This window comes from Patagioenas fasciata (assembly GCF_037038585.1).
Source record: "Patagioenas fasciata isolate bPatFas1 chromosome 6 unlocalized genomic scaffold, bPatFas1.hap1 SUPER_6_unloc_3, whole genome shotgun sequence".
Classification (NCBI taxonomy): Eukaryota; Metazoa; Chordata; class Aves; order Columbiformes; family Columbidae; genus Patagioenas; species Patagioenas fasciata.
Window position 1 is genome coordinate 1532720 of NW_027288505.1, and position 144179 is coordinate 1676898.

The following is a 144179-nucleotide window of genomic DNA, read 5'->3' on the forward strand; positions in this document are numbered from 1 at the left end:
AAATCTAAACCTAAAATCTAAACCTAACCCCAAATCTAAACCTAAAATCTAAACCTAACCCCAAATCTAAACCTAACCCCAAATCTAAACCTAAAATCTAAACCTAACCCCAAATCTAAACCTAACCCCAAATCTAAACCTAAAATCTAAACCTAACCCCAAATCTAAACCTAAAATCTAAACCTAACCCCAAATCTAAACCTAAAATCTAAACCTAACCCCAAATCTAAACCTAACCCCAAATCTAAACCCCAAATCTAAACCTAACCCCAAATCTAAACCTAACCCCAAATCTAAACCTAAAATATAAACCTAAGCCCAAATCTAAACCTAAAATCTAAACCTAACCCCAAATCTAAACCTAAAATCTAAACCTAACGCCAAATCTAAACCTAACCCCAAATCTAAGCCTAACCCCAAATCTAAACCTAAAATCTAAACCTAACCCCAAATCTAAACCTAACCCCAAATCTAAACCTAAAATCTAAACCTAACCCCAAATCTAAACCTAAAATCTAAACCTAACCCCAAATCTAAACCTAACCCCAAATCTAAACCTAAAATCTAAACCTAACCCCAAATCTAAACCTAACCCCAAATCTAAACCTAAAATCTAAACCTAACCCCAAATCTAAACCTAAAATCTAAACCTAACCCCAAATCTAAACCTGAAATCTAAACCTAACCCCAAATCTAAACCTAAAATCTAAACCTAAACCCAAATCTAAACATAAAATCTAAACGTAACCCGAAATCGAAACCTAACCTTAAATATAAACCTAAAATCTAAACCTAACCCCAAATCTAAACCTAAAATCTAAACCTAACCCCAAATCTAAACCTAAAATCTAAACCTAACCCCAAATCTAAACCTAACCCCAAATCTAAACCTAAAATCTAAACCTAAACCCCAAATCTAAACCTAACCCCAAATCTAAACCTAACCCCAAATCTAAACCTAAAATCTAAACCTAACCCCAAATCTAAACCTAAAATCTAAACCTAACCCCAAATCTAAACCTAACCCCAAATCTAAACCTAAAATCTAAACCTAACCCCAAATCTAAACCTAAAATCTAAACCTAACCCCAAATCTAAACCTGAAATCTAAACCTAACCCCAAATCTAAACCTAAAATCTAAACCTAAACCCAAATCTAAACATAAAATCTAAACGTAACCCGAAATCGAAACCTAACCTTAAATATAAACCTAAAATCTAAACCTAACCCCAAATCTAAACCTAAAATCTAAACCTAACCCCAAATCTAAACCTAACCCCAAATCTAAACCTAAAATCTAAACCTAACCCCAAATCTAAACCTAACCCCAAATCTAAACCTAAAATCTAAACCTAACCCCAAATCTAAACCTAAAATCTAAACCTAACCCCAAATCTAAACCTAAAATCTAAACCTAACCCCAAATCTAAACCTAACCCCAAATCTAAACATAAAATCTAAACCTAACCCCAAATCTAAACCTAAAATCTAAACCTAAAATCTAAACCTAACCCCAAATCTAAACCTAAAATCTAAACCTAACCCCAAATCTAAACCTAAAATCTAAACCTAACCCCAAATCTAAACCTAAAATCTAAACCTAAACCCAAATCTAAACATAACCCCAAATCTAAACCTAAAATCTAAACCTAACCCCAAATCTAAACCTAAAATCTAAACCTAACCCCAAATCTAAACCTAACCCCAAATCTAAACCTAACCCCAAATCTAAACCTAAAATCTAAACCTAACCCCAAATCTAAACCTAAAATCTAAACCTAACCCCAAATCTAAATCTAAAATCTAAACCTAACCCCAAATCTAAACCTAAAATCTAAACCTAACCCCAAATCTAAACCTAACCCCAAATCTAAACCTAAAATCTAAACCTAACCCCAAATCTAAACCTAACCCCAAATCTAAACCTAAAATCTAAACCTAACCCCAAATCTAAACCTAAAATCTAAACCTAACCCCAAATCTAAACCTAACCCCAAATCTAAACCTAAAATCTAAACCTAACCCCAAATCTAAACCTAAAATCTAAACCTAACCCCAAATCTAAACCTAACCCCAAATCTAAACCTAAAATCTAAACCTAACCCCAAATCTAAGCCTAACCCCAAATCTAAACCTAAAATCTAAACCTAACCCCAAATCTAAACCTAAAATCTAAACCTAACCCCAAATCTAAACCTAAAATCTAAACCTAACCCCAAATCTAAACCTAAAATCTAAACCTAACCCCAAATCTAAACCTTACCCCAAATATAAACCTAAAATCTAAACCTAACCCCAAATCTAAACCTAAAATATAAACCTAAGCCCAAATCTAAACCTAAAATCTAAACCTAACCCCAAATCTAAACCTAACCCCAAATCTAAACCTAAAATCTAAACCTAACCCCAAATCTAAACCTAAAATCTAAACCTAACCCCAAATCTAAACCTAACCCCAAATCTAAACCTAAAATCTAAACCTAACCCCAAATCTAAACCTAACCCCAAATCTAAACCTAAAATCTAAACCTAACCCCAAATCTAAACCTAAAATCTAAACCTAACCCCAAATCTAAACCTAACCCCAAATCTAAACCTAAAATCTAAACCTAACCCCAAATCTAAACCTAACCCCAAATCTAAACCTAAAATCTAAACCTAACCCCAAATCTAAACCTAAAATCTAAACCTAACCCCAAATCTAAACCTAAAATCTAAACCTAACCCCAAATCTAAACCTAAAATCTAAACCTAACCCCAAATCTAAACCTAACCCCAAATCTAAACCCCAAATCTAAACCTAACCCCAAATCTAAACCTAACCCCAAATCTAAACCTAAAATATAAACCTAAGCCCAAATCTAAACCTAAAATCTAAACCTAACCCCAAATCTAAACCTAAAATCTAAACCTAACGCCAAATCTAAACCTAACCCCAAATCTAAGCCTAACCCCAAATCTAAACCTAAAATCTAAACCTAACCCCAAATCTAAACCTAACCCCAAATCTAAACCTAAAATCTAAACCTAACCCCAAATCTAAACCTAAAATCTAAACCTAACCCCAAATCTAAACCTAACCCCAAATCTAAACCTAAAATCTAAACCTAACCCCAAATCTAAACCTAACCCCAAATCTAAACCTAAAATCTAAACCTAACCCCAAATCTAAACCTAAAATCTAAACCTAACCCCAAATCTAAACCTGAAATCTAAACCTAACCCCAAATCTAAACCTAAAATCTAAACCTAAACCCAAATCTAAACATAAAATCTAAACGTAACCCGAAATCGAAACCTAACCTTAAATATAAACCTAAAATCTAAACCTAACCCCAAATCTAAACCTAAAATCTAAACCTAACCCCAAATCTAAACCTAAAATCTAAACCTAACCCCAAATCTAAACCTAACCCCAAATCTAAACCTAAAATCTAAACCTAAACCCCAAATCTAAACCTAACCCCAAATCTAAACCTAACCCCAAATCTAAACCTAAAATCTAAACCTAACCCCAAATCTAAACCTAAAATCTAAACCTAACCCCAAATCTAAACCTAAAATCTAAACCTAACCCCAAATCTAAACCTAACCCCAAATCTAAACCTAAAATCTAAACCTAACCCCAAATCTAAACCTAAAATCTAAACCTAACCCCAAATCTAAACCTGAAATCTAAACCTAACCCCAAATCTAAACCTAAAATCTAAACCTAAACCCAAATCTAAACATAAAATCTAAACGTAACCCGAAATCGAAACCTAACCTTAAATATAAACCTAAAATCTAAACCTAACCCCAAATCTAAACCTAAAATCTAAACCTAACCCCAAATCTAAACCTAACCCCAAATCTAAACCTAAAATCTAAACCTAACCCCAAATCTAAACCTAACCCCAAATCTAAACCTAAAATCTAAACCTAACCCCAAATCTAAACCTAAAATCTAAACCTAACCCCAAATCTAAACCTAAAATCTGAACCTAACCCCAAATCTAAACCTAAAATCTAAACCTAACCCCAAATCTAAACCTAACCCCAAATCTAAACCCCAAATCTAAACCTAACCCCAAATCTAAACCTAACCCCAAATCTAAACCTAAAATATAAACCTAAGCCCAAATCTAAACCTAAAATCTAAACCTAACCCCAAATCTAAACCTAACCCCAAATCTAAACCTAAAATCTAAACCTAACCCCAAATCTAAACCTAACCCCAAATCTAAACCTAAAATCTAAACCTAACCCCAAATCTAAACCTAAAATCTAAACCTAACCCCAAATCTAAACCTAACCCCAAATCTAAACCTAAAATCTAAACCTAACCCCAAATCTAAACCTAAAATCTAAACCTAACCCCAAATCTAAACCTAACCCCAAATCTAAACCTAAAATCTAAACCTAACCCCAAATCTAAGCCTAACCCCAAATCTATAACCTAAAATCTAAACCTAACCCCAAATCTAAACCTAAAATCTAAACCTAACCCCAAATCTAAACCTAAAATCTAAACCTAACCCCAAATCTAAACCTAACCCCAAATCTAAACCTAAAATCTAAACCTAACCCCAAATCTAAACCTTACCCCAAATATAAACCTAAAATCTAAACCTAACCCCAAATCTAAACCTAAAATATAAACCTAAGCCCAAATCTAAACCTAAAATCTAAACCTAACCCCAAATCTAAACCTAACCCCAAATCTAAACCCCAAATCTAAACCTAACCCCAAATCTAAACCTAAAATCTAAACCTAACCCCAAATCTAAACCTAACCCCAAATCTAAACCTAAAATCTAAACCTAACCCCAAATCTAAACCTAACCCCAAATCTAAACCTAAAATCTAAACCTAACCCCAAATCTAAACCTAAAATCTAAACCTAACCCCAAATCTAAACCTAACCCCAAATCTAAACCTAAAATCTAAACCTAACCCCAAATCTAAACCTAACCCCAAATCTAAACCTAAAATCTAAACCTAACCCCAAATCTAAACCTAAAATCTAAACCTAACCCCAAATCTAAACCTAAAATCTAAACCTAACCCCAAATCTAAACCTAAAATCTAAACCTAACCCCAAATCTAAACCTAACCCCAAATCTAAACCCCAAATCTAAACCTAACCCCAAATCTAAACCTAACCCCAAATCTAAACCTAAAATATAAACCTAAGCCCAAATCTAAACCTAAAATCTAAACCTAACCCCAAATCTAAACCTAAAATCTAAACCTAACGCCAAATCTAAACCTAACCCCAAATCTAAGCCTAACCCCAAATCTAAACCTAAAATCTAAACCTAACCCCAAATCTAAACCTAACCCCAAATCTAAACCTAAAATCTAAACCTAACCCCAAATCTAAACCTAAAATCTAAACCTAACCCCAAATCTAAACCTAACCCCAAATCTAAACCTAAAATCTAAACCTAACCCCAAATCTAAACTTAACCCCAAATCTAAACCTAAAATGTAAACCTAACCCCAAATCTAAACCTAAAATCTAAACCTAACCCCAAATCTAAACCTAAAATCTAAACCTAACCCCAAATCTAAACCTAAAATCTAAACCTAACCCCAAATCTAAACCTAACCCCAAATCTAAACCTAACCCCAAATCTAAACCTAAAATCTAAACCTAACCCCAAATCTAAATCTAAAATCTAAACCTAAAATCTAGACCTAAACCCAAATCTAAACCTAAAATCTAAACCTAACCCCAAATCTAAACCTAACCCCAAATCTAAACCTAAAATCTAAACCTAACCCCAAATCTAAACCTAAAATATAAATCTAACCCCAAATCTAAACCTAACCCCAAATCTAAACCTAAAATCTAAACCTAAACCCCAAATCTAAACCTAACCCCAAATCTAAACCTAACCCCAAATCTAAACCTAAAATCTAAACCTAACCCCAAATCTAAACCTAAAATCTAAACCTAACCCCAAATCTAAACCTAACCCCAAATCTAAACCTAAAATCTAAACCTAACCCCAAATCTAAACCTAAAATCTAAACCTAACCCCAAATCTAAACCTGAAATCTAAACCTAACCCCAAATCTAAACCTAAAATCTAAACCTAAACCCAAATCTAAACATAAAATCTAAACGTAACCCGAAATCGAAACCTAACCTTAAATATAAACCTAAAATCTAAACCTAACCCCAAATCTAAACCTAAAATCTAAACCTAACCCCAAATCTAAACCTAACCCCAAATCTAAACCTAAAATCTAAACCTAACCCCAAATCTAAACCTAACCCCAAATCTAAACCTAAAATCTAAACCTAACCCCAAATCTAAACCTAAAATCTAAACCTAACCCCAAATCTAAACCTAACCCCAAATCTAAACCTAAAATCTAAACCTAACCCCAAATCTAAACCTAACCCCAAATCTAAACCTAACCCCAAATCTAAACCTAAAATCTAAACCTAACCCCAAATCTAAACCTAAAATCTAAACCTAACCCCAAATCTAAACCTAAAATCTAAACCTAACCCCAAATCTAAACCTAAAATCTAAACCTAACCCCAAATCTAAACCTAACCCCAAATCTAAACCTAAAATCTAAACCTAACCCCAAATCTAAACCTAAAATCTAAACCTAACCCCAAATCTAAACCTGAAATCTAAACCTAACCCCAAATCTAAACCTAAAATCTAAACCTAAACCCAAATCTAAACATAAAATCTAAACGTAACCCGAAATCGAAACCTAACCTTAAATATAAACCTAAAATCTAAACCTAACCCCAAATCTAAACCTAAAATCTAAACCTAACCCCAAATCTAAACCTAAAATCTAAACCTAACCCCAAATCTAAACCTAACCCCAAATCTAAACCTAAAATCTAAACCTAACCCCAAATCCAAACCTAAAATCTAAACCTAACCCCAAATCTAAACCTAACCCCAAATCTAAACCTAAAATCTAAACCTAACCCCAAATCTAAACCTAAAATCTAAACCTAACCCCAAATCTAAACCTAAAATCTAAACCTAACCCCAAATCTAAACCTAAAATCTAAACCTAACCCCAAATCTAAACCTAACCCCAAATCTAAACCCCAAATCTAAACCTAACCCCAAATCTAAACCTAACCCCAAATCTAAACCTAAAATATAAACCTAAGCCCAAATCTAAACCTAAAATCTAAACCTAACCCCAAATCTAAACCTAAAATTTAAACCTAACGCCAAATCTAAACCTAACCCCAAATCTAAGCCTAACCCCAAATCTAAACCTAAAATCTAAACCTAACCCCAAATCTAAACCTAACCCCAAATCTAAACCTAAAATCTAAACCTAACCCCAAATCTAAACCTAAAATCTAAACCTAACCCCAAATCTAAACCTAAAATCTAAACCTAACCCCAAATCTAAACCTAACCCCAAATCTAAACCTAACCCCAAATCTAAACCTAAAATCTAAACCTAACCCCAAATCTAAACCTAAAATCTAAACCTAACCCCAAATCTAAACCTGAAATCTAAACCTAACCCCAAATCTAAACCTAAAATCTAAACCTAAACCCAAATCTAAACATAAAATCTAAACGTAACCCGAAATCGAAACCTAACCTTAAATATAAACCTAAAATCTAAACCTAACCCCAAATCTAAACCTAAAATCTAAACCTAACCCCAAATCTAAACCTAAAATCTAAACCTAACCCCAAATCTAAACCTAACCCCAAATCTAAACCTAAAATCTAAACCTAAACCCCAAATCTAAACCTAACCCCAAATCTAAACCTAACCCCAAATCTAAACCTAAAATCTAAACCTAACCCCAAATCTAAACCTAAAATCTAAACCTAACCCCAAATCTAAACCTAAAATCTAAACCTAACCCCAAATCTAAACCTAACCCCAAATCTAAACCTAAAATATAAACCTAACCCCAAATCTAAACCTAAAATCTAAACCTAACCCCAAATCTAAACCTGAAATCTAAACCTAACCCCAAATCTAAACCTAAAATCTAAACCTAAACCCAAATCTAAACATAAAATCTAAACGTAACCCGAAATCGAAACCTAACCTTAAATATAAACCTAAAATCTAAACCTAACCCCAAATCTAAACCTAAAATCTAAACCTAACCCCAAATCTAAACCTAACCCCAAATCTAAACCTAAAATCTAAACCTAACCCCAAATCTAAACCTAACCCCAAATCTAAACCTAAAATCTAAACCTAACCCCAAATCTAAACCTAAAATCTAAACCTAACCCCAAATCTAAACCTAAAATCTAAACCTAACCCCAAATCTAAACCTAAAATCTAAACCTAACCCCAAATCTAAACCTAACCCCAAATCTAAACCCCAAATCTAAACCTAACCCCAAATCTAAACCTAACCCCAAATCTAAACCTAAAATATAAACCTAAGCCCAAATCTAAACCTAAAATCTAAACCTAACCCCAAATCTAAACCTAACCCCAAATCTAAACCTAAAATCTAAACCTAACCCCAAATCTAAACCTAACCCCAAATCTAAACCTAAAATCTAAACCTAACCCCAAATCTAAACCTAAAATCTAAACCTAACCCCAAATCTAAACCTAAAATCTAAACCTAACCCCAAATCTAAACCTAAAATCTAAACCTAACCCCAAATCTAAACCTAACCCCAAATCTAAACCTAAAATCTAAACCTAACCCCAAATCTAAGCCTAACCCCAAATCTAAACCTAAAATCTAAACCTAACCCCAAATCTAAACCTAAAATCTAAACCTAACCCCAAATCTAAACCTAAAATCTAAACCTAACCCCAAATCTAAACCTAACCCCAAATCTAAACCTAAAATCTAAACCTAACCCCAAATCTAAACCTTACCCCAAATATAAACCTAAAATCTAAACCTAACCCCAAATCTAAACCTAAAATCTAAACCTAACCCCAAATCTAAACCTAACCCCAAATCTAAACCTAAAATCTAAACCTAACCCCAAATCTAAACCTAAAATCTAAACCTAACCCCAAATCTAAACCTAACCCCAAATCTAAACCTAAAATCTAAACCTAACCCCAAATCTAAACCTAACCCCAAATCTAAACCCCAAATCTAAACCTAACCCCAAATCTAAACCTAACCCCAAATCTAAACCTAAAATATAAACCTAAGCCCAAATCTAAACCTAAAATCTAAACCTAACCCCAAATCTAAACCTAAAATCTAAACCTAACGCCAAATCTAAACCTAACCCCAAATCTAAGCCTAACCCCAAATCTAAACCTAAAATCTAAACCTAACCCCAAATCTAAACCTAACCCCAAATCTAAACCTAAAATCTAAACCTAACCCCAAATCTAAACCTAAAATCTAAACCTAACCCCAAATCTAAACCTAACCCCAAATCTAAACCTAAAATCTAAACCTAACCCCAAATCTAAACTTAACCCCAAATCTAAACCTAAAATGTAAACCTAACCCCAAATCTAAACCTAAAATCTAAACCTAACCCCAAATCTAAACCTAAAATCTAAACCTAACCCCAAATCTAAACCTAAAATCTAAACCTAACCCCAAATCTAAACCTAACCCCAAATCTAAACCTAACCCCAAATCTAAACCTAAAATCTAAACCTAACCCCAAATCTAAATCTAAAATCTAAACCTAAAATCTAGACCTAAACCCAAATCTAAACCTAAAATCTAAACCTAACCCCAAATCTAAACCTAACCCCAAATCTAAACCTAAAATCTAAACCTAACCCCAAATCTAAACCTAAAATCTAAACCTAACCCCAAATCTAAACCTAACCCCAAATCTAAACCTAAAATCTAAACCTAAACCCCAAATCTAAACCTAACCCCAAATCTAAACCTAACCCCAAATCTAAACCTAAAATCTAAACCTAACCCCAAATCTAAACCTAAAATCTAAACCTAACCCCAAATCTAAACCTAACCCCAAATCTAAACCTAAAATCTAAACCTAACCCCAAATCTAAACCTAAAATCTAAACCTAACCCCAAATCTAAACCTGAAATCTAAACCTAACCCCAAATCTAAACCTAAAATCTAAACCTAAACCCAAATCTAAACATAAAATCTAAACGTAACCCGAAATCGAAACCTAACCTTAAATATAAACCTAAAATCTAAACCTAACCCCAAATCTAAACCTAAAATCTAAACCTAACCCCAAATCTAAACCTAACCCCAAATCTAAACCTAAAATCTAAACCTAACCCCAAATCTAAACCTAACCCCAAATCTAAACCTAAAATCTAAACCTAACCCCAAATCTAAACCTAAAATCTAAACCTAACCCCAAATCTAAACCTAAAATCTAAACCTAACCCCAAATCTAAACCTAAAATCTAAACCTAACCCCAAATCTAAACCTAACCCCAAATCTAAACCCCAAATCTAAACCTAACCCCAAATCTAAACCTAACCCCAAATCTAAACCTAAAATATAAACCTAAGCCCAAATCTAAACCTAAAATCTAAACCTAACCCCAAATCTAAACCTAAAATCTAAACCTAACGCCAAATCTAAACCTAACCCCAAATCTAAGCCTAACCCCAAATCTAAACCTAAAATCTAAACCTAACCCCAAATCTAAACCTAACCCCAAATCTAAACCTAAAATCTAAACCTAACCCCAAATCTAAACCTAAAATCTAAACCTAACCCCAAATCTAAACCTAACCCCAAATCTAAACCTAAAATCTAAACCTAACCCCAAATCTAAACTTAACCCCAAATCTAAACCTAAAATGTAAACCTAACCCCAAATCTAAACCTAAAATCTAAACCTAACCCCAAATCTAAACCTAACCCCAAATCTAAACCTAAAATCTAAACCTAACCCCAAATCTAAACCTAAAATCTAAACCTAACCCCAAATCTAAACCTAACCCCAAATCTAAACCTAACCCCAAATCTAAACCTAAAATCTAAACCTAACCCCAAATCTAAATCTAAAATCTAAACCTAAAATCTAGACCTAAACCCAAATCTAAACCTAAAATCTAAACCTAACCCCAAATCTAAACCTAACCCCAAATCTAAACCTAAAATCTAAACCTAACCCCAAATCTAAACCTAAAATCTAAACCTAACCCCAAATCTAAACCTAACCCCAAATCTAAACCTAAAATCTAAACCTAACCCCAAATCTAAACCTAACCCCAAATCTAAACCTAACCCCAAATCTAAACCTAAAATCTAAACCTAACCCCAAATCTAAACCTAAAATCTAAACCTAACCCCAAATCTAAACCTAAAATCTAAACCTAACCCCAAATCTAAACCTAAAATCTAAACCTAACCCCAAATCTAAACCTAACCCCAAATCTAAACCTAAAATCTAAACCTAACCCCAAATCTAAACCTAAAATCTAAACCTAACCCCAAATCTAAACCTGAAATCTAAACCTAACCCCAAATCTAAACCTAAAATCTAAACCTAAACCCAAATCTAAACATAAAATCTAAACGTAACCCGAAATCGAAACCTAACCTTAAATATAAACCTAAAATCTAAACCTAACCCCAAATCTAAACCTAAAATCTAAACCTAACCCCAAATCTAAACCTAAAATCTAAACCTAACCCCAAATCTAAACCTAACCCCAAATCTAAACCTAAAATCTAAACCTAACCCCAAATCTAAACCTAAAATCTAAACCTAACCCCAAATCTAAACCTAACCCCAAATCTAAACCTAAAATCTAAACCTAACCCCAAATCTAAACCTAAAATCTAAACCTAACCCCAAATCTAAACCTAAAATCTAAACCTAACCCCAAATCTAAACCTAACCCCAAATCTAAACCTAAAATCTAAACCTAACCCCAAATCTAAACCTAACCCCAAATCTAAACCTAAAATCTAAACCTAACCCCAAATCTAAACCTGAAATCTAAACCTAACCCCAAATCTAAACCTAAAATCTAAACCTAACCCCAAATCTAAACCTAAAATCTAAACCTAACCCCAAATCTAAACCTAACCTTAAATCTAAACCTAAAATCTAAACCTAACCCCAAATCTAAATCTAAAATCTAAACCTAAAATCTAAACCTAACCCCAAATCTAAACCTAAAATCTAAACCTAACCCCAAATCTAAACCTAACCCCAAATCTAAACCTAAAATCTAAACCTAACCCCAAATCTAAACCTAACCCCAAATCTAAACCTAAAATCTAAACCTAACCCCAAATCTAAACCTAAAATCTAAACCTAACCCCAAATCTAAACCTAACCCCAAATCTAAACCTAAAATCTAAACCTAACCCCAAATCTAAACCTAAAATCTAAACCTAACCCCAAATCGAAACCTAACCTTAAATCTAAACCTAAAATCTAAACCTAACCCCAAATCTAAACCTAAAATCTAAACCTAACCCCAAATCTAAACCTAAAATCTAAACCTAACCCCAAATCTAAACCTAACACCAAATCTAAACCTAAAATGTAAACCTAACCCCAAATCTAAACCTAAAATCTAAACCTAACCCCAAATCTAAACCTAACCCCAAATCTAAACCTAAAATCTAAACCTAACCCCAAATCTAAACCTAACCCCAAATCTAAACCTAAAATCTAAACCTAACCCCAAATCTAAACCTAAAATCTAAACCTAACCCCAAATCTAAACCTAAAATCTAAACCTAACCCCAAATCTAAACCTAAAATCTAAACCTAACCCCAAATCTAAACCTAACCCCAAATCTAAACCTAAAATCTAAACCTAACCCCAAATCTAAACCTAACCCCAAATCTAAACCTAACCCCAAATCTAAACCTAAAATCTAAACCTAACCCCAAATCTAAACCTAAAATCTAAACCTAACCCCAAATCTAAACCTAAAATCTAAACCTAACCCCAAATCTAAACCTAAAATCTAAACCTAACCCCAAATCTAAACCTAACCCCAAATCTAAACCTAAAATCTAAACCTAACCCCAAATCTAAACCTAAAATCTAAACCTAACCCCAAATCTAAACCTGAAATCTAAACCTAACCCCAAATCTAAACCTAAAATCTAAACCTAAACCCAAATCTAAACATAAAATCTAAACGTAACCCGAAATCGAAACCTAACCTTAAATATAAACCTAAAATCTAAACCTAACCCCAAATCTAAACCTAAAATCTAAACCTAACCCCAAATCTAAACCTAAAATCTAAACCTAACCCCAAATCTAAACCTAACCCCAAATCTAAACCTAAAATCTAAACCTAACCCCAAATCTAAACCTAAAATCTAAACCTAACCCCAAATCTAAACCTAACCCCAAATCTAAACCTAAAATCTAAACCTAACCCCAAATCTAAACCTAAAATCTAAACCTAACCCCAAATCTAAACCTAAAATCTAAACCTAACCCCAAATCTAAACCTAACCCCAAATCTAAACCTAAAATCTAAACCTAACCCCAAATCTAAACCTAACCCCAAATCTAAACCTAAAATCTAAACCTAACCCCAAATCTAAACCTGAAATCTAAACCTAACCCCAAATCTAAACCTAAAATCTAAACCTAACCCCAAATCTAAACCTAAAATCTAAACCTAACCCCAAATCTAAACCTAACCTTAAATCTAAACCTAAAATCTAAACCTAACCCCAAATCTAAATCTAAAATCTAAACCTAAAATCTAAACCTAACCCCAAATCTAAACCTAAAATCTAAACCTAACCCCAAATCTAAACCTAACCCCAAATCTAAACCTAAAATCTAAACCTAACCCCAAATCTAAACCTAACCCCAAATCTAAACCTAAAATCTAAACCTAACCCCAAATCTAAACCTAAAATCTAAACCTAACCCCAAATCTAAACCTAACCCCAAATCTAAACCTAAAATCTAAACCTAACCCCAAATCTAAACCTAAAATCTAAACCTAACCCCAAATCGAAACCTAACCTTAAATCTAAACCTAAAATCTAAACCTAACCCCAAATCTAAACCTAAAATCTAAACCTAACCCCAAATCTAAACCTAACACCAAATCTAAACCTAAAATGTAAACCTAACCCCAAATCTAAACCTAAAATCTAAACCTAACCCCAAATCTAAACCTAACCCCAAATCTAAACCTAAAATCTAAACCTAACCCCAAATCTAAACCTAACCCCAAATCTAAACCTAAAATCTAAACCTAACCCCAAATCTAAACCTAAAATCTAAACCTAACCCCAAATCTAAACCTAAAATCTAAACCTAACCCCAAATCTAAACCTAACCCCAAATCTAAACCTAAAATCTAAACCTAACCCCAAATCTAAACCTTACCCCAAATATAAACCTAAAATCTAAACCTAACCCCAAATCTAAACCTAAAATCTAAACCTAACCCCAAATCTAAACCTAAAATCTAAACCTAACCCCAAATCTAAACCTAACCCCAAATCTAAACCTAAAATCTAAACCTAACCCCAAATCTAAACCTAAAATCTAAACCTAACCCCAAATCTAAACCTAACCCCAAATCTAAACCTAAAATCTAAACCTAACCCCAAATGTAAACCTTACCCCAAATATAAACCTAAAATCTATACCTAACCCCAAATCTAAACCTAAAATCTAAACCTAACCCCAAATCTAAACCTAAAATCTAAACCTAAAATCTAAACCTAACCCCAAATCTAAACCTAAAATCTAAACCTAAACCCAAATCTAAACCTAAAATCTAAACCTAACCCCAAATCTAAACCTAAAATCTAAACCTAAACCCAAATCTAAACATAACCCCAAATCTAAACCTAAAATCTAAACCTAACCCCAAATCTAAACCTAAAATCTAAACCTAACCCCAAATCTAAACCTAACCCCAAATCTAAACCTAACCCCAAATCTAAACCTAACCCCAAATCTAAACCTAAAATCTAAACCTAACCCCAAATCTAAACCTAAAATCTAAACCTAACCCCAAATCTAAACCTAAAATCTAAACCTAACCCCAAATCTAAACCTAAAATCTAAACCTAACCCCAAATCTAAACCTAAAATCTAAACTTAAACCCAAATCTAAACCTAAAATCTAAACCTAACCCCAAATCTAAACCTAACCCCAAATCTAAACTTAAACCCAAATCTAAACCTAAAATCTAAACCTAACCCCAAATCTAAACCTGAAATCTAAACCTAACCCCAAATCTAAACCTAAAATCTAAACCTAACCCCAAATCTAAACCTAACCCCAAATCTAAACCTAAAATCTAAACCTAACCCCAAATCTAAGCCTAACCCCAAATCTAAACCTAAAATCTAAACCTAACCCCAAATCTAAACCTAAAATCTAAACCTAACCCCAAATCTAAACCTAACCCCAAATCTAAACCTAAAATCTAAACCTAACCCCAAATCTAAACCTTACCCCAAATATAAACCTAAAATCTAAACCTAACCCCAAATCTAAACCTAAAATATAAACCTAAGCCCAAATCTAAACCTAAAATCTAAACCTAACCCCAAATCTAAACCTAACCCCAAATCTAAACCTAAAATCTAAACCTAACCCCAAATCTAAACCTAAAATCTAAACCTAACCCCAAATCTAAACCTAACCCCAAATCTAAACCTAAAATCTAAACCTAACCCCAAATCTAAACCTAACCCCAAATCTAAACCTAAAATCTAAACCTAACCCCAAATCTAAACCTAAAATCTAAACCTAACCCCAAATCTAAACCTAAAATCTAAACCTAACCCCAAATCTAAACCTAAAATCTAAACCTAACCCCAAATCTAAACCTAACCCCAAATCTAAACCCCAAATCTAAACCTAACCCCAAATCTAAACCTAACCCCAAATCTAAACCTAAAATATAAACCTAAGCCCAAATCTAAACCTAAAATCTAAACCTAACCCCAAATCTAAACCTAAAATCTAAACCTAACGCCAAATCTAAACCTAACCCCAAATCTAAACCTAAAATCTAAACCTAACCCCAAATCTAAACCTAAAATCTAAACCTAACCCCAAATCTAAACCTAACCCCAAATCTAAACCTAAAATCTAAACCTAACCCCAAATCTAAACCTAAAATCTAAACCTAACCCCAAATCTAAACCTAACCCCAAATCTAAACCTAAAATCTAAACCTAACCCCAAATCTAAACCTAACCCCAAATCTAAACCTAACCCCAAATCTAAACCTAAAATCTAAACCTAACCCCAAATCTAAACCTAAAATCTAAACCTAACCCCAAATCTAAACCTAAAATCTAACCTAACCCCAAATCTAAACCTAACCCCAAATCTAAACCTAAAATCTAAACCTAACCCCAAATCTAAACCTAACCCCAAATCTAAACCTAAAATCTAAACCTAACCCCAAATCTAAACCTAAAATCTAAACCTAACCCCAAATCTAAACCTAAAATCTAAACCTAACCCCAAATCTAAACCTAAAATCTAAACCTAACCCCAAATCTAAACCTAACCCCAAATCTAAACCCCAAATCTAAACCTAACCCCAAATCTAAACCTAAAATATAAACCTAAGCCCAAATCTAAACCTAAAATCTAAACCTAACCCCAAATCTAAACCTAAAATCTAAACCTAACGCCAAATCTAAACCTAACCCCAAATCTAAACCTAAAATCTAAACCTAACCCCAAATCTAAACCTAAAATCTAAACCTAACCCCAAATCTAAACCTAACCCCAAATCTAAACCTAAAATCTAAACCTAACCCCAAATCTAAACCTAAAATCTAAACCTAACCCCAAATCTAAACCTAACCCCAAATCTAAACCTAAAATCTAAACCTAACCCCAAATCTAAACCTAACCCCAAATCTAAACCTAACCCCAAATCTAAACCTAAAATCTAAACCTAACCCCAAATCTAAACCTAAAATCTAAACCTAACCCCAAATCTAAACCTAAAATCTAACCTAACCCCAAATCTAAACCTAACCCCAAATCTAAACCTAAAATCTAAACCTAACTCCAAATCTAAACCTAAAATCTAAACCTAACCCCAAATCTAAACCTAAAATCTAAACCTAACCCCAAATCTAAACCTAAAATCTAAACCTAACCACAAATCTAAACCTAAAATCTAAACCTAACCCCAAATCTAAACCTAAAATCTAAACCTAACCCCAAATGTAAACTTAACCCCAAATCTAAACTGAAAATCTAAACCTAACCCCAAATCTAAACCTAAAATCTAAACCTAACCCCAAATCTAAACCTAAAATCTAAACCTAAAATCTAAACCTAACCCCAAATCTAAACCTAAAATCTAAACCTAACCCCAAATCTAAACCTAACCCCAAATCTAAACCTAAAATCTAAACCTAACCCCAAATCTAAACCTAACCCCAAATCTAAACCTAAAATCTAAACCTAACCCCAAATCTAAACCTAACCCCAAATCTAAACCTAAAATCTAAACCTAACCCCAAATCTAAACCTAACCCCAAATCTAAACCTAAAATGTAAACCTAACCCCAAATCTAAACCTAAAATCTAAACCTAACCCCAAATCTAAACCTAACCCCAAATCTAAACCTAAAATCTAAACCTAACCCCAAATCTAAACCTAAAATCTAAACCTAACCCCAAATCTAAACCTAAAATCTAAACCTAACCCCAAATCTAAACCTAACCCCAAATCTAAACCTAACCCCAAATCTAAACCTAAAATCTAAACCTAACCCCAAATCTAAACCTTACCCCAAATCTAAACCTAAAATCTAAACCTAACCCCAAATCTAAACCTGAAATCTAAACCTAACCCCAAATCTAAACCTAAAATCTAAACCTAACCCCAAATCTAAACCTAAAATCTAAACCTAACCACAAATCTAAACCTAAAATCTAAACCTAACCCCAAATCTAAACCTAAAATCTAAACCTAACCCCAAATCTAAACCTAACCCCAAATCTAAACCTAAAATCTAAACCTAACCCCAAATCTAAACCTAAAATCTAAACCTAACCCCAAATCTAAACCTAACCCCAAATCTAAACCCCAAATCTAAACCTAACCCCAAATCTAAACCTAACCCCAAATCTAAACCTAAAATATAAACCTAAGCCCAAATCTAAACCTAAAATCTAAACCTAACCCCAAATCTAAACCTAAAATCTAAACCTAACGCCAAATCTAAACCTAACCCCAAATCTAAACCTAAAATCTAAACCTAACCCCAAATCTAAACCTAAAATCTAAACCTAACCCCAAATCTAAACCTAACCCCAAATCTAAACCTAAAATCTAAACCTAACCCCAAATCTAAACCTAAAATCTAAACCTAACCCCAAATCTAAACCTAACCCCAAATCTAAACCTAAAATCTAAACCTAACCCCAAATCTAAACCTAACCCCAAATCTAAACCTAACCCCAAATCTAAACCTAAAATCTAAACCTAACCCCAAATCTAAACCTAAAATCTAAACCTAACCCCAAATCTAAACCTAAAATCTAACCTAACCCCAAATCTAAACCTAACCCCAAATCTAAACCTAAAATCTAAACCTAACCCCAAATCTAAACCTAAAATCTAAACCTAACCCCAAATCTAAACCTAAAATCTAAACCTAACCCCAAATCTAAACCTAAAATCTAAACCTAACCCCAAATCTAAACCTAACCCCAAATCTAAACCTAAAATCTAAACCTAACCCCAAATCTAAACCTAACCCCAAATCTAAACCTAAAATCTAAACCTAACCCCAAATCTAAACCTAAAATCTAAACCTAACCCCAAATCTAAACCTAACCCCATATCTAAACCTAAAATCTAAACCTAACCCCAAATCTAAACCTAAAATCTAAACCTAACCCCAAATCTAAACCTAACCCCAAATCTAAACCTAAAATCTAAACCTAACCCCAAATCTAAGCCTAACCCCAAATCTAAACCTAAAATCTAAACCTAACCCCAAATCTAAACCTAAAATCTAAACCTAACCCCAAATCTAAACCTAACCCCAAATCTAAACCTAAAATCTAAACCTAACCCCAAATCTAAACCTTACCCCAAATATAAACCTAAAATCTAAACCTAACCCCAAATCTAAACCTAAAATATAAACCTAACCCCAAATCTAAACCTAAAATCTAAACCTAACCCCAAATCTAAACCTAACCCCAAATCTAAACCTAAAATCTAAACCTAACCCCAAATCTAAACCTAACCCCAAATCTAAACCTAAAATCTAAACCTAACCCCAAATCTAAACCTAACCCCAAATCTAAACCTAAAATCTAAACCTAACCCCAAATCTAAACCTAAAATCTAAACCTAACCCCAAATCTAAACCTAACCCCAAATCTAAACCTAAAATCTAAACCTAACCCCAAATCTAAACCTAACCCCAAATCTAAACCTAACCCCAAATCTAAACCTAAAATCTAAACCTAACCCCAAATCTAAACCTAAAATCTAAACCTAACCCCAAATCTAAACCTAAAATCTAAACCTAACCCCAAATCTAAGCCTAACCCCAAATCTAAACCTAAAATCTAAACCTAACCCCAAATCTAAACCTAAAATCTAAACCTAACCCCAAATCTAAACCTAACCCCAAATCTAAACCTAAAATCTAAACCTAACCCCAAATCTAAACCTTACCCCAAATATAAACCTAAAATCTATACCTAACCCCAAATCTAAACCTAAAATCTAAACCTAACCCCAAATCTAAACCTAAAATCTAAACCTAAAATCTAAACCTAACCCCAAATCTAAACCTAAAATCTAAACCTAAACCCAAATCTAAACCTAAAATCTAAACCTAACCCCAAATCTAAACCTAAAATCTAAACCTAAACCCAAATCTAAACATAACCCCAAATCTAAACCTAAAATCTAAACCTAACCCCAAATCTAAACCTAAAATCTAAACCTAACCCCAAATCTAAACCTAACCCCAAATCTAAACCTAACCCCAAATCTAAACCTAACCCCAAATCTAAACCTAAAATCTAAACCTAACCCCAAATCTAAACCTAAAATCTAAACCTAACCCCAAATCTAAACCTAAAATCTAAACCTAACCCCAAATCTAAACCTAAAATCTAAACCTAACCCCAAATCTAAACCTAACCCCAAATCTAAACCTAAAATCTAAACCTAACCCCAAATCTAAACCTAACCCCAAATCTAAACCTAAAATCTAAACCTAACCCCAAATCTAAACCTAAAATCTAAACCTAACCCCAAATCTAAACCTAACCCCAAATCTAAACCTAAAATCTAAACCTAACCCCAAATCTAAACCTAAAATCTAAACCTAACCCCAAATCTAAACCTAACCCCAAATCTAAACCTAAAATCTAAACCTAACCCCAAATCTAAGCCTAACCCCAAATCTAAACCTAAAATCTAAACCTAACCCCAAATCTAAACCTAAAATCTAAACCTAACCCCAAATCTAAACCTAACCCCAAATCTAAACCTAAAATCTAAACCTAACCCCAAATCTAAACCTTACCCCAAATATAAACCTAAAATCTAAACCTAACCCCAAATCTAAACCTAAAATATAAACCTAAGCCCAAATCTAAACCTAAAATCTAAACCTAACCCCAAATCTAAACCTAACCCCAAATCTAAACCTAAAATCTAAACCTAACCCCAAATCTAAACCTAAAATCTAAACCTAACCCCAAATCTAAACCTAACCCCAAATCTAAACCTAAAATCTAAACCTTACCCCAAATCTAAACCTAACCCCAAATCTAAACCTAAAATCTAAACCTAACCCCAAATCTAAACCTAAAATCTAAACCTAACCCCAAATCTAAACCTAACCCCAAATCTAAACCTAAAATCTAAACCTAACCCCAAATCTAAACCTAACCCCAAATCTAAACCTAAAATCTAAACCTAACCCCAAATCTAAACCTAAAATCTAAACCTAACCCCAAATCTAAACCTAAAATCTAAACCTAACCCCAAATCTAAACCTAAAATCTAAACCTAACCCCAAATCTAAACCTAACCCCAAATCTAAACCCCAAATCTAAACCTAACCCCAAATCTAAACCTAACCCCAAATCTAAACCTAAAATATAAACCTAAGCCCAAATCTAAACCTAAAATCTAAACCTAACCCCAAATCTAAACCTAAAATCTAAACCTAACGCCAAATCTAAACCTAACCCCAAATCTAAACCTAAAATCTAAACCTAACCCCAAATCTAAACCTAAAATCTAAACCTAACCCCAAATCTAAACCTAACCCCAAATCTAAACCTAAAATCTAAACCTAACCCCAAATCTAAACCTAAAATCTAAACCTAACCCCAAATCTAAACCTAACCCCAAATCTAAACCTAAAATCTAAACCTAACCCCAAATCTAAACCTAACCCCAAATCTAAACCTAACCCCAAATCTAAACCTAAAATCTAAACCTAACCCCAAATCTAAACCTAAAATCTAAACCTAACCCCAAATCTAAACCTAAAATCTAACCTAACCCCAAATCTAAACCTAACCCCAAATCTAAACCTAAAATCTAAACCTAACCCCAAATCTAAACCTAACCCCAAATCTAAACCTAAAATCTAAACCTAACCCCAAATCTAAACCTAAAATCTAAACCTAACCCCAAATCTAAACCTAAAATCTAAACCTAACCCCAAATCTAAACCTAAAATCTAAACCTAACCCCAAATCTAAACCTAACCCCAAATCTAAACCCCAAATCTAAACCTAACCCCAAATCTAAACCTAACCCCAAATCTAAACCTAAAATATAAACCTAAGCCCAAATCTAAACCTAAAATCTAAACCTAACCCCAAATCTAAACCTAAAATCTAAACCTAACGCCAAATCTAAACCTAACCCCAAATCTAAACCTAAAATCTAAACCTAACCCCAAATCTAAACCTAAAATCTAAACCTAACCCCAAATCTAAACCTAACCCCAAATCTAAACCTAAAATCTAAACCTAACCCCAAATCTAAACCTAAAATCTAAACCTAACCCCAAATCTAAACCTAACCCCAAATCTAAACCTAAAATCTAAACCTAACCCCAAATCTAAACCTAACCCCAAATCTAAACCTAACCCCAAATCTAAACCTAAAATCTAAACCTAACCCCAAATCTAAACCTAAAATCTAAACCTAACCCCAAATCTAAACCTAAAATCTAACCTAACCCCAAATCTAAACCTAACCCCAAATCTAAACCTAAAATCTAAACCTAACTCCAAATCTAAACCTAAAATCTAAACCTAACCCCAAATCTAAACCTAAAATCTAAACCTAACCCCAAATCTAAACCTAAAATCTAAACCTAACCACAAATCTAAACCTAAAATCTAAACCTAACCCCAAATCTAAACCTAAAATCTAAACCTAACCCCAAATGTAAACTTAACCCCAAATCTAAACTGAAAATCTAAACCTAACCCCAAATCTAAACCTAAAATCTAAACCTAACCCCAAATCTAAACCTAAAATCTAAACCTAAAATCTAAACCTAACCCCAAATCTAAACCTAAAATCTAAACCTAACCCCAAATCTAAACCTAACCCCAAATCTAAACCTAACCCCAAATCTAAACCTAAAATCTAAACCTAACCCCAAATCTAAACCTTACCCCAAATCTAAACCTAAAATCTAAACCTAACCCCAAATCTAAACCTGAAATCTAAACCTAACCCCAAATCTAAACCTAAAATCTAAACCTAACCCCAAATCTAAACCTAAAATCTAAACCTAACCACAAATCTAAACCTAAAATCTAAACCTAACCCCAAATCTAAACCTAAAATCTAAACCTAACCCCAAATCTAAACCTAACCCCAAATCTAAACCTAAAATCTAAACCTAACCCCAAATCTAAACCTAACCCCAAATCTAAACCTAAAATCTAAACCTAACCCCAAATCTAAACCTAAAATCTAAACCTAACCCCAAATCTAAACCTAAAATCTAAACCTAACCCCAAATCTAAACCTAAAATCTAAACCTAACCCCAAATCTAAACCTAACCCCAAATCTAAACCCCAAATCTAAACCTAACCCCAAATCTAAACCTAACCCCAAATCTAAACCTAAAATATAAACCTAAGCCCAAATCTAAACCTAAAATCTAAACCTAACCCCAAATCTAAACCTAAAATCTAAACCTAACGCCAAATCTAAACCTAACCCCAAATCTAAACCTAAAATCTAAACCTAACCCCAAATCTAAACCTAAAATCTAAACCTAACCCCAAATCTAAACCTAACCCCAAATCTAAACCTAAAATCTAAACCTAACCCCAAATCTAAACCTAAAATCTAAACCTAACCCCAAATCTAAACCTAACCCCAAATCTAAACCTAAAATCTAAACCTAACCCCAAATCTAAACCTAACCCCAAATCTAAACCTAACCCCAAATCTAAACCTAAAATCTAAACCTAACCCCAAATCTAAACCTAAAATCTAAACCTAACCCCAAATCTAAACCTAAAATCTAACCTAACCCCAAATCTAAACCTAACCCCAAATCTAAACCTAAAATCTAAACCTAACCCCAAATCTAAACCTAAAATCTAAACCTAACCCCAAATCTAAACCTAAAATCTAAACCTAACCCCAAATCTAAACCTAAAATCTAAACCTAACCCCAAATCTAAACCTAACCCCAAATCTAAACCTAAAATCTAAACCTAACCCCAAATCTAAACCTAAAATCTAAACCTAACCCCAAATCTAAACCTAACCCCAAATCTAAACCTAAAATCTAAACCTAACCCCAAATCTAAACCTAAAATCTAAACCTAACCCCAAATCTAAACCTAACCCCAAATCTAAACCTAAAATCTAAACCTAACCCCAAATCTAAGCCTAACCCCAAATCTAAACCTAAAATCTAAACCTAACCCCAAATCTAAACCTAAAATCTAAACCTAACCCCAAATCTAAACCTAACCCCAAATCTAAACCTAAAATCTAAACCTAACCCCAAATCTAAACCTTACCCCAAATATAAACCTAAAATCTAAACCTAACCCCAAATCTAAACCTAAAATATAAACCTAAGCCCAAATCTAAACCTAAAATCTAAACCTAACCCCAAATCTAAACCTAACCCCAAATCTAAACCTAAAATCTAAACCTAACCCCAAATCTAAACCTAACCCCAAATCTAAACCTAAAATCTAAACCTAACCCCAAATCTAAACCTAACCCCAAATCTAAACCTAAAATCTAAACCTAACCCCAAATCTAAACCTAAAATCTAAACCTAACCCCAAATCTAAACCTAACCCCAAATCTAAACCTAAAATCTAAACCTAACCCCAAATCTAAACCTAACCCCAAATCTAAACCTAACCCCAAATCTAAACCTAAAATCTAAACCTAACCCCAAATCTAAACCTAAAATCTAAACCTAACCCCAAATCTAAACCTAAAATCTAACCTAACCCCAAATCTAAACCTAACCCCAAATCTAAACCTAAAATCTAAACCTAACCCCAAATCTAAACCTAAAATCTAAACCTAACCCCAAATCTAAACCTAAAATCTAAACCTAACCCCAAATCTAAACCTAAAATCTAAACCTAACCCCAAATCTAAACCTAACCCCAAATCTAAACCTAAAATCTAAACCTAACCCCAAATCTAAACCTAACCCCAAATCTAAACCTAAAATCTAAACCTAACCCCAAATCTAAACCTAAAATCTAAACCTAACCCCAAATCTAAACCTAACCCCAAATCTAAACCTAAAATCTAAACCTAACCCCAAATCTAAACCTAAAATCTAAACCTAACCCCAAATCTAAACCTAACCCCAAATCTAAACCTAAAATCTAAACCTAACCCCAAATCTAAGCCTAACCCCAAATCTAAACCTAAAATCTAAACCTAACCCCAAATCTAAACCTAAAATCTAAACCTAACCCCAAATCTAAACCTAACCCCAAATCTAAACCTAAAATCTAAACCTAACCCCAAATCTAAACCTTACCCCAAATATAAACCTAAAATCTAAACCTAACCCCAAATCTAAACCTAAAATATAAACCTAAGCCCAAATCTAAACCTAAAATCTAAACCTAACCCCAAATCTAAACCTAACCCCAAATCTAAACCTAAAATCTAAACCTAACCCCAAATCTAAACCTAACCCCAAATCTAAACCTAAAATCTAAACCTAACCCCAAATCTAAACCTAACCCCAAATCTAAACCTAAAATCTAAACCTAACCCCAAATCTAAACCTAAAATCTAAACCTAACCCCAAATCTAAACCTAACCCCAAATCTAAACCTAAAATCTAAACCTAACCCCAAATCTAAACCTAACCCCAAATCTAAACCTAACCCCAAATCTAAACCTAAAATCTAAACCTAACCCCAAATCTAAACCTAAAATCTAAACCTAACCCCAAATCTAAACCTAAAATCTAACCTAACCCCAAATCTAAACCTAACCCCAAATCTAAACCTAAAATCTAAACCTAACTCCAAATCTAAACCTAAAATCTAAACCTAACCCCAAATCTAAACCTAAAATCTAAACCTAACCCCAAATCTAAACCTAAAATCTAAACCTAACCACAAATCTAAACCTAAAATCTAAACCTAACCCCAAATCTAAACCTAAAATCTAAACCTAACCCCAAATCTAAACTTAACCCCAAATCTAAACTGAAAATCTAAACCTAACCCCAAATCTAAACCTAAAATCTAAACCTAACCCCAAATCTAAACCTAAAATCTAAACCTAAAATCTAAACCTAACCCCAAATCTAAACCTAAAATCTAAACCTAACCCCAAATCTAAACCTAACCCCAAATCTAAACCTAAAATCTAAACCTAACCCCAAATCTAAACCTAACCCCAAATCTAAACCTAAAATCTAAACCTAACCCCAAATCTAAACCTAACCCCAAATCTAAACCTAAAATCTAAACCTAACCCCAAATCTAAACCTAACCCCAAATCTAAACCTAAAATGTAAACCTAACCCCAAATCTAAACCTAAAATCTAAACCTAACCCCAAATCTAAACCTAACCCCAAATCTAAACCTAAAATCTAAACCTAACCCCAAATCTAAACCTAAAATCTAAACCTAACCCCAAATCTAAACCTAAAATCTAAACCTAACCCCAAATCTAAACCTAACCCCAAATCTAAACCTAACCCCAAATCTAAACCTAAAATCTAAACCTAACCCCAAATCTAAACCTTACCCCAAATCTAAACCTAAAATCTAAACCTAACCCCAAATCTAAACCTGAAATCTAAACCTAACCCCAAATCTAAACCTAAAATCTAAACCTAACCCCAAATCTAAACCTAAAATCTAAACCTAACCACAAATCTAAACCTAAAATCTAAACCTAACCCCAAATCTAAACCTAAAATCTAAACCTAACCCCAAATCTAAACCTAACCCCAAATCTAAACCTAAAATCTAAACCTAACCCCAAATCTAAACCTAACCCCAAATCTAAACCTAAAATCTAAACCTAACCCCAAATCTAAACCTAAAATCTAAACCTAACCCCAAATCTAAACCTAAAATCTAAACCTAAAATCTAAACCTAACCCCAAATCTAAACCCCAAATCTAAACCTAACCCCAAATCTAAACCTAACCCCAAATCTAAACCTAAAATATAAACCTAAGCCCAAATCTAAACCTAAAATCTAAACCTAACCCCAAATCTAAACCTAAAATCTAAACCTAACGCCAAATCTAAACCTAACCCCAAATCTAAACCTAAAATCTAAACCTAACCCCAAATCTAAACCTAAAATCTAAACCTAACCCCAAATCTAAACCTAACCCCAAATCTAAACCTAAAATCTAAACCTAACCCCAAATCTAAACCTAAAATCTAAACCTAACCCCAAATCTAAACCTAACCCCAAATCTAAACCTAAAATCTAAACCTAACCCCAAATCTAAACCTAACCCCAAATCTAAACCTAACCCCAAATCTAAACCTAAAATCTAAACCTAACCCCAAATCTAAACCTAAAATCTAAACCTAACCCCAAATCTAAACCTAAAATCTAACCTAACCCCAAATCTAAACCTAACCCCAAATCTAAACCTAAAATCTAAACCTAACCCCAAATCTAAACCTAAAATCTAAACCTAACCCCAAATCTAAACCTAAAATCTAAACCTAACCCCAAATCTAAACCTAAAATCTAAACCTAACCCCAAATCTAAACCTAACCCCAAATCTAAACCTAAAATCTAAACCTAACCCCAAATCTAAACCTAACCCCAAATCTAAACCTAAAATCTAAACCTAACCCCAAATCTAAACCTAAAATCTAAACCTAACCCCAAATCTAAACCTAACCCCAAATCTAAACCTAAAATCTAAACCTAACCCCAAATCTAAACCTAAAATCTAAACCTAACCCCAAATCTAAACCTAACCCCAAATCTAAACCTAAAATCTAAACCTAACCCCAAATCTAAACCTAAAATCTAAACCTAACCCCAAATCTAAACCTAACCCCAAATCTAAACCTAAAATCTAAACCTAACCCCAAATCTAAACCTAACCCCAAATCTAAACCTAAAATCTAAACCTAACCCCAAATCTAAACCTAAAATCTAAACCTAACCCCAAATCTAAACCTAAAATCTAAACCTAACCCCAAATCTAAACCTAAAATCTAAACCTAACCCCAAATCTAAACCTAACCCCAAATCTAAACCCCAAATCTAAACCTAACCCCAAATCTAAACCTAACCCCAAATCTAAACCTAAAATATAAACCTAAGCCCAAATCTAAACCTAAAATCTAAACCTAACCCCAAATCTAAACCTAAAATCTAAACCTAACGCCAAATCTAAACCTAACCCCAAATCTAAACCTAAAATCTAAACCTAACCCCAAATCTAAACCTAAAATCTAAACCTAACCCCAAATCTAAACCTAACCCCAAATCTAAACCTAAAATCTAAACCTAACCCCAAATCTAAACCTAAAATCTAAACCTAACCCCAAATCTAAACCTAACCCCAAATCTAAACCTAAAATCTAAACCTAACCCCAAATCTAAACCTAACCCCAAATCTAAACCTAACCCCAAATCTAAACCTAAAATCTAAACCTAACCCCAAATCTAAACCTAAAATCTAAACCTAACCCCAAATCTAAACCTAAAATCTAACCTAACCCCAAATCTAAACCTAACCCCAAATCTAAACCTAAAATCTAAACCTAACTCCAAATCTAAACCTAAAATCTAAACCTAACCCCAAATCTAAACCTAAAATCTAAACCTAACCCCAAATCTAAACCTAAAATCTAAACCTAACCACAAATCTAAACCTAAAATCTAAACCTAACCCCAAATCTAAACCTAAAATCTAAACCTAACCCCAAATCTAAACTTAACCCCAAATCTAAACTGAAAATCTAAACCTAACCCCAAATCTAAACCTAAAATCTAAACCTAACCCCAAATCTAAACCTAAAATCTAAACCTAAAATCTAAACCTAACCCCAAATCTAAACCTAAAATCTAAACCTAACCCCAAATCTAAACCTAACCCCAAATCTAAACCTAAAATCTAAACCTAACCCCAAATCTAAACCTAACCCCAAATCTAAACCTAAAATCTAAACCTAACCCCAAATCTAAACCTAACCCCAAATCTAAACCTAAAATGTAAACCTAACCCCAAATCTAAACCTAAAATCTAAACCTAACCCCAAATCTAAACCTAACCCCAAATCTAAACCTAACCCCAAATCTAAACCTAAAATCTAAACCTAACCCCAAATCTAAACCTTACCCCAAATCTAAACCTAAAATCTAAACCTAACCCCAAATCTAAACCTGAAATCTAAACCTAACCCCAAATCTAAACCTAAAATCTAAACCTAACCCCAAATCTAAACCTAAAATCTAAACCTAACCACAAATCTAAACCTAAAATCTAAACCTAAAATCTAAACCTAACCCCAAATCTAAACCTAAAATCTAAACCTAACCCCAAATCTAAACCTAACCCCAAATCTAAACCTAAAATCTAAACCTAACCCCAAATCTAAACCTAAAATCTAAACCTAACCCCAAATCTAAACCTAAAATCTAAACCTAACCCCAAATCTAAACCTAAAATCTAAACCTAACCCCAAATCTAAACCTAACCCCAAATCTAAACCCCAAATCTAAACCTAACCCCAAATCTAAACCTAACCCCAAATCTAAACCTAAAATATAAACCTAAGCCCAAATCTAAACCTAAAATCTAAACCTAACCCCAAATCTAAACCTAAAATCTAAACCTAACGCCAAATCTAAACCTAACCCCAAATCTAAACCTAAAATCTAAACCTAACCCCAAATCTAAACCTAAAATCTAAACCTAACCCCAAATCTAAACCTAACCCCAAATCTAAACCTAAAATCTAAACCTAACCCCAAATCTAAACCTAAAATCTAAACCTAACCCCAAATCTAAACCTAACCCCAAATCTAAACCTAAAATCTAAACCTAACCCCAAATCTAAACCTAACCCAAAATCTAAACCTAACCCCAAATCTAAACCTAAAATCTAAACCTAACCCCAAATCTAAACCTAAAATCTAAACCTAACCCCAAATCTAAACCTAAAATCTAACCTAACCCCAAATCTAAACCTAACCCCAAATCTAAACCTAAAATCTAAACCTAACTCCAAATCTAAACCTAAAATCTAAACCTAACCCCAAATCTAAACCTAAAATCTAAACCTAACCCCAAATCTAAACCTAAAATCTAAACCTAACCACAAATCTAAACCTAAAATCTAAACCTAACACCAAATCTAAACCTAAAATCTAAACCTAACCCCAAATCTAAACTTAACCCCAAATCTAAACTGAAAATCTAAACCTAACCCCAAATCTAAACCTAAAATCTAAACCTAACCCCAAATCTAAACCTAAAATCTAAACCTAAAATCTAAACCTAACCCCAAATCTAAACCTAACCCCAAATCTAAACCTAACCCCAAATCTAAACCTAAAATCTAAACCTAACCCCAAATCTAAACCTAAAATCTAAACCTAACCCCAAATCTAAACCTAAAATCTAACCTAACCCCAAATCTAAACCTAAAATCTAAACCTAACTCCAAATCTAAACCTAAAATCTAAACCTAACCCCAAATCTAAACCTAAAATCTAAACCTAACCCCAAATCTAAACCTAAAATCTAAACCTAACCACAAATCTAAACCTAAAATCTAAACCTAACCCCAAATCTAAACCTAAAATCTAAACCTAACCCCAAATCTAAACTTAACCCCAAATCTAAACTGAAAATCTAAACCTAACCCCAAATCTAAACCTAAAATCTAAACCTAACCCCAAATCTAAACCTAAAATCTAAACCTAAAATCTAAACCTAACCCCAAATCTAAACCTAAAATCTAAACCTAACCCCAAATCTAAACCTAACCCCAAATCTAAACCTAAAATCTAAACCTAACCCCAAATCTAAACCTAACCCCAAATCTAAACCTAAAATCTAAACCTAACCCCAAATCTAAACCTAACCCCAAATCTAAACCTAAAATCTAAACCTAACCCCAAATCTAAACCTAAAATGTAAACCTAACCCCAAATCTAAACCTAAAATCTAAACCTAACCCCAAATCTAAACCTAACCCCAAATCTAAACCTAAAATCTAAACCTAACCCCAAATCTAAACCTAAAATCTAAACCTAACCCCAAATCTAAACCTAAAATCTAAACCTAACCCCAAATCTAAACCTAACCCCAAATCTAAACCTAACCCCAAATCTAAACCTAAAATCTAAACCTAACCCCAAATCTAAACCTTACCCCAAATCTAAACCTAAAATCTAAACCTAACCCCAAATCTAAACCTGAAATCTAAACCTAACCCCAAATCTAAACCTAAAATCTAAACCTAACCCCAAATCTAAACCTAAAATCTAAACCTAACCACAAATCTAAACCTAAAATCTAAACCTAACCCCAAATCTAAACCTAAAATCTAAACCTAACCCCAAATCTAAACCTAACCCCAAATCTAAACCTAAAATCTAAACCTAACCCCAAATCTAAACCTAACCCCAAATCTAAACCTAAAATCTAAACCTAACCCCAAATCTAAACCTAAAATCTAAACCTAACCCCAAATCTAAACCTAAAATCTAAACCTAACCCCAAATCTAAACCTAAAATCTAAACCTAACCCCAAATCTAAACCTAACCCCAAATCTAAACCCCAAATCTAAACCTAACCCCAAATCTAAACCTAACCCCAAATCTAAACCTAAAATATAAACCTAAGCCCAAATCTAAACCTAAAATCTAAACCTAACCCCAAATCTAAACCTAAAATCTAAACCTAACGCCAAATCTAAACCTAAACCCAAATCTAAACCTAAAATCTAAACCTAACCCCAAATCTAAACCTAAAATCTAAACCTAACCCCAAATCTAAACCTAACCCCAAATCTAAACCTAAAATCTAAACCTAACCCCAAATCTAAACCTAAAATCTAAACCTAACCCCAAATCTAAACCTAACCCCAAATCTAAACCTAAAATCTAAACCTAACCCCAAATCTAAACCTAACCCCAAATCTAAACCTAACCCCAAATCTAAACCTAAAATCTAAACCTAACCCCAAATCTAAACCTAAAATCTAAACCTAACCCCAAATCTAAACCTAAAATCTAACCTAACCCCAAATCTAAACCTAACCCCAAATCTAAACCTAAAATCTAAACCTAACTCCAAATCTAAACCTAAAATCTAAACCTAACCCCAAATCTAAACCTAAAATCTAAACCTAACCCCAAATCTAAACCTAAAATCTAAACCTAACCACAAATCTAAACCTAAAATCTAAACCTAACCCCAAATCTAAACCTAAAATCTAAACCTAACCCCAAATCTAAACTTAACCCCAAATCTAAACTGAAAATCTAAACCTAACCCCAAATCTAAACCTAAAATCTAAACCTAACCCCAAATCTAAACCTAAAATCTAAACCTAAAATCTAAACCTAACCCCAAATCTAAACCTAAAATCTAAACCTAACCCCAAATCTAAACCTAACCCCAAATCTAAACCTAAAATCTAAACCTAACCCCAAATCTAAACCTAACCCCAAATCTAAACCTAAAATCTAAACCTAACCCCAAATCTAAACCTAACCCCAAATCTAAACCTAAAATCTAAACCTAACCCCAAATCTAAACCTAACCCCAAATCTAAACCTAAAATGTAAACCTAACCCCAAATCTAAACCTAAAATCTAAACCTAACCCCAAATCTAAACCTAACCCCAAATCTAAACCTAAAATCTAAACCTAACCCCAAATCTAAACCTAAAATCTAAACCTAACCCCAAATCTAAACCTAAAATCTAAACCTAACCTCAAATCTAAACCTAACCCCAAATCTAAACCTAACCCCAAATCTAAACCTAAAATCTAAACCTAACCCCAAATCTAAACCTTACCCCAAATCTAAACCTAAAATCTAAACCTAACCCCAAATCTAAACCTGAAATCTAAACCTAACCCCAAATCTAAACCTAAAATCTAAACCTAAACCCAAATCTAAACATAAAATCTAAACGTAACCCGAAATCGAAACCTAACCTTAAATATAAACCTAACATCTAAACCTAACCCCAAATCTAAACCTAAAATCTAAACCTAACCCCAAATCTAAACCTAACCCCAAATCTAAACCTAAAATCTAAACCTAACCCCAAATCCAAACCTAAAATCTAAACCTAACCCCAAATCTAAACCTAACCCCAAATCTAAACCTAAAATCTAAACCTAACCCCAAATCTGAACCTAAAATCTAAACCTAACCCCAAATCTAAACCTAAAATCTAAACCTAACCCCAAATCTAAACCTAACCCCAAATCTAAACCTAAAATCTAAACCTAACCCCAAATCTAAACCTAACCCCAAATCTAAACCTAAAATCTAAACCTAACCCCAAATCTAAACCTGAAATCTAAACCTAACCCCAAATCTAAACCTAAAATCTAAACCTAACCCCAAATCTAAACCTAAAATCTAAACGTAACCCGAAATCGAAACCTAACCTTAAATCTAAACCTAAAATCTAAACCTAACCCCAAATCTAAATCTAAAATCTAAACCTAAAATCTAAACCTAAACCCAAATCTAAACCTAAAATCTAAACCTAACCCCAAATCTAAACCTAACCCCAAATCTAAACCTAAAATCCAAACCTAACCCCAAATCTAAACCTAAAATCTAAACCTAACCCCAAATCTAAACCTAACCCCAAATCTAAACCTAAAATCTAAACCTAACCCCAAATCTAAACCTAACCCCAAATCTAAACCTAAAATCTAAACCTAACCCCAAATCTAAACCTAAAATCTAAACCTAACCCCAAATCTAAACCTAAAATCTAAACCTAACCCCAAATCGAAACCTAACCTTAAATCTAAACCTAAAATCTAAACCTAACCCCAAATCTAAACCTAAAATCTAAACCTAACCCCAAATCTAAACCTAAAATCTAAACCTAACCCCAAATCTAAACCTAACCCCAAATCTAAACCTAAAATCTAAACCTAACCCCAAATCTAAACCTAAAATCTAAACCTAACCCCAAATCTAAACCTAACCCCAAATCTAAACCTAAAATCTAAACCTAACCCCAAATCTAAACCTAACCCCAAATCTAAACCTAAAATCTAAACCTAACCCCAAATCTAAACCTAACCTTAAATCTAAACCTAAAATCTAAACCTAACCCCAAATCTAAATCTAAAATCTAAACCTAAAATCTAAACCTAAACCCAAATCTAAACCTAAAATCTAAACCTAACCCCAAATCTAAACCTAACCCCAAATCTAAACCTAAAATCTAAACCTAACCCCAAATCTAAACCTAAAATCTAAACCTAACCCCAAATCTAAACCTAACCCCAAATCTAAACCTAAAATCTAAACCTAACCCCAAATCTAAACCTAACCCCAAATCTAAACCTAAAATCTAAACCTAACCCCAAATCTAAACCTAAAATCTAAACCTAACCCCAAATCTAAACCTAACCCCAAATCTAAACCTAACCCCAAATCTAAACCTAAAATCTAAACCTAACCCCAAATCTAAACCTAAAATCTAAACCTAACCCCAAATCTAAACCTAACCCCAAATCTAAACCTAAAATCTAAACCTAACCCCAAATCTAAACCTAAAATCTAAACCTAACCCCAAATCTAAACCTAACCCCAAATCTAAACCTAAAATCTAAACCTAACCCCAAATCTAAACCTAACCCCAAATCTAAACCTAAAATCTAAACCTAACCCCAAATCTAAACCTAAAATCTAAACCTAACCCCAAATCTAAACCTAAAATCTAAACCTAACCCCAAATCTAAACCTAACCCCAAATCTAAACCTAAAATCTAAACCTAACCCCAAATCTAAACCTTACCCCAAATATAAACCTAAAATCTAAACCTAACCCCAAATCTAAACCTAAAATCTAAACCTAACCCCAAATCTAAACCTAAAATCTAAACCTAACCCCAAATCTAAACCTAACCCCAAATCTAAACCTAAAATCTAAACCTAACCCCAAATCTAAACCTAAAATCTAAACCTAACCCCAAATCTAAACCTAACCCCAAATCTAAACCTAAAATCTATACCTAACCCCAAATGTAAACCTTACCCCAAATATAAACCTAAAATCTAAACCTAACCCCAAATCTAAACCTAAAATCTAAACCTAACCCCAAATCTAAACCTAAAATCTAAACCTAAAATCTAAACCTAACCCCAAATCTAAACCTAAAATCTAAACCTAAACCCAAATCTAAACCTAAAATCTAAACCTAACCCCAAATCTAAACCTAAAATCTAAACCTAAACCCAAATCTAAACATAACCCCAAATCTAAACCTAAAATCTAAACCTAACCCCAAATCTAAACCTAAAATCTAAACCTAACCCCAAATCTAAACCTAACCCCAAATCTAAACCTAACCCCAAATCTAAACCTAACCCCAAATCTAAACCTAAAATCTAAACCTAACCCCAAATCTAAACCTAAAATCTAAACCTAACCCCAAATCTAAATCTAAAATCTAAACCTAACCCCAAATCTAAACCTAAAATCTAAACCTAACCCCAAATCTAAACCTAACCCCAAATCTAAACCTAAAATCTAAACCTTACCCCAAATCTAAACCTAACCCCAAATCTAAACCTAAAATCTAAACCTAACCCCAAATCTAAACCTAAAATCTAAACCTAACCCCAAATCTAAACCTAACCCCGAATCTAAACCTAAAATCTAAACCTAACCCCAAATCTAAACCTAAAATCTAAACCTAACCCCAAATCTAAACCTAACCCCAAATCTAAACCTAAAATCTAAACCTAACCCCAAATCTAAACCTAAAATCTAAACCTAACCCCAAATCTAAACCTAACCCCAAATCTAAACCTAAAATCTAAACCTAACCCCAAATCTAAACCTAACCCCAAATCTAAACCTAACCCCAAATCTAAACCTAAAATCTAAACCTAACCCCAAATCTAAACCTAAAATCTAAACCTAACCCCAAATCTAAACCTAAAATCTAACCTAACCCCAAATCTAAACCTAACCCCAAATCTAAACCTAAAATCTAAAACTAACTCCAAATCTAAACCTAAAATCTAAACCTAACCCCAAATCTAAACCTAAAATCTAAACCTAACCCCAAATCTAAACCTAAAATCTAAACCTAACCACAAATCTAAACCTAAAATCTAAACCTAACACCAAATCTAAACCTAAAATCTAAACCTAACCCCAAATCTAAACTTAACCCCAAATCTAAACTGAAAATCTAAACCTAACCCCAAATCTAAACCTAAAATCTAAACCTAACCCCAAATCTAAACCTAAAATCTAAACCTAAAATCTAAACCTAACCCCAAATCTAAACCTAACCCCAAATCTAAACCTAACCCCAAATCTAAACCTAAAATCTAAACCTAACCCCAAATCTAAACCTAAAATCTAAACCTAACCCCAAATCTAAACCTAAAATCTAACCTAACCCCAAATCTAAACCTAACCCCAAATCTAAACCTAAAATCTAAACCTAACTCCAAATCTAAACCTAAAATCTAAACCTAACCCCAAATCTAAACCTAAAATCTAAACCTAACCACAAATCTAAACCTAAAATCTAAACCTAACCCCAAATCTAAACCTAAAATCTAAACCTAACCCCAAATCTAAACTTAACCCCAAATCTAAACTGAAAATCTAAACCTAACCCCAAATCTAAACCTAAAATCTAAACCTAACCCCAAATCTAAACCTAAAATCTAAACCTAAAATCTAAACCTAACCCCAAATCTAAACCTAAAATCTAAACCTAACCCCAAATCTAAACCTAACCCCAAATCTAAACCTAAAATCTAAACCTAACCCCAAATCTAAACCTAACCCCAAATCTAAACCTAAAATCTAAACCTAACCCCAAATCTAAACCTAACCCCAAATCTAAACCTAAAATCTAAACCTAACCCCAAATCTAAACCTAAAATGTAAACCTAACCCCAAATCTAAACCTAAAATCTAAACCTAACCCCAAATCTAAACCTAACCCCAAATCTAAACCTAAAATCTAAACCTAACCCCAAATCTAAACCTAAAATCTAAACCTAACCCCAAATCTAAACCTAAAATCTAAACCTAACCCCAAATCTAAACCTAACCCCAAATCTAAACCTAACCCCAAATCTAAACCTAAAATCTAAACCTAACCCCAAATCTAAACCTTACCCCAAATCTAAACCTAAAATCTAAACCTAACCCCAAATCTAAACCTGAAATCTAAACCTAACCCCAAATCTAAACCTAAAATCTAAACCTAACCCCAAATCTAAACCTAAAATCTAAACCTAACCACAAATCTAAACCTAAAATCTAAACCTAACCCCAAATCTAAACCTAAAATCTAAACCTAACCCCAAATCTAAACCTAACCCCAAATCTAAACCTAAAATCTAAACCTAACCCCAAATCTAAACCTAACCCCAAATCTAAACCTAAAATCTAAACCTAACCCCAAATCTAAACCTAAAATCTAAACCTAACCCCAAATCTAAACCTAAAATCTAAACCTAACCCCAAATCTAAACCTAAAATCTAAACCTAACCCCAAATCTAAACCTAACCCCAAATCTAAACCCCAAATCTAAACCTAACCCCAAATCTAAACCTAACCCCAAATCTAAACCTAAAATATAAACCTAAGCCCAAATCTAAACCTAAAATCTAAACCTAACCCCAAATCTAAACCTAAAATCTAAACCTAACGCCAAATCTAAACCTAACCCCAAATCTAAACCTAAAATCTAAACCTAACCCCAAATCTAAACCTAAAATCTAAACCTAACCCCAAATCTAAACCTAACCCCAAATCTAAACCTAAAATCTAAACCTAACCCCAAATCTAAACCTAAAATCTAAACCTAACCCCAAATCTAAACCTAACCCCAAATCTAAACCTAAAATCTAAACCTAACCCCAAATCTAAACCTAACCCCAAATCTAAACCTAACCCCAAATCTAAACCTAAAATCTAAACCTAACCCCAAATCTAAACCTAAAATCTAACCTAACCCCAAATCTAAACCTAACCCCAAATCTAAACCTAAAATCTAAACCTAACTCCAAATCTAAACCTAAAATCTAAACCTAACCCCAAATCTAAACCTAAAATCTAAACCTAACCCCAAATCTAAACCTAAAATCTAAACCTAACCACAAATCTAAACCTAAAATCTAAACCTAACCCCAAATCTAAACCTAAAATCTAAACCTAACCCCAAATCTAAACCTAAAATCTAAACCTAACCCCAAATCTAAACCTAAAATCTAAACCTAAAATCTAAACCTAACCCCAAATCTAAACCTAAAATCTAAACCTAACCCCAAATCTAAACCTAACCCCTAATCTAAACCTAAAATCTAAACCTAACCCCAAATCTAAACCTAACCCCAAATCTAAACCTAAAATCTAAACCTAACCCCAAATCTAAACCTAACCCCAAATCTAAACCTAAAATCTAAACCTAACCCCAAATCTAAACCTAACCCCAAATCTAAACCTAAAATCTAAACCTAACCCCAAATCTAAACCTAAAATCTAAACCTAACCCCAAATCTAAACCTAACCCCAAATCTAAACCTAAAATCTAAACCTAACCCCAAATCTAAACCTAAAATCTAAACCTAACCCCAAATCTAAACCTAAAATCTAAACCTAACCCCAAATCTAAACCTAACCCCAAATCTAAACCTAACCCCAAATCTAAACCTAAAATCTAAACCTAACCCCAAATCTAAACCTTACCCCAAATCTAAACCTAAAATCTAAACCTAACCCCAAATCTAAACCTGAAATCTAAACCTAACCCCAAATCTAAACCTAAAATCTAAACCTAAACCCAAATCTAAACATAAAATCTAAACGTAACCCGAAATCGAAACCTAACCTTAAATATAAACCTAACATCTAAACCTAACCCCAAATCTAAACCTAAAATCTAAACCTAACCCCAAATCTAAACCTAACCCCAAATCTAAACCTAAAATCTAAACCTAACCCCAAATCCAAACCTAACCCCAAATCTAAACCTAAAATCTAAACCTAACCCCAAATCTAAACCTAAAATCTAAACCTAACCCCAAATCTGAACCTAAAATCTAAACCTAACCCCAAATCTAAACCTAAAATCTAAACCTAACCCCAAATCTAAACCTAACCCCAAATCTAAACCTAAAATCTAAACCTAACCCCAAATCTAAACCTAACCCCAAATCTAAACCTAAAATCTAAACCTAACCCCAAATCTAAACCTGAAATCTAAACCTAACCCCAAATCTAAACCTAAAATCTAAACCTAACCCCAAATCTAAACCTAAAATCTAAACGTAACCCGAAATCGAAACCTAACCTTAAATCTAAACCTAAAATCTAAACCTAACCCCAAATCTAAATCTAAAATCTAAACCTAAAATCTAAACCTAAACCCAAATCTAAACCTAAAATCTAAACCTAACCCCAAATCTAAACCTAACCCCAAATCTAAACCTAAAATCCAAACCTAACCCCAAATCTAAACCTAAAATCTAAACGTAAAATCTAAACCTAACCCCAAATCTAAACCTAACCCCAAATCTAAACCTAAAATCTAAACCTAACCCCAAATCTAAACCTAACCTTAAATCTAAACCTAAAATCTAAACCTAACCCCAAATCTAAATCTAAAATCTAAACCTAAAATCTAAACCTAAACCCAAATCTAAACCTAAAATCTAAACCTAACCCCAAATCTAAACCTAACCCCAAATCTAAACCTAAAATCTAAACCTAACCCCAAATCTAAACCTAAAATCTAAACCTAACCCCAAATCTAAACCTAACCCCAAATCTAAACCTAAAATCTAAACCTAACCCCAAATCTAAACCTAACCCCAAATCTAAACCTAAAATCTAAACCTAACCCCAAATCTAAACCTAAAATCTAAACCTAACCCCAAATCTAAACCTAACCCCAAATCTAAACCTAACCCCAAATCTAAACCTAACCCCAAATCTAAACCTAAAATCTAAACCTAACCCCAAATCTAAACCTAAAATCTAAACCTAACCCCAAATCTAAACCTAACCCCAAATCTAAACCTAAAATCTAAACCTAACCCCAAATCTAAACCTAAAATCTAAACCTAACCCCAAATCTAAACCAAACCCCAAATCTAAACCTAAAATCTAAACCTAACCCCAAATCTAAACCTAACCCCAAATCTAAACCTAAAATCTAAACCTAACCCCAAATCTAAACCTAAAATCTAAACCTAACCCCAAATCTAAACCTAAAATCTAAACCTAACCCCAAATCTAAACCTAACCCCAAATCTAAACCTAAAATCTAAACCTAACCCCAAATCTAAACCTTACCCCAAATATAAACCTAAAATCTAAACCTAACCCCAAATCTAAACCTAAAATCTAAACCTAACCCCAAATCTAAACCTAAAATCTAAACCTAACCCCAAATCTAAACCTAACCCCAAATCTAAACCTAAAATCTAAACCTAACCCCAAATCTAAACCTAAAATCTAAACCTAACCCCAAATCTAAACCTAACCCCAAATCTAAACCTAAAATCTATACCTAACCCCAAATGTAAACCTTACCCCAAATATAAACCTAAAATCTAAACCTAACCCCAAATCTAAACCTAAAATCTAAACCTAACCCCAAATCTAAACCTAAAATCTAAACCTAAAATCTAAACCTAACCCCAAATCTAAACCTAAAATCTAAACCTAAACCCAAATCTAAACCTAAAATCTAAACCTAACCCCAAATCTAAACCTAAAATCTAAACCTAAACCCAAATCTAAACATAACCCCAAATCTAAACCTAAAATCTAAACCTAACCCCAAATCTAAACCTAACCCCAAATCTAAACCTAACCCCAAATCTAAACCTAACCCCAAATCTAAACCTAAAATCTAAACCTAACCCCAAATCTAAACCTAAAATCTAAACCTAACCCCAAATCTAAATCTAAAATCTAAACCTAACCCCAAATCTAAACCTAAAATCTAAACCTAACCCCAAATCTAAACCTAACCCCAAATCTAAACCTAAAATCTAAACCTTACCCCAAATCTAAACCTAACCCCACATCTAAACCTAAAATCTAAACCTAACCCCAAATCTAAACCTAAAATCTAAACCTAACCCCAAATCTAAACCTAACCCCAAATCTAAACCTAAAATCTAAACCTAACCCCAAATCTAAACCTAAAATCTAAACCTAACCCCAAATCTAAACCTAACCCCAAATCTAAACCTAACCGCAAATCTAAGCCTAACCCCAAATCTAAACCTAAAATCTAAACCTAACCCCAAATCTAAACCTAAAATCTAAACCTAACCCCAAATCTAAACCTAAAATCTAAACCTAACCCCAAATCTAAACCTAACCCCAAATCTAAACCTAAAATCTAAACCTAACCCCAAATCTAAACCTTACCCCAAATCTAAACCTAAAATCTAAACCTAACCCCAAATCTAAACCTAAAATCTAAACCTAACCCCAAATCTAAACCTAAAATCTAAACCTAACCCCAAATCTAAACCTAACCCCAAATCTAAACCTAAAATCTAAACCTAACCCCAAATCTAAACCTAAAATCTAAACCTAACCCCAAATCTAAACCTAACCCCAAATCTAAACCTAAAATCTAAACCTAACCCCAAATCTAAACCTAACCCCAAATCTAAACCTAAAATCTAAACCTAACCCCAAATCTAAACCTAAAATCTAAACCTAACCCCAAATCTAAACCTAACCCCAAATCTAAACCTAAAATCTAAACCTAACCCCAAATCTAAACCTAACCCCAAATCTAAACCTAAAATCTAAACCTAACCCCAAATCTAAACCTAAAATCTAAACCTAACCCCAAATCTAAACCTAACCCCAAATCTAAACCCCAAATCTAAACCTAACCCCAAATCTAAACCCCAAATCTAAACCTAACCCCAAATCTAAACCTAACCCCAAATCTAAACCTAAAATACAAACCTAAGCCCAAATCTAAACCTAAAATCTAAACCTAACCCCAAATCTAAACCTAAAATCTAAACCTAACGCCAAATCTAAACCTAACCCCAAATCTAAACCTAAAATCTAAACCTAACCCCAAATCTAAACCTAAAATCTATACCTAACCCCAAATGTAAACCTTACCCCAAATATAAACCTAAAATCTAAACCTAACCCCAAATCTAAACCTAAAATCTAAACCTAACCCCAAATCTAAACCTAAAATCTAAACCTAAAATCTAAACCTAACCCCAAATCTAAACCTAAAATCTAAACCTAAACCCAAATCTAAACCTAAAATCTAAACCTAACCCCAAATCTAAACCTAAAATCTAAACCTAAACCCAAATCTAAACATAACCCCATATCTAAACCTAAAATCTAAACCTAACCCCAAATCTAAACCTAAAATCTAAACCTAACCCCAAATCTAAACCTAACCCCAAATCTAAACCTAACCCCAAATCTAAACCTAACCCCAAATCTAAACCTAAAATCTAAACCTAACCCCAAATCTAAACCTAAAATCTAAACCTAACCCCAAATCTAAATCTAAAATCTAAACCTAACCCCAAATCTAAACCTAAAATCTAAACCTAACCCCAAATCTAAACCTAACCCCAAATCTAAACCTAAAATCTAAACCTTACCCCAAATCTAAACCTAACCCCAAATCTAAACCTAAAATCTAAACCTAACCCCAAATCTAAACCTAAAATCTAAACCTAACCCCAAATCTAAACCTAACCCCAAATCTAAACCTAAAATCTAAACCTAACCCCAAATCTAAACCTAAAATCTAAACCTAACCCCAAATCTAAACCTAACCCCAAATCTAAACCTAAAATCTAAACCTAACCCCAAATCTAAGCCTAACCCCAAATCTAAACCTAAAATCTAAACCTAACCCCAAATCTAAACCTAAAATCTAAACCCAACCCCAAATCTAAACCTAAAATCTAAACCTAACCCCAAATCTAAACCTAACCCCAAATCTAAACCTAAAATCTAAACCTAACCCCAAATCTAAACCTAAAATCTAAACCTAACCCCAAATCTAAACCTAACCCCAAATCTAAACCTAAAATCTAAACCTAACCCCAAATCTAAACCTAAAATCTAAACCTAACCCCAAATCTAAACCTAACCCCAAATCTAAACCTAAAATCTAAACCTAACCCCAAATCTAAACCTAACCCCAAATCTAAACCTAAAATCTAAACCTAACCCCAAATCTAAACCTAAAATCTAAACCTAACCCCAAATCTAAACCTAACCCCAAATCTAAACCTAAAATCTAAACCTAACCCCAAATCTAAACCTAACCCCAAATCTAAACCTAAAATCTAAACCTAACCCCAAATCTAAACCTAAAATCTAAACCTAACCCCAAATCTAAACCTAACCCCAAATCTAAACCCCAAATCTAAACCTAACCCCAAATCTAAACCCCAAATCTAAACCTAACCCCAAATCTAAACCTAACCCCAAATCTAAACCTAAAATACAAACCTAAGCCCAAATCTAAACCTAAAATCTAAACCTAACCCCAAATCTAAACCTAAAATCTAAACCTAACGCCAAATCTAAACCTAACCCCAAATCTAAACCTAAAATCTAAACCTAACCCCAAATCTAAACCTAAAATCTATACCTAACCCCAAATGTAAACCTTACCCCAAATATAAACCTAAAATCTAAACCTAACCCCAAATCTAAACCTAAAATCTAAACCTAACCCCAAATCTAAACCTAAAATCTAAACCTAAAATCTAAACCTAACCCCAAATCTAAACCTAAAATCTAAACCTAAACCCAAATCTAAACCTAAAATCTAAACCTAACCCCAAATCTAAACCTAAAATCTAAACCTAAACCCAAATCTAAACATAACCCCAAATCTAAACCTAAAATCTAAACCTAACCCCAAATCTAAACCTAAAATCTAAACCTAACCCCAAATCTAAACCTAACCCCAAATCTAAACCTAACCCCAAATCTAAACCTAACCCCAAATCTAAACCTAAAATCTAAACCTAACCCCAAATCTAAACCTAAAATCTAAACCTAACCCCAAATCTAAATCTAAAATCTAAACCTAACCCCAAATCTAAACCTAAAATCTAAACCTAACCCCAAATCTAAACCTAACCCCAAATCTAAACCTAAAATCTAAACCTTACCCCAAATCTAAACCTAACCCCAAATCTAAACCTAAAATCTAAACCTAACCCCAAATCTAAACCTAAAATCTAAACCTAACCCCAAATCTAAACCTAACCCCAAATCTAAACCTAAAATCTAAACCTAACCCCAAATCTAAACCTAAAATCTAAACCTAACCCCAAATCTAAACCTAACCCCAAATCTAAACCTAAAATCTAAACCTAACCCCAAATCTAAGCCTAACCCCAAATCTAAACCTAAAATCTAAACCTAACCCCAAATCTAAACCTAAAATCTAAACCCAACCCCAAATCTAAACCTAAAATCTAAACCTAACCCCAAATCTAAACCTAACCCCAAATCTAAACCTAAAATCTAAACCTAACCCCAAATCTAAACCTTACCCCAAATCTAAACCTAAAATCTAAACCTAACCCCAAATCTAAACCTAAAATCTAAACCTAACCCCAAATCTAAACCTAAAATCTAAACCTAACCCCAAATCTAAACCTAACCCCAAATCTAAACCTAAAATCTAAACCTAACCCCAAATCTAAACCTAAAATCTAAACCTAACCCCAAATCTAAACCTAACCCCAAATCTAAACCTAAAATCTAAACCTAACCCCAAATCTAAACCTAACCCCAAATCTAAACCTAAAATCTAAACCTAACCCCAAATCTAAACCTAAAATCTAAACCTAACCCCAAATCTAAACCTAACCCCAAATCTAAACCTAAAATCTAAACCTAACCCCAAATCTAAACCTAACCCCAAATCTAAACCTAAAATCTAAACCTAACCCCAAATCTAAACCTAAAATCTAAACCTAACCCCAAATCTAAACCTAACCCCAAATCTAAACCCCAAATCTAAACCTAACCCCAAATCTAAACCTAACCCCAAATCTAAACCTAAAATATAAACCTAAGCCCAAATCTAAACCTAAAATCTAAACCTAACCCCAAATCTAAACCTAAAATCTAAACCTAACCCCAAATCTAAACCTAAAATCTAAACCTAACGCCAAATCTAAACCTAACCCCAAATCTAAACCTAAAATCTAAACCTAACCCCAAATCTAAACCTAAAATCTAAACCTAACCCCAAATCTAAACCTAACCCCAAATCTAAACCTAAAATCTAAACCTAACCCCAAATCTAAACCTAAAATCTAAACCTAACCCCAAATCTAAACCTAACCCCAAATCTAAACCTAAAATCTAAACCTAACCCCAAATCTAAACCTAAAATCTAAACCTAACCCCAAATCTAAACCTAAAATCTAAACCTAACCCCAAATCTAAACCTAAAATCTAACCTAACCCCAAATCTAAACCTAACCCCAAATCTAAACCTAAAATCTAAACCTAACTCCAAATCTAAACCTAAAATCTAAACCTAACCCCAAATCTAAACCTAAAATCTAAACCTAACCCCAAATCTAAACCTAAAATCTAAACCTAACCACAAATCTAAACCTAAAATCTAAACCTAACCCCAAATCTAAACCTAAAATCTAAACCTAACCCCAAATCTAAACCTAAAATCTAAACCTAACCCCAAATCTAAACCTAACCCCAAATCTAAACCTAAAATCTAAACCTTACCCCAAATCTAAACCTAACCCCAAATCTAAACCTAAAATCTAAACCTAACCCCAAATCTAAACCTAAAATCTAAACCTAACCCCAAATCTAAACCTAACCCCAAATCTAAACCTAAAATCTAAACCTAACCCCAAATCTAAACCTAAAATCTAAACCTAACCCCAAATCTAAGCCTAACCCCAAATCTAAACCTAAAATCTAAACCTAACCCCAAATCTAAACCTAAAATCTAAACCTAACCCCAAATCTAAACCTAAAATCTAAACCTAACCCCAAATCTAAACCTAACCCCAAATCTAAACCTAAAATCTAAACCTAACCCCAAATCTAAACCTTACCCCAAATATAAACCTAAAATCTAAACCTAACCCCAAATCTAAACCTAAAATCTAAACCTAACCCCAAATCTAAACCTAAAATCTAAACCTAACCCCAAATCTAAACCTAACCCCAAATCTAAACCTAAAATCTAAACCTAACCCCAAATCTAAACCTAAAATCTAAACCTAACCCCAAATCTAAACCTAACCCCAAATCTAAACCTAAAATCTAAACCTAACCCCAAATCTAAACCTAACCCCAAATCTAAACCTAAAATCTAAACCTAACCCCAAATCTAAACCTAAAATCTAAACCTAACCCCAAATCTAAACCTAACCCCAAATCTAAACCTAAAATCTAAACCTAACCCCAAATCTAAACCTAACCCCAAATCTAAACCTAAAATCTAAACCTAACCCCAAATCTAAACCTAAAATCTAAACCTAACCCCAAATCTAAACCTAAAATCTAAACCTAACCCCAAATCTAAACCTAACCCCAAATCTAAACCCCAAATCTAATCCTAACCCCAAATCTAAACCTAACCCCAAATCTAAACCTAAAATATAAACCTAAGCCCAAATCTAAACCTAAAATCTAAACCTAACCCCAAATCTAAACCTAAAATCTAAACCTAACCCCAAATCTAAACCTAACCCCAAATCTAAACCTAAAATCTAAACCTAACCCCAAATCTAAACCTAAAATCTAAACCTAACCCCAAATCTAAACCTAACCCCAAATCTAAACCTAAAATCTAAACCTAACCCCAAATCTAAACCTAAAATCTAAACCTAACCCCAAATCTAAACCTAAAATCTAAACCTAACCCCAAATCTAAACCTAAAATCTAACCTAACCCCAAATCTAAACCTAACCCCAAATCTAAACCTAAAATCTAAACCTAACTCCAAATCTAAACCTAAAATCTAAACCTAACCCCAAATCTAAACCTAAAATCTAAACCTAACCCCAAATCTAAACCTAAAATCTAAACCTAACCACAAATCTAAACCTAAAATCTAAACCTAACCCCAAATCTAAACCTAAAATCTAAACCTAACCCCAAATCTAAACTTAACCCCAAATCTAAACTGAAAATCTAAACCTAACCCCAAATCTAAACCTAAAATCTAAACCTAACCCCAAATCTAAACCTAAAATCTAAACCTAAAATCTAAACCTAACCCCAAATCTAAACCTAAAATCTAAACCTAACCCCAAATCTAAGCCTAACCCCAAATCTAAACCTAAAATCTAAACCTAACCCCAAATCTAAACCTAACCCCAAATCTAAACCTAAAATCTAAACCTAACCCCAAATCTAAACCTAACCCCAAATCTAAACCTAAAATCTAAACCTAACCCCAAATCTAAACCTAACCCCAAATCTAAACCTAAAATGTAAACCTAACCCCAAATCTAAACCTAAAATCTAAACCTAACCCCAAATCTAAACCTAACCCCAAATCTAAACCTAAAATCTAAACCTAACCCCAAATCTAAACCTAAAATCAAAACCTAACCCCAAATCTAGACCTAAAATCTAAACCTAACCCCAAATCTAAACCTAACCCCAAATCTAAACCTAACCCCAAATCTAAACCTAAAATCTAAACCTAACCCCAAATCTAAACCTTACCCCAAATCTAAACCTAAAATCTAAACCTAACCCCAAATCTAAACCTGAAATCTAAACCTAACCCCAAATCTAAACCTAAAATCTAAACCTAAACCCAAATCTAAACATAAAATCTAAACGTAACCCGAAATCGAAACCTAACCTTAAATATAAACCTAAAATCTAAACCTAACCCCAAATCTAAACCTAAAATCTAAACCTAACCCCAAATCTAAACCTAACCCCAAATCTAAACCTAAAATCTAAACCTAACCCCAAATCCAAACCTAAAATCTAAACCTAACCCCAAATCTAAACCTAACCCCAAATCTAAACCTAAAATCTAAACCTAACCCCAAATCTAAACCTAAAATCTAAACCTAACCCCAAATCTAAACCTAACCCCAAATCTAAACCTAAAATCTAAACCTAACCCCAAATCTAAACCTAACCCCAAATCTAAACCTAAAATCTAAACCTAACCCCAAATCTAAACCTGAAATCTAAACCTAACCCCAAATCTAAACCTAAAATCTAAACCTAACCCCAAATCTAAACCTAAAATCTAAACGTAACCCGAAATCGAAACCTAACCTTAAATCTAAACCTAAAATCTAAACCTAACCCCAAATCTAAACCTAACCCCAAATCTAAACCTAAAATCTAAACCTAACCCCAAATCTAAATATAAAATCTAAACCTAAAATCTAAACCTAAACCCAAATCTAAACCTAAAATCTAAACCTAACCCCAAATCTAAACCTAACCCCAAATCTAAACCTAAAATCTAAACCTAACCCCAAATCTAAACCTAAAATCTAAACCTAACCCCAAATCTAAACCTAACCCCAAATCTAAACCTAAAATCTAAACCTAACCCCAAATCTAAACCTAACTCCAAATCTAAACCTAAAATCTAAACCTAACCCCAAATCTAAACCTAAAATCTAAACCTAACCCCAAATCTAAACCTAAAATCTAAACCTAACCCCAAATCGAAACCTAACCTTAAATCTAAACCTAAAATCTAAACCTAACCCCAAATCTAAACCTAAAATCTAAACCTAACCCCAAATCTAAACCTAAAATCTAAACCTAACCCCAAATCTAAACCTAACCCCAAATCTAAACCTAAAATCTAAACCTAACCCCAAATCTAAACCTAAAATCTAAACCTAACCCCAAATCTAAACCTAACCCCAAATCTAAACCTAAAATCTAAACCTAACCCCAAATCTAAACCTAACCCCAAATCTAAACCTAAAATCTAAACCTAACCCCAAATCTAAATCTAAAATCTAAACCTAAAATCTAAACCTAAACCCAAATCTAAACCTAAAATCTAAACCTAACCCCAAATCTAAACCTAACCCCAAATCTAAACCTAAAATCTAAACCTAACCCCAAATCTAAACCTAAAATCTAAACCTAACCCCAAATCTAAACCTAACCCCAAATCTAAACCTAAAATCTAAACCTAACCCCAAATCTAAACCTAACTCCAAATCTAAACCTAAAATCTAAACCTAACCCCAAATCTAAACCTAAAATCTAAACCTAACCCCAAATCTAAACCTAAAATCTAAACCTAACCCCAAATCGAAACCTAACCTTAAATCTAAACCTAAAATCTAAACCTAACCCCAAATCTAAACCTAAAATCTAAACCTAACCCCAAATCTAAACCTAAAATCTAAACCTAACCCCAAATCTAAACCTAACCCCAAATCTAAACCTAAAATCTAAACCTAACCCCAAATCTAAACCTAAAATCTAAACCTAACCCCAAATCTAAACCTAACCCCAAATCTAAACCTAAAATCTAAACCTAACCCCAAATCTAAACCTAACCCCAAATCTAAACCTAAAATCTAAACCTAACCCCAAATCTAAACCTAAAATCTAAACCTAACCCCAAATCTAAATCTAAAATCTAAACCTAACCCCAAATCTAAACCTAAAATCTAAACCTAACCCCAAATCTAAACCTAACCCCAAATCTAAACCTAAAATCTAAACCTAACCCCAAATCTAAGCCTAACCCCAAATCTAAACCTAAAATCTAAACCTAACCCCAAATCTAAACCTAACCCCAAATCTAAACCTAAAATCTAAACCTAACCCCAAATCTAAACCTAAAATCTAAACCTAACCCCAAATCTAAACCTAACCCCAAATCTAAACCTAAAATCTAAACCTAACCCCAAATCTAAACCTTACCCCAAATATAAACCTAAAATCTAAACCTAACCCCAAATCTAAACCTAAAATCTAAACCTAACCCCAAATCTAAACCTAAAATCTAAACCTAACCCCAAATCTAAACCTAACCCCAAATCTAAACCTAAAATCTAAACCTAACCCCAAATCTAAACCTAAAATCTAAACCTAACCCCAAATCTAAAACTAACACCAAATCTAAACCGAAAAACTAAACCTAACCCCAAATGTAAACCTTACCCCAAATATAAACCTAAAATCTAAACCTAACCCCAAATCTAAACCTAAAATCTAAACCTAACCCCAAATCTAAACCTAAAATCTAAACCTAAAATCTAAACCTAACCCCAAATCTAAACCTAAAATCTAAACCTAAACCCAAATCTAAACATAACCCCAAATCTAAACCTAAAATCTAAACCTAACCCCAAATCTAAACCTAAAATCTAAACCTAACCCCAAATCTAAACCTAACCCCAAATCTAAACCTAAAATCTAAACCTAACCCCAAATCTAAACCTAAAATCTAAACCTAACCCCAAATCTAAACCTAAAATCTAAACCTAACCCCAAATCTAAACCTAAAATCTAAACCTAAAATCTAAACCTAACCCCAAATCTAAACCTAAAATCTAAACCTAACCCCAAATCTAAACCTAAAATCTAACCTAACCCCAAATCTAAACCTAACCCCAAATCTAAACCTAAAATCTAAACCTAACTCCAAATCTAAACCTAAAATCTAAACCTAACCCCAAATCTAAACCTAAAATCTAAACCTAACCCCAAATCTAAACCTAAAATCTAAACCTAAAATCTAAACCTAACCCCAAATCTAAACCTAAAATCTAAACCTAACCCCAAATCTAAGCCTAACCCCAAATCTAAACCTAAAATCTAAACCTAACCCCAAATCTAAACCTAACCCCAAATCTAAACCTAAAATCTAAACCTAACCCCAAATCTAAACCTAACCCCAAATCTAAACCTAAAATCTAAACCTAATCCCAAATCTAAACCTAACCCCAAATCTAAACCTAAAATGTAAACCTAACCTAAAATCTAAACCTTACTCCAAATCTAAACCTAAAATCTAAACCTAACCCCAAATCTAAACCTGAAATCTAAACCTAACCCCAAATCTAAACCTAAAATCTAAACCTAAACCCAAATCTAAACATAAAATCTAAACGTAACCCGAAATCGAAACCTAACCTTAAATATAAACCTAAAATCTAAACCTAACCCCAAATCTAAACCTAAAATCTAAACCTAACCCCAAATCTAAACCTAACCCCAAATCTAAACCTAAAATCTAAACCTAACCCCAAATCTAAACCTAAAATCTAAACCTAACCCCAAATCTAAACCTAAAATCTAAACCTAACCCCAAATCTAAACCTAACCCCAAATCTAAACCTAAAATCTAAACCTAACCCCAAATCTAAACCTAACCCCAAATCTAAACCTAAAATCTAAACCTAACCCCAAATCTAAACCTGAAATCTAAACCTAACCCCAAATCTAAACCTAAAATCTAAACCTAACCCCAAATCTAAACCTAAAATCTAAACGTAACCCGAAATCGAAACCTAACCTTAAATCTAAACCTAAAATCTAAACCTAACCCCAAATCTAAATCTAAAATCTAAACCTAAAATCTAAACCTAAACCCAAATCTAAACCTAAAATCTAAACCTAACCCCAAATCTAAACCTAACCCCAAATCTAAACCTAAAATCTAAACCTAACCCCAAATCTAAACCTAAAATCTAAACCTAACCCCAAATCTAAACCTAACCCCAAATCTAAACCTAAAATCTAAACCTAACCCCAAATCTAAACCTAACCCCAAATCTAAACCTAAAATCTAAACCTAACCCCAAATCTAAACCTAAAATCTAAACCTAACCCCAAATCTAAACCTAAAATCTAAACCTAACCCCAAATCGAAACCTAACCTTAAATCTAAACCTAAAATCTAAACCTAACCCCAAATCTAAACCTAAAATCTAAACCTAACCCCAAATCTAAACCTAAAATCTAAACCTAACCCCAAATCTAAACCTAACCCCAAATCTAAACCTAAAATCTAAACCTAACCCCAAATCTAAACCTAAAATCTAAACCTAACCCCAAATCTAAACCTAACCCCAAATCTAAACCTAAAATCTAAACCTAACCCCAAATCTAAACCTAACCCCAAATCTAAACCTAAAATCTAAACCTAACCCCAAATCTAAATCTAAAATCTAAACCTAACCCCAAATCCAAACCTAAAATCTAAACCTAACCCCAAATCTAAACCTAACCCCAAATCTAAACCTAAAATCTAAACCTAACCCCAAATCTAAACCTAAAATCTAAACCTAACCCCAAATCTAAACCTAACCCCAAATCTAAACCTAAAATCTAAACCTAACCCCAAATCTAAACCTAACCCCAAATCTAAACCTAAAATCTAAACCTAACCCCAAATCTAAACCTGAAATCTAAACCTAACCCCAAATCTAAACCTAAAATCTAAACCTAACCCCAAATCTAAACCTAAAATCTAAACGTAACCCGAAATCGAAACCTAACCTTAAATCTAAACCTAAAATCTAAACCTAACCCCAAATCTAAACCTAACCCCAAATCTAAACCTAAAATCTAAACCTAACCCCAAATCTAAATCTAAAATCTAAACCTAAAATCTAAACCTAAACCCAAATCTAAACCTAAAATCTAAACCTAACCCCAAATCTAAACCTAACCCCAAATCTAAACCTAAAATCTAAACCTAACCCCAAATCTAAACCTAAAATCTAAACCTAACCCCAAATCTAAACCTAACCCCAAATCTAAACCTAAAATCTAAACCTAACCCCAAATCTAAACCTAACTCCAAATCTAAACCTAAAATCTAAACCTAACCCCAAATCTAAACCTAAAATCTAAACCTAACCCCAAATCTAAACCTAAAATCTAAACCTAACCCCAAATCGAAACCTAACCTTAAATCTAAACCTAAAATCTAAACCTAACCCCAAATCTAAACCTAAAATCTAAACCTAACCCCAAATCTAAACCTAAAATCTAAACCTAACCCCAAATCTAAACCTAACCCCAAATCTAAACCTAAAATCTAAACCTAACCCCAAATCTAAACCTAAAATCTAAACCTAACCCCAAATCTAAACCTAACCCCAAATCTAAACCTAAAATCTAAACCTAACCCCAAATCTAAACCTAACCCCAAATCTAAACCTAAAATCTAAACCTAACCCCAAATCTAAATCTAAAATCTAAACCTAAAATCTAAACCTAAACCCAAATCTAAACCTAAAATCTAAACCTAACCCCAAATCTAAACCTAACCCCAAATCTAAACCTAAAATCTAAACCTAACCCCAAATCTAAACCTAAAATCTAAACCTAACCCCAAATCTAAACCTAACCCCAAATCTAAACCTAAAATCTAAACCTAACCCCAAATCTAAACCTAACTCCAAATCTAAACCTAAAATCTAAACCTAACCCCAAATCTAAACCTAAAATCTAAACCTAACCCCAAATCTAAACCTAAAATCTAAACCTAACCCCAAATCGAAACCTAACCTTAAATCTAAACCTAAAATCTAAACCTAACCCCAAATCTAAACCTAAAATCTAAACCTAACCCCAAATCTAAACCTAAAATCTAAACCTAACCCCAAATCTAAACCTAACCCCAAATCTAAACCTAAAATCTAAACCTAACCCCAAATCTAAACCTAAAATCTAAACCTAACCCCAAATCTAAACCTAACCCCAAATCTAAACCTAAAATCTAAACCTAACCCCAAATCTAAACCTAACCCCAAATCTAAACCTAAAATCTAAACCTAACCCCAAATCTAAACCTAAAATCTAAACCTAACCCCAAATCTAAATCTAAAATCTAAACCTAACCCCAAATCTAAACCTAAAATCTAAACCTAACCCCAAATCTAAACCTAACCCCAAATCTAAACCTAAAATCTAAACCTAACCCCAAATCTAAGCCTAACCCCAAATCTAAACCTAAAATCTAAACCTAACCCCAAATCTAAACCTAACCCCAAATCTAAACCTAAAATCTAAACCTAACCCCAAATCTAAACCTAAAATCTAAACCTAACCCCAAATCTAAACCTAACCCCAAATCTAAACCTAAAATCTAAACCTAACCCCAAATCTAAACCTTACCCCAAATATAAACCTAAAATCTAAACCTAACCCCAAATCTAAACCTAAAATCTAAACCTAACCCCAAATCTAAACCTAAAATCTAAACCTAACCCCAAATCTAAACCTAACCCCAAATCTAAACCTAAAATCTAAACCTAACCCCAAATCTAAACCTAAAATCTAAACCTAACCCCAAATCTAAAACTAACACCAAATCTAAACCGAAAAACTAAACCTAACCCCAAATGTAAACCTTACCCCAAATATAAACCTAAAATCTAAACCTAACCCCAAATCTAAACCTAAAATCTAAACCTAACCCCAAATCTAAACCTAAAATCTAAACCTAAAATCTAAACCTAACCCCAAATCTAAACCTAAAATCTAAACCTAAACCCAAATCTAAACATAACCCCAAATCTAAACCTAAAATCTAAACCTAACCCCAAATCTAAACCTAAAATCTAAACCTAACCCCAAATCTAAACCTAACCCCAAATCTAAACCTAAAATCTAAACCTAACCCCAAATCTAAACCTAAAATCTAAACCTAACCCCAAATCTAAACCTAAAATCTAAACCTAACCCCAAATCTAAACCTAAAATCTAAACCTAAAATCTAAACCTAACCCCAAATCTAAACCTAAAATCTAAACCTAACCCCAAATCTAAACCTAAAATCTAACCTAACCCCAAATCTAAACCTAACCCCAAATCTAAACCTAAAATCTAAACCTAACTCCAAATCTAAACCTAAAATCTAAACCTAACCCCAAATCTAAACCTAAAATCTAAACCTAACCCCAAATCTAAACCTAAAATCTAAACCTAAAATCTAAACCTAACCCCAAATCTAAACCTAAAATCTAAACCTAACCCCAAATCTAAGCCTAACCCCAAATCTAAACCTAAAATCTAAACCTAACCCCAAATCTAAACCTAACCCCAAATCTAAACCTAAAATCTAAACCTAACCCCAAATCTAAACCTAACCCCAAATCTAAACCTAAAATCTAAACCTAATCCCAAATCTAAACCTAACCCCAAATCTAAACCTAAAATGTAAACCTAACCTAAAATCTAAACCTTACCCCAAATCTAAACCTAAAATCTAAACCTAACCCCAAATCTAAACCTGAAATCTAAACCTAACCCCAAATCTAAACCTAAAATCTAAACCTAAACCCAAATCTAAACATAAAATCTAAACGTAACCCGAAATCGAAACCTAACCTTAAATATAAACCTAAAATCTAATCCTAACCCCAAATCTAAACCTAAAATCTAAACCTAACCCCAAATCTAAACCTAACCCCAAATCTAAACCTAAAATCTAAACCTAACCCCAAATCTAAACCTAAAATCTAAACCTAACCCCAAATCTAAACCTAAAATCTAAACCTAACCCCAAATCTAAACCTAACCCCAAATCTAAACCTAAAATGTAAACCTAACCTAAAATCTAAACCTTACCCCAAATCTAAACCTAAAATCTAAACCTAACCCCAAATCTAAACCTGAAATCTAAACCTAACCCCAAATCTAAACCTAAAATCTAAACCTAAACCCAAATCTAAACATAAAATCTAAACGTAACCCGAAATCGAAACCTAACCTTAAATATAAACCTAAAATCTAAACCTAACCCCAAATCTAAACCTAAAATCTAAACCTAACCCCAAATCTAAACCTAACCCCAAATCTAAACCTAAAATCTAAACCTAACCCCAAATCTAAACCTAAAATCTAAACCTAACCCCAAATCTAAACCTAAAATCTAAACCTAACCCCAAATCTAAACCTAACCCCAAATCTAAACCTAAAATCTAAACCTAACCCCAAATCTAAACCTGAAATCTAAACCTAACCCCAAATCTAAACCTAAAATCTAAACCTAACCCCAAATCTAAACCTAAAATCTAAACGTAACCCGAAATCGAAACCTAACCTTAAATCTAAACCTAAAATCTAAACCTAACCCCAAATCTAAATCTAAAATCTAAACCTAAAATCTAAACCTAAACCCAAATCTAAACCTAAAATCTAAACCTAACCCCAAATCTAAACCTAACCCCAAATCTAAACCTAAAATCTAAACCTAACCCCAAATCTAAACCTAAAATCTAAACCTAACCCCAAATCTAAACCTAACCCCAAATCTAAACCTAAAATCTAAACCTAACCCCAAATCTAAACCTAACCCCAAATCTAAACCTAAAATCTAAACCTAACCCCAAATCTAAACCTAAAATCTAAACCTAACCCCAAATCTAAACCTAAAATCTAAACCTAACCCCAAATCGAAACCTAACCTTAAATCTAAACCTAAAATCTAAACCTAACCCCAAATCTAAACCTAAAATCTAAACCTAACCCCAAATCTAAACCTAAAATCTAAACCTAACCCCAAATCTAAACCTAACCCCAAATCTAAACCTAAAATCTAAACCTAACGCCAAATCTAAACCTAAAATCTAAACCTAACCCCAAATCTAAACCTAACCCCAAATCTAAACCTAAAATCTAAACCTAACCCCAAATCTAAACCTAACCCCAAATCTAAACCTAAAATCTAAACCTAACCCCAAATCTAAATCTAAAATCTAAACGTAACCCCAAATCTAAACCTAAAATCTAAACCTAACCCCAAATCTAAACCTAACCCCAAATCTAAACCTAAAATCTAAACCTAACCCCAAATCTAAGCCTAACCCCAAATCTAAACCTAAAATCTAAACCTAACCCCAAATCTAAACCTAACCCCAAATCTAAACCTAAAATCTAAACCTAACCCCAAATCTAAACCTAAAATCTAAACCTAACCCCAAATCTAAACCTAACCCCAAATCTAAACCTAAAATCTAAACCTAACCCCAAATCTAAACCTAAAATCTAAACCTAACCCCAAATCTAAACCTAAAATCTAAACCTAACCCCAAATCTAAATCTAACCCCAAATCTAAACCTAAAATCTAAACCTAACCCCAAATCTAAACCTAAAATCTAAACCTAACCCCAAATCTAAACCTAAAATCTAAACCTAACCCCAAATGTAAACCTTACCCCAAATATAAACCTAAAATCTAAACCTAACCCCAAATCTAAACCTAAAATCTAAACCTAACCCCAAATCTAAACCTAAAATCTAAACCTAAAATCTAAACCTAACCCCAAATCTAAACCTAAAATCTAAACCTAACCCCAAATCTAAACCTAACCCCAAATCTAAACCTAAAATCTAAACCTAACCCCAAATCTAAACCTAACCCCAAATCTAAACCTAAAATCTAAACCTAACCCCAAATCTAAACCTAAAATCTAAACCTAACCCCAAATCTAAATCTAAAATCTAAACCTAACCCCAAATCTAAACCTAAAATCTAAACCTAACCCCAAATCTAAACCTAACCCCAAATCTAAACCTAAAATCTAAACCTAACCCCAAATCTAAAACTTACCCCAAATATAAACCTAAAATCTAAACCTAACCCCAAATCTAAACCTAAAATCTAAACCTAACCCCAAATCTAAACCTAAAATCTAAACCTAACCCCAAATCTAAACCTAACCCCAAATCTAAACCTAAAATCTAAACCTAACCCCAAATCTAAACCTAAAATCTAAACCTAACCCCAAATCTAAAACTAACACCAAATCTAAACCGAAAAACTAAACCTAACCCCAAATGTAAACCTTACCCCAAATATAAACCTAAAATCTAAACCTAACCCCAAATCTAAACCTAAAATCTAAACCTAACCCCAAATCTAAACCTAAAATCTAAACCTAAAATCTAAACCTAACCCCAAATCTAAACCTAAAATCTAAACCTAAACCCAAATCTAAACATAACCCCAAATCTAAACCTAAAATCTAAACCTAACCCCAAATCTAAACCTAAAATCTAAACCTAACCCCAAATCTAAACCTAACCCCAAATCTAAACCTAAAATCTAAACCTAACCCCAAATCTAAACCTAAAATCTAAACCTAAAATCTAAACCTAACCCCAAATCTAAACCTAAAATCTAAACCTAACCCCAAATCTAAACCTAAAATCTAACCTAACCCCAAATCTAAACCTAACCCCAAATCTAAACCTAAAATCTAAACCTAACTCCAAATCTAAACCTAAAATCTAAACCTAACCCCAAATCTAAACCTAAAATCTAAACCTAACCCCAAATCTAAACCTAAAATCTAAACCTAAAATCTAAACCTAACCCCAAATCTAAACCTAAAATCTAAACCTAACCCCAAATCTAAGCCTAACCCCAAATCTAAACCTAAAATCTAAACCTAACCCCAAATCTAAACCTAACCCCAAATCTAAACCTAAAATCTAAACCTAACCCCAAATCTAAACCTAACCCCAAATCTAAACCTAAAATCTAAACCTAATCCCAAATCTAAACCTAACCCCAAATCTAAACCTAAAATGTAAACCTAACCTAAAATCTAAACCTTACCCCAAATCTAAACCTAAAATCTAAACCTAACCCCAAATCTAAACCTGAAATCTAAACCTAACCCCAAATCTAAACCTAAAATCTAAACCTAAACCCAAATCTAAACATAAAATCTAAACGTAACCCGAAATCGAAACCTAACCTTAAATATAAACCTAAAATCTAAACCTAACCCCAAATCTAAACCTAAAATCTAAACCTAACCCCAAATCTAAACCTAACCCCAAATCTAAACCTAAAATCTAAACCTAACCCCAAATCTAAACCTAAAATCTAAACCTAACCCCAAATCTAAACCTAAAATCTAAACCTAACCCCAAATCTAAACCTAACCCCAAATCTAAACCTAAAATCTAAACCTAACCCCAAATCTAAACCTAACCCCAAATCTAAACCTAAAATCTAAACCTAACCCCAAATCTAAATCTGAAATCTAAACCTAACCCCAAATCTAAACCTAAAATCTAAACCTAACCCCAAATCTAAACCTAAAATCTAAACGTAACCCGAAATCGAAACCTAACCTTAAATCTAAACCTAAAATCTAAACCTAACCCCAAATCTAAATCTAAAATCTAAACCTAAAATCTAAACCTAAACCCAAATCTAAACCTAAAATCTAAACCTAACCCCAAATCTAAACCTAACCCCAAATCTAAACCTAAAATCTAAACCTAACCCCAAATCTAAACCTAAAATCTAAACCTAACCCCAAATCTAAACCTAACCCCAAATCTAAACCTAAAATCTAAACCTAACCCCAAATCTAAACCTAACCCCAAATCTAAACCTAAAATCTAAACCTAACCCCAAATCTAAACCTAAAATCTAAACCTAACCCCAAATCTAAACCTAAAATCTAAACCTAACCCCAAATCGAAACCTAACCTTAAATCTAAACCTAAAATCTAAACCTAACCCCAAATCTAAACCTAAAATCTAAACCTAACCCCAAATCTAAACCTAAAATCTAAACCTAACCCCAAATCTAAACCTAACCCCAAATCTAAACCTAAAATCTAAACCTAACCCCAAATCTAAACCTAAAATCTAAACCTAACCCCAAATCTAAACCTAACCCCAAATCTAAACCTAAAATCTAAACCTAACCCCAAATCTAAACCTAACCCCAAATCTAAACCTAAAATCTAAACCTAACCCCAAATCTAAATCTAAAATCTAAACGTAACCCCAAATCTAAACCTAAAATCTAAACCTAACCCCAAATCTAAACCTAACCCCAAATCTAAACCTAAAATCTAAACCTAACCCCAAATCTAAGCCTAACCCCAAATCTAAACCTAAAATCTAAACCTAACCCCAAATCTAAACCTAACCCCAAATCTAAACCTAAAATCTAAACCTAACCCCAAATCTAAACCTAAAATCTAAACCTAACCCCAAATCTAAACCTAACCCCAAATCTAAACCTAAAATCTAAACCTAACCCCAAATCTAAACCTAAAATCTAAACCTAACCCCAAATCTAAACCTAAAATCTAAACCTAACCCCAAATCTAAATCTAACCCCAAATCTAAACCTAAAATCTAAACCTAACCCCAAATCTAAACCTAAAATCTAAACCTAACCCCAAATCTAAACCTAACCCCAAATCTAAACCTAAAATCTAAACCTAACCCCAAATGTAAACCTTACCCCAAATATAAACCTAAAATCTAAACCTAACCCCAAATCTAAACCTAAAATCTAAACCTAACCCCAAATCTAAACCTAAAATCTAAACCTAAAATCTAAACCTAACCCCAAATCTAAACCTAAAATCTAAACCTAAACCCAAATCTAAACATAACCCCAAATCTAAACCTAAAATCTAAACCTAACCCCAAATCTAAACCTAAAATCTAAACCTAACCCCAAATCTAAACCTAAAATCTAAACCTAACCCCAAATCTAAACCTAAAATCTAAACCTAACCCCAAATCTAAATCTAAAATCTAAACCTAACCCCAAATCTAAACCTAAAATCTAAACCTAACCCCAAATCTAAACCTAACCCCAAATCTAAACCTAAAATCTAAACCTAACCCCAAATCTAAACCTAACTCCAAATCTAAACCTAAAATCTAAACCTAACCCCAAATCTAAACCTAAAATCTAAACCTAACCCCAAATCTAAACCTAACCCCAAATCTAAACCTAAAATCTAAACCTAACCCCAAATCTAAACCTAAAATCTAAACCTAACCCCAAATCTAAACCTAACCCCAAATCTAAACCTAAAATCTAAACCTAACCCCAAATCTAAACCTTACCCCAAATATAAACCTAAAATCTAAACCTAACCCCAAATCTAAACCTAAAATCTAAACCTAACCCCAAATCTAAACCTAAAATCTAAACCTAACCCCAAATCTAAACCTAACCCCAAATCTAAACCTAAAATCTAAACCTAACCCCAAATCTAAACCTAACCCCAAATCTAAACCTAAAATCTAAACCTAACCCCAAATCTAAACCTAAAATCTAAACCTAACCCCAAATCTAAACCTAACCCCAAATCTAAACCTAAAATCTAAACCTAACCCCAAATCTAAACCTAAAATCTAAACCTAACCCCAAATCTAAACCTAACCCCAAATCTAAACCTAAAATCTAAACCTAACCCCAAATCTAAACCTAACCCCAAATCTAAACCTAAAATCTAAACCTAACCCCAAATCTAAACCTAAAATCTAAACCTAACCCCAAATCTAAACCTAACCCCAAATATAAACCCCAAATCTAAACCTAACCCCAAATCTAAACCTAACCCCAAATCTAAACCTAAAATATAAACCTAAGCCCAAATCTAAACCTAAAATCTAAACCTAACCCCAAATCTAAACCTAAAATTTAAACCTAACGCCAAATCTAAACCTAACCCCAAATCTAAACCTAAAATCTAAACCTAACCCCAAATCTAAACCTAAAATCTAAACCTAACCCCAAATCTAAACCTAACCCCAAATCTAAACCTAAAATCTAAACCTAACCCCAAATCTAAACCTAAAATCTAAACCTAACCCCAAATCTAAGCCTAACCCCAAATCTAAACCTAAAATCTAAACCTAACCCCAAATCTAAACCTAACCCCAAATCTAAACCTAAAATCTAAACCTAACCCCAAATCTAAACCTAAAATCTAAACCTAACCCCAAATCTAAACCTAACCCCAAATCTAAACCTAAAATCTAAACCTAACCCCAAATCTAAACCTAAAATCTAAACCTAACCCCAAATCTAAACCTAAAATCTAAACCTAACCCCAAATCTAAACCTAACCCCAAATCTAAACCTAAAATCTAAACCTAACCCCAAATCTAAACCTAAAATCTAAACCTAACCCCAAATCTAAACCTAACCCCAAATCTAAACCTAAAATCTAAACCTAACCCCAAATGTAAACCTTACCCCAAATATAAACCTAAAATCTAAACCTAACCCCAAATCTAAACCTAAAATCTAAACCTAACCCCAAATCTAAACCTAAAATCTAAACCTAAAATCTAAACCTAACCCCAAATCTAAACCTAAAATCTAAACCTAAACCCAAATCTAAACATAACCCCAAATCTAAACCTAAAATCTAAACCTAACCCCAAATCTAAACCTAAAATCTAAACCTAACCCTAAATCTAAACCTAACCCCAAATCTAAACCTAAAATCTAAACCTAACCCCAAATCTAAACCTAAAATCTAAACCTAACCCCAAATCTAAATCTAAAATCTAAACCTAACCCCAAATCTAAACCTAAAATCTAAACCTAACCCCAAATCTAAACCTAACCCCAAATCTCAACCTAAAATCTAAACCTAACCCCAAATCTAAACCTAACTCCAAATCTAAACCTAAAATCTAAACCTAACCCCAAATCTAAACCTAAAATCTAAACCTAACCCCAAATCTAAACCTAACCCCAAATCTAAACCTAAAATCTAAACCTAACCCCAAATCTAAACCTGAAATCTAAACCTAACCCCAAATCTAAACCTAAAATCTAAACCTAAACCCAAATCTAAACATAAAATCTAAACGTAACCCGAAATCGAAACCTAACCTTAAATATAAACCTAAAATCTAAACCTAACCCCAAATCTAAACCTAAAATCTAAACCTAACCCCAAATCTAAACCTAACCCCAAATCTAAACCTAAAATCTAAACCTAACCCCAAATCTAAACCTAAAATCTAAACCTAACCCCAAATCTAAACCTAAAATCTAAACCTAACCCCAAATCTAAACCTAACCCCAAATCTAAACCTAAAATCTAAACCTAACCCCAAATCTAAACCTAACCCCAAATCTAAACCTAAAATCTAAACCTAACCCCAAATCTAAACCTGAAATCTAAACCTAACCCCAAATCTAAACCTAAAATCTAAACCTAACCCCAAATCTAAACCTAAAATCTAAACGTAACCCGAAATCGAAACCTAACCTTAAATCTAAACCTAAAATCTAAACCTAACCCCAAATCTAAATCTAAAATCTAAACCTAAAATCTAAACCTAACCCCAAATCTAAACCTAAAATCTAAACCTAACCCCAAATCTAAACCTAACCCCAAATCTAAACCTAAAATCTAAACCTAACCCCAAATCTAAACCTAAAATCTAAACCTAACCCCAAATCTAAACCTAACCCCAAATCTAAACCTAAAATCTAAACCTAACCCCAAATCTAAACCTAACCCCAAATCTAAACCTAAAATCTAAACCTAACCCCAAATCTAAACCTAAAATCTAAACCTAACCCCAAATCTAAACCTAAAATCTAAACCTAACCCCAAATCGAAACCTAACCTTAAATCTAAACCTAAAATCTAAACCTAACCCCAAATCTAAACCTAAAATCTAAACCTAACCCCAAATCTAAACCTAAAATCTAAACCTAACCCCAAATCTAAACCTAACCCCAAATCTAAACCTAAAATCTAAACCTAACGCCAAATCTAAACCTAAAATCTAAACCTAACCCCAAATCTAAACCTAACCCCAAATCTAAACCTAAAATCTAAACCTAACCCCAAATCTAAACCTAACCCCAAATCTAAACCTAAAATCTAAACCTAACCCCAAATCTAAATCTAAAATCTAAACGTAACCCCAAATCTAAACCTAAAATCTAAACCTAACCCCAAATCTAAACCTAACCCCAAATCTAAACCTAAAATCTAAACCTAACCCCAAATCTAAGCCTAACCCCAAATCTAAACCTAAAATCTAAACCTAACCCCAAATCTAAACCTAACCCCAAATCTAAACCTAAAATCTAAACCTAACCCCAAATCTAAACCTAAAATCTAAACCTAACCCCAAATCTAAACCTAACCCCAAATCTAAACCTAAAATCTAAACCTAACCCCAAATCTAAACCTAAAATCTAAACCTAACCCCAAATCTAAACCTAAAATCTAAACCTAACGCCAAATCTAAATCTAACCCCAAATCTAAACCTAAAATCTAAACCTAACCCCAAATCTAAACCTAAAATCTAAACCTAACCCCAAATCTAAACCTAACCCCAAATCTAAACCTAAAATCTAAACCTAACCCCAAATGTAAACCTTACCCCAAATATAAACCTAAAATCTAAACCTAACCCCAAATCTAAACCTAAAATCTAAACCTAACCCCAAATCTAAACCTAAAATCTAAACCTAAAATCTAAACCTAACCCCAAATCTAAACCTAAAATCTAAACCTAAACCCAAATCTAAACATAACCCCAAATCTAAACCTAAAATCTAAACCTAACCCCAAATCTAAACCTAAAATCTAAACCTAACCCCAAATCTAAACCTAACCCCAAATCTAAACCTAAAATCTAAACCTAACCCCAAATCTAAACCTAAAATCTAAACCTAACCCCAAATCTAAATCTAAAATCTAAACCTAACCCCAAATCTAAACCTAGAATCTAAACCTAACCCCAAATCTAAACCTAACCCCAAATCTAAACCTAAAATCTAAACCTAACCCCAAATCTAAACCTAACTCCAAATCTAAACCTAAAATCTAAACCTAACCCCAAATCTAAACCTAAAATCTAAACCTAACCCCAAATCTAAACCTAACCCCAAATCTAAACCTAAAATCTAAACCTAACCCCAAATCTAAACCTAAAATCTAAACCTAACCCCAAATCTAAACCTAACCCCAAATCTAAACCTAAAATCTAAACCTAACCCCAAATCTAAACCTAACCCCAAATCTAAACCTTACCCCAAATCTAAACCTAAAATCTAAACCTAACCCCAAATCTAAACCTAACCCCAAATCTAAACCTAAAATCTAAACCTAACCCCAAATCTAAACCTAAAATCTAAACCTAACCCCAAATCTAAACCTAACCCCAAATCTAAACCTAAAATCTAAACCTAACCCCAAATCTAAACCTAACCCCAAATCTAAACCTAAAATCTAAACCTAACCCCAAATCTAAACCTAAAATCTAAACCTAACCCCAAATCTAAACCTAACCCCAAATCTAAACCTAAAATCTAAACCTAACCCCAAATCTAAACCTAAAATCTAAACCTAACCCCAAATCTAAACCTAAAATGTAAACCTAACCCCAAATCTAAACCTAACCCCAAATCTAAACCTAAAATCTAAACCTAACCCCAAATCTAAACCTAAAATCTAAACCTAACCCCAAATCTAAACCTAACCCCAAATATAAACCCCAAATCTAAACCTAACCCCAAATCTAAACCTAACCCCAAATCTAAACCTAAAATATAAACCTAAGCCCAAATCTAAACCTAAAATCTAAACCTAACCCCAAATCTAAACCTAAAATCTAAACCTAACGCCAAATCTAAACCTAACCCCAAATCTAAACCTAAAATCTAAACCTAACCCCAAATCTAAACCTAAAATCTAAACCTAACCCCAAATCTAAACCTAACCCCAAATCTAAACCTAAAATCTAAACCTAACCCCAAATCTAAACCTAAAATCTAAACCTAACCCCAAATCTAAACCTAACCCCTAATCTAAACCTAAAATCTAAACCTAACCCCAAATCTAAACCTAACCCCAAATCTAAACCTAAAATCTAAACCTAACCCCAAATCTAAACCTAAAATCTAAACCTAACCCCAAATCTAAACCTAACCCCAAATCTAAACCTAAAATCTAAACCTAACCCCAAATCTAAACCTAAAATCTAAACCTAACCCCAAATCTAAACCTAAAATCTAAACCTAACCCCAAATCTAAACCTAACCCCAAATCTAAACCTAAAATCTAAACCTAACCCCAAATCTAAACCTAAAATCTAAACCTAACCCCAAATCTAAACCTAACCCCAAATCTAAACCTAAAATCTAAACCTAACCCCAAATGTAAACCTTACCCCAAATATAAACCTAAAATCTAAACCTAACCCCAAATCTAAACCTAAAATCTAAACCTAACCCCAAATCTAAACCTAAAATCTAAACCTAAAATCTAAACCTAACCCCAAATCTAAACCTAAAATCTAAACCTAAACCCAAATCTAAACATAACCCCAAATCTAAACCTAAAATCTAAACCTAACCCCAAATCTAAACCTAAAATCTAAACCTAACCCTAAATCTAAACCTAACCCCAAATCTAAACCTAAAATCTAAACCTAACCCCAAATCTAAACCTAAAATCTAAACCTAACCCCAAATCTAAATCTAAAATCTAAACCTAACCCCAAATCTAAACCTAAAATCTAAACCTAACCCCAAATCTAAACCTAACCCCAAATCTAAACCTAAAATCTAAACCTAACCCCAAATCTAAACCTAACTCCAAATCTAAACCTAAAATCTAAACCTAACCCCAAATCTAAACCTAAAATCTAAACCTAACCCCAAATCTAAACCTAACCCCAAATCTAAACCTAAAATCTAAACCTAACCCCAAATCTAAACCTAAAATCTAAACCTAACCCCAAATCTAAACCTAACCCCAAATCTAAACCTAAAATCTAAACCTAACCCCAAATCTAAACCTAACCCCAAATCTAAACCTAAAATCTAAACCTAACCCCAAATCTAAACCTAAAATCTAAACCTAACCCCAAATCTAAACCTAACCCCAAATCTAAACCTAAAATCTAAACCTAACCCCAAATCTAAACCTAACCCCAAATCTAAACCTAAAATCTAAACCTAACCCCAAATCTAAACCTAAAATCTAAACCTAACCCCAAATCTAAACCTAACCCCAAATCTAAACCTAAAATCTAAACCTAACCCCAAATCTAAACCTAAAATCTAAACCTAACCCCAAATCTAAACCTAACCCCAAATCTAAACCTAAAATCTAAACCTAACCCCAAATCTAAACCTAAAATCTAAACTTAACCCCAAATCTAAACCTAACCCCAAATCTAAACCTAAAATCTAAACCTAACCCCAAATCTAAACCTAACCCCAAATCTAAACCTAAAATCTAAACCTAACCCCAAATCTAAACCTAAAATCTAAACCTAACCCCAAATCGAAACCTAACCTTAAATCTAAACCTAAAATCTAAACCTAACCCCAAATCTAAACCTAAAATCTAAACCTAACCCCAAATCTAAACCTAAAATCTAAACCTAACCCCAAATCTAAACCTAACCCCAAATCTAAACCTAAAATCTAAACCTAACCCCAAATCTAAACCTAAAATCTAAACCTAACCCCAAATCTAAACCTAACCCCAAATCTAAACCTAAAATCTAAACCTAACCCCAAATCTAAACCTAACCCCAAATCTAAACCTAAAATCTAAACCTAACCCCAAATCTAAACCTAACCCCAAATCTAAACCTAACCCCAAATCTAAACCTAAAATCTAAACCTAACCCCAAATCTAAACCTAAAATCTAAACCTAACCCCAAGTCTAAACCTAACCCCAAATCTAAACCTAACCCCAAATCTAAACCTAAAATCTAAACCTAACCCCAAATCTAAACCTAAAATCTAAACCTAACCCCAAATCTAAGCCTAAAATCTAAACCTAACCCCAAATCTAAACCTAACCCCAAATCTAAACCTAAAATCTAAACCTAACCCCAAATCTAAACCTAAAATCTAAACCTAACCCCAAATCTAAACCTGAAATCTAAACCTAACCTTAAATATAAACCTAAAATCTAAACCTAACCCTAAATCTAAACCTAACCTTAAATATAAACCTGAAATCTAAACCTAACCCCAAATCTAAACCTAAAATCTAAACCTAACCCCAAATCTAAACTTAAAATCTAAACCTAACCACAAATCTAAACCTAACCCCAAATCTAAACCTAAAATCTAAACCTAACCCCAAATCCAAACCTAAAATCTAAACCTAACCCCAAATCTAAACCTAACCCCAAATCTAAACCTAAAATCTAAACCTAACCCCAAATCTAAACCTAAAATCTAAACCTAACCCCAAATCTAAACCTGAAATCTAAACCTAACCCCAAATCTAAACCTAAAATCTAAAACTAACCCCAAATCTAAACCTAAAATCTAAACCTAACCCCAAATCTAAACCTGAAATCTAAACCTAACCCCAAATCTAAACCTAAAATCTAAACCTAACCCCAAATCTAAACCTAAAATCTAAAAGTAACCCGAAATCGAAACCTAACCCCAAATCTAAACCTAAAATCTAAACCTAACACCAAATCTAAATCTAAAATCTAAACCTAACCCCAAATCTAAACCTAAAATCTAAACCTAACCCCAAATCCAAACCCCAAATCTGAACCTAACCCCAAATCTAAACCTAAAATCTAAACCTAACCCCAAATCCAAACCTAAAATCTAAACCTAACCCCAAATCTAAACCTAACCCCAAATCTAAACCTAAAATCTAAACCTAACCCCAAATCTAAACCTAAAATCTAAACCTAACCCCAAATCTAAACCTAAAATCTAAACCTAACCCCAAATCTAAACCTAAAATCTAAACCTAACCCCAAATCTAAACCTAAAATCTAAACGTAAACCGAAATCGAAACCTAACCTTAAATCTAAACCTAAAATCTAAACCTAACCCCAAATCTAAATCTAAAATCTAAACCTAAAATCTAAACCTAAACCCAAATCTAAACCTAAAATCTAAACCTAACCCCAAATCTAAACCTAACCCCAAATCTAAACCTAAAATCTAAACCTAACCCCAAATCTAAACCTAAAATCTAAACTTAACCCCAAATCTAAACCTAACCCCAAATCTAAACCTAAAATCTAAACCTAACCCCAAATCTAAACCTAACCCCAAATCTAAACCTAAAATCTAAACCTAACCCCAAATCTAAACCTAAAATCTAAACCTAACCCCAAATCGAAACCTAACCTTAAATCTAAACCTAAAATCTAAACCTAACCCCAAATCTAAACCTAAAATCTAAACCTAACCCCAAATCTAAACCTAAAATCTAAACCTAACCCCAAATCTAAACCTAACCCCAAATCTAAACCTAAAATCTAAACCTAACCCCAAATCTAAACCTAAAATCTAAACCTAACCCCAAATCTAAACCTAAAATCTAAACCTAACCCCAAATCTAAACCTAACCCCAAATCTAAACCTAAAATCTAAACCTAACCCCAAATCCAAACCTAAAATCTAAACCTAACCCCAAATCTAAACCTAAAATCTAAACCTAACCCCAAATCTAAACCTAAAATCTAAACCTAACCCCAAATCTAAACCTAAAATCTAAACCTAACCCCAAATCTAAACCTAACCCCAAATCTAAACCTAAAATCTAAACCTAACCCCAAATCTAAACCTAACCCCAAATCTAAACCTAAAATCTAAACCTAACCCCAAATCTAAACCTGAAATCTAAACCTAACCCCAAATCTAAACCTAAAATCTAAACCTAACCCCAAATCTAAACCTAAAATCTAAACGTAACCCGAAATCGAAACCTAACCTTAAATCTAAACCTAAAATCTAAACCTAACCCCAAATCTAAATCTAAAATCTAAACCTAAAATCTAAACCTAAACCCAAATCTAAACCTAAAATCTAAACCTAACCCCAAATCTAAACCTAACCCCAAATCTAAACCTAAAATCTAAACCTAACCCCAAATCTAAACCTAAAATCTAAACTTAACCCCAAATCTAAACCTAACCCCAAATCTAAACCTAAAATCTAAACCTAACCCCAAATCTAAACCTAACCCCAAATCTAAACCTAAAATCTAAACCTAACCCCAAATCTAAACCTAAAATCTAAACCTAACCCCAAATCGAAACCTAACCTTAAATCTAAACCTAAAATCTAAACCTAACCCCAAATCTAAACCTAAAATCTAAACCTAACCCCAAATCTAAACCTAAAATCTAAACCTAACCCCAAATCTAAACCTAAAATCTAAACCTAACCCCAAATCTAAACCTAAAATCTAAACCTAACGCCAAATCTAAACCTAACCCCAAATCTAAACCTAAAATCTAAACCTAACCCCAAATCTAAACCTAACCCCAAATCTAAACCTAAAATCTAAACCTAACCCCAAATCTAAACCTAACCCCAAATCTAAACCTAAAATCTAAACCTAACCCCAAATCTAAACCTAAAATCTAAACCTAACCCCAAATCTAAACCTAAAATCTAAACCTAACCCCAAGTCTAAACCTAACCCCAAATCTAAACCTAACCCCAAATCTAAACCTAAAATCTAAACCTAACCCCAAATCTAAACCTAAAATCTAAACCTAACCCCAAATCTAAGCCTAAAATCTAAACCTAACCCCAAATCTAAACCTAACCCCAAATCTAAACCTAAAATCTAAACCTAACCCCAAATCTAAACCTAAAATCTAAACCTAACCCCAAATCTAAACCTGAAATCTAAACCTAACCTTAAATATAAACCAAAAATCTAAACCTAACCCTAAATTTAAACCTAACCCCAAATCTAAACCTAAAATCTAAACCTAACCCCAAATCTAAACCTAAAATCTAAACCTAACCCCAAATCTAAACTTAAAATCTAAACCTAACCACAAATCTAAACCTAACCCCAAATCTAAACCTAAAATCTAAACCTAACCCCAAATCCAAACCTAAAATCTAAACCTAACCCCAAATCTAAACCTAACCCTAAATCTAAACCTAAAATCTAAACCTAACCCCAAATCTAAACCTAAAATCTAAACCTAACCCCAAATCTAAACCTGAAATCTAAACCTAACCCCAAATCTAAACCTAAAATCTAAACCTAACCCCAAATCTAAACCTAAAATCTAAACCTAACCCCAAATCTAAACCTGAAATCTAAACCTAACCCCAAATCTAAACCTAAAATCTAAACCTAACCCCAAATCTAAACCTAAAATCTAAAAGTAACCCGAAATCGAAACCTAACCCCAAATCTAAACCTAAAATCTAAACCTAACCCCAAATCTAAATCTAAAATCTAAACCTAACCCCAAATCTAAACCTAAAATCTAAACCTAACCCCAAATCTAAACCTAACCCCAAATCTAAACCTAAAATCTAAACCTAACCCCAAATCCAAACCTAAAATCTAAACCTAACCCCAAATCTAAACCTAACCCCAAATCTAAACCTAAAATCTAAACCTAACCCCAAATCTAAACCTAAAATCTAAACCTAACCCCAAATCTAAACCTAAAATATAAACCTAACCCCAAATCTAAACCTAACCCCAAATCTAAACCTAAAATCTAAACCTAACCCCAAATCTAAACCTAAAATCTAAACGTAACCCGAAATCGAAACCTAACCTTAAATCTAAACCTAAAATCTAAACCTAACCCCAAATCTAAATCTAAAATCTAAACCTAAAATCTAAACCTAAACCCAAATCTAAACCTAAAATCTAAACCTAACCCCAAATCTAAACCTAACCCCAAATCTAAACCTAAAATCTAAACCTAACCCCAAATCTAAACCTAAAATCTAAACTTAACCCCAAATCTAAACCTAACCCCAAATCTAAACCTAAAATCTAAACCTAACCCCAAATCTAAACCTAACCCCAAATCTAAACCTAAAATCTAAACCTAACCCCAAATCTAAACCTAAAATCTAAACCTAACCCCAAATCGAAACCTAACCTTAAATCTAAACCTAAAATCTAAACCTAACCCCAAATCTAAACCTAAAATCTAAACCTAACCCCAAATCTAAACCTAAAATCTAAACCTAACCCCAAATCTAAACCTAACCCCAAATCTAAACCTAAAATCTAAACCTAACCCCAAATCTAAACCTAAAATCTAAACCTAACCCCAAATCTAAACCTAACCCCAAATCTAAACCTAAAATCTAAACCTAACCCCAAATCTAAACCTAACCCCAAATCTAAACCTAAAATCTAAACCTAACCCCAAATCTAAACCTAACCCCAAATCTAAACCTAAAATCTAAACCTAACCCCAAATCTAAACCTAAAATCTAAACCTAACCCCAAATCTAAACCTAAAATCTAAACCTAACCCCAAGTCTAAACCTAACCCCAAATCTAAACCTAACCCCAAATCTAAACCTAAAATCTAAACCTAACCCCAAATCTAAACCTAAAATCTAAACCTAACCCCAAATCTAAGCCTAAAATCTAAACCTAACCCCAAATCTAAACCTAACCCCAAATCTAAACCTAAAATCTAAACCTAACCCCAAATCTAAACCTAAAATCTAAACCTAACCCCAAATCTAAACCTGAAATCTAAACCTAACCTTAAATATAAACCTAAAATCTAAACCTAACCCCAAATCTAAACCTAAAATCTAAACCTAACCCCAAATCTAAACTTAAAATCTAAACCTAACCACAAATCTAAACCTAACCCCAAATCTAAACCTAAAATTTAAACCTAACCCCAAATCCAAACCTAAAATCTAAACCTAAACCCAAATCTAAACCTAACCCCAAATCTAAACCTAAAATCTAAACCTAACCCCAAATCTAAACCTAAAATCTAAACCTAACCCCAAATCGAAACCTAACCTTAAATCTAAACCTAAAATCTAAACCTAACCCCAAATCTAAACCTAAAATCTAAACCTAACCCCAAATCTAAACCTAAAATCTAAACCTAACCCCAAATCTAAACCTAACCCCAAATCTAAACCTAAAATCTAAACCTAACCCCAAATCTAAACCTAAAATCTAAACCTAACCCCAAATCTAAACCTAACCCCAAATCTAAACCTAAAATCTAAACCTAACCCCAAATCTAAACCTAACCCCAAATCTAAACCTAAAATCTAAACCTAACCCCAAATCTAAACCTAAAATCTAAACCTAACCCCAAATCTAAACCTAAAATCTAAACCTAACCCCAAGTCTAAACCTAACCCCAAATCTAAACCTAAACCCAAATCTAAACCTAAAATCTAAACCTAACCCCAAATCTAAACCTAAAATCTAAACCTAACCCCAAAACTAAACCTAACCCCAAATCTAAACCTAAAATCTAAACCTAACCCCAAATCTAAACCTAAAATCTAAACCTAACCCCAAATCTAAACCTGAAATCTAAACCTAACCTTAAATCTAAACCTAAAATCTAAACCTAACCCCAAATCTAAACCTAAAATCTAAACCTAACCCCAAATCTAAACTTAAAATCTAAACCTAACCACAAATCTAAACCTAACCCCAAATCTAAACCTAAAATCTAAACCTAACCCCAAATCCAAACCTAAAATCTAAACCTAACCCCAAATCTAAACTTAACCCCAAATCTAAACCTAAAATCTAAACCTAACCCCAAATCTAAACCTAAAATCTAAACCTAACCCCAAATCTAAACCTGAAATCTAAACCTAACCCCAAATCTAAACCTAAAATCTAAACCTAACCCCAAATCTAAACCTAAAATCTAAACGTAACCCGAAATCGAAACCTAACCTTAAATCTAAACCTAAAATCTAAACCTAACCCCAAATCTAAATCTAAAATCTAAACCTAAAATCTAAACCTAACCCCAAATCTAAACCTAAAATCTAAACCTAACCCCAAATCTAAACCTAACCCCAAATCTAAACCTAAAATCTAAACCTAACCCCAAATCTAAACCTAAAATCTAAACCTAACCCCAAATCTAAACCTAACCCCAAATCTAAACCTAAAATCTAAACCTAACCCCAAATCTAAACCTAACCCCAAATCTAAACCTAAAATCTAAACCTAATCCCAAATCTAAACCTAAAATCTAAACCTAACCCCAAATCTAAACCTAACCCCAAATGTAAACCTAAAATCTAAACCTAACCCCAAATCTAAACCAAAAAATCTAAACCTAACCCCAAATATAAACCTAAAATCTAAACCTAACCCCAAATCTAAACCTAAAATCTAAATCTAACCCCAAATCTAAACCTAAAATCTAAACCTAACCCCAAATCAAAACTTAACCCCAAATCTAAACCGAAAATCTAAACCTAACCCCAAATCTAAACCTAAAATCTAAGCCTAACCCCAAATCTAAACCTAAAATCTAAACCTAGAATCTAAACCTAACCCCAAATCTAAACCTAACCCCAAATCTAAACCTAAAATCTAAACCTAACCCCAAATCTAAACCTAACCCCAAATCTAAACCTAAAATCTAAACCTAACCCCAAATCTAAACCTAACCCCAAATCTAAACCTAAAATCTAAACCTAACCCCAAATCTAAACCTAAAATCTAAACCTAACCCCAAATCTAAACCTAAAATCTAAACCTAACCCCAAATCTAAACCTAAAATCTAAACCTAACCCCAAATCTAAACCTAAAATCTAAACCTAACCCCAAATCTAAACCTAAAATCTAAACCTAACCCCAAATCTAAACCCCAAATCTAAACCTAAAATCTAAACCTAACCCCAAATCTAAACCTAAAATCTAAACCTAACCCCAAATCTAAACGTAAAATCTAAACCTAAACCCAAATCTAAACCTAAAATCTAAACCTAACCCCAAATCTAAACCTAAAATCTAAACCTAACCACAAATCTAAACCTAAAATCTAAACCTAACTCCAAATCTAAACCTAAAATCTAAACCTAACCCCAAATCTAAACTTAACCCCAAATCTAAATGGAAAATCTAAACCTAACCCCAAATCTAAACCTAAAATCTAAACCTAACCCCAAATCTAAACCTAAAATCTAAACCTAAAATCTAAACCTAACCCCAAATCTAAACCTAATCCCAAATCTAAACCTAAAATCTAAACCTAACCCCAAATCTAAACCTAACCCCAAATGTAAACCTAAAATCTAAACCTAACCCCAAATCTAAACCAAAAAATCTAAACCTAACCCCAAATATAAACCTAAAATCTAAACCTAACCCCAAATCTAAACCTAAAATCTAAATCTAACCCCAAATCTAAACCTAAAATCTAAACCTAACCCCAAATCTAAACCTAACCCCAAATCTAAACCTAAAACCTAAACCTAACCCCAAATCTAAACCTAAAATCTAAACCTAACCCCAAATCTAAACCTAAAATCTAAACCTAACCCCTAATCTAAACCTAACCCCAAATCTAAACCTAAAATCTAAACCTAACCCCAAATCTAAATCTAAAATCTAAACCTAAAATCTAAACCTAACCCCAAATCTAAACCTAAAATCTAAACCTAACCCCAAATCTAAACCTAACCCCAAATCTAAACCTAAAATCTAAACCTAACCCCAAATCTAAACCTAAAATCTAAACCTAACCCCAAATCTAAACCTAAAATCTAAACCTAACCCCAAATATAAACCTAAAATCTAAACCTAACCCCAAATCTAAACCTAAAATCTAAACCTAACCCCAAATCTAAACCTAACCCCAAATCTAAACCTAAAATCTAAACCTAACCCCAAATCTAAACCTAAAATCTAAACCTAACCCCAAATCTAAACCTAAAATCTAAACCTAACCCCAAATCTAAACCTAAAATCTAAACCTAACCCCAAATCTAAACCTAAAATCTAAACCTAACCACAAATCTAAACCTAAAATCTAAACCTAACCCCAAATCTAAACCTAAAATCTAAACCTAACCCCAAATCTAAACTTAACCCCAAATCTAAACCGAAAATCTAAACCTAACCCCAAATCTAAACCTAAAATCTAAACCTAAAATCTAAACCTAACCCCAAATCTAAACCTAATCCCAAATCTAAACCTAAAATCTAAACCTAACCCCAAATCTAACCCTAACCCCAAATCTAAACCTAAAATCTAAACCTAACCCCAAATCTAAACCAAAAAATCTAAACCTAACCCCAAATATAAACCTAAAATCTAAACCTAACCCCAAATCTAAACCTAAAATCTAAATCTAACCCCAAATCTAAACCTAAAATCTAAACCTAACCCCAAATCTAAACCTAAAATCTAAACCTAACCCCAAATCTAAACCTAACCCCAAATCTAAACCTAAAATCTAAACCTAACCCCAAATCTAAACCTAAAATCTAAACCTAAACCCAAATCTAAACCTAAAATCTAAACCTAACCCCAAATCTAAACCTAACCCCAAATCTAAACCTAAAATCTAAACCTAACCCCAAATCTAAACCTAAAATCTAAACCTAACCCCAAATCTAAACCTAAAATCTAAACGTAACCCGAAATCGAAACCTAACCTTAAATCTAAACCTAAAATCTAAACCTAACCCCAAATCTAAACCTAAAATCTAAACCTAACCCCAAATCTAAACCTAAAATCTAAACGTAACCCGAAATCGAAACCTAACCTTAAATCTAAACCTAAAATCTAAACCTAACCCCAAATCTAAACCTAAAATCTAAACCTAAAATCTAAACCTAAACCCAAATCTAAACCTAAAATCTAAACCTAACCCCAAATCTAAACCTAACCCCAAATCTAAACCTAAAATCTAAACCTAACCCCAAATCTAAACCTAAAATCTAAACCTAACCCCAAATCTAAACCTAACCCCAAATCTAAACCTGAAATCTAAACCTAACCCCAAATCTAAACCTAAAATCTAAACCTAACCCCAAATCTAAACCTAAAATCTAAACGTAACCCGAAATCGAAACCTAACCTTAAATATAAACCTAAAATCTAAACCTAACCCCAAATCTAAACCTAAAATCTAAACCTAACCCCAAATCTAAACCTAAAATCTAAACCTAACCCCAAATCTAAACCTAACCCCAAATCTAAACCTAAAATCTAAACCTAACCCCAAATCCAAACCTAAAATCTAAACCTAACCCCAAATCTAAACCTAACCCCAAATCTAAACCTAAAATCTAAACCTAACCCCAAATCTAAACCTAAAATCTAAACCTAACCCCAAATCTAAACCTAAAATCTAAACCTAACCCCAAATCTAAACCTAACCCCAAATCTAAACCTAAAATCTAAACCTAACCCCAAATCTAAACCTAACCCCAAACCTAAACCTAAAATCTAAACCTAACCCCAAATCTAAACCTGAAATCTAAACCTAACCCCAAATCTAAACCTAAAATCTAAACCTAACCCCAAATCTAAACCTAAAATCTAAACGTAACCCGAAATCGAAACCTAACCTTAAATCTAAACCTAAAATCTAAACCTAACCCCAAATCTAAATCTAAAATCTAAACCTAAATCTAAACCTAAACCCAAATCTAAACCTAAAATCTAAACCTAACCCCAAATCTAAACCTACAATCTAAACCTAACCCCAAATCTAAACCTAAAATCTAAACCTAACCCCAAATCTAAACCTAACCCCAAATCTAAACCTAAAATCTAAACCTAACCCCAAATCTAAACCTAAAATCTAAACCTAATCCCAAATCTAAATCTAACCCCAAATCTAAACCTAAAATCTAAACCTAACCACAAGTCTAAACCTGAAATCTAAACCTAAACCAAAATCTAAACCTAAAATCTAAACCTAACCCCAAATCTAAACCTAAAATCTAAACGTAACCCGAAATCGAAACCTAACCTTAAATCTAAACCTAAAATCTAAACCTAAGCCCAAATCTAAACCTAAAATCTAAACCTAAAATCTAAACCTAAAACCCAATCTAAACCTAAAATCTAAACCTAACCCCAAATCTAAACCTAACCCCAAATCTAAACCTAAAATCTAAACCTAACCCCAAATCTAAACCTAAAATCTAAACCTAACCCCAAATCTAAACCTAAAATCTAAACCTAACCCCAAATCTAAACCTAAAATCTAAACCTAACCCCAAATCTAAACCTAAAATCTAAACCTAACCCCAAGTCTAAACCTAACCCCAAATCTAAACCTAACCCCAAATCTAAACCTAAAATCTAAACCTAACCCCAAATCTAAACCTAACCCCAAATCTAAACCTAAAATCTAAACCTAACCCCAAATCTAAACCTAAAATCTAAACCTAACTCCAAATCTAAACCTAACCCCAAATCTAAACCTAAAATCTAAACCTAACCCCAAATCTAAACCTAAAATCTAAACCTAACCCCAAATCTAAACCTAACCCCAAATCTAAACCTAAAATCTAAACCTAACCCCAAATCTAAACCTAAAATCTAAACCTAACCCCAAATCTAAACCTAAAATCTAAACCTAACCCCAAATCTAAACCTAAAATCTAAACCTAAAATCTAAACCTAACCCCAAATCTAAACCTAAAATCTAAACCTAACCCCAAATCTAAACCTAACCCCAAATCTAAACCTAAAATCTAAACCTAACCCCAAATCTAAACCTAACCCCAAATCTAAACCTAGAATCTAAACCTAACCCCAAATCTAAACCTAACCCCAAATCTAAACCTAAAATCTAAACCTAACCCCAAATCTAAACCTAACCCCAAATCTAAACCTAAAATCTAAACCTAACCCCAAATTTAAACCTAAAATCTAAACCTAACCCCAAATCTAAATCTAAAATCTAAACGTAACCCGAAATCGCAACCTAACCTTAAATCTAAACCTAAAATCTAAACCTAACCCCAAATCTAAACCTAAAATCTAAACCTAACCCCAAATCTAAATCTAAAATCTAAACCTAAAGTCTAAACCTAACCCCAAGTCTAAACCTAAAATCTAAACCTAACCCCAAATCTAAACCTAAAATCTAAACCTAACCCCAAATCTAAACCTAAAATCTAAACCTAACCCCAAATCTAAACCTTACCCCAAATCTAAACCTAAAATCTAAACCTAAAATCTAAACCTAACCCCAAATCTAAACCTAAAATCTAAACCTAACCCCAAATCTAAACCTAACCCCAAATCTAAACCTAAAATCTAAACCTAACCCCAAATCTAAACCTAACCCCAAATCTAAACCTAACCCCAAATCTAAACCTAAAATCTAAACCTAACCCCAAATCTATACCTAACCCCAAATCTAAACCTAAAATCTAAACCTAAAATCTAAACCTAACCCCAAATCTAAACCTAAAATCTAAACCTAACCCCAAATCTAAACCTAACCCCAAATCTAAACCTGAAATCTAAACCTAACCCCAAATCTAAACCTAAAATCTAAACCTAACCCCAAATCTAAACCTAAAATCTAAACGTAACCCGAAATCGAAACCTAACCTTAAATCTAAACCTAAAATCTAAACCTAAGCCCAAATCTAAACCTAAAATCTAAACCTAAAATCTAAACCTAAAGCCAAATCTAAACCTAAAATCTAAACCTAACCCCAAATCTAAACCTAACCCCAAATCTAAACCTAAAATCTAAACCTAACCCCAAATCTAAACCTAACCCCAAATCTAAACCTAAAATCTAAACCTAACCCCAAATCTAAACCTAACCCCAAATCTAAACCTAAAATCTAAACCTAACCCCAAATCTAAACCTAAAATCTAAACCTAACCCCAAATCTAATCCTAACCCCAAATCTAAACCTAACCCCAAATCTAAACTTAACCCCAAATCTAAACCTAAAATCTAAACCTAACCCCAAATCTAAACCTAAAATCTAAACCTAACCCCAAATCTAAACCTAAAATCTAAACCTAACCCCAAATCTAAACCTAAAATCTAAACCTAACCCCAAATCTAAACCTAAAATCTAAACCTAACCCCAAATCCAAACCTAAAATCTAAACCTAACCCCAAATCTAAACCTAACCCCAAATCTAAACCTAAAATCTAAAACTATCCCCAAATCTAAACCTAAAATCTAAACCTAAAATCTAAACCTAACCCCAAATCTAAACCTAAAATCTAAACCTAACCCCAAATCTAAACCTAACCCCAAATCTAAAGCTAGAATCTAAACCTAACCCCAAATCTAAACCTAACCCCAAATCTAAACCTAAAATCTAAACCTAACCCCAAATCTAAACCTAACCCCAAATCTAAAGCTAGAATCTAAACCTAACCCCAAATCTAAACCTAACCCCAAATCTAAACCTAAAATCTAAACCTAACCCCAAATCTAAACCTAACCCCAAATCTAAACCTAAAATCTAAACCTAACCCCAAATCTAAACCTAACCCCAAATCTAAACCTAAAATCTAAACCTAACCCCAAATCTAAACCTAAAATCTAAACCTAACCCCAAATCTAAACCTAACCCCAAATCTAAAGCTAAAATCTAAACCTAACCCCAAATCTAAACCTAACCCCAAATCTAAACCTAAAATCTAAACCTAACCCCAAATCTAAACCTGAAATCTAAACCTAACCCCAAATCTAAACCTAAAATCTAAACCTAACCCCAAATCTAAACCTAAAATCTAAACGTAACCCGAAATCGAAACCTAACCTTAAATCTAAACCTAAAATCTAAACCTAAGCCCAAATCTAAACCTAAAATCTAAACCTAAAATCTAAACCTAAACCCAAATCTAAACCTAAAATCTAAACCTAACCCCAAATCTAAACCTAACCCCAAATCTAAACCTAAAATCTAAACCTAACCCCAAATCTATACCTAAAATCTAAACCTAACCCCAAATCTAAACCTAACCCCAAATCTAAACCTAAAATCTAAACCTAACCCCAAATCTAAACCTAACCCCAAATCTAAACCTAAAATCTAAACCTAACCCCAAATCTAAACCTAAAATCTAAACCTAACCCCAAATCTAAACCTAACCCCAAATCTAAACCTAAAATCTAAACCTAACCCCAAATCTAAACTTAACCCCAAATCTAAACCTAAAATCTAAACCTAACCCCAAATCTAAACCTGAAATCTAAACCTAACCCCAAATCTAAACCTAAAATCTAAACCTAACCCCAAATCTAAACCTAAAATCTAAACGTAACCCGAAATCGAAACCTAACCTTAAATATAAACCTAAAATCTAAACCTAACCCCAAATCTAAACCTAAAATCTAAACCTAACCCCAAATCTAAACCTAACCCCAAATCTAAACCTAAAATCTAAACCTAACCCCAAATCCAAACCTAAAATCTAAACCTAACCCCAAATCTAAACCTAACCCCAAATCTAAACCTAAAATCTAAACCTAACCCCAAATCTAAACCTAACCCCAAATCTAAACCTAAAATCTAAACCTAACCCCAAATCTAAACCTAACCCCAAATCTAAACCTAAAATCTAAACCTAACCCCAAATCTAAACCTAAAATCTAAACCTAACCCCAAATCTTAACTTAACCCCAAATCTAAACCTAAAATCTAAACCTAACCCCAAATCTAAACCTAACCCCAAATCTAAACCTAAAATCTAAACCTAACCCCAAATCTAAACCTGAAATCTAAACCTAACCCCAAATCTAAACCTAAAATCTAAACGTAACCCGAAATCGAAACCTAACCTTAAATCTAAACCTAAAATCTAAACCTAAGCCCAAATCTAAACCTAAAATCTAAACATAAAATCTAAACCTAAAACCCAATCTAAACCTAAAATCTAAACCTAACCCCAAATCTAAACCTAACCCCAAATCTAAACCTAAAATCTAAACCTAACCCCAAATCTAAACCTAAAATCTAAACCTAACCCCAAATCTAAACCTAACCCCAAATCTAAACCTAAAATCTAAACCTAACCCCAAATCTAAACCTAACCCCAAATCTAAACCTAAAATCTAAACCTAACCCCAAATCTAAACCTAAAATCTAAACCTAACCCCAAGTCTAAACCTAACCCCAAATCTAAACCTAACCCCAAATCTAAACCTAAAATCTAAACCTAACCCCAAATCTAAACCTAAAATCTAAACCTAACCCCAAATCTAAACCTAAAATCTAAACCTAACCCCAAATCTAAACCTAAAATCTAAACCTAACCCCAAATCTAAACCTAAAATCTAAACCTAACTCCAAATCTAAACCTAACCCCAAATCTAAACCTAAAATCTAAACCTAACCCCAAATCTAAACCTAAAATCTAAACCTAACCCCAAATCTAAACCTAACCCCAAATCTAAACCTAAAATCTAAACCTAACCCCAAATCTAAACCTAAAATCTAAACCTAACCCCAAATCTAAACCTAAAATCTAAACCTAACCCCAAATCTAAACCTAAAATCTAAACCTAAAATCTAAACCTAACCCCAAATCTAAACCTAAAATCTAAACCTAACCCCAAATCTAAACCTAACCCCAAATCTAAACCTAAAATCTAAACCTAACCCCAAATCTAAACCTAACCCCAAATCTAAACCTAGAATCTAAACCTAACCCCAAATCTAAACCTAACCCCAAATCTAAACCTAAAATCTAAACCTAACCCCAAATCTAAACCTAACCCCAAATCTAAACCTAAAATCTAAACCTAACCCCAAATTTAAACCTAAAATCTAAACCTAACCCCAAATCTAAATCTAAAATCTAAACGTAACCCGAAATCGCAACCTAACCTTAAATCTAAACCTAAAATCTAAACCTAACCCCAAATCTAAACCTAAAATCTAAACCTAACCCCAAATCTAAATCTAAAATCTAAACCTAAAGTCTAAACCTAACCCCAAGTCTAAACCTAAAATCTAAACCTAACCCCAAATCTAAACCTAACCCCAAATCTAAACCTAGAATCTAAACCTAACCCCAAATCTAAACCTAACCCCAAATCTAAACCTAAAATCTAAACCTAACCCCAAATCTAAACCTAACCCCAAATCTAAACCTAAAATCTAAACCTAACCCCAAATTTAAACCTAAAATCTAAACCTAACCCCAAATCTAAATCTAAAATCTAAACGTAACCCGAAATCGAAACCTAACCTTAAATCTAAACCTAAAATCTAAACCTAACCCCAAATCTAAACCTAAAATCTAAACCTAACCCCAAATCTAAATCTAAAATCTAAACCTAAAATCTAAACCTAACCCCAAGTCTAAACCTAAAATCTAAACCTAACCCCAAATCTAAACCTAAAATCTAAACCTAACCCCAAATCTAAACCTAACCCCAAATCTAAACCTAAAATCTAAACCTAACCCCAAATCTAAATCTAAAATCTAAACGTAACCCGAAATCGAAACCTAACCTTAAATCTAAACCTAAAATCTAAACCTAACCCCAAATCTAAACCTAAAATCTAAACCTAACCCCAAATCTAAACCTAAAATCTAAACCTAAAATCTAAACCTAACCCCAAGTCTAAACCTAAAATCTAAACCTAACCCCAAATCTAAACCTAACCCCAAATCTAAACCTAAAATCTAAACCTAACCCCAAATCTAAACCTAAAATCTAAACCTAACCCCAAATCTAAACCTAACCCAAAATCTAAACCTAAAATCTAAACCTAACCCCAAATCTAAACCTAAAATCTAAACCTAACCCCAAATCTAAACCTAACCCCAAATCTAAACCTAGAATCTAAACCTAACCCCAAATCTAAACCTAACCCCAAATCTAAACCTAAAATCTAAACCTAAACCCAAATCTAAACCTAACCCCAAATCTAAACCTAAAATCTAAACCTAACCCCAAATTTAAACCTAAAATCTAAACCTAACCCCAAATCTAAACCTAAAATCTAAACCTAACCCCAAATCTAAACCTAACCCCAAATCTAAACCTATAATCTAAACCTAACCCCAAATCTAAAACTAAAATCTAAACCTAACCCCAAATCTAAACCTAACCCCAAATCTAAACCTAAAATCTAAACCTAACCCCAAATCTAAACCTAACCCCAAATCTAAACCTAAAATCTAAACCTAACCCCAAATCTAAACCTAACCCCAAATCTAAACCTAAAATCTAAACCTAACCCCAAATCTAAACCTAAAATCTAAACCTAACCCCAAATCTAAACCTAACCCCAAATCTAAACCTAAAATCTAAACCTAACCCCAAATCTAAACCTAAAATCTAAACCTAAAATCTAAACCTAACCCCAAGTCTAAACCTAAAATCTAAACCTAACCCCAAATCTAAACCTAACCCCAAATCTAAACCTAAAATCTAAACCTAACCCCAAATCTAAACCTAAAATCTAAACCTAACCCCAAATCTAAACCTAACCCAAAATCTAAACCTAAAATCTAAACCTAACCCCAAATCTAAACCTAAAATCTAAACCTAACCCCAAATCTAAACCTAAAATCTAAACGTAAAATCTAAACCTAACCCCAAATCTAAACCTAATCCCAAATCTAAACCTAAAATCTAAACCTAACCCCAAATCTAAACCTAACCCCAAATCTAAACCTAAAATCTAAACCTAACCCCAAATATAAACCTAACCCCAAATCTAAACCTAAAATCTAAACCTAACCCCAAATCTAAACCTAAAATCTAAACCTAACCCCAAATCTAAACCTAAAATCTAAACGTAAAATCTAAACCTAACCCCAAATCTAAACCTAATCCCAAATCTAAACCTAAAATCTAAACCTAACCCCAAATCTAAACCTGAAATCTAAACCGAACCCCAAATCTAAACCTAAAATCTAAACCTAACCCCAAATCTAAACCTAAAATCTAAACCTAACCCCAAATCTAAACCTAACCCCAAATCTAAACCTAAAATCTAAACCTAACCCCAAATCTAAACCTAAAATCTAAACCTAACCCCAAATCTAAACCTAAAATCTAAACGTAAAATCTAAACCTAACCCCAAATCTAAACCTAATCCGAAATCTAAACCTAAATCTAAACCTAACCCCAAATCTAAACCTAACCCCAAATCTAAACCTAAAATCTAAACCTAACCCCAAATCTAAACCAAAAAATCTAAACCTAACCCCAAATCTAAACCTAAAATCTAAACCTAACCCCAAATCTAAACCTAAAATCTAAACCTAACCCCAAATCTAAACCTAAAATCTAAACCTAACCCCAAATCTAAACCTAAAATCTAAACCTAAAATCTAAACCTAACCCCAAATCAAAACCTAACCCCAAATCTAAACCTAAAATCTAAACCTAACCACAAATCTAAACTTAACCCCAAATCTAAACCTAAAATCTAAACCTAACCCCAAATCTAAACCTAAAATCTAAACCTAACCCCAAATCTAAACCAAAAAATCTAAACCTAACCCCAAATCTAAACCTAAAATCTAAACCTAACCCCAAATCTAAACCTAAAATCTAAACCTAACCCCAAATCTAAACCTAAAATCTAAACCTAACCCCAAATCTAAACCTAAAATCTAAACCTAAAATCTAAACCTAACCCCAAATCAAAACCTAACCCCAAATCTAAACCTAAAATCTAAACCTAACCCCAAATCTAAACCTAACCCCAAATCTAAACGTAAAATCTAAACCTAACCCCAAATATAAACCTAAAATCTAAACCTAACCCCAAATCTAAACCTAAAATCTAAACCTAACCACAAGTCTAAACCTAACCCCAAATCTAAACCTATAATCTAAACCTAACCCCAAATCCAAACCTAAAATCTAAACCTAACCCCAAATCTAAACCTAACCCCAAATCTAAACCTAAAATCTAAACCTAACCCCAAATCTAAACCTAAAATCTAAACCTAACCCCAAATCTAAACCTAAAATCTAAACCTAACCACAAATCTAAACTTAACCCCAAATCTAAACCTAAAATCTAAACCTAACCCCAAATCTAAACCTATAATCTAAACCTAACCCCAAATCTAAACCTAAAATCTAAACCTAACCCCAAATCTAAACCTAACCCCAAATCTAAACCTAAAATCTAAACCTAACCCCAAATCTAAACCTAACCCCAAATCTAAACCTAAAATCTAAACCTAACCCCAAATCTAAACCTAAAATCTAAACCTAACCCCAAATCTAAACCTAAACCCAAATCTAAACCTAAAATCTAAACCTAACCCCAAATCTAAACCTAAAATCTAAACCTAACCTTAAATCTAAACCTAAAATCTAAACCTAACCCCAAATCTAAACCTATAATCTAAACCTAACCCCAAATCTAAACCTAAAATCTAAACCTAACCCCAAATCTAAACCTAAAATCTAAACCTAACCCCAAATCTAAACCTAAAATCTAAACCTAACCCCAAATCTAAACCTAAAATCTAAACCTAACCCCAAATCTAAACCTAAAATCTAAACCTAACCACAAATCTAAACTTAACCCCAAATCTAAACCTAAAATCTAAACCTAACCCCAAATCTAAACCTAAAATCTAAGCCTAACCCCAAATCTAAACCTAAAATCTAAACCTAAAATCTAAACCTAACCCCAAATCTAAACCTAACCCCAAATCTAAACCTAGAATCTAAACCTAACCCCAAATCTAAACCTAACCCCAAATCTAAACCTAAAATCTAAACCTAACCCCAAATCTAAACCTAAAATCTAAACCTAACCCCAAATTTAAACCTAAAATCTAAACCTAACCCCAAATCTAAATCTAAAATCTAAACGTAACCCGAAATCGAAACCTAACATTAAATCTAAACCTAAAATCTAAACCTAACCCCAAATCTAAACCTAAAATCTAAACCTAACCCCAAATCTAAACCTAAAATCTAAACCTAAAATCTAAACCTAACCCCAAGTCTAAACCTAAAATCTAAACCTAACCCCAAATCTAAACCTAACCCCAAATCTAAACCTAAAATCTAAACCTAACCCCAAATCTAAACCTAAAATCTAAACCTAACCCCAAATCTAAACCTAACCCCAAATCTAAACCTAAAATCTAAACCTAACCCCAAATCTAAACCTAAAATCTAAACCTAACCCCAAATCTAAACCTAACCCCAAATCTAAACCTAGAATCTAAACCTAACCCCAAATCTAAACCTAACCCCAAATCTAAACCTAAAATCTAAACCTAAACCCAAATCTAAACCTAACCCCAAATCTAAACCTAAAATCTAAACCTAACCCCAAATTTAAACCTAAAATCTAAACCTAACCCCAAATCTAAACCTAAAATCTAAACCTAACCCCAAATCTAAACCTAACCCCAAATCTAAACCTATAATCTAAACCTAACCCCAAATCTAAACCTAAAATCTAAACCTAACCCCAAATCTAAACCTAACCCCAAATCTAAACCTAAAATCTAAACCTAACCCCAAATCTAAACCTAACCCCAAATCTAAACCTAAAATCTAAACCTAACCCCAAATCTAAACCTAACCCCAAATCTAAACCTAAAATCTAAACCTAACCCCAAATCTAAACCTAAAATCTAAACCTAACCCCAAATCTAAACCTAACCCCAAATCTAAACCTAAAATCTAAACCTAAAATCTAAACCTAACCCCAAGTCTAAACCTAAAATCTAAACCTAACCCCAAATCTAAACCTAACCCCAAATCTAAACCTAAAATCTAAACCTAACCCCAAATCTAAACCTAAAATCTAAACCTAACCCCAAATCTAAACCTAACCCAAAATCTAAACCTAAAATCTAAACCTAACCCCAAATCTAAACCTAAAATCTAAACCTAACCCCAAATCTAAACCTAAAATCTAAACGTAAAATCTAAACCTAACCCCAAATCTAAACCTAATCCCAAATCTAAACCTAAAATCTAAACCTAACCCCAAATCTAAACCTAACCCCAAATCTAAACCTAAAATCTAAACCTAACCCCAAATATAAACCTAACCCCAAATCTAAACCTAAAATCTAAACCTAACCCCAAATCTAAACCTAAAATCTAAACCTAACCCCAAATCTAAACCTAAAATCTAAACGTAAAATCTAAACCTAACCCCAAATCTAAACCTAATCCCAAATCTAAACCTAAAATCTAAACCTAACCCCAAATCTAAACCTGAAATCTAAACCGAACCCCAAATCTAAACCTAAAATCTAAACCTAACCCCAAATCTAAACCTAAAATCTAAACCTAACCCCAAATCTAAACCTAACCCCAAATCTAAACCTAAAATCTAAACCTAACCCCAAATCTAAACCTAAAATCTAAACCTAACCCCAAATCTAAACCTAAAATCTAAACGTAAAATCTAAACCTAACCCCAAATCTAAACCTAATCCGAAATCTAAACCTAAATCTAAACCTAACCCCAAATCTAAACCTAACCCCAAATCTAAACCTAAAATCTAAACCTAACCCCAAATCTAAACCAAAAAATCTAAACCTAACCCCAAATCTAAACCTAAAATCTAAACCTAACCCCAAATCTAAACCTAAAATCTAAACCTAACCCCAAATCTAAACCTAAAATCTAAACCTAACCCCAAATCTAAACCTAACCCCAAATCTAAACCTAAAATCTAAACCTAACCCCAAATCTAAACCTAAAATCTAAACCTAACCCCAAATCTAAACCTAACCCCAAATCTAAACCTAAAATCTAAACCTAACCCCAAATCTAAACCTAACCCCAAATCTAAACCTAGAATCTAAACCTAACCCCAAATCTAAACCTAACCCCAAATCTAAACCTAAAATCTAAACCTAACCCCAAATCTAAACCTAACCCCAAATCTAAACCTAAAATCTAAACCTAACCCCAAATTTAAACCTAAAATCTAAACCTAACCCCAAATCTAAATCTAAAATCTAAACGTAACCTAAAATCTAAACCTAACCCCAAATCTAAACCTAAAATCTAAACCTAACCCCAAATCTAAACCTAAAATCTAAACCTAACCCCAAATCTAAACCTAAAATCTAAACCTAACCCAAAATCTAAACCTAAAATCTAAACCTAACCCCAAATCTAAACCTAAAATCTAAACCTAACCCCAAATCTAAACCTAACCCCAAATCTAAACCTAGAATCTAAACCTAACCCCAAATCTAAACCTAACCCCAAATCTAAACCTAAAATCTAAACCTAAACCCAAATCTAAACCTAACCCCAAATCTAAACCTAAAATCTAAACCTAACCCCAAATCTAAACCTAAAATCTAAACCTAACCCCAAATCTAAACCTAAAATCTAAACGTAAAATCTAAACCTAACCCCAAATCTAAACCTAATCCGAAATCTAAACCTAAATCTAAACCTAACCCCAAATCTAAACCTAACCCCAAATCTAAACCTAAAATCTAAACCTAACCCCAAATCTAAACCAAAAAATCTAAACCTAACCCCAAATCTAAACCTAAAATCTAAACCTAACCCCAAATCTAAACCTAAAATCTAAACCTAACCCCAAATCTAAACCTAAAATCTAAACCTAACCCCAAATCTAAACCTAACCCCAAATCTAAACCTAAAATCTAAACCTAACCCCAAATCTAAACCTAAAATCTAAACCTAACCCCAAATCTAAACCTAACCCCAAATCTAAACCTAAAATCTAAACCTAACCCCAAATCTAAACCTAACCCCAAATCTAAACCTAGAATCTAAACCTAACCCCAAATCTAAACCTAACCCCAAATCTAAACCTAAAATCTAAACCTAACCCCAAATCTAAACCTAACCCCAAATCTAAACCTAAAATCTAAACCTAACCCCAAATTTAAACCTAAAATCTAAACCTAACCCCAAATCTAAATCTAAAATCTAAACGTAACCTAAAATCTAAACCTAACCCCAAATCTAAACCTAAAATCTAAACCTAACCCCAAATCTAAACCTAAAATCTAAACCTAACCCCAAATCTAAAATCTAAACCTAAAATCTAAACCTAAACCCAAATCTAAACCTAAAATCTAAACCTAACCCCAAATCTAAACCTAACCCCAAATCTAAACCTAAAATCTAAACCTAACCCCAAATCTAAACCTAAAATCTAAACCTAACCCAAAATCTAAACCTAAAATCTAAACGTAACCCCAAATCTAAACCTAAAATCTAAACCTAACCCCAAATCTAAACCTAACCCCAAATCTAAACCTAGAATCTAAACCTAACCCCAAATCTAAACCTAACCCCAAATCTAAACCTAAAATCTAAACCTAAACCCAAATCTAAACCTAACCCCAAATCTAAACCTAAAATCTAAACCTAACCCCAAATTTAAACCTAAAATCTAAACCTAACCCCAAATCTAAACCTAAAATCCAAACCTAACCCCAAATTTAAACCTAAAATCTAAACCTAACCCCAAATCTAAATCTAAAATCTAAACGTAACCTAAAATCTAAACCTAACCCCAAATCTAAACCTAAAATCTAAACCTAACCCCAAATCTAAACCTAAAATCTAAACCTAACCCCAAATCTAAATCTAAAATCTAAACCTAAAATCTAAACCTAACCCCAAATCTAAACCTAAAATCTAAACCTAACCCCAAATCTAAACCTAACCCCAAATCTAAACCTAAAATCTAAACCTAACCCCAAATCTAAACCTAAAATCTAAACCTAACCCCAAATCTAAACCTAACCCCAAATCTAAACCTAAAATCTAAACCTGACCCCAAATCTAAATCTAACCCCAAATCTAAACCTAAAATCTAAACCTAACCCCAAATCTAAACCTAAAATCTAAACCTAACCCCAAGTCTAAACCTAACCCCAAATCTAAACCTAACCCCAAATCTAAACCTAAAATCTAAACCTAACCCCAAATCTAAACCTAACCCCAAATCTAAACCTAACCCCAAATCTAAACCTAAAATCTAAACCTAACCCCAAATCTAAACCTGAAATCTAAACCTAACCCCAAATCTAAACCTAAAATCTAAACCTAACCCCAAATCTAAACCTCAAATCTAAACCTAACCCCAAATCTAAACCTAACCTTAAATCTAAAACTAAAATCTAAACCTAACCCCAAATCTAAACCTAACCCCAAATCTAAACCTAGAATCTAAACCTAACCCCAAATCTAAACCTAACCCCAAATCTAAACCTAAAATCTAAACCTAAGCCAAATATAAACCTAACCCCAAATCTAAACCTAAAATCTAAACCTAACCCCAAATTTAAACCTAAAATCTAAACCTAACCCCAAATCTAAATCTAAAATCTAAACGTAACCCGAAATCGAAACCTAACCTTAAATCTAAACCTAAAATCTAAACCTAACCCCAAATCTAAACCTAAAATCTAAACCTAACCCCAAATCTAAATCTAAAATCTAAACCTAAAATCTAAACCTAACCCCAAGTCTAAACCTAAAATCTAAACCTAACCCCAAATCTAAACCTAACCCCAAATCTAAACCTAAAATCTAAACCTAACCCCAAATCTAAACCTAAAATCTAAACCTAACCCCAAATCTAAACCTAACCCAAAATCTAAACCTAAAATCTAAACCTAACCCCAAATCTAAACCTAAAATCTAAACCTAACCCCAAATCTAAACCTAACCCCAAATCTAAACCTAGAATCTAAACCTAACCCCAAATCTAAACCTAACCCCAAATCTAAACCTAAAATCTAAACCTAAACCCAAATCTAAACCTAACCCCAAATCTAAACCTAAAATCTAAACCTAACCCCAAATTTAAACCTAAAATCTAAACCTAACCCCAAATCTAAACCTAAAATCTAAACCTAACCCCAAATCTAAACCTAACCCAAAATCTAAACCTATAATCTAAACCTAACCCCAAATCTAAACCTAAAATCTAAACCTAACCCCAAATCTAAACCTAACCCCAAATCTAAACCTAAAATCTAAACCTAACCCCAAATCTAAACCTAAAATCTAAACCTAACCCCAAATCTAAACCTAAAATCTAAGCCTAACCCCAAATCTAAACCTAAAATCTAAACCTAAAATCTAAACCTAACCCCAAATCTAAACCTAACCCCAAATCTAAACCTAGAATCTAAACCTAACCCCAAATCTAAACCTAACCCCAAATCTAAACCTAAAATCTAAACCTAACCCCAAATCTAAACCTAAAATCTAAACCTAACCCCAAATTTAAACCTAAAATCTAAACCTAACCCCAAATCTAAATCTAAAATCTAAACGTAACCCGAAATCGAAACCTAACCTTAAATCTAAACCTAAAATCTAAACCTAACCCCAAATCTAAACCTAAAATCTAAACCTAACCCCAAATCTAAACCTAAAATCTAAACCTAAAATCTAAACCTAACCCCAAGTCTAAACCTAAAATCTAAACCTAACCCCAAATCTAAACCTAACCCCAAATCTAAACCTAAAATCTAAACCTAACCCCAAATCTAAACCTAAAATCTAAACCTAACCCCAAATCTAAACCTAACCCAAAATCTAAACCTAAAATCTAAACCTAACCCCAAATCTAAACCTAAAATCTAAACCTAACCCCAAATCTAAACCTAACCCCAAATCTAAACCTAGAATCTAAACCTAACCCCAAATCTAAACCTAACCCCAAATCTAAACCTAAAATCTAAACCTAAACCCAAATCTAAACCTAACCCCAAATCTAAACCTAAAATCTAAACCTAACCCCAAATTTAAACCTAAAATCTAAACCTAACCCCAAATCTACACCTAAAATCTAAACCTAACCCCAAATCTAAACCTAACCCCAAATCTAAACCTATAATCTAAACCTAACCCCAAATCTAAACCTAAAATCTAAACCTAACCCCAAATCTAAACCTAACCCCAAATCTAAACCTAAAATCTAAACCTAACCCCAAATCTAAACCTAACCCCAAATCTAAACCTAAAATCTAAACCTAACCCCAAATCTAAACCTAACCCCAAATCTAAACCTAAAATCTAAACCTAACCCCAAATCTAAACCTAAAATCTAAACCTAACCCCAAATCTAAACCTAACCCCAAATCTAAACCTAAAATCTAAACCTAACCCCAAATCTAAACCTAAAATCTAAACCTAAAATCTAAACCTAACCCCAAGTCTAAACCTAAAATCTAAACCTAACCCCAAATCTAAACCTAACCCCAAATCTAAACCTAAAATCTAAACCTAACCCCAAATCTAAACCTAAAATCTAAACCTAACCCCAAATCTAAACCTAACCCAAAATCTAAACCTAAAATCTAAACCTAACCCCAAATCTAAACCTAAAATCTAAACCTAACCCCAAATCTAAACCTAAAATCTAAACGTAAAATCTAAACCTAACCCCAAATCTAAACCTAATCCCAAATCTAAACCTAAAATCTAAACCTAACCCCAAATCTAAACCTAACCCCAAATCTAAACCTAAAATCTAAACCTAACCCCAAATCTAAACCTAACCCCAAATCTAAACCTAAAATCTAAACCTAACCCCAAATCTAAACCTAAAATCTAAACCTAACCCCAAATCTAAACCTAAAATCTAAACGTAAAATCTAAACCTAACCCCAAATCTAAACCTAATCCCAAATCTAAACCTAAAATCTAAACCTAACCCCAAATCTAAACCTGAAATCTAAACCGAACCCCAAATCTAAACCTAAAATCTAAACCTAACCCCAAATCTAAACCTAAAATCTAAACCTAACCCCAAATCTAAACCTAACCCCAAATCTAAACCTAAAATCTAAACCTAACCCCAAATCTAAACCTAACCCCAAATCTAAACCTAAAATCTAAACCTAACCCCAAATTTAAACCTAAAATCTAAACCTAACCCCAAATCTAAATCTAAAATCTAAACGTAACCTAAAATCTAAACCTAACCCCAAATCTAAACCTAAAATCTAAACCTAACCCCAAATCTAAACCTAAAATCTAAACCTAACCCCAAATCTAAATCTAAAATCTAAACCTAAAATCTAAACCTAAACCCAAATCTAAACCTAAAATCTAAACCTAACCCCAAATCTAAACCTAACCCCAAATCTAAACCTAAAATCTAAACCTAACCCCAAATCTAAACCTAACCCCAAATCTAAACCTAGAATCTAAACCTAACCCCAAATCTAAACCTAACCCCAAATCTAAACCTAAAATCTAAACCTAAACCCAAATCTAAACCTAACCCCAAATCTAAACCTAAAATCTAAACCTAACCCCAAATTTAAACCTAAAATCTAAACCTAACCCCAAATCTAAACCTAAAATCCAAACCTAACCCCAAATTTAAACCTAAAATCTAAACCTAACCCCAAATCTAAATCTAAAATCTAAACGTAACCTAAAATCTAAACCTAACCCCAAATCTAAACCTAAAATCTAAACCTAACCCCAAATCTAAACCTAAAATCTAAACCTAACCCCAAATCTAAATCTAAAATCTAAACCTAAAATCTAAACCTAACCCCAAATCTAAACCTAAAATCTAAACCTAACCCCAAATCTAAACCTAAAATCTAAACCTAACCCCAAATCTAAACCTAAAATCTAAACCTAACCCCAAATCTAAACCTAAAATCTAAACCTAACCCAAAATCTAAACCTAAAATCTAAACCTAACCCCAAATCTAAACCTAAAATCTAAACCTAACCCCAAATCTAAACCTAACCCCAAATCTAAACCTAGAATCTAAACCTAACCCCAAATCTAAACCTAACCCCAAATCTAAACCTAAAATCTAAACCTAAACCCAAATCTAAACCTAACCCCAAATCTAAACCTAAAATCTAAACCTAACCCCAAATTTAAACCTAAAATCTAAACCTAACCCCAAATCTAAACCTAAAATCCAAACCTAACCCCAAATTTAAACCTAAAATCTAAACCTAACCCCAAATCTAAATCTAAAATCTAAACGTAACCTAAAATCTAAACCTAACCCCAAATCTAAACCTAAAATCTAAACCTAACCCCAAATCTAAACCTAAAATCTAAACCTAACCCCAAATCTAAATCTAAAATCTAAACCTAAAATCTAAACCTAACCCCAAATCTAAACCTAAAATCTAAACCTAACCCCAAATCTAAACCTAAAATCTAAACCTAACCCCAAATCTAAACCTAAAATCTAAACCTAACCCCAAATCTAAACCTAACCCCAAATCTAAACCTAAAATCTAAACCTGACCCCAAATCTAAATCTAACCCCAAATCTAAACCTAAAATCTAAACCTAACCCCAAATCTAAACCTAAAATCTAAACCTAACCCCAAGTCTAAACCTAACCCCAAATCTGAACCTAACCCCAAATCTAAACCTAAAATCTAAACCTAACCCCAAATCTAAACCTAACCCCAAATCTAAACCTAACCCCAAATCTAAACCTAAAATCTAAACCTAACCCCAAATCTAAACCTGAAATCTAAACCTAACCCCAAATCTAAACCTAAAATCTAAACCTAACCCCAAATCTAAACCTCAAATCTAAACCTAACCCCAAATCTAAACCTAACCTTAAATCTAAAACTAAAATCTAAACCTAACCCCAAATCTAAACCTAACCCCAAATCTAAACCTAGAATCTAAACCTAACCCCAAATCTAAACCTAACCCCAAATCTAAACCTAAAATCTAAACCTAAGCCAAATATAAACCTAACCCCAAATCTAAACCTAAAATCTAAACCTAACCCCAAATTTAAACCTAAAATCTAAACCTAACCCCAAATCTAAATCTAAAATCTAAACGTAACCCGAAATCGAAACCTAACCTTAAATCTAAACCTAAAATCTAAACCTAACCCCAAATCTAAACCTAAAATCTAAACCTAACCCCAAATCTAAATCTAAAATCTAAACCTAAAATCTAAACCTAACCCCAAGTCTAAACCTAAAATCTAAACCTAACCCCAAATCTAAACCTAACCCCAAATCTAAACCTAAAATCTAAACCTAACCCCAAATCTAAACCTAAAATCTAAACCTAACCCCAAATCTAAACCTAACCCAAAATCTAAACCTAAAATCTAAACCTAACCCCAAATCTAAACCTAAAATCTAAACCTAACCCCAAATCTAAACCTAACCCCAAATCTAAACCTAGAATCTAAACCTAACCCCAAATCTAAACCTAACCCCAAATCTAAACCTAAAATCTAAACCTAAACCCAAATCTAAACCTAACCCCAAATCTAAACCTAAAATCTAAACCTAACCCCAAATTTAAACCTAAAATCTAAACCTAACCCCAAATCTAAACCTAAAATCTAAACCTAACCCCAAATCTAAACCTAACCCAAAATCTAAACCTATAATCTAAACCTAACCCCAAATCTAAACCTAAAATCTAAACCTAACCCCAAATCTAAACCTAACCCCAAATCTAAACCTAAAATCTAAACCTAACCCCAAATCTAAACCTAAAATCTAAACCTAACCCCAAATCTAAACCTAAAATCTAAGCCTAACCCCAAATCTAAACCTAAAATCTAAACCTAAAATCTAAACCTAACCCCAAATCTAAACCTAACCCCAAATCTAAACCTAGAATCTAAACCTAACCCCAAATCTAAACCTAACCCCAAATCTAAACCTAAAATCTAAACCTAACCCCAAATCTAAACCTAAAATCTAAACCTAACCCCAAATTTAAACCTAAAATCTAAACCTAACCCCAAATCTAAATCTAAAATCTAAACGTAACCCGAAATCGAAACCTAACCTTAAATCTAAACCTAAAATCTAAACCTAACCCCAAATCTAAACCTAAAATCTAAACCTAACCCCAAATCTAAACCTAAAATCTAAACCTAAAATCTAAACCTAACCCCAAGTCTAAACCTAAAATCTAAACCTAACCCCAAATCTAAACCTAACCCCAAATCTAAACCTAAAATCTAAACCTAACCCCAAATCTAAACCTAACCCAAAATCTAAACCTAAAATCTAAACCTAACCCCAAATCTAAACCTAAAATCTAAACCTAACCCCAAATCTAAACCTAACCCCAAATCTAAACCTAGAATCTAAACCTAACCCCAAATCTAAACCTAACCCCAAATCTAAACCTAAAATCTAAACCTAAACCCAAATCTAAACCTAACCCCAAATCTAAACCTAAAATCTAAACCTAACCCCAAATTTAAACCTAAAATCTAAACCTAACCCCAAATCTACACCTAAAATCTAAACCTAACCCCAAATCTAAACCTAACCCCAAATCTAAACCTATAATCTAAACCTAACCCCAAATCTAAACCTAAAATCTAAACCTAACCCCAAATCTAAACCTAACCCCAAATCTAAACCTAAAATCTAAACCTAACCCCAAATCTAAACCTAACCCCAAATCTAAACCTAAAATCTAAACCTAACCCCAAATCTAAACCTAACCCCAAATCTAAACCTAAAATCTAAACCTAACCCCAAATCTAAACCTAAAATCTAAACCTAAAATCTAAACCTAACCCCAAATCTAAACCTAAAATCTAAACCTAACCCCAAATCTAAACCTAAAATCTAAACCTAAAATCTAAACCTAACCCCAAGTCTAAACCTAAAATCTAAACCTAACCCCAAATCTAAACCTAACCCCAAATCTAAACCTAAAATCTAAACCTAACCCCAAATCTAAACCTAAAATCTAAACCTAACCCCAAATCTAAACCTAACCCAAAATCTAAACCTAAAATCTAAACCTAACCCCAAATCTAAACCTAAAATCTAAACCTAACCCCAAATCTAAACCTAAAATCTAAACGTAAAATCTAAACCTAACCCCAAATCTAAACCTAATCCCAAATCTAAACCTAAAATCTAAACCTAACCCCAAATCTAAACCTAACCCCAAATCTAAACCTAAAATCTAAACCTAACCCCAAATCTAAACCTAACCCCAAATCTAAACCTAAAATCTAAACCTAACCCCAAATCTAAACCTAAAATCTAAACCTAACCCCAAATCTAAACCTAAAATCTAAACGTAAAATCTAAACCTAACCCCAAATCTAAACCTAATCCCAAATCTAAACCTAAAATCTAAACTTAACCCCAAATCTAAACCTGAAATCTAAACCGAACCCCAAATCTAAACCTAAAATCTAAACCTAACCCCAAATCTAAACCTAAAATCTAAACCTAACCCCAAATCTAAACCTAACCCCAAATCTAAACCTAAAATCTAAACCTAACCCCAAATCTAAACCTAAAATCTAAACCTAACCCCAAATCTAAACCTAAAATCTAAACGTAAAATCTAAACCTAACCCCAAATCTAAACCTAATCCGAAATCTAAACCTAAAATCTAAACCTAACCCCAAATCTAAACCTAACCCCAAATCTAAACCTATAATCTAAACCTAACCCCAAATCTAAACCTAAAATCTAAACCTAACCCCAAATCTAAACCTAACCCCAAATCTAAACCTAAAATCTAAACCTAACCCCAAATCTAAACCTAAAATCTAAACCTAACCCCAAATCTAAACCTAAACCCAAATCTAAACCTAAAATCTAAACCTAACCCCAAATCTAAACCTAAAATCTAAACCTAACCTTAAATCTAAACCTAAAATCTAAACCTAACCCCAAATCTAAACCTAACCCCAAATCTAAACCTAAAATCTAAACCTAACCCCAAATCTAAACCTAAAATCTAAACCTAACCCCAAATCTAAACCTAACCCCAAATCTAAACCTAAAATCTAAACCTAACCCCAAATCTAAACCTAAAATCTAAACCTAACCCCAAATCTAAACCTAAAATCTAAACCTAAAATCTAAACCTAACCCCAAATCAAAACCTAACCCCAAATCTAAACCTAAAATCTAAACCTAACCCCAAATCTAAACCTAACCCCAAATCTAAACCTAAAATCTAAACCTAACCCCAAATATTAACCTAAAATCTAAACCTAACCCCAAATCTAAACCTAAAATCTAAACCAAACCACAAGTCTAAACCTAACCCCAAATCTAAACCTATAATCTAAACCTAACCCCAAATCCAAACCTAAAATCTAAACCTAACCCCAAATCTAAACCTAACCCCAAATCTAAACCTAAAATCTAAACCTAACCCCAAATCTAAACCTAAAATCTAAACCTAACCCCAAATCTAAACCTAAAATCTAAACCTAACCACAAATCTAAACTTAACCCCAAATCTAAACCTAAAATCTAAACCTAACCCCAAATCTAAACCTATAATCTAAACCTAACCCCAAATCTAAACCTAAAATCTAAACCTAACCCCAAATCTAAACCTAACCCCAAATCTAAACCTAAAATCTAAACCTAACCCCAAATCTAAACCTAACCCCAAATCTAAACCTAAAATCTAAACCTAACCCCAAATCTAAACCTAAAATCTAAACCTAACCCCAAATCTAAACCTAAACCCAAATCTAAACCTAAAATCTAAACCTAACCCCAAATCTAAACCTAAAATCTAAACCTAACCTTAAATCTAAACCTAAAATCTAAACCTAACCCCAAATCTAAACCTATAATCTAAACCTAACCCCAAATCCAAACCTAAAATCTAAACCTAACCCCAAATCTAAACCTAACCCCAAATCTAAACCTAAAATCTAAACCTAACCCCAAATCTAAACCTAAAATCTAAACCTAACCCCAAATCTAAACCTAAAATCTAAACCTAACCACAAATCTAAACTTAACCCCAAATCTAAACCTAAAATCTAAACCTAACCCCAAATCTAAACCTAAAATCTAAGCCTAACCCCAAATCTAAACCTAAAATCTAAACCTAAAATCTAAACCTAACCCCAAATCTAAACCTAACCCCAAATCTAAACCTAGAATCTAAACCTAACCCCAAATCTAAACCTAACCCCAAATCTAAACCTAAAATCTAAACCTAACCCCAAATCTAAACCTAAAATCTAAACCTAACCCCAAATTTAAACCTAAAATCTAAACTTAACCCCAAATCTAAATCTAAAATCTAAACGTAACCCGAAATCGAAACCTAACCTTAAATCTAAACCTAAAATCTAAACCTAACCCCAAATCTAAACCTAAAATCTAAACCTAACCCCAAATCTAAACCTAAAATCTAAACCTAAAATCTAAACCTAACCCCAAGTCTAAACCTAAAATCTAAACCTAACCCCAAATCTAAACCTAACCCCAAATCTAAACCTAAAATCTAAACCTAACCCCAAATCTAAACCTAAAATCTAAACCTAACCCCAAATCTAAACCTAACCCAAAATCTAAACCTAAAATCTAAACCTAACCCCAAATCTAAACCTAAAATCTAAACCTAACCCCAAATCTAAACCTAACCCCAAATCTAAACCTAGAATCTAAACCTAACCCCAAATCTAAACCTAACCCCAAATCTAAACCTAAAATCTAAACCTAACCCCAAATTTAAACCTAAAATCTAAACCTAACCCCAAATCTACACCTAAAATCTAAACCTAACCCCAAATCTAAACCTAACCCCAAATCTAAACCTATAATCTAAACCTAACCCCAAATCTAAACCTAAAATCTAAACCTAACCCCAAATCTAAACCTAACCCCAAATCTAAACCTAAAATCTAAACCTAACCCCAAATCTAAACCTAACCCCAAATCTAAACCTAAAATCTAAACCTAACCCCAAATCTAAACCTAACCCCAAATCTAAACCTAAAATCTAAACCTAACCCCAAATCTAAACCTAAAATCTAAACCTAACCCCAAATCTAAACCTAACCCCAAATCTAAACCTAAAATCTAAACCTAACCCCAAATCTAAACCTAAAATCTAAACCTAAAATCTAAACCTAACCCCAAGTCTAAACCTAAAATCTAAACCTAACCCCAAATCTAAACCTAACCCCAAATCTAAACCTAAAATCTAAACCTAACCCCAAATCTAAACCTAAAATCTAAACCTAACCCCAAATCTAAACCTAACCCAAAATCTAAACCTAAAATCTAAACCTAACCCCAAATCTAAACCTAAAATCTAAACCTAACCCCAAATCTAAACCTAAAATCTAAACGTAAAATCTAAACCTAACCCCAAATCTAAACCTAATCCCAAATCTAAACCTAAAATCTAAACCTAACCCCAAATCTAAACCTAACCCCAAATCTAAACCTAAAATCTAAACCTAACCCCAAATCTAAACCTAACCCCAAATCTAAACCTAAAATCTAAACCTAACCCCAAATCTAAACCTAAAATCTAAACCTAACCCCAAATCTAAACCTAAAATCTAAACGTAAAATCTAAACCTAACCCCAAATCTAAACCTAATCCCAAATCTAAACCTAAAATCTAAACTTAACCCCAAATCTAAACCTGAAATCTAAACCGAACCCCAAATCTAAACCTAAAATCTAAACCTAACCCCAAATCTAAACCTAAAATCTAAACCTAACCCCAAATCTAAACCTAACCCCAAATCTAAACCTAAAATCTAAACCTAACCCCAAATCTAAACCTAAAATCTAAACCTAACCCCAAATCTAAACCTAAAATCTAAACGTAAAATCTAAACCTAACCCCAAATCTAAACCTAATCCGAAATCTAAACCTAAAATCTAAACCTAACCCCAAATCTAAACCTAACCCCAAATCTAAACCTATAATCTAAACCTAACCCCAAATCTAAACCTAAAATCTAAACCTAACCCCAAATCTAAACCTAACCCCAAATCTAAACCTAAAATCTAAACCTAACCCCAAATCTAAACCTAAAATCTAAACCTAACCCCAAATCTAAACCTAAACCCAAATCTAAACCTAAAATCTAAACCTAACCCCAAATCTAAACCTAAAATCTAAACCTAACCTTAAATCTAAACCTAAAATCTAAACCTAACCCCAAATCTAAACCTAACCCCAAATCTAAACCTAAAATCTAAACCTAACCCCAAATCTAAACCTAAAATCTAAACCTAACCCCAAATCTAAACCTAACCCCAAATCTAAACCTAAAATCTAAACCTAACCCCAAATCTAAACCTAAAATCTAAACCTAACCCCAAATCTAAACCTAAAATCTAAACCTAAAATCTAAACCTAACCCCAAATCAAAACCTAACCCCAAATCTAAACCTAAAATCTAAACCTAACCCCAAATCTAAACCTAACCCCAAATCTAAACCTAAAATCTAAACCTAACCCCAAATATAAACCTAAAATCTAAACCTAACCCCAAATCTAAACCTAAAATCTAAACCAAACCACAAGTCTAAACCTAACCCCAAATCTAAACCTATAATCTAAACCTAACCCCAAATCCAAACCTAAAATCTAAACCTAACCCCAAATCTAAACCTAACCCCAAATCTAAACCTAAAATCTAAACCTAACCCCAAATCTAAACCTAAAATCTAAACCTAACCCCAAATCTAAACCTAAAATCTAAACCTAACCACAAATCTAAACTTAACCCCAAATCTAAACCTAAAATCTAAACCTAACCCCAAATCTAAACCTATAATCTAAACCTAACCCCAAATCTAAACCTAAAATCTAAACCTAACCCCAAATCTAAACCTAACCCCAAATCTAAACCTAAAATCTAAACCTAACCCCAAATCTAAACCTAACCCCAAATCTAAACCTAAAATCTAAACCTAACCCCAAATCTAAACCTAAAATCTAAACCTAACCCCAAATCTAAACCTAAACCCAAATCTAAACCTAAAATCTAAACCTAACCCCAAATCTAAACCTAAAATCTAAACCTAACCTTAAATCTAAACCTAAAATCTAAACCTAACCCCAAATCTAAACCTATAATCTAAACCTAACCCCAAATCCAAACCTAAAATCTAAACCTAACCCCAAATCTAAACCTAACCCCAAATCTAAACCTAAAATCTAAACCTAACCCCAAATCTAAACCTAAAATCTAAACCTAACCCCAAATCTAAACCTAAAATCTAAACCTAACCACAAATCTAAACTTAACCCCAAATCTAAACCTAAAATCTAAACCTAACCCCAAATCTAAACCTAAAATCTAAGCCTAACCCCAAATCTAAACCTAAAATCTAAACCTAAAATCTAAACCTAACCCCAAATCTAAACCTAACCCCAAATCTAAACCTAGAATCTAAACCTAACCCCAAATCTAAACCTAACCCCAAATCTAAACCTAAAATCTAAACCTAACCCCAAATCTAAACCTAAAATCTAAACCTAACCCCAAATTTAAACCTAAAATCTAAACCTAACCCCAAATCTAAATCTAAAATCTAAACGTAACCCGAAATCGAAACCTAACCTTAAATCTAAACCTAAAATCTAAACCTAACCCCAAATCTAAACCTAAAATCTAAACCTAACCCCAAATCTAAACCTAAAATCTAAACCTAAAATCTAAACCTAACCCCAAGTCTAAACCTAAAATCTAAACCTAACCCCAAATCTAAACCTAACCCCAAATCTAAACCTAAAATCTAAACCTAACCCCAAATCTAAACCTAAAATCTAAACCTAACCCCAAATCTAAACCTAACCCCAAATCTAAACCTAAAATCTAAACCTAACCCCAAATCTAAACCTAAAATCTAAACCTAACCCCAAATCTAAACCTAACCCCAAATCTAAACCTAAAATCTAAACCTAACCCCAAATCTAAACCTAAAATCTAAACCTAAAATCTAAACCTAACCCCAAGTCTAAACCTAAAATCTAAACCTAACCCCAAATCTAAACCTAACCCCAAATCTAAACCTAAAATCTAAACCTAACCCCAAATCTAAACCTAAAATCTAAACCTAACCCCAAATCTAAACCTAACCCAAAATCTAAACCTAAAATCTAAACCTAACCCCAAATCTAAACCTAAAATCTAAACCTAACCCCAAATCTAAACCTAAAATCTAAACGTAAAATCTAAACCTAACCCCAAATCTAAACCTAATCCCAAATCTAAACCTAAAATCTAAACCTAACCCCAAATCTAAACCTAACCCCAAATCTAAACCTAAAATCTAAACCTAACCCCAAATCTAAACCTAACCCCAAATCTAAACCTAAAATCTAAACCTAACCCCAAATCTAAACCTAAAATCTAAACCTAACCCCAAATCTAAACCTAAAATCTAAACGTAAAATCTAAACCTAACCCCAAATCTAAACCTAATCCCAAATCTAAACCTAAAATCTAAACCTAACCCCAAATCTAAACCTGAAATCTAAACCGAACCCCAAATCTAAACCTAAAATCTAAACCTAACCCCAAATCTAAACCTAAAATCTAAACCTAACCCCAAATCTAAACCTAACCCCAAATCTAAACCTAAAATCTAAACCTAACCCCAAATCTAAACCTAACCCCAAATCTAAACCTAAAATCTAAACCTAACCCCAAATTTAAACCTAAAATCTAAACCTAACCCCAAATCTAAATCTAAAATCTAAACGTAACCTAAAATCTAAACCTAACCCCAAATCTAAACCTAAAATCTAAACCTAACCCCAAATCTAAACCTAAAATCTAAACCTAACCCCAAATCTAAATCTAAAATCTAAACCTAAAATCTAAACCTAAACCCAAATCTAAACCTAAAATCTAAACCTAACCCCAAATCTAAACCTAACCCCAAATCTAAACCTAAAATCTAAACCTAACCCCAAATCTAAACCTAAAATCTAAACCTAACCCAAAATCTAAACCTAAAATCTAAACCTAACCCCAAATCTAAACCTAAAATCTAAACCTAACCCCAAATCTAAACCTAACCCCAAATCTAAACCTAGAATCTAAACCTAACCCCAAATCTAAACCTAACCCCAAATCTAAACCTAAAATCTAAACCTAAACCCAAATCTAAACCTAACCCCAAATCTAAACCTAAAATCTAAACCTAACCCCAAATTTAAACCTAAAATCTAAACCTAACCCCAAATCTAAACCTAAAATCCAAATCTAACCCCAAATCTAAACCTAAAATCTAAACCTAACCCCAAATCTAAATCTAAAATCTAAACGTAACCTAAAATCTAAACCTAACCCCAAATCTAAACCTAAAATCTAAACCTAACCCCAAATCTAAACCTAAAATCTAAACCTAACCCCAAATCTAAATCTAAAATCTAAACCTAAAATCTAAACCTAACCCCAAATCTAAACCTAAAATCTAAACCTAACCCCAAATCTAAACCTAAAATCTAAACCTAACCCCAAATCTAAACCTAACCCCAAATCTAAACCTAAAATCTAAACCTGACCCCAAATCTAAATCTAACCCCAAATCTAAACCTAAAATCTAAACCTAACCCCAAATCTAAACCTAAAATCTAAACCTAACCCCAAGTCTAAACCTAACCCCAAATCTGAACCTAACCCCAAATCTAAACCTAAAATCTAAACCTAACCCCAAATCTAAACCTAACCCCAAATCTAAACCTAACCCCAAATCTAAACCTAAAATCTAAACCTAACCCCAAATCTAAACCTGAAATCTAAACCTAACCCCAAATCTAAACCTAAAATCTAAACCTAACCCCAAATCTAAACCTCAAATCTAAACCTAACCCCAAATCTAAACCTAACCTTAAATCTAAAACTAAAATCTAAACCTAACCCCAAATCTAAACCTAACCCCAAATCTAAACCTAGAATCTAAACCTAACCCCAAATCTAAACCTAACCCCAAATCTAAACCTAAAATCTAAACCTAAGCCAAATATAAACCTAACCCCAAATCTAAACCTAAAATCTAAACCTAACCCCAAATTTAAACCTAAAATCTAAACCTAACCCCAAATCTAAATCTAAAATCTAAACGTAACCCGAAATCGAAACCTAACCTTAAATCTAAACCTAAAATCTAAACCTAACCCCAAATCTAAACCTAAAATCTAAACCTAACCCCAAATCTAAATCTAAAATCTAAACCTAAAATCTAAACCTAACCCCAAGTCTAAACCTAAAATCTAAACCTAACCCCAAATCTAAACCTAACCCCAAATCTAAACCTAAAATCTAAACCTAACCCCAAATCTAAACCTAAAATCTAAACCTAACCCCAAATCTAAACCTAACCCAAAATCTAAACCTAAAATCTAAACCTAACCCCAAATCTAAACCTAAAATCTAAACCTAACCCCAAATCTAAACCTAACCCCAAATCTAAACCTAGAATCTAAACCTAACCCCAAATCTAAACCTAACCCCAAATCTAAACCTAAAATCTAAACCTAAACCCAAATCTAAACCTAACCCCAAATCTAAACCTAAAATCTAAACCTAACCCCAAATTTAAACCTAAAATCTAAACCTAACCCCAAATCTAAACCTAAAATCTAAACCTAACCCCAAATCTAAACCTAACCCAAAATCTAAACCTATAATCTAAACCTAACCCCAAATCTAAACCTAAAATCTAAACCTAACCCCAAATCTAAACCTAACCCCAAATCTAAACCTAAAATCTAAACCTAACCCCAAATCTAAACCTAAAATCTAAACCTAACCCCAAATCTAAACCTAAAATCTAAGCCTAACCCCAAATCTAAACCTAAAATCTAAACCTAAAATCTAAACCTAACCCCAAATCTAAACCTAACCCCAAATCTAAACCTAGAATCTAAACCTAACCCCAAATCTAAACCTAACCCCAAATCTAAACCTAAAATCTAAACCTAACCCCAAATCTAAACCTAAAATCTAAACCTAACCCCAAATTTAAACCTAAAATCTAAACCTAACCCCAAATCTAAATCTAAAATCTAAACGTAACCCGAAATCGAAACCTAACCTTAAATCTAAACCTAAAATCTAAACCTAACCCCAAATCTAAACCTAAAATCTAAACCTAACCCCAAATCTAAACCTAAAATCTAAACCTAAAATCTAAACCTAACCCCAAGTCTAAACCTAAAATCTAAACCTAACCCCAAATCTAAACCTAACCCCAAATCTAAACCTAAAATCTAAACCTAACCCCAAATCTAAACCTAACCCAAAATCTAAACCTAAAATCTAAACCTAACCCCAAATCTAAACCTAAAATCTAAACCTAACCCCAAATCTAAACCTAACCCCAAATCTAAACCTAGAATCTAAACCTAACCCCAAATCTAAACCTAACCCCAAATCTAAACCTAAAATCTAAACCTAAACCCAAATCTAAACCTAACCCCAAATCTAAACCTAAAATCTAAACCTAACCCCAAATTTAAACCTAAAATCTAAACCTAACCCCAAATCTACACCTAAAATCTAAACCTAACCCCAAATCTAAACCTAACCCCAAATCTAAACCTATAATCTAAACCTAACCCCAAATCTAAACCTAAAATCTAAACCTAACCCCAAATCTAAACCTAACCCCAAATCTAAACCTAAAATCTAAACCTAACCCCAAATCTAAACCTAACCCCAAATCTAAACCTAAAATCTAAACCTAACCCCAAATCTAAACCTAACCCCAAATCTAAACCTAAAATCTAAACCTAACCCCAAATCTAAACCTAAAATCTAAACCTAACCCCAAATCTAAACCTAACCCCAAATCTAAACCTAAAATCTAAACCTAACCCCAAATCTAAACCTAAAATCTAAACCTAAAATCTAAACCTAACCCCAAGTCTAAACCTAAAATCTAAACCTAACCCCAAATCTAAACCTAACCCCAAATCTAAACCTAAAATCTAAACCTAACCCCAAATCTAAACCTAAAATCTAAACCTAACCCCAAATCTAAACCTAACCCAAAATCTAAACCTAAAATCTAAACCTAACCCCAAATCTAAACCTAAAATCTAAACCTAACCCCAAATCTAAACCTAAAATCTAAACGTAAAATCTAAACCTAACCCCAAATCTAAACCTAATCCCAAATCTAAACCTAAAATCTAAACCTAACCCCAAATCTAAACCTAACCCCAAATCTAAACCTAAAATCTAAACCTAACCCCAAATCTAAACCTAACCCCAAATCTAAACCTAAAATCTAAACCTAACCCCAAATCTAAACCTAAAATCTAAACCTAACCCCAAATCTAAACCTAAAATCTAAACGTAAAATCTAAACCTAACCCCAAATCTAAACCTAATCCCAAATCTAAACCTAAAATCTAAACTTAACCCCAAATCTAAACCTGAAATCTAAACCGAACCCCAAATCTAAACCTAAAATCTAAACCTAACCCCAAATCTAAACCTAAAATCTAAACCTAACCCCAAATCTAAACCTAACCCCAAATCTAAACCTAAAATCTAAACCTAACCCCAAATCTAAACTTAAAATCTAAACCTAACCCCAAATCTAAACCTAAAATCTAAACGTAAAATCTAAACCTAACCCCAAATCTAAACCTAATCCGAAATCTAAACCTAAAATCTAAACCTAACCCCAAATCTAAACCTAACCCCAAATCTAAACCTATAATCTAAACCTAACCCCAAATCTAAACCTAAAATCTAAACCTAACCCCAAATCTAAACCTAACCCCAAATCTAAACCTAAAATCTAAACCTAACCCCAAATCTAAACCTAAAATCTAAACCTAACCCCAAATCTAAACCTAAACCCAAATCTAAACCTAAAATCTAAACCTAACCCCAAATCTAAACCTAAAATCTAAACCTAACCTTAAATCTAAACCTAAAATCTAAACCTAACCCCAAATCTAAACCTAACCCCAAATCTAAACCTAAAATCTAAACCTAACCCCAAATCTAAACCTAAAATCTAAACCTAACCCCAAATCTAAACCTAACCCCAAATCTAAACCTAAAATCTAAACCTAACCCCAAATCTAAACCTAAAATCTAAACCTAACCCCAAATCTAAACCTAAAATCTAAACCTAAAATCTAAACCTAACCCCAAATCAAAACCTAACCCCAAATCTAAACCTAAAATCTAAACCTAACCCCAAATCTAAACCTAACCCCAAATCTAAACCTAAAATCTAAACCTAACCCCAAATATAAACCTAAAATCTAAACCTAACCCCAAATCTAAACCTAAAATCTAAACCAAACCACAAGTCTAAACCTAACCCCAAATCTAAACCTATAATCTAAACCTAACCCCAAATCCAAACCTAAAATCTAAACCTAACCCCAAATCTAAACCTAACCCCAAATCTAAACCTAAAATCTAAACCTAACCCCAAATCTAAACCTAAAATCTAAACCTAACCCCAAATCTAAACCTAAAATCTAAACCTAACCACAAATCTAAACTTAACCCCAAATCTAAACCTAAAATCTAAACCTAACCCCAAATCTAAACCTATAATCTAAACCTAACCCCAAATCTAAACCTAAAATCTAAACCTAACCCCAAATCTAAACCTAACCCCAAATCTAAACCTAAAATCTAAACCTAACCCCAAATCTAAACCTAACCCCAAATCTAAACCTAAAATCTAAACCTAACCCCAAATCTAAACCTAAAATCTAAACCTAACCCCAAATCTAAACCTAAACCCAAATCTAAACCTAAAATCTAAACCTAACCCCAAATCTAAACCTAAAATCTAAACCTAACCTTAAATCTAAACCTAAAATCTAAACCTAACCCCAAATCTAAACCTATAATCTAAACCTAACCCCAAATCCAAACCTAAAATCTAAACCTAACCCCAAATCTAAACCTAACCCCAAATCTAAACCTAAAATCTAAACCTAACCCCAAATCTAAACCTAAAATCTAAACCTAACCACAAATCTAAACTTAACCCCAAATCTAAACCTAAAATCTAAACCTAACCCCAAATCTAAACCTAAAATCTAAGCCTAACCCCAAATCTAAACCTAAAATCTAAACCTAAAATCTAAACCTAACCCCAAATCTAAACCTAACCCCAAATCTAAACCTAGAATCTAAACCTAACCCCAAATCTAAACCTAACCCCAAATCTAAACCTAAAATCTAAACCTAACCCCAAATCTAAACCTAAAATCTAAACCTAACCCCAAATTTAAACCTAAAATCTAAACCTAACCCCAAATCTAAATCTAAAATCTAAACGTAACCCGAAATCGAAACCTAACCTTAAATCTAAACCTAAAATCTAAACCTAACCCCAAATCTAAACCTAAAATCTAAACCTAACCCCAAATCTAAACCTAAAATCTAAACCTAAAATCTAAACCTAACCCCAAGTCTAAACCTAAAATCTAAACCTAACCCCAAATCTGAACCTAACCCCAAATCTAAACCTAAAATCTAAACCTAACCCCAAATCTAAACCTAAAATCTAAACCTAACCCCAAATCTAAACCTAACCCAAAATCTAAACCTAAAATCTAAACCTAACCCCAAATCTAAACCTAAAATCTAAACCTAACCCCAAATCTAAACCTAACCCCAAATCTAAACCTAGAATCTAAACCTAACCCCAAATCTAAACCTAACCCCAAATCTAAACCTAAAATCTAAACCTAAACCCAAATCTAAACCTAACCCCAAATCTAAACCTAAAATCTAAACCTAACCCCAAATTTAAACCTAAAATCTAAACCTAACCCCAAATCTAAACCTAAAATCTAAACCTAACCCCAAATCTAAACCTAACCCCAAATCTAAACCTATAATCTAAACCTAACCCCAAATCTAAACCTAAAATCTAAACCTAACCCCAAATCTAAACCTAACCCCAAATCTAAACCTAAAATCTAAACCTAACCCCAAATCTAAACCTAACCCCAAATCTAAACCTAAAATCTAAACCTAACCCCAAATCTAAACCTAACCCCAAATCTAAACCTAAAATCTAAACCTAACCCCAAATCTAAACCTAAAATCTAAACCTAACCCCAAATCTAAACCTAACCCCAAATCTAAACCTAAAATCTAAACCTAACCCCAAATCTAAACCTAAAATCTAAACCTAAAATCTAAACCTAACCCCAAGTCTAAACCTAAAATCTAAACCTAACCCCAAATCTAAACCTAACCCCAAATCTAAACCTAAAATCTAAACCTAACCCCAAATCTAAACCTAAAATCTAAACCTAACCCCAAATCTAAACTTAACCCAAAATCTAAACCTAAAATCTAAACCTAACCCCAAATCTAAACCTAAAATCTAAACCTAACCCCAAATCTAAACCTAAAATCTAAACGTAAAATCTAAACCTAACCCCAAATCTAAACCTAATCCCAAATCTAAACCTAAAATCTAAACCTAACCCCAAATCTAAACCTAACCCCAAATCTAAACCTAAAATCTAAACCTAACCCCAAATCTAAACCTAACCCCAAATCTAAACCTAAAATCTAAACCTAACCCCAAATCTAAACCTAAAATCTAAACCTAACCCCAAATCTAAACCTAAAATCTAAACGTAAAATCTAAACCTAACCCCAAATCTAAACCTAATCCCAAATCTAAACCTAAAATCTAAACCTAACCCCAAATCTAAACCTAAAATCTAAACCTAACCCCAAATCTAAACCTAAAATCTAAACCTAACCCCAAATCTAAACCTAACCCCAAATCTAAACCTAAAATCTAAACCTAACCCCAAATCTAAACCTAAAATCTAAACCTAACCCCAAATCTAAACCTAAAATCTAAACGTAAAATCTAAACCTAACCCCAAATCTAAACCTAATCCGAAATCTAAACCTAAATCTAAACCTAACCCCAAATCTAAACCTAACCCCAAATCTAAACCTAAAATCTAAACCTAACCCCAAATCTAAACCAAAAAATCTAAACCTAACCCCAAATCTAAACCTAAAATCTAAACCTAACCCCAAATCTAAACCTAAAATCTAAACCTAACCCCAAATCTAAACCTAAAATCTACACCTAACCCCAAATCTAAACCTAACCCCAAATCTAAACCTAAAATCTAAACCTAACCCCAAATCTAAACCTAAAATCTAAACCTAACCCCAAATCTAAACCTAACCCCAAATCTAAACCTAAAATCTAAACCTAACCCCAAATCTAAACCTAACCCCAAATCTAAACCTAGAATCTAAACCTAACCCCAAATCTATACCTAACCCCAAATCTAAACCTAAAATCTAAACCTAACCCCAAATCTAAACCTAACCCCAAATCTAAACCTAAAATCTAAACCTAACCCCAAATTTAAACCTAAAATCTAAACCTAACCCCAAATCTAAATCTAAAATCTAAACGTAACCTAAAATCTAAACCTAACCCCAAATCTAAACCTAAAATCTAAACCTAACCCCAAATCTAAACCTAAAATCTAAACCTAACCCCAAATCTAAATCTAAAATCTAAACCTAAAATCTAAACCTAAACCCAAATCTAAACCTAAAATCTAAACCTAACCCCAAATCTAAACCTAACCCCAAATCTAAACCTAAAATCTAAACCTAACCCCAAATCTAAACCTAAAATCTAAACCTAACCCAAAATCTAAACCTAAAATCTAAACCTAACCCCAAATCTAAACCTAAAATCTAAACCTAACCCCAAATCTAAACCTAACCCCAAATCTAAACCTAGAATCTAAACCTAACCCCAAATCTAAACCTAACCCCAAATCTAAACCTAAAATCTAAACCTAACCCCAAATCTAAACCTAACCCCAAATCTAAACCTAAAATCTAAACCTAACCCCAAATCTAAACCTAACCCCAAATCTAAACCTAAAATCTAAACCTAACCCCAAATCTAAATCTAACCCCAAATCTAAACCTAAAATCTAAACCTAACCCCAAATCTAAACCTAAAATCTAAACCTAACCCCAAGTCTAAACCTAACCCCAAATCTAAACCTAACCCCAAATCTAAACCTAAAATCTAAACCTAACCCCAAATCTAAACCTAACCCCAAATCTAAACCTAACCCCAAATCTAAACCTAAAATCTAAACCTAACCCCAAATCTAAACCTGAAATCTAAACCTAACCCCAAATCTAAACCTAAAATCTAAACCTAACCCCAAATCTAAACCTCAAATCTAAACCTAACCCCAAATCTAAACCTAACCTTAAATCTAAAACTAAAATCTAAACCTATCCCCAAATCTAAACCTAACCCCAAATCTAAACCTAGAATCTAAACCTAACCCCAAATCTAAACCTAACCCCAAATCTAAACCTAAAATCTAAACCTAAGCCAAATATAAACCTAACCCCAAATCTAAACCTAAAATCTAAACCTAACCCCAAATTTAAACCTAAAATCTAAACCTAACCCCAAATCTAAATCTAAAATCTAAACGTAACCCGAAATCGAAACCTAACCTTAAATCTAAACCTAAAATCTAAACCTAACCCCAAATCTAAACCTAAAATCTAAACCTAACCCCAAATCTAAATCTAAAATCTAAACCTAAAATCTAAACCTAACCCCAAGTCTAAACCTAAAATCTAAACCTAACCCCAAATCTAAACCTAACCCCAAATCTAAACCTAAAATCTAAACCTAACCCCAAATCTAAACCTAAAATCTAAACCTAACCCCAAATCTAAACCTAACCCAAAATCTAAACCTAAAATCTAAACCTAACCCCAAATCTAAACCTAAAATCTAAACCTAACCCCAAATCTAAACCTAACCCCAAATCTAAACCTAGAATCTAAACCTAACCCCAAATCTAAACCTAACCCCAAATCTAAACCTAAAATCTAAACCTAAACCCAAATCTAAACCTAACCCCAAATCTAAACCTAAAATCTAAACCTAACCCCAAATTTAAACCTAAAATCTAAACCTAACCCCAAATCTAAACCTAAAATCTAAACCTAACCCCAAATCTAAACCTAAAATCTAAACCTAACCCCAAATCTAAACCTAAAATCTAAACCTAACCCCAAATCTAAACCTAACCCCAAATCTAAACCTAAAATCTAAACCTAACCCCAAATCTAAACATAACCCCAAATCTAAACCTAAAATCTAAACCTAACCGCAAATCTAAACCTAAAATCTAAACCTAACCCCAAATCTAAACCTAACCCCAAATCTAAACCTAAAATCTAAACCTAACCCCAAATCTAAACCTAAAATCTAAACCTAACCCCAAATCTAAACCTAACCCCAAATCTAAACCTAAAATCTAAACCTAACCCCAAATCTAAACCTTACCCCAAATATAAACCTAAAATCTAAACCTAACCCCAAATCTAAACCTAAAATCTAAACCTAACCCCAAATCTAAACCTAAAATCTAAACCTAACCCCAAATCTAAACCTAACCCCAAATCTAAACCTAAAATCTAAACCTAACCCCAAATCTAAACCTAAAATCTAAACCTAACCCCAAATCTAAACCTAACCCCAAATCTAAACCTCAAATCTAAACCTAACCCCAAATCTAAACATAACCCCAAATCTAAACCTAAAATCTAAACCTAACCCCAAATCTAAACCTAACCCCAAATCTAAACCTAAAATCTAAACCTAACCTCAAATTTAAACCTAAAATCTAAACCTAACCCCAAATCTAAACCTAAAATCTAAACCTAACCCCAAATCTAAACCTAACCCCAAATCTAAACCTAAAATCTAAACCTAACCCCAAATCTAAACCTAACCCCAAATCTAAACCTAAAATCTAAACCTAACCCCAAATATAAACCTAAAATCTAAACCTAACCCCAAATCTAAACCTAAAATCTAAACCTAACCACAAGTCTAAACCTAACCCCAAATCTAAACCTATAATCTAAACCTAACCCCAAATCCAAACCTAAAATCTAAACCTAACCCCAAATCTAAACCTAACCCCAAATCTAAACCTAAAATCTAAACCTAACCCCAAATCTAAACCTAAAATCTAAACCTAACCCCAAATCTAAACCTAAAATCTAAACCTAACCACAAATCTAAACTTAACCCCAAATCTAAACCTAAAATCTAAACCTAACCCCAAATCTAAACCTAAAATCTAAGCCTAACCCCAAATCTAAACCTAAAATCTAAACCTAAAATCTAAACCTAACCCCAAATCTAAACCTAATCCCAAATCTAAAACTAATCCCAAATCTAAACCTAAAATCTAAACCTAACCCCAAATCTAAACCTAAAATCTAAACCTAACCCCAAATCTAAACCAAAAAATCTAAACCTAACCCCAAATATAAACCTAAAATATAAACCTAACCCCAAATCTAAACCTAAAATCTAAATCTAACCCCAAATCTAAACCTAAAATCTAAACCTAACCCCAAATCTAAACCTAAAATCTAAACCTAACCCCAAATCGAAACCTAAAATCTAAACGTAACCCGAAATCGAAACCTAACCTTAAATCTAAAACTAAAATCTAAACCTAACCCCAAATCTAAACCTAACCCCAAATCTAAACCTAGAATCTAAACCTAACCCCAAATCTAAACCTAACCCCAAATCTAAACCTAAAATCTAAACCTAACCCCAAATCTAAACCTAAAATCTAAACCTAACCCCAAATTTAAACCTAAAATCTAAACCTAACCCCAAATCTAAATCTAAAATCTAAACGTAACCCGAAATCGAAACCTAACCTTAAATCTAAACCTAAAATCTAAACCTAACCCCAAATTTAAACCTAAAATCTAAACCTAACCCCAAATCTAAATCTAAAATCTAAACGTAACCCGAAATCGAAACCTAACCTTAAATCTAAACCTAAAATCTAAACCTAACCCCAAATCTAAACCTAAAATCTAAACCTAACCCCAAATCTAAACCTAAAATCTAAACCTAAAATCTAAACCTAACCCCAAGTCTAAACCTAAAATCTAAACCTAACCCCAAATCTGAACCTAACCCCAAATCTAAACCTAAAATCTAAACCTAACCCCAAATCTAAACCTAAAATCTAAACCTAACCCCAAATCTAAACCTAACCCAAAATCTAAACCTAAAATCTAAACCTAACCCCAAATCTAAACCTAAAATCTAAACCTAACCCCAAATCTAAACCTAACCCCAAATCTAAACCTAGAATCTAAACCTAACCCCAAATCTAAACCTAACCCCAAATCTAAACCTAAAATCTAAACCTAAACCCAAATCTAAACCTAACCCCAAATCTAAACCTAAAATCTAAACCTAACCCCAAATTTAAACCTAAAATCTAAACCTAACCCCAAATCTAAACCTAAAATCTAAACCTAACCCCAAATCTAAACCTAACCCCAAATCTAAACCTATAATCTAAACCTAACCCCAAATCTAAACCTAAAATCTAAACCTAACCCCAAATCTAAACCTAACCCCAAATCTAAACCTAAAATCTAAACCTAACCCCAAATCTAAACCTAACCCCAAATCTAAACCTAAAATCTAAACCTAACCCCAAATCTAAACCTAACCCCAAATCTAAACCTAAAATCTAAACCTAACCCCAAATCTAAACCTAAAATCTAAACCTAACCCCAAATCTAAACCTAACCCCAAATCTAAACCTAAAATCTAAACCTAACCCCAAATCTAAACCTAAAATCTAAACCTAAAATCTAAACCTAACCCCAAGTCTAAACCTAAAATCTAAACCTAACCCCAAATCTAAACCTAACCCCAAATCTAAACCTAAAATCTAAACCTAACCCCAAATCTAAACCTAAAATCTAAACCTAACCCCAAATCTAAACTTAACCCAAAATCTAAACCTAAAATCTAAACCTAACCCCAAATCTAAACCTAAAATCTAAACCTAACCCCAAATCTAAACCTAAAATCTAAACGTAAAATCTAAACCTAACCCCAAATCTAAACCTAATCCCAAATCTAAACCTAAAATCTAAACCTAACCCCAAATCTAAACCTAACCCCAAATCTAAACCTAAAATCTAAACCTAACCCCAAATCTAAACCTAACCCCAAATCTAAACCTAAAATCTAAACCTAACCCCAAATCTAAACCTAAAATCTAAACCTAACCCCAAATCTAAACCTAAAATCTAAACGTAAAATCTAAACCTAACCCCAAATCTAAACCTAATCCCAAATCTAAACCTAAAATCTAAACCTAACCCCAAATCTAAACCTAAAATCTAAACCTAACCCCAAATCTAAACCTAAAATCTAAACCTAACCCCAAATCTAAACCTAACCCCAAATCTAAACCTAAAATCTAAACCTAACCCCAAATCTAAACCTAAAATCTAAACCTAACCCCAAATCTAAACCTAAAATCTAAACGTAAAATCTAAACCTAACCCCAAATCTAAACCTAATCCGAAATCTAAACCTAAATCTAAACCTAACCCCAAATCTAAACCTAACCCCAAATCTAAACCTAAAATCTAAACCTAACCCCAAATCTAAACCAAAAAATCTAAACCTAACCCCAAATCTAAACCTAAAATCTAAACCTAACCCCAAATCTAAACCTAAAATCTAAACCTAACCCCAAATCTAAACCTAAAATCTACACCTAACCCCAAATCTAAACCTAACCCCAAATCTAAACCTAAAATCTAAACCTAACCCCAAATCTAAACCTAAAATCTAAACCTAACCCCAAATCTAAACCTAACCCCAAATCTAAACCTAAAATCTAAACCTAACCCCAAATCTAAACCTAACCCCAAATCTAAACCTAGAATCTAAACCTAACCCCAAATCTATACCTAACCCCAAATCTAAACCTAAAATCTAAACCTAACCCCAAATCTAAACCTAACCCCAAATCTAAACCTAAAATCTAAACCTAACCCCAAATTTAAACCTAAAATCTAAACCTAACCCCAAATCTAAATCTAAAATCTAAACGTAACCTAAAATCTAAACCTAACCCCAAATCTAAACCTAAAATCTAAACCTAACCCCAAATCTAAACCTAAAATCTAAACCTAACCCCAAATCTAAATCTAAAATCTAAACCTAAAATCTAAACCTAAACCCAAATCTAAACCTAAAATCTAAACCTAACCCCAAATCTAAACCTAACCCCAAATCTAAACCTAAAATCTAAACCTAACCCCAAATCTAAACCTAAAATCTAAACCTAACCCAAAATCTAAACCTAAAATCTAAACCTAACCCCAAATCTAAACCTAAAATCTAAACCTAACCCCAAATCTAAACCTAACCCCAAATCTAAACCTAGAATCTAAACCTAACCCCAAATCTAAACCTAACCCCAAATCTAAACCTAAAATCTAAACCTAACCCCAAATCTAAACCTAACCCCAAATCTAAACCTAAAATCTAAACCTAACCCCAAATCTAAACCTAACCCCAAATCTAAACCTAAAATCTAAACCTAACCCCAAATCTAAATCTAACCCCAAATCTAAACCTAAAATCTAAACCTAACCCCAAATCTAAACCTAAAATCTAAACCTAACCCCAAGTCTAAACCTAACCCCAAATCTAAACCTAACCCCAAATCTAAACCTAAAATCTAAACCTAACCCCAAATCTAAACCTAACCCCAAATCTAAACCTAACCCCAAATCTAAACCTAAAATCTAAACCTAACCCCAAATCTAAACCTGAAATCTAAACCTAACCCCAAATCTAAACCTAAAATCTAAACCTAACCCCAAATCTAAACCTCAAATCTAAACCTAACCCCAAATCTAAACCTAACCTTAAATCTAAAACTAAAATCTAAACCTATCCCCAAATCTAAACCTAACCCCAAATCTAAACCTAGAATCTAAACCTAACCCCAAATCTAAACCTAACCCCAAATCTAAACCTAAAATCTAAACCTAAGCCAAATATAAACCTAACCCCAAATCTAAACCTAAAATCTAAACCTAACCCCAAATTTAAACCTAAAATCTAAACCTAACCCCAAATCTAAATCTAAAATCTAAACGTAACCCGAAATCGAAACCTAACCTTAAATCTAAACCTAAAATCTAAACCTAACCCCAAATCTAAACCTAAAATCTAAACCTAACCCCAAATCTAAATCTAAAATCTAAACCTAAAATCTAAACCTAACCCCAAGTCTAAACCTAAAATCTAAACCTAACCCCAAATCTAAACCTAACCCCAAATCTAAACCTAAAATCTAAACCTAACCCCAAATCTAAACCTAAAATCTAAACCTAACCCCAAATCTAAACCTAACCCAAAATCTAAACCTAAAATCTAAACCTAACCCCAAATCTAAACCTAAAATCTAAACCTAACCCCAAATCTAAACCTAACCCCAAATCTAAACCTAGAATCTAAACCTAACCCCAAATCTAAACCTAACCCCAAATCTAAACCTAAAATCTAAACCTAAACCCAAATCTAAACCTAACCCCAAATCTAAACCTAAAATCTAAACCTAACCCCAAATTTAAACCTAAAATCTAAACCTAACCCCAAATCTAAACCTAAAATCTAAACCTAACCCCAAATCTAAACCTAAAATCTAAACCTAACCCCAAATCTAAACCTAAAATCTAAACCTAACCCCAAATCTAAACCTAACCCCAAATCTAAACCTAAAATCTAAACCTAACCCCAAATCTAAACATAACCCCAAATCTAAACCTAAAATCTAAACCTAACCGCAAATCTAAACCTAAAATCTAAACCTAACCCCAAATCTAAACCTAACCCCAAATCTAAACCTAAAATCTAAACCTAACCCCAAATCTAAACCTAAAATCTAAACCTAACCCCAAATCTAAACCTAACCCCAAATCTAAACCTAAAATCTAAACCTAACCCCAAATCTAAACCTTACCCCAAATATAAACCTAAAATCTAAACCTAACCCCAAATCTAAACCTAAAATCTAAACCTAACCCCAAATCTAAACCTAAAATCTAAACCTAACCCCAAATCTAAACCTAACCCCAAATCTAAACCTAAAATCTAAACCTAACCCCAAATCTAAACCTAAAATCTAAACCTAACCCCAAATCTAAACCTAACCCCAAATCTAAACCTCAAATCTAAACCTAACCCCAAATCTAAACATAACCCCAAATCTAAACCTAAAATCTAAACCTAACCCCAAATCTAAACCTAACCCCAAATCTAAACCTAAAATCTAAACCTAACCTCAAATTTAAACCTAAAATCTAAACCTAACCCCAAATCTAAACCTAAAATCTAAACCTAACCCCAAATCTAAACCTAACCCCAAATCTAAACCTAAAATCTAAACCTAACCCCAAATCTAAACCTAACCCCAAATCTAAACCTAAAATCTAAACCTAACCCCAAATATAAACCTAAAATCTAAACCTAACCCCAAATCTAAACCTAAAATCTAAACCTAACCACAAGTCTAAACCTAACCCCAAATCTAAACCTATAATCTAAACCTAACCCCAAATCCAAACCTAAAATCTAAACCTAACCCCAAATCTAAACCTAACCCCAAATCTAAACCTAAAATCTAAACCTAACCCCAAATCTAAACCTAAAATCTAAACCTAACCCCAAATCTAAACCTAAAATCTAAACCTAACCACAAATCTAAACTTAACCCCAAATCTAAACCTAAAATCTAAACCTAACCCCAAATCTAAACCTAAAATCTAAGCCTAACCCCAAATCTAAACCTAAAATCTAAACCTAAAATCTAAACCTAACCCCAAATCTAAACCTAATCCCAAATCTAAAACTAATCCCAAATCTAAACCTAAAATCTAAACCTAACCCCAAATCTAAACCTAAAATCTAAACCTAACCCCAAATCTAAACCAAAAAATCTAAACCTAACCCCAAATATAAACCTAAAATATAAACCTAACCCCAAATCTAAACCTAAAATCTAAATCTAACCCCAAATCTAAACCTAAAATCTAAACCTAACCCCAAATCTAAACCTAAAATCTAAACCTAACCCCAAATCGAAACCTAAAATCTAAACGTAACCCGAAATCGAAACCTAACCTTAAATCTAAAACTAAAATCTAAACCTAACCCCAAATCTAAACCTAACCCCAAATCTAAACCTAGAATCTAAACCTAACCCCAAATCTAAACCTAACCCCAAATCTAAACCTAAAATCTAAACCTAACCCCAAATCTAAACCTAAAATCTAAACCTAACCCCAAATTTAAACCTAAAATCTAAACCTAACCCCAAATCTAAATCTAAAATCTAAACGTAACCCGAAATCGAAACCTAACCTTAAATCTAAACCTAAAATCTAAACCTAACCCCAAATCTAAACCTAAAATCTAAACCTAACCCCAAGTCTAAACCTAAAATCTAAACCTAACCCCAAATCTAAACCTAACCCCAAATCTAAACCTAAAATCTAAACCTAAAATCTAAACCTAACCCCAAGTCTAAACCTAAAATCTAAACCTAACCCCAAATCTAAACCTAACCCCAAATCTAAACCTAAAATCTAAACCTAACCCCAAATCTAAACCTAAAATCTAAACCTAACCCCAAATCTAAACCTAACCCAAAATCTAAACCTAAAATCTAAACCTAACCCCAAATCTAAACCTAAAATCTAAACCTAACCCCAAATCTAAACCTAGAATCTAAACCTAACCCCAAATCTAAACCTAACCCCAAATCTAAACCTAAAATCTAAACCTAAACCCAAATCTAAACCTAACCCCAAATCTAAACCTAAAATCTAAACCTAACCCCAAATTTAAACCTAAAATCTAAACCTAACCCCAAATCTAAACCTAAAATCTAAACCTAACCCCAAATCTAAACCTAACCCCAAATCTAAACCTATAATCTAAACCTAACCCCAAATCTAAACCTAAAATCTAAACCTAACCCCAAATCTAAACCTAACCCCAAATCTAAACCTAAAATCTAAACCTAACCCCAAATCTAAACCTAACCCCAAATCTAAACCTAAAATCTAAACCTAACCCCAAATCTAAACCTAAAACCTAAACCTAACCTTAAATCTAAACCTAAAATCTAAACCTAACCCCAAATCTAAACCTAACCCCAAATCTAAACCTAAAATCTAAACCTAACCCCAAATCTAAACCTAAAATCTAAACCTAACCCTAAATCTAAACCTAACCCCAAATCTAAACCTAAAATCTAAACCTAACCCCAAATCTAAACCTAAAATCTAAACCTAACCCCAAATCTAAACCTAAAATCTAAACCTAAAATCTAAACCTAACCCCAAATCTAAACCTAACCCCAAATCTAAACCTAAAATCTAAACCTAACCCCAAATCTAAACCTAACCCCAAATCTAAACCTAAAATCTAAACCTAACCCCAAATCTAAACCTAAAATCTAAACCTAACCCCAAATCTAAACCTAAAATCTAAACGTAAAATCTAAACCTAACCCCAAATCTAAACCTAATCCCAAATCTAAACCTAAAATCTAAACCTAACCCCAAATCTAAACCTGAAATCTAAACCTAACCCCAAATCTAAACCTAAAATCTAAACCTAACCCCAAATCTAAACCTAAAATCTAAACCTAACCCCAAATCTAAACCTAACCCCAAATCTAAACCTAAAATCTAAACCTAACCCCAAATCTAAACCTAAAATCTAAACCTAACCCCAAATCTAAACCTAAAATCTAAACGTAAAATCTAAACCTAACCCCAAATCTAAACCTAATCCCAAATCTAAACCTAAAATCTAAACCTAACCCCAAATCTAAACCTAACCCCAAATCTAAACCTAAAATCTAAACCTAACCCCAAATCTAAACCAAAAAATCTAAACCTAACCCCAAATCTAAACCTAAAATCTAAACCTAACCCCAAATCTAAACCTAAAATCTAAACCTAACCCCAAATCTAAACCTAACCCCAAATCTAAACCTAAAATCTAAACCTAACCCCAAATCTAAACCTAAAATCTAAACCTAAACCCAAATCTAAACCTAACCCCAAATCTAAACCTAAAATCTAAACCTAACCCCAAATCTAAACCTAAAATCTAAACCTAACCCCAAATCTAAACCTAAAATCTAAACCTAACCCCAAATCTAAACCTAACCCCAAATCTAAACCTAAAATCTAAACCTAACCCCAAATCTAAACCTAAAATCTAAACCTAACCCCAAATCTAAACCTAACCTCAAATCTAAACCTAAAATCTAAACCTAACCCCAAATCTAAACCTAAAATCTAAACCTAACCCCAAATCTAAACCTAACCCCAAATCTAAACCTAAAATCTAAACCTAACCCCAAATCTAAACCTTACCCCAAATATAAACCTAAAATCTAAACCTAACCCCAAATCTAAACCTAAAATCTAAACCTAACCCCAAATCTAAACCTAACCCCAAATCTAAACCTAAAATCTAAACCTAACCCCAAATCTAAACCTAAAATCTAAACCTAACCCCAAATCTAAACCTAACCCCAAATCTAAACCTCAAATCTAAACCTAACCCCAAATCTAAACATAACCCCAAATCTAAACCTAAAATCTAAACCTAACCCCAAATCTAAACCTAACCCCAAATCTAAACCTAAAATCTAAACCTAACCTCAAATTTAAACCTAAAATCTAAACCTAACCCCAAATCTAAACCTAAAATCTAAACCTAACCCCAAATCTAAACCTAACCCCAAATCTAAACCTAAAATCTAAACCTAACCCCAAATCTAAACCTAACCCCAAATCTAAACCTAAAATCTAAACCTAACCCCAAATCTAAACCTAAAATCTAAACCTAACCCCAAATCTAAACCTAAAATCTAAACCTAACCACAAGTCTAAACCTAACCCCAAATCTAAACCTATAATCTAAACCTAACCCCAAATCCAAACCTAAAATCTAAACCTAACCCCAAATCTAAACCTAACCCCAAATCTAAACCTAAAATCTAAACCTAACCCCAAATCTAAACCTAAAATCTAAACCTAACCCCAAATCTAAACCTAAAATCTAAACCTAACCACAAATCTAAACTTAACCCCAAATCTAAACCTAAAATCTAAACCTAACCCCAAATCTAAACCTAAAATCTAAGCCTAACCCCAAATCTAAACCTAAAATCTAAACCTAAAATCTAAACCTAACCCCAAATCTAAACCTAATCCCAAATCTAAAACTAATCCCAAATCTAAACCTAAAATCTAAACCTAACCCCAAATCTAAACCTAAAATCTAAACCTAACCCCAAATCTAAACCTAACCCCAAATCTAAACCTAGAATCTAAACCTAACCCCAAATCTAAACCTAACCCCAAATCTAAACCTAAAATCTAAACCTAACCCCAAATCTAAACCTAACCCCAAATCTAAACCTAAAATCTAAACCTAACCCCAAATCTAAACCTAACCCCAAATCTAAACCTAAAATCTAAACCTAACCCCAAATATAAACCTAAAATCTAAACCTAACCCCAAATCTAAACCTAAAATCTAAACCTAACCACAAGTCTAAACCTAACCCCAAATCTAAACCTATAATCTAAACCTAACCCCAAATCCAAACCTAAAATCTAAACCTAACCCCAAATCTAAACCTAACCCCAAATCTAAACCTAAAATCTAAACCTAACCCCAAATCTAAACCTAAAATCTAAACCTAACCCCAAATCTAAACCTAAAATCTAAACCTAACCCCAAATCTAAACCTAAAATCTAAACGTAAAATCTAAACCTAACCCCAAATCTAAACCTAATCCCAAATCTAAACCTAAAATCTAAACCTAACCCCAAATCTAAACCTAACCCCAAATCTAAACCTAAAATCTAAACCTAACCCCAAATCTAAACCAAAAAATCTAAACCTAACCCCAAATCTAAACCTAAAATCTAAACCTAACCCCAAATCTAAACCTAAAATCTAAACCTAACCCCAAATCTAAACCTAACCCCAAATCTAAACCTAAAATCTAAACCTAACCCCAAATCTAAACCTAAAATCTAAACCTAAACCCAAATCTAAACCTAACCCCAAATCTAAACCTAAAATCTAAACCTAACCCCAAATTTAAACCTAAAATCTAAACCTAACCCCAAATCTAAACCTAAAATCTAAACCTAACCCCAAATCTAAACCTAACCCCAAATCTAAACCTAAAATCTAAACCTAACCCCAAATCTAAACCTAAAATCTAAACCTAACCCCAAATCTAAACCTAACCTCAAATCTAAACCTAAAATCTAAACCTAACCCCAAATCTAAACCTAAAATCTAAACCTAACCCCAAATCTAAACCTAACCCCAAATCTAAACCTAAAATCTAAATCTAACCCCAAATCTAAACCTTACCCCAAATATAAACCTAAAATCTAAACCTAACCCCAAATATAAACCTAAAATCTAAACCTAACCCCAAATCTAAACCTAAAATCTAAACCTAACCCCAAATCTAAACCTAACCCCAAATCTAAACCTAAAATCTAAACCTAACCCCAAATCTAAACCTAAAATCTAAACCTAACCCCAAATCTAAACCTAACCCCAAATCTAAACCTCAAATCTAAACCTAACCCCAAATCTAAACATAACCCCAAATCTAAACCTAAAATCTAAACCTAACCCCAAATCTAAACCTAACCCCAAATCTAAACCTAAAATCTAAACCTAACCTCAAATTTAAACCTAAAATCTAAACCTAACCCCAAATCTAAACCTAAAATCTAAACCTAACCCCAAATCTAAACCTAACCCCAAATCTAAACCTAAAATCTAAACCTAACCCCAAATCTAAACCTAACCCCAAATCTAAACCTAAAATCTAAACCTAACCCCAAATATAAACCTAAAATCTAAACCTAACCCCAAATCTAAACCTAAAATCTAAACCTAACCACAAGTCTAAACCTAACCCCAAATCTAAACCTATAATCTAAACCTAACCCCAAATCCAAACCTAAAATCTAAACCTAACCCCAAATCTAAACCTAACCCCAAATCTAAACCTAAAATCTAAACCTAACCCCAAATCTAAACCTAAAATCTAAACCTAACCCCAAATCTAAACCTAAAATCTAAACCTAACCACAAATCTAAACTTAACCCCAAATCTAAACCTAAAATCTAAACCTAACCCCAAATCTAAACCTAAAATCTAAGCCTAACCCCAAATCTAAACCTAAAATCTAAACCTAAAATCTAAACCTAACCCCAAATCTAAACCTAATCCCAAATCTAAAACTAATCCCAAATCTAAACCTATAATCTAAACCTAACCCCAAATCTAAACCTAAAATCTAAACCTAACCCCAAATCTAAACCTAAAATCTAAACCTAACCCCAAATCTAAACCTAAAATATAAACCTAACCCCAAATCTAAACCTAAAATCTAAATCTAACCCCAAATCTAAACCTAAAATCTAAACCTAACCCCAAATCTAAACCTAAAATCTAAACGTAACCCGAAATCGAAACCTAACCTTAAATCTAAAACTAAAATCTAAACCTAACCCCAAATCTAAACCTAACCCCAAATCTAAACCTAGAATCTAAACCTAACCCCAAATCTAAACCTAACCCCAAATCTAAACCTAAAATCTAAACCTAACCCCAAATCTAAACCTAAAATCTAAACCTAACCCCAAATTTAAACCTAAAATCTAAACCTAACCCCAAATCTAAACCTAAAATCTAAACCTAACCCCAAATCTAAACCTAACCTTAAATCTAAACCTAAAATCTAAACCTAACCCCAAATCTAAACCTAAAATCTAAACCTAACCCCAAATCTAAATCTAAAATCTAAACCTAAAATCTAAACCTAACCCCAAGTCTAAACCTAAAATCTAAACCTAACCCCAAATCTAAACCTAACCCCAAATCTAAACCTAAAATCTAAACCTAACCCCAAATCTAAACCTAAAATCTAAACCTAACCCCAAATCTAAACCTAACCCAAAATCTAAACCTAAAATCTAAACCTAACCCCAAATCTAAACCTAACCCCAAATCTAAACCTAGAATCTAAACCTAACCCCAAATCTAAACCTAACCCCAAATCTAAACCTAAAATCTAAACCTAAACCCAAATCTAAACCTAACCCCAAATCTAAACCTAAAATCTAAACCTAACCCCAAATTTAAACCTAAAATCTAAACCTAACCCCAAATCTAAACCTAAAATCTAAACCTAACCCCAAATCTAAACCTAACCCCAAATCTAAACCTATAATCTAAACCTAACCCCAAATCTAAACCTAAAATCTAAACCTAACCCCAAATCTAAACCTAACCCCAAATCTAAACCTAAAATCTAAACCTAACCCCAAATCTAAACCTAACCCCAAATCTAAACCTAAAATCGAAACCTAACCCCAAATCTAAACCTAACCCCAAATCTAAACCTAAAATCTAAACCTAACCCCAAATCTAAACCTAAAATCTAAACCTAACCCCAAATCTAAACCTAACCCCAAATCTAAACCTAAAATCTAAACCTAACCCCAAATCTAAACCTAAAATCTAAACCTAACCTTAAATCTAAACCTAAAATCTAAACCTAACCCCAAATCTAAACCTAACCCCAAATCTAAACCTAAAATCTAAACCTAACCCCAAATCTAAACCTAAAATCTAAACCTAACCCCAAATCTAAACCTAACCCCAAATCTAAACCTAAAATCTAAACCTAACCCCAAATCTAAACCTAAAATCTAAACCTAACCCCAAATCTAAACCTAAAATCTAAACCTAACCCCAAATCTAAACCTAAAATCTAAACCTAACCCCAAATCTAAACCTAAAATCTAAACGTAAAATCTAAACCTAACCCCAAATCTAAACCTAATCCCAAATCTAAACCTAAAATCTAAACCTAACCCCAAATCTAAACCTGAAATCTAAACCTAACCCCAAATCTAAACCTAAAATCTAAACCTAACCCCAAATCTAAACCTAACCCCAAATCTAAACCTAAAATCTAAACCTAACCCCAAATCTAAACCTAAAATCTAAACCTAACCCCAAATCTAAACCTAAAATCTAAACGTAAAATCTAAACCTAACCCCAAATCTAAACCTAATCCCAAATCTAAACCTAAAATCTAAACCTAACCCCAAATCTAAACCTAACCCCAAATCTAAACCTAAAATCTAAACCTAACCCCAAATCTAAACCAAAAAATCTAAACCTAACCCCAAATCTAAACCTAAAATCTAAACCTAACCCCAAATCTAAACCTAAAATCTAAACCTAACCCCAAATCTAAACCTAAAATCTAAACCTAACCCCAAATCTAAATCTAAAATCTAAACCTAAAATCTAAACCTAACCCCAAATCTAAACCTAACCCCAAATCTAAACCTAAAATCTAAACCTAACCCCAAATCTAAACCTAACCCCAAATCTAAACCTAAAATCTAAACCTAACCCCAAATCTAAACCTAAAATCTAAACCTAACCCAAAATCTAAACCTAAAATCTAAACCTAACCCCAAATCTAAACCTAAAATCTAAACCTAACCCCAAATCTAAACCTAACCCCAAATCTAAACCTAAAATCTAAACCTAACCCCAAATCTAAACCTAACCCCAAATCTAAACCTAAAATCTAAACCTAAACCCAAATCTAAACCTAACCCCAAATCTAAACCTAAAATCTAAACCTAACCCCAAATTTAAACCTAAAATCTAAACCTAACCCCAAATCTAAACCTAAAATCTAAACCTAACCCCAAATTTAAACCTAAAATCTAAACCTAACCCCAAATCTAAATCTAAAATCTAAACGTAACCTAAAATCTAAACCTAACCCCAAATCTAAACCTAAAATCTAAACCTAACCCCAAATCTAAACCTAAAATCTAAACCTAACCCCAAATCTAAACCTAAAATCTAAACCTAACCCCAAATCTAAACCTAACCCCAAATCTAAACCTAAAATCTAAACCTAACCCCAAATCTAAACCTAACCCCAAATCTAAACCTAAAATCTAAACCTAACCCCAAATCTAAACCTAAAATCTAAACCTAACCCCAAATCTAAACCTAACCCCAAATCTAAACCTAAAATCTAAACCTAACCCCAAATCTAAATCTAACCCCAAATCTAAACCTAAAATCTAAACCTAACCCCAAATCTAAACCTAAAATCTAAACCTAAACCCAAGTCTAAACCTAACCCCAAATCTAAACCTAACCCCAAATCTAAACCTAAAATCTAAACCTAACCCCAAATCTAAACCTAACCCCAAATCTAAACCTAACCCCAAATCTAAACCTAAATCTAAACCTAACCCCAAATCTAAACCTGAAATCTAAACCTAACCCCAAATCTAAACCTAAAATCTAAACCTAACCCCAAATCTAAACCTAAAATCTGAACGTAACCCGAAATCGAAACCTAACCTTAAATCTAAAACTAAAATCTAAACCTAACCCCAAATCTAAACCTAACCCCAAATCTAAACCTAGAATCTAAACCTAACCCCAAATCTAAACCTAACCCCAAATCTAAACCTAAAATCTAAACCTAACCCCAAATCTAAACCTAACCCCAAATCTAAACCTAAAATCTAAACCTAACCCCAAATTTAAACCTAAAATCTAAACCTAACCCCAAATCTAAATCTAAAATCTAAACGTAACCCGAAATCGAAACCTAACCTTAAATCTAAACCTAAAATCTAAACCTAACCCCAAATCTAAACCTAAAATCTAAACCTAACCCCAAATCTAAATCTAAAATCTAAACCTAAAATCTAAACCTAACCCCAAGTCTAAACCTAAAATCTAAACCTAACCCCAAATCTAAACCTAAAATCTAAACCTAACCCAAAATCTAAACCTAAAATCTAAACCTAACCCCAAATCTAAACCTAAAATCTAAACCTAACCCCAAATCTAAACCTAACCCCAAATCTAAACCTAGAATCTAAACCTAACCCCAAATCTAAACCTAAAATCTAAACCTAAACCCAAATCTAAACCTAACCCCAAATCTAAACCTAAAATCTAAACCTAACCCCAAATTTAAACCTAAAATCTAAACCTAACCCCAAATCTAAACCTAAAATCTAAACCTAACCCCAAATCTAAACCTAACCCAAAATCTAAACCTATAATCTAAACCTAACCCCAAATCTAAACCTAAAATCTAAACCTAACCCCAAATCTAAACCTAAAATCTAAACCTAACCCCAAATCTAAACCTAACCCCAAATCTAAACCTAAAATCTAAACCTAACCCCAAATCTAAACCTAACCCCAAATCTAAACCTAAAATCTAAACCTAACCCCAAATCTAAACCTAAAATCTAAACCTAACCCCAAATCTAAACCTAACCCCAAATCTAAACCTAAAATCTAAACCTAACCCCAAATCTAAACCTAAAGTCTAAACCTAACCCCAAATCTAAACCTAACCCCAAATCTAAACCTAAAATCTAAACCTAACCCCAAATCTAAACCTTACCCCAAATATAAACCTAAAATCTAAACCTAACCCCAAATCTAAACCTAAAATCTAAACCTAACCCCAAATCTAAACCTAACCCCAAATCTAAACCTAAAATCTAAACCTAACCCCAAATCTAAACCTAAAATCTAAACCTAACCCCAAATCTAAACCTAACCCCAAATCTAAACCTCAAATCTAAACCTAACCCCAAATCTAAACATAACCCCAAATCTAAACCTAAAATCTAAACCTAACCCCAAATCTAAACCTAACCCCAAATCTAAACCTAAAATCTAAACCTAACCTCAAATTTAAACCTAAAATCTAAACCTAACCCCAAATCTAAACCTAAAATCTAAACCTAACCCCAAATCTAAACCTAACCCCAAATCTAAACCTAAAATCTAAACCTAACCCCAAATCTAAACCTAACCCCAAATCTAAACCTAAAATCTAAACCTAACCCCAAATATAAACCTAAAATCTAAACCTAACCCCAAATCTAAACCTAAAATCTAAACCTAACCACAAGTCTAAACCTAACCCCAAATCTAAACCTATAATCTAAACCTAACCCCAAATCCAAACCTAAAATCTAAACCTAACCCCAAATCTAAACCTAACCCCAAATCTAAACCTAAAATCTAAACCTAACCCCAAATCTAAACCTAAAATCTAAACCTAACCCCAAATCTAAACCTAAAATCTAAACCTAACCACAAATCTAAACTTAACCCCAAATCTAAACCTAAAATCTAAGCCTAACCCCAAATCTAAACCTAAAATCTAAACCTAAAATCTAAACCTAACCCCAAATCTAAACCTAATCCCAAATCTAAAACTAATCCCAAATCTAAACCTAAAATCTAAACCTAACCCCAAATCTAAAGCTAAAATCTAAACCTAACCCCAAATCTAAACCAAAAAATCTAAACCTAACCCCAAATATAAACCTAAAATATAAACCTAACCCCAAATCTAAACCTAAAATCTAAATCTAACCCCAAATCTAAACCTAAAATCTAAACCTAACCCCAAATCTAAACCTAAAATCTAAACCTAACCCCAAATCTAAACCTAAAATCTAAACGTAACCCGAAATCGAAACCTAACCTTAAATCTAAAACTAAAATCTAAACCTAACCCCAAATCTAAACCTAACCCCAAATCTAAACCTAAAATCTAAACCTAACCCCAAATCTAAACCTAAAATCTAAACGTAACCCGAAATCGAAACCTAACCTTAAATCTAAAACTAAAATCTAAACCTAACCCCAAATCTAAACCTAACCCCAAATCTAAACCTAGAATCTAAACCTAACCCCAAATCTAAACCTAACCCCAAATCTAAACCTAAAATCTAAACCTAACCCCAAATCTAAACCTAAAATCTAAACCTAACCCCAAATCTAAATCTAAAATCTAAACCTAAAATCTAAACCTAACCCCAAGTCTAAACCTAAAATCTAAACCTAACCCCAAATCTAAACCTAACCCCAAATCTAAACCTAAAATCTAAACCTAACCCCAAATCTAAACCTAAAATCTAAACCTAACCCCAAATCTAAACCTAACCCCAAATCTAAACCTCAAATCTAAACCTAACCCCAAATCTAAACATAACCCCAAATCTAAACCTAAAATCTAAACCTAACCCCAAATCTAAACCTAACCCCAAATCTAAACCTAAAATCTAAACCTAACCTCAAATTTAAACCTAAAATCTAAACCTAACCCCAAATCTAAACCTAAAATCTAAACCTAACCCCAAATCTAAACCTAACCCCAAATCTAAACCTAAAATCTAAACCTAACCCCAAATATAAACCTAAAATCTAAACCTAACCCCAAATCTAAACCTAAAATCTAAACCTAACCCCAAATCTAAACCTAAAATCTAAACCTAAACCCAAATCTAAACCTAACCCCAAATCCAAACCTAAAATCTAAACCTAACCCCAAATCTAAACCTAACCCCAAATCTAAACCTAAAATCTAAACCTAACCCCAAATCTAAACCTAAAATCTAAACCTAACCCCAAATCTAAACCTGAAATCTAAACCTAACCCCAAATCTAAACCTAAAATCTAAACCTAACCCCAAATCTAAACCTAACCCCAAATCTAAACCTAAAATCTAAACCTAACCCCAAATCTAAACCTAACCCCAAATCTAAACCTAAAATCTAAACCTAACCCCAAATCTAAACCAAAAAATCTAAACCTAACCCCAAATCTAAACCTAAAATCTAAACCTAACCCCAAATCTAAACCTAAAATCTAAACCTAACCCCAAATCTAAACCTAAAATCTAAACCTAACCCCAAATCTAAATCTAAAATCTAAACCTAAAATCTAAACCTAAACCCAAATCTAAACCTAAAATCTAAACCTAACCCCAAATCTAAACCTAACCCCAAATCTAAACCTAAAATCTAAACCTAACCCCAAATCTAAACCTAAAATCTAAACCTAACCCAAAATCTAAACCTAAAATCTAAACCTAACCCCAAATCTAAACCTAAAATCTAAACCTAACCCCAAATCTAAACCTAACCCCAAATCTAAACCTAGAATCTAAACCTAACCCCAAATCTAAACCTAACCCCAAATCTAAACCTAAAATCTAAACCTAAACCCAAATCTAAACCTAACCCCAAATCTAAACCTAAAATCTAAACCTAACCCCAAATTTAAACCTAAAATCTAAACCTAACCCCAAATCTAAACCTAAAATCTAAACCTAACCCCAAATTTAAACCTAAAATCTAAACCTAACCCCAAAACTAAATCTAAAATCTAAACGTAACCTAAAATCTAAACCTAACCCCAAATCTAAACCTAAAATCTAAACCTAACCCCAAATCTAAACCTAAAATCTAAACCTAACCCCAAATCTAAATCTAAAATCTAAACCTAAAATCTAAACCTAACCCCAAATCTAAACCTAAAATCTAAACCTAACCCCAAATCTAAACCTAACCCCAAATCTAAACCTAAAATCTAAACCTAACCCCAAATCTAAACCTAAAATCTAAACCTAACCCCAAATCTAAACCTAACCCCAAATCTAAACCTAAAATCTAAACCTAACCCCAAATCTAAATCTAACCCCAAATCTAAACCTAAAATCTAAACCTAACCCCAAATCTAAACCTAAAATCTAAACGTAACCCGAAATCGAAACCTAACCTTAAATCTAAAACTAAAATCTAAACCTAACCCCAAATCTAAACCTAACCCCAAATCTAAACCTAAAATCTAAACCTAACCCCAAATCTAAACCTAAAATCTAAACGTAACCCGAAATCGAAACCTAACCTTAAATCTAAAACTAAAATCTAAACCTAACCCCAAATCTAAACCTAACCCCAAATCTAAACCTAGAATCTAAACCTAACCCCAAATCTAAACCTAACCCCAAATCTAAACCTAAAATCTAAACCTAACCCCAAATCTAAACCTAAAATCTAAACCTAACCCCAAATCTAAATCTAAAATCTAAACCTAAAATCTAAACCTAACCCCAAGTCTAAACCTAAAATCTAAACCTAACCCCAAATCTAAACCTAACCCCAAATCTAAACCTAAAATCTAAACCTAACCCCAAATCTAAACCTAAAATCTAAACCTAACCCCAAATCTAAACCTAACCCCAAATCTAAACCTCAAATCTAAACCTAACCCCAAATCTAAACATAACCCCAAATCTAAACCTAAAATCTAAACCTAACCCCAAATCTAAACCTAACCCCAAATCTAAACCTAAAATCTAAACCTAACCTCAAATTTAAACCTAAAATCTAAACCTAACCCCAAATCTAAACCTAAAATCTAAACCTAACCCCAAATCTAAACCTAACCCCAAATCTAAACCTAAAATCTAAACCTAACCACAAATATAAACCTAAAATCTAAACCTAACCCCAAATCTAAACCTAAAATCTAAACCTAACCACAAGTCTAAACCTAACCCCAAATCTAAACCTATAATCTAAACCTAACCCCAAATCCAAACCTAAAATCTAAACCTAACCCCAAATCTAAACCTAACCCCAAATCTAAACCTAAAATCTAAACCTAACCCCAAATCTAAACCTAAAATCTAAACCTAACCCCAAATCTAAACCTAAAATCTAAACCTAACCACAAATCTAAACTTAACCCCAAATCTAAACCTAAAATCTAAACCTAACCCCAAATCTAAACCTAAAATCTAAGCCTAACCCCAAATCTAAACCTAAAATCTAAACCTAAAATCTAAACCTAACCCCAAATCTAAACCTAATCCCAAATCTAAAACTAATCCCAAATCTAAACCTAAAATCTAAACCTAACCCCAAATCTAAACCTAAAATCTAAACCTAACCCCAAATCTAAACCAAAAAATCTAAACCTAACCCCAAATCTAAACCTAAAATATAAACCTAACCCCAAATCTAAACCTTAAATCTAAATCTAACCCCAAATCTAAACCTAAAATCTAAACCTAACCCCAAATCTAAACCTAAAATCTAAACCTAACCCCAAATCTAAACCTAACCCCAAATCTAAAACTAAAATCTAAACCTAACCCCAAATCTAAACCTAACCCCAAATCTAAACCTAGAATTTAAACCTAACCCCAAATCTAAACCTAACCCCAAATCTAAACCTAAAATCTAAACCTAACCCCAAATCTAAACCTAAAATCTAAACCTAACCCCAAATTTAAACCTAAAATCTAAACCTAACCCCAAATCTAAATCTAAAATCTAAACGTAACCCGAAATCGAAACCTAACCTTAAATCTAAACCTAAAATCTAAACCTAACCCCAAATCTAAACCTAAAATCTAAACCTAACCCCAAATCTAAATCTAAAATCTAAACCTAAAATCTAAACCTAACCCCAAGTCTAAACCTAAAATCTAAACCTAACCCCAAATCTAAACCTAACCCCAAATCTAAACCTAAAATCTAAACCTAACCCCAAATCTAAACCTAAAATCTAAACCTAACCCCAAATCTAAACCTAACCCAAAATCTAAACCTAAAATCTAAACCTAACCCCAAATCTAAACCTAAAATCTAAACCTAACCCCAAATCTAAACCTAACCCCAAATCTAAACCTAGAATCTAAACCTAACCCCAAATCTAAACCTAACCCCAAATCTAAACCTAAAATCTAAACCTAAACCCAAATCTAAACCTAACCCCAAATCTAAACCTAAAATCTAAACCTAACCCCAAATTTAAACCTAAAATCTAAACCTAACCCCAAATCTAAACCTAAAATCTAAACCTAACCCCAAATCTAAACCTAACCCCAAATCTAAACCTATAATCTAAACCTAACCCCAAATCTAAACCTAAAATCTAAACCTAACCCCAAATCTAAACCTAACCCCAAATCTAAACCTAAAATCTAAACCTAACCCCAAATCTAAACCTAACCCCAAATCTAAACCTAAAATCTAAACCTAACCCCAAATCTAAACCTAACCCCAAATCTAAACCTAAAATCTAAACCTAACCCCAAATCTAAACCTAAAATCTAAACCTAACCCCAAATCTAAACCTAACCCCAAATCTAAACCTAAAATCTAAACCTAACCCCAAATCTAAACCTAAAATCTAAACCTAACCTTAAATCTAAACCTAAAATCTAAACCTAACCCCAAATCTAAACCTAACCCCAAATCTAAACCTAAAATCTAAACCTAACCCCAAATCTAAACCTAAAATCTAAACCTAACCCCAAATCTAAACCTAACCCCAAATCTAAACCTAAAATCTAAACCTAACCCCAAATCTAAACCTAAAATCTAAACCTAACCCCAAATCTAAACCTAAAATCTAAACGTAAAATCTAAACCTAACCCCAAATCTAAACCTAAAATCTAAACCTAACCCCAAATCTAAACCTAACCCCAAATCTAAACCTAAAATCTAAACCTAACCCCAAATCTAAACCTAACCCCAAATCTAAACCTAAAATCTAAACCTAACCCCAAATCTAAACCTAAAATCTAAACCTAACCCCAAATCTAAACCTAAAATCTAAACGTAAAATCTAAACCTAACCCCAAATCTAAACCTAATCCCAAATCTAAACCTAAAATCTAAACCTAACCCCAAATCTAAACCTGAAATCTAAACCTAACCCCAAATCTAAACCTAAAATCTAAACCTAACCCCAAATCTAAACCTAACCCCAAATCTAAACCTAAAATCTAAACCTAACCCCAAATCTAAACCTAAAATCTAAACCTAACCCCAAATCTAAACCTAACCCCAAATCTAAACCTAAAATCTAAACCTAACCCCAAATCTAAACCAAAAAATCTAAACCTAACCCCAAATCTAAACCTAAAATCTAAACCTAACCCCAAATCTAAACCTAAAATCTAAACCTAACCCCAAATCTAAACCTAAAATCTAAACCTAACCCCAAATCTAAATCTAAAATCTAAACCTAAAATCTAAACCTAACCCCAAATCTAAACCTAAAATCTAAACCTAACCCCAAATCTAAACCTAACCCCAAATCTAAACCTAAAATCTAAACCTAACCCCAAATCTAAACCTAAAATCTAAACCTAACCCAAAATCTAAACCTAAAATCTAAACCTAACCCCAAATCTAAACCTAAAATCTAAACCTAACCCCAAATCTAAACCTAGAATCTAAACCTAACCCCAAATCTAAACCTAACCCCAAATCTAAACCTAAAATCTAAACCTAAACCCAAATCTAAACCTAACCCCAAATCTAAACCTAAAATCTAAACCTAACCCCAAATTTAAACCTAAAATCTAAACCTAACCCCAAATCTAAACCTAAAATCTAAACCTAACCCCAAATTTAAACCTAAAATCTAAACCTAACCCCAAAACTAAATCTAAAATCTAAACGTAACCTAAAATCTAAACCTAACCCCAAATCTAAACCTAAAATCTAAACCTAACCCCAAATCTAAACCTAAAATCTAAACCTAACCCCAAATCTAAATCTAAAATCTAAACCTAAAATCTAAACCTAACCCCAAATCTAAACCTAAAATCTAAACCTAACCCCAAATCTAAACCTAACCCCAAATCTAAACCTAAAATCTAAACCTAACCCCAAATCTAAACCTAAAATCTAAACCTAACCCCAAATCTAAACCTAACCCCAAATCTAAACCTAAAATCTAAACCTAACCCCAAATCTAAATCTAACCCCAAATCTAAACCTAAAATCTAAACCTAACCCCAAATCTAAACCTAAAATCTAAACCTAACCCCAAGTCTAAACCTAACCCCAAATCTAAACCTAACCCCAAATCTAAACCTAAAATCTAAACCTAACCCCAAATCTAAACCTAACCCCAAATCTAAACCTAACCCCAAATCTAAACCTAAATCTAAACCTAACCCCAAATCTAAACCTGAAATCTAAACCTAACCCCAAATCTAAACCTAAAATCTAAACCTAACCCCAAATCTAAACCTAAAATCTGAACGTAACCCGAAATCGAAACCTAACCTTAAATCTAAAACTAAAATCTAAACCTAACCCCAAATCTAAACCTAACCCCAAATCTAAACCTAGAATCTAAACCTAACCCCAAATCTAAACCTAACCCCAAATCTAAACCTAAAATCTAAACCTAACCCCAAATCTAAACCTAACCCCAAATCTAAACCTAAAATCTAAACCTAACCCCAAATTTAAACCTAAAATCTAAACCTAACCCCAAATCTAAATCTAAAATCTAAACGTAACCCGAAATCGAAACCTAACCTTAAATCTAAACCTAAAATCTAAACCTAACCCCAAATCTAAACCTAAAATCTAAACCTAACCCCAAATCTAAATCTAAAATCTAAACCTAAAATCTAAACCTAACCCCAAGTCTAAACCTAAAATCTAAACCTAACCCCAAATCTAAACCTAACCCCAAATCTAAACCTAAAATCTAAACCTAACCCCAAATCTAAACCTAAAATCTAAACCTAACCCCAAATCTAAACCTAACTCCAAATCTAAACCTAGAATCTAAACCTAACCCCAAATCTAAACCTAACCCCAAATCTAAACCTAAAATCTAAACCTAAACCCAAATCTAAACCTAACCCCAAATCTAAACCTAAAATCTAAACCTAACCCCAAATTTAAACCTAAAATCGAAACCTAACCCCAAATCTAAACCTAAAATCTAAACCTAACCCCAAATCTAAACCTAACCCAAAATCTAAACCTATAATCTAAACCTAACCCCAAATCTAAACCTAAAATCTAAACCTAACCCCAAATCTAAACCTAAAATCTAAACCTAACCCCAAATCTAAACCTAACCCCAAATCTAAACCTAAAATCTAAACCTAACCCCAAATCTAAACCTAACCCCAAATCTAAACCTAAAATCTAAACCTAACCCCAAATCTAAACCTAAAATCTAAACCTAACCCCAAATCTAAACCTAACCCCAAATCTAAACCTAAAATCTAAACCTAACCCCAAATCTAAACCTAAAATCTAAACCTAACCCCAAATCTAAACCTAACCCCAAATCTAAACCTAAAATCTAAACCTAACCCCAAATCTAAACCTTACCCCAAATATAAACCTAAAATCTAAACCTAACCCCAAATCTAAACCTAAAATCTAAACCTAACCCCAAATCTAAACCTAACCCCAAATCTAAACCTAAAATCTAAACCTAACCCCAAATCTAAACCTAAAATCTAAACCTAACCCCAAATCTAAACCTAACCCCAAATCTAAACCTCAAATCTAAACCTAACCCCAAATCTAAACATAACCCCAAATCTAAACCTAAAATCTAAACCTAACCCCAAATCTAAACCTAACCCCAAATCTAAACCTAAAATCTAAACCTAACCTCAAATTTAAACCTAAAATCTAAACCTAACCCCAAATCTAAACCTAAAATCTAAACCTAACCCCAAATCTAAACCTAACCCCAAATCTAAACCTAAAATCTAAACCTAACCCCAAATCTAAACCTAGCCCTAAATCTAAACCTAAAATCTAAACCTAACCCCAAATCTAAACCAAAAATCTAAACCTAACCCCAAATCTAAACCTAAAATCTAAACCTAACCACAAGTCTAAACCTAACCCCAAATCTAAACCTATAATCTAAACCTAACCCCAAATCCAAACCTAAAATCTAAACCTAACCCCAAATCTAAACCTAACCCCAAATCTAAACCTAAAATCTAAACCTAACCCCAAATCTAAACCTAAAATCTAAACCTAACCCCAAATCTAAACCTAAAATCTAAACCTAACCACAAATCTAAACTTAACCCCAAATCTAAACCTAAAATCTAAACCTAACCCCAAATCTAAACCTAAAATCTAAGCCTAACCCCAAATCTAAACCTAAAATCTAAACCTAAAATCTAAACCTAACCCCAAATCTAAACCTAATCCCAAATCTAAAACTAATCCCAAATCTAAACCTAAAATCTAAACCTAACCCCAAATCTAAACCTAAAATCTAAACCTAACCCCAAATCTAAACCAAAAAATCTAAACCTAACCCCAAATATAAACCTAAAATATAAACCTAACCCCAAATCTAAACCTAAAATCTAAATCTAACCCCAAATCTAAACCTAAAATCTAAACCTAACCCCAAATCTAAACCTAAAATCTAAACCTAACCCCAAATCTAAACCTAAAATCTAAACGTAACCCGAAATCGAAACCTAACCTTAAATCTAAAACTAAAATCTAAACCTAACCCCAAATCTAAACCTAACCCCAAATCTAAACCTAGAATCTAAACCTAACCCCAAATCTAAACCTAACCCCAAATCTAAACCTAAAATCTAAACCTAACCCCAAATCTAAACCTAACCCCAAATCTAAACCTAACCCCAAATCTAAACCTAAATCTAAACCTAACCCCAAATCTAAACCTGAAATCTAAACCTAACCCCAAATCTAAACCTAAAATCTAAACCTAACCCCAAATCTAAACCTAAAATCTGAACGTAACCCGAAATCGAAACCTAACCTTAAATCTAAAACTAAAATCTAAACCTAACCCCAAATCTAAACCTAACCCCAAATCTAAACCTAGAATCTAAACCTAACCCCAAATCTAAACCTAACCCCAAATCTAAACCTAAAATCTAAACCTAACCCCAAATCTAAACCTAACCCCAAATCTAAACCTAAAATCTAAACCTAACCCCAAATTTAAACCTAAAATCTAAACCTAACCCCAAATCTAAATCTAAAATCTAAACGTAACCCGAAATCGAAACCTAACCTTAAATCTAAACCTAAAATCTAAACCTAACCCCAAATCTAAACCTAAAATCTAAACCTAACCCCAAATCTAAATCTAAAATCTAAACCTAAAATCTAAACCTAACCCCAAGTCTAAACCTAAAATCTAAACCTAACCCCAAATCTAAACCTAACCCCAAATCTAAACCTAAAATCTAAACCTAACCCCAAATCTAAACCTAAAATCTAAACCTAACCCCAAATCTAAACCTAACTCCAAATCTAAACCTAGAATCTAAACCTAACCCCAAATCTAAACCTAACCCCAAATCTAAACCTAAAATCTAAACCTAAACCCAAATCTAAACCTAACCCCAAATCTAAACCTAAAATCTAAACCTAACCCCAAATTTAAACCTAAAATCGAAACCTAACCCCAAATCTAAACCTAAAATCTAAACCTAACCCCAAATCTAAACCTAACCCAAAATCTAAACCTATAATCTAAACCTAACCCCAAATCTAAACCTAAAATCTAAACCTAACCCCAAATCTAAACCTAAAATCTAAACCTAACCCCAAATCTAAACCTAACCCCAAATCTAAACCTAAAATCTAAACCTAACCCCAAATCTAAACCTAACCCCAAATCTAAACCTAAAATCTAAACCTAACCCCAAATCTAAACCTAAAATCTAAACCTAACCCCAAATCTAAACCTAACCCCAAATCTAAACCTAAAATCTAAACCTAACCCCAAATCTAAACCTAAAATCTAAACCTAACCCCAAATCTAAACCTAACCCCAAATCTAAACCTAAAATCTAAACCTAACCCCAAATCTAAACCTTACCCCAAATATAAACCTAAAATCTAAACCTAACCCCAAATCTAAACCTAAAATCTAAACCTAACCCCAAATCTAAACCTAACCCCAAATCTAAACCTAAAATCTAAACCTAACCCCAAATCTAAACCTAAAATCTAAACCTAACCCCAAATCTAAACCTAACCCCAAATCTAAACCTCAAATCTAAACCTAACCCCAAATCTAAACATAACCCCAAATCTAAACCTAAAATCTAAACCTAACCCCAAATCTAAACCTAACCCCAAATCTAAACCTAAAATCTAAACCTAACCTCAAATTTAAACCTAAAATCTAAACCTAACCCAAAATCTAAACCTAAAATCTAAACCTAACCCCAAATCTAAACCTAACCCCAAATCTAAACCTAAAATCTAAACCTAACCCCAAATCTAAACCTAGCCCTAAATCTAAACCTAAAATCTAAACCTAACCCCAAATCTAAACCAAAAATCTAAACCTAACCCCAAATCTAAACCTAAAATCTAAACCTAACCACAAGTCTAAACCTAACCCCAAATCTAAACCTATAATCTAAACCTAACCCCAAATCCAAACCTAAAATCTAAACCTAACCCCAAATCTAAACCTAACCCCAAATCTAAACCTAAAATCTAAACCTAACCCCAAATCTAAACCTAAAATCTAAACCTAACCCCAAATCTAAACCTAAAATCTAAACCTAACCACAAATCTAAACTTAACCCCAAATCTAAACCTAAAATCTAAACCTAACCCCAAATCTAAACCTAAAATCTAAGCCTAACCCCAAATCTAAACCTAAAATCTAAACCTAAAATCTAAACCTAACCCCAAATCTAAACCTAATCCCAAATCTAAAACTAATCCCAAATCTAAACCTAAAATCTAAACCTAACCCCAAATCTAAACCTAAAATCTAAACCTAACCCCAAATCTAAACCAAAAAATCTAAACCTAACCCCAAATATAAACCTAAAATATAAACCTAACCCCAAATCTAAACCTAAAATCTAAATCTAACCCCAAATCTAAACCTAAAATCTAAACCTAACCCCAAATCTAAACCTAAAATCTAAACCTAACCCCAAATCTAAACCTAAAATCTAAACGTAACCCGAAATCGAAACCTAACCTTAAATCTAAAACTAAAATCTAAACCTAACCCCAAATCTAAACCTAACCCCAAATCTAAACCTAGAATCTAAACCTAACCCCAAATCTAAACCTAACCCCAAATCTAAACCTAAAATCTAAACCTAACCCCAAATCTAAACCTAAAATCTAAGCCTAACCCCAAATTTAAACCTAAAATCTAAACCTAACCCCAAATCTAAATCTAAAATCTAAACGTAACCCGAAATCGAAACCTAACCTTAAATCTAAACCTAAAATCTAAACCTAACCCCAAATCTAAACCTAAAATCTAAACCTAACCCCAAATCTAAATCTAAAATCTAAACCTAAAATCTAAACCTAACCCCAAGTCTAAACCTAAAATCTAAACCTAACCCCAAATCTAAACCTAACCCCAAATCTAAACCTAAAATCTAAACCTAACCCCAAATCTAAACCTAAAATCTAAACCTAACCCCAAATCTAAACCTAACCCAAAATCTAAACCTAAAATCTAAACCTAACCCCAAATCTAAACCTAAAATCTAAACCTAACCCCAAATCTAAACCTAACCCCAAATCTAAACCTAGAATCTAAACCTAACCCCAAATCTAAACCTAACCCCAAATCTAAACCTAAAATCTAAACCTAAACCCAAATCTAAACCTAACCCCAAATCTAAACCTAAAATCTAAACCTAACCCCAAATTTAAACCTAAAATCTAAACCTAACCCCAAATCTAAACCTAAAATCTAAACCTAACCCCAAATCTAAACCTAACCCCAAATCTAAACCTATAATCTAAACCTAACCCCAAATCTAAACCTAAAATCTAAACCTAACCCCAAATCTAAACCTAACCCCAAATCTAAACCTAAAATCTAAACCTAACCCCAAGTCTAAACCTAACCCCAAGTCTAAACCTAAAATCTAAACCTAACCCCAAATCTAAACCTAACCCCAAATCTAAACCTAAAATCTAAACCTAACTCCAAATCTAAACCTAAAATCTAAACCTAACCCCAAATCTAAACCTAACCCCAAATCTAAACCTAAAATCTAAACCTAACCCCAAATCTAAACCTAAAATCTAAACCTAACCTTAAATCTAAACCTAAAATCTAAACCTAACCCCAAATCTAAACCTAACCCCAAATCTAAACCTAAAATCTAAACCTAACCCCAAATCTAAACCTAAAATCTAAACCTAACCCCAAATCTAAACCTAACCCCAAATCTAAACCTAAAATCTAAACCTAACCCCAAATCTAAACCTAAAATCTAAACCTAACCCCAAATCTAAACCTAAAATCTAAACGTAAAATCTAAACCTAACCCCAAATCTAAACCTAATCCCAAATCTAAACCTAAAATCTAAACCTAACCCCAAATCTAAACCTAACCCCAAATCTAAACCTAAAATCTAAACCTAACCCCAAATCTAAACCTAACCCCAAATCTAAACCTAAAATCTAAACCTAACCCCAAATCTAAACCTAAAATCTAAACCTAACCCCAAATCTAAACCTAAAATCTAAACGTAAAATCTAAACCTAACCCCAAATCTAAACCTAATCCCAAATCTAAACCTAAAATCTAAACCTAACCCCAAATCTAAACCTGAAATCTAAACCTAACCCCAAATCTAAACCTAAAATCTAAACCTAACCCCAAATCTAAACCTAAAATCTAAACCTAACCCCAAATCTAAACCTAACCCCAAATCTAAACCTAAAATCTAAACCTAACCCCAAATCTAAACCTAAAATCTAAACGTAAAATCTAAACCTAACCCCAAATCTAAACCTAATCCCAAATCTAAACCTAAAATCTAAACCTAACCCCAAATCTAAACCTAACCCCAAATCTAAACCTAAAATCTAAACCTAACCCCAAATCTAAACCAAAAAATCTAAACCTAACCCCAAATCTAAACCTAAAATCTAAACCTAACCCCAAATCTAAACCTAACCCCAAATCTAAACCTAAAATCTAAACCTAACCCCAAATCTAAACCTAACCCCAAATCTAAACCTAACCCCAAATCTAAACCTAAAATCTAAACGTAACCCGAAATCGAAACCTAACCTTAAATATAAACCTAAAATCTAAACCTAACCCCAAATCTAAACCTAAAATCTAAACCTAACCCCAAATCTAAACCTAACCCCAAATCTAAACCTAAAATCTAAACCTAACCCCAAATCTAAACCTTACCCCAAATATAAACCTAAAATCTAAACCTAACCCCAAATCTAAACCTAAAATCTAAACCTAACCCCAAATCTAAACCTAAAATCTAAACCTAACCCCAAATCTAAACCTAACCCCAAATCTAAACCTAAAATCTAAACCTAACCCCAAATCTAAACCTAAAATCTAAACCTAACCCCAAATCTAAACCTAAAATCTAAACCTAACCCCAAATCTAAACATAACCCCAAATCTAAACCTAAAATCTAAACCTAACCCCAAATCTAAACCTAACCCCAAATCTAAACCTAAAATCTAAACCTAACCTCAAATTTAAACCTAAAATCTAAACCTAACCCCAAATCTAAACCTAAAATCTAAACCTAACCCCAAATCTAAACCTAACCCCAAATCTAAACCTAAAATCTAAACCTAACCCCAAATCTAAACCTAACCCCAAATCTAAACCTAAAATCTAAACCTAACCCCAAATCTAA